Source organism: Petromyzon marinus, chromosome 57, assembly GCF_048934315.1.
Source record: "Petromyzon marinus isolate PM22_M1 ecotype Great Lakes invasive population chromosome 57, UKy_Petmar_22M1.pri1.0, whole genome shotgun sequence".
Taxonomy (NCBI): domain Eukaryota; kingdom Metazoa; phylum Chordata; class Hyperoartia; order Petromyzontiformes; family Petromyzontidae; genus Petromyzon; species Petromyzon marinus.
In genome coordinates this window covers 802,953-947,131 of record NC_133723.1, presented here as the reverse complement: position 1 = coordinate 947,131, position 144,179 = coordinate 802,953, and the positions used below count along the sequence as shown (strand labels likewise).

The window sequence follows — 144,179 nt, the reverse complement described above, 5'->3', positions numbered from 1 at the left end:
GTGGAGGGGTCTGAGACTCACTCTGTTGTAGAGGAGGGGTCTGAGACTCACTCTGTTGTAGAGGAGGGGTCTGAGACTCACTCTGTTGTAGAGGAGGGGTCTGAGACTCACTCTGTTGTAGAGGAGGGGTCTGAGACTCACTCTGTTGTAGATTAGGGGTCTTAGACTCTGTTGTAGAGGATGGGTCTGAGACTCACTCTGTTGTAGAGGAGGGGTCTGAGACTCACTCGGTTGTAGAGGAGGGGTCTGAGACTCACTCTGTTGTAGAGGAGGGGTCTTAGACTCACTCTGTTGTAGAGGAGGGGTCTGAGACTCACTCTGTTGTAGTGGAGGGGTCTTAGACTCACTCTGTTGTAGAGGAGGGGTCTGAGACTCTGTTGTAGTGGAGGGGTCTGAGACTCACTCTGTTATAGTGGAGGGGTCTGAGACCCACTCTGTTGTAGTGGAGGGGTCTGAGACTCACTCTGTTGTAGAGGAGGGTCTTAGACTCTGTTGTAGAGGATGGGTCTGAGACTCACTCTGTTGTAGAGGAGGGGTCTGAGACCCACTCTGTTGTAGTGGAGGGGTCTGAGACTCATTCTGTTGTAGAGGAGGGGTCTGAGACTCACTCTGTTGTAGTGGAGAGGTCTGAGACTCACTCTGTTATAGTGGAGGGGTCTGAGACCCATTCTGTTGTAGTGGAGGGGTCTGAGACTCACTCTGTTGTAGAGGAGGGTGTTTGACTCTGTTGTAGAGGATGGGTCTGAGACTCACTCTGTTGTAGAGGAGGGGTCTGAGACTCACTCTGTTGTAGTGGAGGGGTCTGAGACTCACTCTGTTGTAGTGGAGGGGTCTGAGGCTCACTCTGTTGTAGAGGAGTGATCATAGACTCACTCTGTTGTAGAGCAGGGGTCTGAGACTCACTCTGTTGTAGAGGAGGGGTCTGAGATTCACTCTGTTGTAGAGGAGGGGTCTGAGACTCACTCTGTTGTAGTGAAGGGGTCTGAGACTCACTCTGTTGTAGAGGAGGGGTCTGAGACTCACTCTGTTGTAGTGGAGGGGTCTGAGACTCACTCTGTTGTAGTGGAGGGGTCTGAGACTCACTGTTGTAGAGGAGGGGTCTGAGACTCACTCTGTTGTAGAGGAAGGGTCTGAGACTCACTCTATTGTAGAGGAGGGGTCTGAGACTCACTCTGTTGTAGTGGAGGGGTCTGAGACTCACTCTGTTGTAGAGGAGGGGTCTGAGACTCACTCTGTTGTAGAGGAGGGGTCTGAGACTCACTCTGTTGTAGTGGAGGGGTCTGAGACTCACTCTGTTGTAGTGGAGGGGTCTGAGACTCAATCTGTTTGGTGTGGAGGGGTCTGAGGCTCACTCTGTTGTAGAGGAGTGATCATAGACTCACTCTGTTGTAGAGGAGGGGTCTGAGACTCACTCTGTTGTAGAGGAGGGATCTTAGACTCACTCTATTGTAGAGGAGGAGTCTGAGACTCACTCTGTTGTAGAGGAGGGGTCTTAGACTCACTCTGTTGTGGACGAGGGGTCTGAGACTCACTCTGTTGTAGAGGAGGGGTCTGAGACTCACTCTGTTGTAGTGGAGGGGTTTTAGACTCACTCTGTTGTAGTGGAGGGGTCTTAGACTCACTCTGTTGTAGAGGAGGGGTCTGAGACTCACTCTGTTGTAGTGGAGGGGTCTGAGACTCACTCTGTTGTAGTGGAGGGGTCTGAGACTCACTCTGTTGTAGAGGAGTGGTCTGAGACTCACTCTGTTGTAGTGGAGGGGTCTGAGACTCACTCTGTTGTAGAGGAGGGGTCTGAGACCCACTCGGCTGAAAGGGCTCTGTGTGCACGGGCAATTTCTCTGGAATGACGGCGATGGTGGTGGCTGTGATGGCTGTGATTGTTTCTTTCCTGTGCGTCACAGCGAGGCAGCAGCCGCCTCCTTCTCCCTCGAGTTTAAAAAAACCCCACTCCACTCGTTCCAGCTCTCCGTATGTGTGTGTGTGTGTTGCCGACGATGGTGAGGATTATGGTGAGGATGATGATGAGTTTTGCAAGATAGTTCCAGTCCATTAATGTATCCCCTGCGTAGAGCGGTGGCACAGTGCTAACCGGACGGCGCTGTGCAGATCGGAGCAACCCGAGTTAAATTCCAAGCCGCGGCTGATATCAGTGGTGAATGATCTCTGGACCTGCCCTCAGATTTTCTTCCTTGCACCTCCAATTATCACGGTTAGCTACTTCCGTTGGGAAAGAAGATCAACTTAGATACACATCTATACCCGGCGCGTTGTGTAACGGAGCGAGGTGCAACGATCTGTTGAGGCTGTATCGGGGAATATGTTGTCTGTTTCTGTGTGAACGATCGGAGCTGGTTAGCGCGCTGCGGTGCGCATCTGGCGGCCCGAGTCCAACTCGGCCTCGACCATTAACGGTGCCGAATATTTGTCCTGGGCCTCGCCTAGGTCGACTCAGCCTCAAATGAATCCGTGGAGTGGTGTGTCTACATCAGCACTGGGGAGACAGAGGCAGTCGGGCGTGGTGCTGACCACCCCACCCCCTCGTGTGCCGTGGCAGCTTTCATAGATGCACTTCCCCAAACAATCTGTGAACGCAGCACGGGGGTTCTCTGTATTTGTACGTGCGTGGGGTTATGGAGATTCACGACGACAGAAATTGTGTGAGAAGACAAAGGTGGCTGCGCCACCCCCTCGTGGGGCCGCCCCGCCCTGACACCACTGGCCCCGGACATTCCGCACGAGGGGGGTTCCGTGTCTTTGTGGCAACCGCGGAGTTCCCATACCCAGAGAATCCGTGTCGCGTACATCCCCTGCGTGCAGACCGCAGCGCGAGCCTCTTGCTCTCTCCCCCTTTCATCCGGGCCGCGGGATGAGGAGGGGATTGGGCATCATCCCTGTCACCGCCTGCCCTGTGTCACATCAACTTCGACAACATGACCCCAAACGTGACCCCAATGACCCCAGTGGCAGCGCGTTCGCCACTCCCTGCAGAGGTTCGCGGTTCGAAACTCGCGGCCGTCCCAGTTATTCCCGCGCATATAATAACCGTGATACACTAACAATGAGTAATTGGCTGCTATACATTTCCATTTGATAAGCCACTTCGTTGAGCCGTCATTTGTGGCAAGGTCACTTCTGAAAAGAGCTACACAGCCTTACCTGTTCCGATGAAAATAGTTGTCAGTTTTATGGTTTATATTTCACAGACATCATAAATGACCGTCACCTCTGAGGTGCCGGAGCCAGGCGAGGGAGGTTGGGGGCTTGACGTGTCTCTGAATAGACGGTGTCGACTGAACACCTGCTGGGAATGTGTGGCGGGGCGATGATGATGATGGTGGTGGTGATGATGGCCGCGTTCCACGTGGCGGGTGACGCCACCGGTCCGGTCCTCTTCGGTGTAGGGAAGAGGAGGAGGTTTGTGAGTCGCGCCACAGTGAGCTGTCACGCAGGGCTGTAGTGTGGGGTGACGGTAGCTGTGGTGCAGGGTGACAGGAGCTGTGGTGCAGGGTGACAGGAGCTGTAGTGCAGGGTGACAGGAGTTCTAGTGCAGGGTGACAGGAGCTGTAGTGCAGGGTGACAGGAGCTGTAGTGCAGGGTGACAGGGGCTGTAGTGCAGGGTGACAGGAGCTGTAGTGCAGGGTGACAGGGGCTGTAGTGCAGGGTGACAGGGGCTGTAGTGCAGGGTGACAGGGGCTGTACTGCAGGGTGATTCATGGTGTGGATTCACCGGTGCATTTGTGAGAGCCCGTGGCGTCCTTTGCATTCCGTGCCGGCGTCACGATCCAGAATTTTTGTTTGCAACATTTTCAAAATGACGCTGAAATGTTACTTATACTGGTAGGAACGAAGTTGTAAACTGAGTGTACCCGCCTGCAATAGATTAATGTGTCCGTCCGTCCGTCCCCTTTCAATACTTTAACGAAGTGAAATCTCGTGCTGTTGGGTGTAAAATCAGCAATAGACAGCGCAGAGACTTGATATGTCTTATTGCACCCAACATTTGGAAGTAACAATGTCATAAAATTGCGCAAAATTCCAATGTTCCTACCAGCCCACCCTGCAGGGACCTGTAAGTTTGAGTCCACGCAGGCGAAGCAGCTGCGGCCACGCCCGTCGTTGCCTCTACCACAGCTCGGCAGGACCCTCCTGCCAAAAAAACCCAATGACGGCCCCTGCAGGACTCATTAGGAACCCAACTTATGGTTCCCTGATCGTAAATCCCCTTCGGGCCCTCGTTTTAATAGATCCGCTCCACCGTGGCGTGAGGGTTTATACAGCGGCGATAAAAACGACCGCGTCTCTAAACGTGGCACCGTAACAGGGGGGGGGGGGGGACCGTGAACTCGCGTAGAGGCCCATAGATTCACTTAGTCACATAGAGACCCATAGATTCACTTAGAGACCTGTAGCGTCACGTAAAGACCCATAAATTTACTTAGAGACCTGTGGAGTCGTGTAGAGACCCATAGATTCACTTAGAGACCTGTAGAGTCTCATAGAGACCCATAGATTCACGAAGAGACCTGTAGAGTCACATAGAGACCCATAGATTCACTTAGAGACCGGTAGTCTCATAGAGACCCATAGATTCACTTAGAGACCTGTAGAGTCTCATAGAGACCCATAGATTTACTTAGATACCTGTAGAGTCACATAGAGACCTATAGATTCACTTAGAGACCTGTAGAGTCTCATATATACCCATAGATTCACTTAGAGACTTGTAGAGTCGCATAGAGACCAATAGATTCACTTAGAGACTTGTACAGTCGCATAGAGACCCATAGATTCACTTAGAGAGCTGTAGAGTCTCATAGAGACCCTAGATTCACTTAGAGACCTGTAGAGTCTCTTAGAGACCGATAGATTCACTTAGAGACCTGTAGAGTCTCATAGAGACCCATAGATTCACTTAGAGACCTGTAGAGTCATATAGAGACCCATAGATTCACGTAGAGACCTGTAGAGTCTCATAGAGACCCATAGATTCACTCAGAGACCTATAGAGTCGCATAGAGACCCATAGATTAACTTAGAGACCTGTAGAGTCTCGTAGAGACCCTAGATTCACTTAGAGACCTGTAGAGTCATATAGAGACCCATAGAATCACTTAGAGATCTGTAGAGTCACATAGAGACCCATAGATTCACTTAGAGACCTGTAGAGTCACATAGGGACCCATAGATTCACTTAGAGACCTGTAGTGTCACATAGAGACCCATAGATTCACTTAGAGACCTGTAGAGTCACATAGAGACCCATAGATTCACCTAGAGACCTGTAGAATCTCATAGAGACCCATAGATTCACTTAGAGACCTATAGAGTCTCATAGAGACCAATAGATTCACTTACAGACCTGTAGAGTCACATAGAGATCCATAGATTCACTTAGAGACCTGTAGAGTCACATAGAGACCTATATATTCACTTAGAGATGTGTAGAGTCTCATAGAGACCCTTAGATTCACTTAGAGACCTGTAGAGAAACAGAGACCCATAGATTCACTTAGAGACCTGTAGATTCTCATAGAGACCCATAGATTCACTTTGAGCCCTGTAGAGACACATAGAGACCCATAGATTCACTTAGAGACCTGTAGTGTCTCATAGAGACCCATAGATTCACTTAGAGACCTGTAGAGTCTCATAGAGACCAATAGATTCACTTACAGACCTGTAGAGTCACATAGAGATCCATAGATTCACTTAGAGACCTGTAGAGTCACATAGAGACCTATATATTCACTTAGAGATGTGTAGAGTCTCATAGAGACCCTTAGATTCACTTAGAGACCTGTAGAGAAACAGAGACCCATAGATTCACTTAGAGACCTGTAGATTCTCATAGAGACCCATAGATTCACTTTGAGCCCTGTAGAGACACATAGAGACCCATATATTCACTTAGAGACCTGTAGAGTCTCATAGAGACCCATAGATTCACTTAGATACCTGTAGAGTCACATAGAGACCTATAGATTCACTTAGAGACCTGTAGAGTCACATAGAGACCCATAGATTCACTTATATACCTGTAGAGTCTCATAGAGACCCATATATTTACTTATAGACCTGTAGAGTCTCATAGAGACCCATATATTTACTTACAGACCTGTAGAGTCTCATAGAGACCCATAGATTCACTTAGAGACCTGTAGAGTCTCATAGAGACCAATAGATTCACTTAGAGACCTGTAGAGTCACATAGAGATCCATATATTCACTTAGAGACGTGTAGAGTCTCATAGAGAACCTTAGATTCACTTAGAGACCTGTAGAGACACATAGAGACCCACAGATTCACTTAGAGACCTGTAGAGTCTCATAGAGACCCATAGATTGACTTTGAGCCCTGTAGAGACACATAGAGACCCATAGATTCACTTAGAGACCTGTAGAGTCTCATAGAGACCCATAGATTCACTTAGATACCTGTTGAGTCACATAGAGACCTATAGATTCACTTAGAGACCTGTAGAGTCACATAGAGACCCATAGCTTCACTTATATACCTGTAGAGTCTCATAGAGACCCATATATTTACTTATAGACCTGTAGAGTCTCATAGAGACCCATAGATTTACTTACAGACCTGTAGAGCCACATATAGATCTATAGTTTCACTTAGATACCTGTAGAGTCTCATAGAGACCTATAGATTCACTTAGAGACCTGTAGAGTCTCATAGAGACCCATAGATTCACTTAGAGACCTGTAGAGTCACAAAGAGACCCATAGATTCACTTAGAGACCTGTAGAGTCTCATAGAGAACCATAGATTCACTTAGAGATATGTAGAGTCACATAGAGACCCATAGATTCACTTAGAGACCTGTAGAGTCACATAGGGACCCATAGATTCACTTGGAGACCCGTAGAGTCTCATAGATACCCATAGATTCACTTAGAGACCTGTAGAGTCTCATAGATACCCATAGATTCACTTAGAGACCTGTAGAGTCACAAAGAGACCCATAGATTTACTTAGAGACCTGTAGAATCTCATAGAGACCTATAGATTCACTTTGAGACCTGTAGAGTCACATAGACACCCATAGATTCACTTAGAGACCTATAGAGTCACATAGAGACCCATAGATTCACTTAGAGACCTGTAGAGTCACATAGAGACCCTAGATTCACTTAGACACCTGTGGAGTCTCATAGCGACCCATCGATTCACTTAGAGACCTGTAGAGTCTCATAGAGACCCATAGATTCACTTAGAGACCTGTAAATTCTCATATAGACCCATAAATTCACTTAGAGACCTGTAGAGTCTCATAGAGACCCATAGATTCAGTCAGAGACCTGTAGAGTCACATAGAGATGCATAGATTCACTTAGATACCTGTAGAATCACATAGAGACCCATAGATTCACTTAGAGACCTGTAGAGTCACATAGAGACCCATAGATTCACTTAGAGACCTGTAGAGTCACAGAGACCCATAGATTCACTTAGAGACCTGTAGAGTCTCATAGAGACCCATATATTCACTTAGAGACCTGTAGAGTCTCATAGAGACCCATAGATTCACTTAGAGACCTGTAGCGTCACATAGAGACCCATAGATTCACTTAGAGACCTGTAGAGTCTCATAGAGACCCATAGATTCACGTAGAGACCTGTAGCGTATCATAGAGACTCAAAGATTCACTTAGAGACCTGTAGAGTCACATAGAGACCCATATATTAACTTAGAGACCTGTAGAGTCTCATAGAGACCCATAGATTACGTCAGAGACCTGTAGAGTCACATAGAGACCCATAGATTCACTTAGATACCTGTATAGTCACATAGAGACCCCTAGATTCACTTAGAGACCTGTAGAGTCGCATAGAGACCCATAGATTCACTTAGATACCTGTAGAGTCTCATAGAGACCCATAGATTTACTTAGAGACCTGTAGAGTCCCGTAGAAACCCATAGATTCACTTAGATACCGGTAGAGTCACATAGAGACCCATAGTTTCACTTAGATACCTATAGAGTCTCATAGAGACCTATAGATTCACTTAGAGACCTGTAGAGTCTCATAGAGACCCTTAGATTCACTTAGAGACCTGTAGAGACACATAGAGGCCCATAGATTCACTTAGAGACTTGTAGAGTCTCATAGAGACCCATAGATTCACATTGAGCCCTGTAGAGACACACAGAGACCCATAGATTCACTTAGAGACCTGTAGAGTCTCATAGAGACCCATAGATTCACTTAGAGATATGTAGAGTCACATAGAGACCCATAGATTCACTTAGAGACCTGTAGAGTCACATAGGGACCCATAGATTCACTTAGAGACCCGTAGAGTCTCATAGATACCCATAGATTCACTTAGAGACCTGTAGAGTCACATAGAGACCCATAGATTCACTTAGAGACCTGTAGAGTCACAGAGACCCATAGATTCACTTAGAGACCTGTAGAGTCTCATAGAGACCCATATATTCACTTAGAGACCTGTAGAGTCTCATAGAGACCCATAGATTCACTTAGAGACCTGTAGCATCACATAGAGACCCATAGATTCACTTAGAGACCTGTAGAGTCTCGTAGAGACCCATAGATTCACTTAGAGACCTGTAGCGTATCATAGAGACTCAAAGATTCACTTAGAGACCTGTAGAGTCTCATAGAGACCCATAGATTCAGTCAGAGACCTGTAGAGTCACATAGAGACCCATAGATTCACTTAGATACCTGTATAGTCACATAGAGACCCCTAGATTCACTTAGAGACCTGTAGAGTCACATAGAGACCCATAGATTCACTTAGATACCTGTAGAGTCTCATAGAGACCCATAGATTTACTTAGAGACCTGTAGAGTCCCGTAGAAACCCATAGATTCACTTAGATACCGGTAGAGTCACATAGAGACCTATAGATTCACTTAGAGACCTGTAGAGTCTCATAGAGACCCTTAGATTCACTTAGAGACCTGTAGAGACACATAGAGGCCCATAGATTCACTTAGAGACTTGTAGAGTCTCATACAGACCCATAGATTCACGTAGAGACCTGTAGCGTATCATAGAGACTCAAAGATTCACTTAGAGACCTGTAGAGTCACATAGAGACCCATATATTAACTTAGAGACCTGTAGAGTCTCATAGAGACCCATAGATTCAGTCAGAGACCTGTAGAGTCACATAGAGACCCATAGATTCACTTAGATACCTGTATAGTCACATAGAGACCCCTAGATTCACTTAGAGACCTGTAGAGTCGCATAGAGACCCATAGATTCACTTAGATACCTGTAGAGTCTCATAGAGACCCATAGATTTACTTAGAGACCTGTAGAGTCCCGTAGAAACCCATAGATTCACTTAGATACCGGTAGAGTCACATAGAGACCCATAGTTTCACTTAGATACCTATAGAGTCTCATAGAGACCTATAGATTCACTTAGAGACCTGTAGAGTCTCATAGAGACCCTTAGATTCACTTAGAGACCTGTAGAGACACATAGAGGCCCATAGATTCACTTAGAGACTTGTAGAGTCTCATAGAGACCCATAGATTCACATTGAGCCCTGTAGAGACACACAGAGACCCATAGATTCACTTAGAGACCTGTAGAGTCTCATAGAGACCCATAGATTCACTTAGAGATATGTAGAGTCACATAGAGACCCATAGATTCACTTAGAGACCTGTAGAGTCACATAGGGACCCATAGATTCACTTAGAGACCCGTAGAGTCTCATAGATACCCATAGATTCACTTAGAGACCTGTAGAGTCACATAGAGACCCATAGATTCACTTAGAGACCTGTAGAGTCACAGAGACCCATAGATTCACTTAGAGACCTGTAGAGTCTCATAGAGACCCATATATTCACTTAGAGACCTGTAGCATCACATAGAGACCCATAGATTCACTTAGAGACCTGTAGAGTCTCGTAGAGACCCATAGATTCACTTAGAGACCTGTAGCGTATCATAGAGACTCAAAGATTCACTTAGAGACCTGTAGAGTCTCATAGAGACCCATAGATTCAGTCAGAGACCTGTAGAGTCACATAGAGACCCATAGATTCACTTAGATACCTGTATAGTCACATAGAGACCCCTAGATTCACTTAGAGACCTGTAGAGTCACATAGAGACCCATAGATTCACTTAGATACCTGTAGAGTCTCATAGAGACCCATAGATTTACTTAGAGACCTGTAGAGTCCCGTAGAAACCCATAGATTCACTTAGATACCGGTAGAGTCACATAGAGACCTATAGATTCACTTAGAGACCTGTAGAGTCTCATAGAGACCCTTAGATTCACTTAGAGACCTGTAGAGACACATAGAGGCCCATAGATTCACTTAGAGACTTGTAGAGTCTCATAGAGACCCATAGATTCACATTGAGCCCTGTAGAGACACACAGAGACCCATAGATTCACTTAGAGACCTGTAGAGTATCATAGAGGCCCATAGATTCACTTAGATACCTGTAGAGTCACATAGAGACCCATAGATTCACTTATATACCTGTAGAGTCTCATAAAGACCCATATGTTTACTTATAGACCTGTAGAGTCATATAGAGACCCATATATTCACTTAGATACCTGTAGAGTCTCATAGAGACCGATAGATTTACTTAGAGACCTGTAGAGCCACATATAGACCTATAGTTTCACTTATATACCTGTAGAGTCTCATAGAGACCTATAGATTCACTTAGAGACCTGTAGAGTCTCATAGAGACCCATAGATTCACTTAGAGACCTGTAGAGTCACAAAGAGACCCATAGATTCACTTAGAGACCTGTAGAAACTCATAGAGACCTATAGATTCACTTAGAGACCTGTAGAGTCACATAGACACCCATAGATTCACTTAGAGACCTATAGAGTCACATAGAGACCCATAGATTCACTTAGAGACCTGTAGAGTCACATAGAGACCCTAGATTCACTTAGACACCTGTGGAGTCTCATAGCGACCCATCGATTCACTTAGAGACCTGTAGAGTCCCGGAGAAACCCATAGATTCACTTAGATACCGGTAGAGTCACATAGAGACCCATAGTTTCACTTAGATACCTGTAGAGTCTCATAGAGACCTATAGATTCACTTAGAGACCTGTAGAGTCTCATAGAGACCCTTAGATTAACTTAGAGACCTGTAGAGACACATAGAGGCCCATAGATTCACTTAGAGACTTGTAGAGTCTCATAGAGACCCATAGATTCACATTGAGCCCTGTAGAGACACACAGAGACCCATAGATTCACTTAGAGACCTGTAGAGTCTCATAGAGACCCATAGATTCACTTAGATACCTGTAGAATCACATAGAGACCCATAGATTCACTTATATACCTGTAGAGTCTCATAAAGACCCATATGTTTACTTATAGACCTGTAGAGTCATATAGAGACCCATAGATTCACTTAGATACCTGTAGAGTCTCATAGAGACCCATAGATTTACTTAGAGACCTGTAGAGCCACATATAGACCTATAGTTTCACTTAGATACCTGTAGAGTCTCATAGAGACCTATAGATTCACTTAGAGACCTGTAGAGTCTCATAGAGACCCATAGATTCACTTAGAGACCTGTAGAGTCACATAGAGACCCATAGATTCACTTAGAGACCTGTAGAGTCACAGAGACCCATAGATTCACTTAGAGACCTGTAGAGTCTCATAGAGACCCATATATTCACTTAGAGACCTGTAGATTCTCATAGAGACCCATAGATTCACTTAGAGACCTGTAGCGTCACATAGAGACCCATAGATTCACTTAGAGACCTGTAGAGTCTCATAGAGACCCATAGATTCACTTAGAGACCTGTAGCGTATCATAGAGACTCAAAGATTCACTTAGAGACCTGTAGAGTCACATAGAGACCCATATATTAACTTAGAGACCTGTAGAGTCTCATAGAGACCCATAGATTCAGTCAGAGACCTGTAGAGTCACATAGAGACCTATAGATTCACTTAGATACCTGTATAGTCACATAGAGACCCCTAGATTCACTTAGAGACCTGTAGAGTCTCATAGAGACCCATAGATTTACTTAGAGACCTGTAGAGTCCCGTAGAAACCCATAGATTCACTTAGATACCGGTAGAGTCACATAGAGACCCAAAGTTTCACTTAGATACCTGTAGAGTCTCATAGAGACCTATAGATTCACTTAGAGACCTGTAGAGTCTCATAGAGACCCTTAGATTCACTTAGAGACCTGTAGAGACACATAGAGGCCCATAGATTCACTTAGAGACTTGTAGAGTCTCATAGAGACCCATAGATTCACATTGAGCCCTGTAGAGACACACAGAGACCCATAGATTCACTTAGAGACCTGTAGAGTCACATAGGGACCCATAGATTCACTTAGAGACCCGTAGAGTCTCATAGATACCCATAGATTCACTTAGAGACCTGTAGAGTCACATAGAGACCAATAGATTCACTTAGAGACTTGTACAGTCGCATAGAGACCCATAGATTCACTTAGAGAGCTGTAGAGTCTCATAGAGACCCTAGATTCACTTAGAGACCTGTAGAGTCTCTTAGAGACCGATAGATTCACTTAGAGACCTGTAGAGTCTCATAGAGACCCATAGATTCACTTAGAGACCTGTAGAGTCATATAGAGACCCATAGATTCACGTAGAGACCTGTAGAGTCTCATAGAGACCCATAGATTCACTCAGAGACCTATAGAGTCGCATAGAGACGCATAGATTAACTTAGAGACCTGTAGAGTCTCGTAGAGACCCTAGATTCACTTAGAGACCTGTAGAGTCATATAGAGACCCATAGATTCACTTAGAGATCTGTAGAGTCACATAGAGACCCATAGATTCACTTAGAGACCTGTAGAGTCACATAGGGACCCATAGATTCACTTAGAGACCCGTAGAGTCTCATAGAGACCCATAGATTCACTTAGAGACCTGTAGTGTCACATAGAGACCCATAGATTCACTTAGAGACCTGTAGAGTCACATAGAGACCCATAGATTCACCTAGAGACCTGTAGAATCTCATAGAGACCCATAGATTCACTTAGAGACCTATAGAGTCTCATAGAGACCAATAGATTCACTTACAGACCTGTAGAGTCACATAGAGATCCATAGATTCACTTAGAGACCTGTAGAGTCACATAGAGACCTATATATTCACTTAGAGATGTGTAGAGTCTCATAGAGACCCTTAGATTCACTTAGAGACCTGTAGAGAAACAGAGACCCATAGATTCACTTAGAGACCTGTAGATTCTCATAGAGACCCATAGATTCACTTTGAGCCCTGTAGAGACACATAGAGACCCATAGATTCACTTAGAGACCTGTAGTGTCTCATAGAGACCCATAGATTCACTTAGAGACCTGTAGAGTCTCATAGAGACCAATAGATTCACTTACAGACCTGTAGAGTCACATAGAGATCCATAGATTCACTTAGAGACCTGTAGAGTCACATAGAGACCTATATATTCACTTAGAGATGTGTAGAGTCTCATAGAGACCCTTAGATTCACTTAGAGACCTGTAGAGAAACAGAGACCCATAGATTCACTTAGAGACCTGTAGATTCTCATAGAGACCCATAGATTCACTTTGAGCCCTGTAGAGACACATAGAGACCCATATATTCACTTAGAGACCTGTAGAGTCTCATAGAGACCCATAGATTCACTTAGATACCTGTAGAGTCACATAGAGACCTATAGATTCACTTAGAGACCTGTAGAGTCACATAGAGACCCATAGATTCACTTATATACCTGTAGAGTCTCATAGAGACCCATATATTTACTTATAGACCTGTAGAGTCTCATAGAGACCCATATATTTACTTACAGACCTGTAGAGTCTCATAGAGACCCATAGATTCACTTAGAGACCTGTAGAGTCTCATAGAGACCAATAGATTCACTTACAGACCTGTAGAGTCACATAGAGATCCATAGATTCACTTAGAGACCTGTAGAGTCACATAGAGACCTATATATTCACTTAGAGATGTGTAGAGTCTCATAGAGACCCTTAGATTCACTTAGAGACCTGTAGAGAAACAGAGACCCATAGATTCACTTAGAGACCTGTAGATTCTCATAGAGACCCATAGATTCACTTTGAGCCCTGTAGAGACACATAGAGACCCATATATTCACTTAGAGACCTGTAGAGTCTCATAGAGACCCATAGATTCACTTAGATACCTGTAGAGTCACATAGAGACCTATAGATTCACTTAGAGACCTGTAGAGTCACATAGAGACCCATAGATTCACTTATATACCTGTAGAGTCTCATAGAGACCCATATATTTACTTATAGACCTGTAGAGTCTCATAGAGACCCATATATTTACTTACAGACCTGTAGAGTCTCATAGAGACCCATAGATTCACTTAGAGACCTGTAGAGTCTCATAGAGACCAATAGATTCACTTAGAGACCTGTAGAGTCACATAGAGATCCATATATTCACTTAGAGACGTGTAGAGTCTCATAGAGAACCTTAGATTCACTTAGAGACCTGTAGAGACACATAGAGACCCACAGATTCACTTAGAGACCTGTAGAGTCTCATAGAGACCCATAGATTGACTTTGAGCCCTGTAGAGACACATAGAGACCCATAGATTCACTTAGAGACCTGTAGAGTCTCATAGAGACCCATAGATTCACTTAGATACCTGTTGAGTCACATAGAGACCTATAGATTCACTTAGAGACCTGTAGAGTCACATAGAGACCCATAGCTTCACTTATATACCTGTAGAGTCTCATAGAGACCCATATATTTACTTATAGACCTGTAGAGTCTCATAGAGACCCATAGATTTACTTACAGACCTGTAGAGCCACATATAGATCTATAGTTTCACTTAGATACCTGTAGAGTCTCATAGAGACCTATAGATTCACTTAGAGACCTGTAGAGTCTCATAGAGACCCATAGATTCACTTAGAGACCTGTAGAGTCACAAATAGACCCATAGATTCACTTAGAGACCTGTAGAGTCTCATAGAGAACCATAGATTCACTTAGAGATATGTAGAGTCACATAGAGACCCATAGATTCACTTAGAGACCTGTAGAGTCACATAGGGACCCATAGATTCACTTGGAGACCCGTAGAGTCTCATAGATACCCATAGATTCACTTAGAGACCTGTAGAGTCACATAGAGACCCATAGATTCACTTAGAGACCCGTAGAGTCTCATAGATACCCATAGATTCACTTAGAGACCTGTAGAGTCACAAAGAGACCCATAGATTTACTTAGAGACCTGTAGAATCTCATAGAGACCTATAGATTCACTTTGAGACCTGTAGAGTCACATAGACACCCATAGATTCACTTAGAGACCTATAGAGTCACATAGAGACCCATAGATTCACTTAGAGACCTGTAGAGTCACATAGAGACCCTAGATTCACTTAGACACCTGTGGAGTCTCATAGCGACCCATCGATTCACTTAGAGACCTGTAGAGTCTCATAGAGACCCATAGATTCACTTAGAGACCTGTAAATTCTCATATAGACCCATAAATTCACTTAGAGACCTGTAGAGTCTCATAGAGACCCATAGATTCAGTCAGAGACCTGTAGAGTCACATAGAGATGCATAGATTCACTTAGATACCTGTAGAATCACATAGAGACCCATAGATTCACTTAGAGACCTGTAGAGTCACATAGAGACCCATAGATTCACTTAGAGACCTGTAGAGTCACAGAGACCCATAGATTCACTTAGAGACCTGTAGAGTCTCATAGAGACCCATATATTCACTTAGAGACCTGTAGAGTCTCATAGAGACCCATAGATTCACTTAGAGACCTGTAGCGTCACATAGAGACCCATAGATTCACTTAGAGACCTGTAGAGTCTCATAGAGACCCATAGATTCACGTAGAGACCTGTAGCGTATCATAGAGACTCAAAGATTCACTTAGAGACCTGTAGAGTCACATAGAGACCCATATATTAACTTAGAGACCTGTAGAGTCTCATAGAGACCCATAGATTCAGTCAGAGACCTGTAGAGTCACATAGAGACCCATAGATTCACTTAGATACCTGTATAGTCACATAGAGACCCCTAGATTCACTTAGAGACCTGTAGAGTCGCATAGAGACCCATAGATTCACTTAGATACCTGTAGAGTCTCATAGAGACCCATAGATTTACTTAGAGACCTGTAGAGTCCCGTAGAAACCCATAGATTCACTTAGATACCGGTAGAGTCACATAGAGACCCATAGTTTCACTTAGATACCTATAGAGTCTCATAGAGACCTATAGATTCACTTAGAGACCTGTAGAGTCTCATAGAGACCCTTAGATTCACTTAGAGACCTGTAGAGACACATAGAGGCCCATAGATTCACTTAGAGACTTGTAGAGTCTCATAGAGACCCATAGATTCACATTGAGCCCTGTAGAGACACACAGAGACCCATAGATTCACTTAGAGACCTGTAGAGTCTCATAGAGACCCGTAGATTCACTTAGAGATATGTAGAGTCACATAGAGACCCATAGATTCACTTAGAGACCTGTAGAGTCACATAGGGACCCATAGATTCACTTAGAGACCCGTAGAGTCTCATAGATACCCATAGATTCACTTAGAGACCTGTAGAGTCACATAGAGACCCATAGATTCACTTAGAGACCTGTAGAGTCACAGAGACCCATAGATTCACTTAGAGACCTGTAGAGTCTCATAGAGACCCATATATTCACTTAGAGACCTGTAGAGTCTCATAGAGACCCATAGATTCACTTAGAGACCTGTAGCATCACATAGAGACCCATAGATTCACTTAGAGACCTGTAGAGTCTCGTAGAGACCCATAGATTCACTTAGAGACCTGTAGCGTATCATAGAGACTCAAAGATTCACTTAGAGACCTGTAGAGTCTCATAGAGACCCATAGATTCAGTCAGAGACCTGTAGAGTCACATAGAGACCCATAGATTCACTTAGATACCTGTATAGTCACATAGAGACCCCTAGATTCACTTAGAGACCTGTAGAGTCACATAGAGACCCATAGATTCACTTAGATACCTGTAGAGTCTCATAGAGACCCATAGATTTACTTAGAGACCTGTAGAGTCCCGTAGAAACCCATAGATTCACTTAGATACCGGTAGAGTCACATAGAGACCTATAGATTCACTTAGAGACCTGTAGAGTCTCATAGAGACCCTTAGATTCACTTAGAGACCTGTAGAGACACATAGAGGCCCATAGATTCACTTAGAGACTTGTAGAGTCTCATACAGACCCATAGATTCACGTAGAGACCTGTAGCGTATCATAGAGACTCAAAGATTCACTTAGAGACCTGTAGAGTCACATAGAGACCCATATATTAACTTAGAGACCTGTAGAGTCTCATAGAGACCCATAGATTCAGTCAGAGACCTGTAGAGTCACATAGAGACCCATAGATTCACTTAGATACCTGTATAGTCACATAGAGACCCCTAGATTCACTTAGAGACCTGTAGAGTCGCATAGAGACCCATAGATTCACTTAGATACCTGTAGAGTCTCATAGAGACCCATAGATTTACTTAGAGACCTGTAGAGTCCCGTAGAAACCCATAGATTCACTTAGATACCGGTAGAGTCACATAGAGACCCATAGTTTCACTTAGATACCTATAGAGTCTCATAGAGACCTATAGATTCACTTAGAGACCTGTAGAGTCTCATAGAGACCCTTAGATTCACTTAGAGACCTGTAGAGACACATAGAGGCCCATAGATTCACTTAGAGACTTGTAGAGTCTCATAGAGACCCATAGATTCACATTGAGCCCTGTAGAGACACACAGAGACCCATAGATTCACTTAGAGACCTGTAGAGTCTCATAGAGACCCATAGATTCACTTAGAGATATGTAGAGTCACATAGAGACCCATAGATTCACTTAGAGACCTGTAGAGTCACATAGGGACCCATAGATTCACTTAGAGACCCGTAGAGTCTCATAGATACCCATAGATTCACTTAGAGACCTGTAGAGTCACATAGAGACCCATAGATTCACTTAGAGACCTGTAGAGTCACAGAGACCCATAGATTCACTTAGAGACCTGTAGAGTCTCATAGAGACCCATATATTCACTTAGAGACCTGTAGCATCACATAGAGACCCATAGATTCACTTAGAGACCTGTAGAGTCTCGTAGAGACCCATAGATTCACTTAGAGACCTGTAGCGTATCATAGAGACTCAAAGATTCACTTAGAGACCTGTAGAGTCTCATAGAGACCCATAGATTCAGTCAGAGACCTGTAGAGTCACATAGAGACCCATAGATTCACTTAGATACCTGTATAGTCACATAGAGACCCCTAGATTCACTTAGAGACCTGTAGAGTCACATAGAGACCCATAGATTCACTTAGATACCTGTAGAGTCTCATAGAGACCCATAGATTTACTTAGAGACCTGTAGAGTCCCGTAGAAACCCATAGATTCACTTAGATACCGGTAGAGTCACATAGAGACCTATAGATTCACTTAGAGACCTGTAGAGTCTCATAGAGACCCTTAGATTCACTTAGAGACCTGTAGAGACACATAGAGGCCCATAGATTCACTTAGAGACTTGTAGAGTCTCATAGAGACCCATAGATTCACATTGAGCCCTGTAGAGACACACAGAGACCCATAGATTCACTTAGAGACCTGTAGAGTCTCATAGAGACCCATAGATTCACTTAGATACCTGTAGAGTCACATAGAGACCCATAGATTCACTTATATACCTGTAGAGTCTCATAGATACCCATAGATTCACTTAGAGACCTGTAGAGTCACATAGAGACCCATAGATTCACTTAGAGACCTGTAGAGTCACAGAGACCCATAGATTCACTTAGAGACCTGTAGAGTCTCATAGAGACCCATATATTCACTTAGAGACCTGTAGAGTCTCATAGAGACCCATAGATTCACTTAGAGACCTGTAGCATCACATAGAGACCCATAGATTCACTTAGAGACCTGTAGAGTCTCGTAGAGACCCATAGATTCACTTAGAGACCTGTAGCGTATCATAGAGACTCAAAGATTCACTTAGAGACCTGTAGAGTCTCATAGAGACCCATAGATTCAGTCAGAGACCTGTAGAGTCACATAGAGACCCATAGATTCACTTAGATACCTGTATAGTCACATAGAGACCCCTAGATTCACTTAGAGACCTGTAGAGTCACATAGAGACCCATAGATTCACTTAGATACCTGTAGAGTCTCATAGAGACCCATAGATTTACTTAGAGACCTGTAGAGTCCCGTAGAAACCCATAGATTCACTTAGATACCGGTAGAGTCACATAGAGACCTATAGATTCACTTAGAGACCTGTAGAGTCTCATAGAGACCCTTAGATTCACTTAGAGACCTGTAGAGACACATAGAGGCCCATAGATTCACTTAGAGACTTGTAGAGTCTCATACAGACCCATAGATTCACGTAGAGACCTGTAGCGTATCATAGAGACTCAAAGATTCACTTAGAGACCTGTAGAGTCACATAGAGACCCATATATTAACTTAGAGACCTGTAGAGTCTCATAGAGACCCATAGATTCAGTCAGAGACCTGTAGAGTCACATAGAGACCCATAGATTCACTTAGATACCTGTATAGTCACATAGAGACCCCTAGATTCACTTAGAGACCTGTAGAGTCGCATAGAGACCCATAGATTCACTTAGATACCTGTAGAGTCTCATAGAGACCCATAGATTTACTTAGAGACCTGTAGAGTCCCGTAGAAACCCATAGATTCACTTAGATACCGGTAGAGTCACATAGAGACCCATAGTTTCACTTAGATACCTATAGAGTCTCATAGAGACCTATAGATTCACTTAGAGACCTGTAGAGTCTCATAGAGACCCTTAGATTCACTTAGAGACCTGTAGAGACACATAGAGGCCCATAGATTCACTTAGAGACTTGTAGAGTCTCATAGAGACCCATAGATTCACATTGAGCCCTGTAGAGACACACAGAGACCCATAGATTCACTTAGAGACCTGTAGAGTCTCATAGAGACCCATAGATTCACTTAGAGATATGTAGAGTCACATAGAGACCCATAGATTCACTTAGAGACCTGTAGAGTCACATAGGGACCCATAGATTCACTTAGAGACCCGTAGAGTCTCATAGATACCCATAGATTCACTTAGAGACCTGTAGAGTCACATAGAGACCCATAGATTCACTTAGAGACCTGTAGAGTCACAGAGACCCATAGATTCACTTAGAGACCTGTAGAGTCTCATAGAGACCCATATATTCACTTAGAGACCTGTAGCATCACATAGAGACCCATAGATTCACTTAGAGACCTGTAGAGTCTCGTAGAGACCCATAGATTCACTTAGAGACCTGTAGCGTATCATAGAGACTCAAAGATTCACTTAGAGACCTGTAGAGTCTCATAGAGACCCATAGATTCAGTCAGAGACCTGTAGAGTCACATAGAGACCCATAGATTCACTTAGATACCTGTATAGTCACATAGAGACCCCTAGATTCACTTAGAGACCTGTAGAGTCACATAGAGACCCATAGATTCACTTAGATACCTGTAGAGTCTCATAGAGACCCATAGATTTACTTAGAGACCTGTAGAGTCCCGTAGAAACCCATAGATTCACTTAGATACCGGTAGAGTCACATAGAGACCTATAGATTCACTTAGAGACCTGTAGAGTCTCATAGAGACCCTTAGATTCACTTAGAGACCTGTAGAGACACATAGAGGCCCATAGATTCACTTAGAGACTTGTAGAGTCTCATAGAGACCCATAGATTCACATTGAGCCCTGTAGAGACACACAGAGACCCATAGATTCACTTAGAGACCTGTAGAGTCTCATAGAGACCCATAGATTCACTTAGATACCTGTAGAGTCACATAGAGACCCATAGATTCACTTATATACCTGTAGAGTCTCATAAAGACCCATATGTTTACTTATAGACCTGTAGAGTCATATAGAGACCCATATATTCACTTAGATACCTGTAGAGTCTCATAGAGACCGATAGATTTACTTAGAGACCTGTAGAGCCACATATAGACCTATAGTTTCACTTAGATACCTGTAGAGTCTCATAGAGACCTATAGATTCACTTAGAGACCTGTAGAGTCTCATAGAGACCCATAGATTCACTTAGAGACCTGTAGAGTCACAAAGAGACCCATAGATTCACTTAGAGACCTGTAGAAACTCATAGAGACCTATAGATTCACTTAGAGACCTGTAGAGTCACATAGAGACCCATAGATTCACTTAGAGACCTATAGAGTCACATAGAGACCCAGAGATTCACTTAGAGACCTGTAGAGTCACATAGAGACCCTAGATTCACTTAGACACCTGTGGAGTCTCATAGCGACCCATCGATTCACTTAGAGACCTGTAGAGTCCCGGAGAAACCCATAGATTCACTTAGATACCGGTAGAGTCACATAGAGACCCATAGTTTCACTTAGATACCTGTAGAGTCTCATAGAGACCTATAGATTCACTTAGAGACCTGTAGAGTCTCATAGAGACCCTTAGATTAACTTAGAGACCTGTAGAGACACATAGAGGCCCATAGATTCACTTAGAGACTTGTAGAGTCTCATAGAGACCCATAGATTCACATTGAGCCCTGTAGAGACACACAGAGACCCATAGATTCACTTAGAGACCTGTAGAATCTCATAGAGACCCATAGATTCACTTAGATACCTGTAGAATCACATAGAGACCCATAGATTCACTTATATACCTGTAGAGTCTCATAAAGACCCATATGTTTACTTATTGACCTGTAGAGTCATATAGAGACCCATAGATTCACTTAGATACCTGTAGAGTCTCATAGAGACCCATAGATTTACTTAGAGACCTGTAGAGCCACATATAGACCTATAGTTTCACTTAGATACCTGTAGAGTCTCATAGAGACCTATAGATTCACTTAGAGACCTGTAGAGTCTCATAGAGACCCATAGATTCACTTAGAGACCTGTAGAGTCACATAGAGACCCATAGATTCACTTAGAGACCTGTAGAGTCACAGAGACCCATAGATTCACTTAGAGACCTGTAGAGTCTCATAGAGACCCATATATTCACTTAGAGACCTGTAGATTCTCATAGAGACCCATAGATTCACTTAGAGACCTGTAGCGTCACATAGAGACCCATAGATTCACTTAGAGACCTGTAGAGTCTCATAGAGACCCATAGATTCACTTAGAGACCTGTAGCGTATCATAGAGACTCAAAGATTCACTTAGAGACCTGTAGAGTCACATAGAGACCCATATATTAACTTAGAGACCTGTAGAGTCTCATAGAGACCCATAGATTCAGTCAGAGACCTGTAGAGTCACATAGAGACCTATAGATTCACTTAGATACCTGTATAGTCACATAGAGACCCCTAGATTCACTTAGAGACCTGTAGAGTCACATAGAGACCCATAGATTCACTTAGATACCTGTAGAGTCTCATAGAGACCCATAGATTTACTTAGAGACCTGTAGAGTCCCGTAGAAACCCATAGATTCACTTAGATACCGGTAGAGTCACATAGAGACCCAAAGTTTCACTTAGATACCTGTAGAGTCTCATAGAGACCTATAGATTCACTTAGAGACCTGTAGAGTCTCATAGAGACCCTTAGATTCACTTAGAGACCTGTAGAGACACATAGAGGCCCATAGATTCACTTAGAGACTTGTAGAGTCTCATAGAGACCCATAGATTCACATTGAGCCCTGTAGAGAAACACAGAGACCCATAGATTCACTTAGAGACCTGTAGAGTCTCATAGAGACCCATAGATTCACTTAGATACCTGTAGAGTCACATAGAGACCCATAGATTCACTTATATACCTGTAGAGTCTTATAAAGACCCATATGTTTACTTATAGACCTGTAGAGTCATATAGAGACCCATAGATTCACTTAGATACCTGTAGAGTCTCATAGAGACCCATAGATTTACTTAGAGACCTGTAGAGCCACATATAGACCTATAGTTTCACTTAGATACCTGTAGAGTCTCATAGAGACCTATAGATTCACTTAGAGACCTGTAGAGTCTCATAGAGACCCATAGATTCACTTAGAGACCTGTAGAGTCACAAAGAGACCCATAGATTCACTTAGAGACCTGTAGAATCTCATAGAGACCTATAAATTCACTTAGAGACCTGTAGAGTCACATAGACACCCATAGATTCACTTAGAGACCTATAGAGTCACATAGAGACCCATAGATTCACTTAGAGACCTGTAGAGTCACATAGAGACCCATAGATTCACTTAGAGACGTGTAAATTCTCATATAGACCCATAAATTCACTTAGAGACCTGTAGAGTCTCATAGAGACCCATAGATTCAGTCAGAGACCTGTAGAGTCACATAGAGACGCATAGATTCACTTAGATACCTGTAGAATCACATAGAGACCCATAGATTCACTTAGAGACCTGTAGAGTCACATAGAGACCCACAGATTCACTTAGAGACCTGTAGAGTCTCATAGAGACCTATAGATTAACTTGCATACCTGTAGAGTCACATAGAGACCATATATTCAATTAGAGACCTGTAGAGTCCCATAGAGACCCATAGATTCACTTAGAGACCTGCAGAGTCGCATTGAGTCCCATAGATTCACTTAGAGACCTCTAGAGTCACATAGAGACCCATAGATTCACTTAGAGACCTGTAGAGTCTCATAGAGACGCATAGATTAATTTAGAGACCTGTAGAGTCACATAGAGACCCATAAATTCACTTAGAGACCTGTAGAGTCTCATAGAGACCTACAGATTCACTTAGAGACCTGTAGAGTCTCATAGAGACCCATAGATTAACTTAGAGACCTATAGATTCACATAGAGACCCATAGATTCACTTAGAGACCTGTAGAGTCACATAGATACCCTAGATTCACTTAGACACCTGTGGATTCTAATAGCGACCCATAGATTCACTTAGACACCTGTAGAGTCAAATAGAGACCTATAGATTGACTTAGAGACCTGTAGAGTCGCATAGAGACCTATAGATTTACTTAGAGACCTGTAGAGTCTCATAGAGACCCATAGATTCACTTAGAGACCTGTAGAGTCTCATAGAGACCCATAGATTCACTTAGATACCTGTAGAGTCACATAGAGACCCATAGATTCACTTATATACCTGTAGAGTCTCATAAAGACCCATATGTTTACTTATAGACCTGTAGAGTCATATAGAGACCCATATATTCACTTAGATACCTGTAGAGTCTCATAGAGACCGATAGATTTACTTAGAGACCTGTAGAGCCACATATAGACCTATAGTTTCACTTAGATACCTGTAGAGTCTCATAGAGACCTATAGATTCACTTAGAGACCTGTAGAGTCTCATAGAGACCCATAGATTCACTTAGAGACCTGTAGAGTCACAAAGAGACCCATAGATTCACTTAGAGACCTGTAGAATCTCATAGAGACCTATAGATTCACTTAGAGACCTGTAGAGTCACATAGACACCCATAGATTCACTTAGAGACCTATAGAGTCACATAGAGACCCATAGATTCACTTAGAGACCTGTAGAGTCACATAGAGACCCTAGATTCACTTAGACACCTGTGGAGTCTCATAGCGACCCATCGATTCACTTAGAGACCTGTAGAGTCCCGTAGAAACCCATAGATTCACTTAGATACCGGTAGAGTCACATAGAGACCCATAGTTTCACTTAGATACCTGTAGAGTCTCATAGAGACCTATAGATTCACTTAGAGACCTGTAGAGTCTCATAGAGACCCTTAAATTCACTTAGAGACCTGTAGAGACACATAAAGGCCCATAGATTCACTTAGAGACTTGTAGAGTCTCATAGAGACCCATAGATTCACATTGAGCCCTGTAGAGACACACAGAGACCCATAGATTCACTTAGAGACCTGTAGAGTCTCATAGAGACCCATAGATTCACTTAGATACCTGTAGAATCACATAGAGACCCATAGATTCACTTATATACCTGTAGAGTCTCATAAAGACCCATATGTTTACTTATAGACCTGTAGAGTCATATAGAGACCCATAGATTCACTTAGATACCTGTAGAGTCTCATAGAGACCCATAGATTTACTTAGAGACCTGTAGAGCCACATATAGACCTATAGTTTCACTTAGATACCTGTAGAGTCTCATAGAGACCTATAGATTCACTTAGAGACCTGTAGAGTCTCATAGAGACCCATAGATTCACTTAGAGACCTGTAGAGTCACATAGAGACCCATAGATTCACTTAGAGACCTGTAGAGTCACAGAGACCCATAGATTCACTTAGAGACCTGTAGAGTCTCATAGAGACCCATATATTCACTTAGAGACCTGTAGATTCTCATAGAGACCCATAGATTCACTTAGAGACCTGTAGCGTCACATAGAAACCCATAGATTCACTTAGAGACCTGTAGAGTCTCATAGAGACCCATAGATTCACTTAGAGACCTGTAGCGTATCATAGAGACTCAAAGATTCACTTAGAGACCTGTAGAGTCACATAGAGACCCATATATTAACTTAGAGACCTGTAGAGTCTCATAGAGACCCATAGATTCAGTCAGAGACCTGTAGAGTCACATAGAGACCCATAGATTCACTTAGATACCTGTATAGTCACATAGAGACCCCTAGATTCACTTAGAGACCTGTAGAGTCACATAGAGACCCATAGATTCACTTAGATACCTGTAGAGTCTCATAGAGACCCATAGATTTACTTAGAGACCTGTAGAGTCCCGTAGAAACCCATAGATTCACTTAGACACCGGTAGAGTCACATAGAGACCCAAAGTTTCACTTAGATACCTGTAGAGTCTCATAGAGACCTATAGATTCACTTAGAGACCTGTAGAGTCTCATAGAGACCCTTAGATTCACTTAGAGACCTGTAGAGACACATAGAGGCCCATAGATTCACTTAGAGACTTGTAGAGTCTCATAGAGACCCATAGATTCACATTGAGCCCTGTAGAGACACACAGAGACCCATAGATTCACTTAGAGACCTGTAGAGTCTCATAGAGACCCATAGATTCACTTAGATACCTGTAGAGTCACATAGAGACCCATAGATTCACTTATATACCTGTAGAGTCTTATAAAGACCCATATGTTTACTTATAGACCTGTAGAGTCATATAGAGACCCATAGATTCACTTAGATACCTGTAGAGTCTCATAGAGACCCATAGATTTACTTAGAGACCTGTAGAGCCACATATAGACCTATAGTTTTACTTAGATACCTGTAGAGTCTCATAGAGACCTATAGATTCACTTAGAGACCTGTAGAGTCTCATAGAGACCCATAGATTCACTTAGAGACCTGTAGAGTCACAAAGAGACCCATAGATTCACTTAGAGACCTGTAGAATCTCATAGAGACCTATAAATTCACTTAGAGACCTGTAGAGTCACATAGACACCCATAGATTCACTTAGAGACCTATAGAGTCACCTAGAGACCCATAGATTCACTTAGAGACCTGTAGAGTCACATAGAGACCCTAGATTCACTTAGACACCTGTGGAGTCGCATAGCGACCCATCGATTCACTTAGAGACCTGTAGAGTCTCATAGAGACCCATAGATTCACTTAGAGACGTGTAAATTCTCATATAGACCCATAAATTCACTTAGAGACCTGTAGAGTCTCATAGAGACCCATAGATTCAGTCAGAGACCTGTAGAGTCACATAGAGACGCATAGATTCACTTAGATACCTGTAGAATCACATAGAGACCCATAGATTCACTTAGAGACCTGTAGAGTCACATAGAGACCCACAGATTCACTTAGAGACCTGTAGAGTCTCCTAGAGACCTATAGATTAACTTGCATACCTGTAGAGTCACATAGAGACCATAGATTCAATTAGAGACCTGTAGAGTCCCATAGAGACCCATAGAATCACTTAGAGACCTGCAGAGTCGCATTGAGTCCCATAGATTCACTTAGAGACCTCTAGAGTCACATAGAGACCCATAGATTCACTTAGAGACCTGTAGAGTCTCATAGAGACGCATAGATTAATTTAGAGACCTGTAGAGTCACATAGAGACCCATAAATTCACTTAGAGACCTGTAGAGTCTCATAGAGACCTACAGATTCACTTAGAGACCTGTAGAGTCTCATAGAGACCCATAGATTAACTTAGAGACCTATAGATTCACATAGAGACCCATAGATTCACTTAGAGACCTGTAGAGTCACATAGATACCCTAGATTCACTTAGACACCTGTGGATTCTCATAGCGACCCATAGATTCACTTAGACACCTGTAGAGTCAAATAGAGACCTATAGATTGACTTAGAGACCTGTAGAGTCGCATAGAGACCTATAGATTTACTTAGAGACCTGTAGAGTCTCATAGAGACCCATAGATTTACTTAGAGACCTGTAGAGTCCCGTAGAAACCCATAAATTCACTTAGATACCGGTAGAGTCACATAGAGACCCATAGTTTCACTTAGATACCTGTAGAGTCTCATAGAGACCTATAGATTCACTTAGAGACCTGTAGAGTCTCATAGAGACCCTTAGATTCACTTAGAGACCTGTAGAGACACATAGAGGCCCATAGATTCACTTAGAGACCTGTAGAGTCTCATAGAGACCCTTAGATTCACTTAGAGACCTGTAGAGACACATAGAGGCCCATAGATTCACTTAGAGACCTGTAGAGTCTCATAGAGACCCATAGATTCACTTAGATACCTGTAGAGTCACATAGAGACCCATAGATTCACTTATATACCTGTAGAGTCTTATAAAGACCCATATGTCTACTTATAGACCTGTAGAGTCATATAGAGACCCATAGATTCACTTAGATACCTGTAGAGTCTCATAGAGACCCATAGATTTACTTAGAGACCTGTAGAGCCACATATAGACCTATAGTTTCACTTAGATACCTGTAGAGTCTCATAGAGACCTATAGATTCACTTAGAGACCTGTAGAGTCTCATAGAGACCCATAGATTCACTTAGAGACCTGTAGAGTCATAAAGAGACCCATAGATTCACTTAGAGACCTGTAGAATCTCATAGAGACCTATAGATTCACTTAGAGACCTGTAGAGTCACATAGACACCCATAGATTCACTTAGAGACCTATAGAGTCACATAGAGACCCATAGATTCACTTAGAGACCTGTAGAGTCACATAGAGACCCTAGATTCACTTAGACACCTGTGCAGTCTCATAGCGACCCATCGATTCACTTAGAGACTTGTAGAGTCTCATAGAGACCCATAGATTCACTTAGAGACCTGTAAATTCTCATATAGACCCATAAATTCACTTAGAGACCTGTAGAGTCTCATAGAGACCCATAGATTCAGTCAGAGACCTGTAGAGTCACATAGAGACGCATAGATTCACTTAGATACCTGTAGAATCACATAGAGACCCATAGATTCACTTAGAGACCTGTAGAGTCTCATAGAGACCCATAGATTCAGTCAGAGACCTGTAGAGTCACATAGAGACCCACAGATTCACTTAGAGACCTGTAGAGTCTCATAGAGAACTATAGATTCACTTAGAGACCTGTAGAGTCTCATAGAGACCCATAGATTCACTTAGAGACCTGCAGAGTCGCATTGAGTCCCATAGATTCACTTAGAGACCTCTATAGTCACATAGAGACCCATAGATTCACTTAGAGACCTGTAGAGTCTCATAGAGACGCATAGATTAATTTAGAGACCTGTAGAGTCTCATAGAGACCTACAGATTCACTTAGAGACCTGTAGAGTCTCATAGAGACCCATAGATTAACTTAGAGACCTATAGATTCACATAGAGACCCATAGATTCACTTAGAGACCTGTAGAGTCACATAGATACCCTAGATTCACTTAGACACCTGTGGATTCTCATAGCGACCCATAGATTCACTTAGACACCTGTAGAGTCAAATAGAGACCTATAGATTGACTTAGAGACCTGTAGAGTCGCATAGAGACCTATAGATTTACTTAGAGACCTGTAGAGTCTCATAGAGACCCATAGATTTACTTAGAGACCTGTAGAGTCCCGTAGAAACCCATAAATTCACTTAGATACCGGTAGAGTCACATAGAGACCCATAGTTTCACTTAGATACCTGTAGAGTCTCATAGAGACCTATAGATTCACTTAGAGACCTGTAGAGTCTCATAGAGACCCTTAGATTCACTTAGAGACCTGTAGAGACACATAGAGGCCCATAGATTCACTTAGAGACCTGTAGAGTCTCATAGAGACCCTTAGATTCACTTAGAGACCTGTAGAGACACATAGAGGCCCATAGATTCACTTAGAGACCTGTAGAGTCTCATAGAGACCCATAGATTCACTTAGATACCTGTAGAGTCACATAGAGACCCATAGATTCACTTATATACCTGTAGAGTCTTATAAAGACCCATATGTCTACTTATAGACCTGTAGAGTCATATAGAGACCCATAGATTCACTTAGATACCTGTAGAGTCTCATAGAGACCCATAGATTTACTTAGAGACCTGTAGAGCCACATATAGACCTATAGTTTCACTTAGATACCTGTAGAGTCTCATAGAGACCTATAGATTCACTTAGAGACCTGTAGAGTCGCATAGATACCCTAGATTCACTTAGATACCTGTAGAGTCTCATAGAGACCTATAGATTCACTTAGAGACCTGTAGAGTCACATAGATACCCTAGATTCACTTAGACACCTGTGGATTCTCATAGCGACCCATAGATTCACTTAGACACCTGTAGAGTCAAATAGAGACCTATAGATTCACTTAGAGACCTGTAGAGTCTCATAGAGACCCATAGATTCACTTAGAGAACGGTAGCGTATCATAGAGACCCAAAGATTCACTTAGAGACCTGTAGAGTCTCATAGATATCCATATATTCACTTAGAGACCTGTAGAGTCTCATAGAGACCCATAGATTCAGTCAGAAACCTGTAGAGTCACATAGAAACCCATAGATTCACTTAGATACCTGTAGAGTCACATAGAGACCCATATATTCACTTAGAGACCTGTAGAATCTCATGGAGACCCATAGATTCAATTAGAGACCTGTAGAGTCTCATAGAGATCCATAGATTCACTTAGAGACCTGTAGAGTCTCATAGAGACCCATAGATTCACTTAGAGACCTGTAGAGTCACATAGAGACCTATAGATTCACTTAGAGACCTGTAGAGTCGCATAGAGACCTATAGATTCACTTAGAGACCTGTAGAGTCGCATAGAGACCCATAGATTCACTTAGAGACCTGTAGAGGCTCATAGAGACCCAAAGATTCACTTAGAGACCTGTAGAGTCTCATAGAGACCCATATATTCACTTAGAGACCTGTAGAGTCACATAGAGACCCATAGATTCACTTAGAGACCTGTAGAGTCACATAGAGACCCATAGATTCACTTAGAGACCTGTAGAGTCACATAGAGACCCACAGATTCACTTAGAGACCTGTAGAGTCTCATAGAGACCTATAGATTCACTTAGATACCTGTAGAGTTACATAGAGACCCATATATTCACTTAGAGACCTGTAGAGTCTCATGGAGACCCATAGATTCAATTAGAGACCTGTAGAGTCTCATAGAGATCCATAGATTCACTTAGAGACCTGTAGAGTCTCATAGAGACCCATAGATTCACTTAGAGACCTGTAGAGTCACATAGAGACCTATAGATTCACTTAGAGACCTGTAGAGTCGCATAGAGACCTATAGATTCACTTAGAGACCTGTAGAGTCGCATAGAGACCCATAGTTTCACTTAGAGAACTGTAGCGTATCATAGAGACCCAAAGATTCACTTAGAGACCTGTAGAGTCTCATAGACACCCATATATTCACTTAGAGACCTGTAGAGTCACATAGACACCCATAGATTCACTTAGAGACCTGTAGAGTCTCATAGAGACCTATAGATTCACTTAGACACCTGTAGAGTCTCATAGCGACCCATAGATTCACTTAGAGACCTGTAGAGTCTCATAGAGACCCTAGATTCACTTAGAGACCTGTAGAGTCACATAGAGACCCATAGATTCACTTATATACCTGTAGAGTCTCATAGAGACCCATATATTTACTTTTAGACCTGTAGAGTCATTTAGAGACCCATAGATTCACTTAGATACCTGTAGAGTCTCATGGAGGCCCATAAATTCACTTAGAGACCTGTAGAGTCTCATAGAGACCCATAGATTCACTTAGAGACCTGTAGAGTCTCATAGATACCCATAGATTAACTTAGAGACCTATAGATTCACATAGAGACCCATAGATTCACTTAGAGACCTGTAGAGTCACATAGATACCCTAGATTCACTTAGACACCTGTGGATTTTCATAGCGACCTATAGATTCACTTAGAGACCTGTAGAGTCTCATAGATATCCATATATTCACTTAGAGACCTGTAGAGTCACATAGAGACCCATAGATTCACTTAGATACCTGTAGAGTCACATAGAGACCCATAGATTCACTTAGAGACCTGTAGAGTCACATAGAGACCCACAGATTCACTTAGAGACCTGTAGCGTCTCATAGAGACCTATAGATTCACTTAGATACCTGTAGAGTCACATAGAGACCCATATATTCACTTAGAGACCTGTAGAGTCTCATGGAGACCCATAGATTCAATTAGATACCTGTAGAGTCTCATAGAGATCCATAGATTCACTTAGAGACCTGTAGAGTCTCATAGAGACCCATAGATTCACTTAGAGACCTGTAGAGTCACATAGAGACCTATAGATTCACTTAGAGACCTGTAGAATCGCATAGAGACCTATAGATTCACTTAGAGACCTGTAGAGTCGCATAGAGACCCATAGATTCACTTAGAGACCTGTAGAGGCTCATAGAGACCCATAGATTCACTTAGAGAACTGTAGCGTATCATAGAGACCCAAAGATTCACTTAGAGACCTGTAGAGTCTCATAGGGACCCATATATTCACTTAGAGACCTGTAGAGTCACATAGAGACCCATAGATTCACTTAGAGACCCGTAGAGTCTCATAGAGACCTATAGATTCACTTAGAGACCTGTAGAGTCTCATAGCGACCCATAGATTCACTTAGAGACCTGTAGAGTCTCATAGAGACCCTAGATTCACTTAGAGACCTGTAGAGTCTCATAAAGACCCATAGATTCACTTAGATACCTGTAGAATCACATAGATACCCATATGTTCACTTAGAGACCTGTAGAGTCACATAGAGACCCATAGATTCACTTATATACCTGTAGAGTCTCATAGAGACCCATATATTTACTTATAGACATGTAGAGTCATTTAGAGACCCATAGATTCACTTAGATACCTGTAGAGTCTCATGGAAACCCATAGATTTACTTAGAGACCTGTAGAGCCACATATAGACCTATAGTTTCACTTAGATACCTGTAGAGTCTCATAGAGACCTATAGATTCACTTAGAGACCTGTAGAGTCTCATAGAGACCCATAGATTCACTTAGAGACCTGTAGAGTCTCATAGAGACCCTAGATTTACTTAGAGACCTGTAGAGCCACATATAGACCTATAGTTTCACTTAGAGACCTGTAGAGTATCATAGAGACCTATAGATTCACTTAGAGACCTGTAGAGTCTCATAGAGACCCATAGATTCACTTAGAGACCTGTAGAGTCTCATAGAGACCCATAGATTCACTTAGAGACTTGTAGAGTCACAAAAATACCCATAGATTCACTTAGAGACCTGTAGAGTCTCATAGAGACCCATAGATTCACTTAGAGACCTGTAGAGTCACATAGAGATCCATAGATCCACCTAGAGACCTGTCAGTCACATAGAGACCCACATATTAACTTAGAGACCTGTAGAGGGTCACAGAGACCCTTAGATTCACTTAGAGTCCTGTAGAGACACATAGAGACCCATAGATTCACTTAGAGACCTTTGTGGGAGTAACTGATAAACTCGCCAGATGTTTGGAAAAACAAAACATCCGAGTCAGATTTGGGACGGTACATAAAATACAGAATTTAATATCTGGCACAAAAGATGTATTATCGAAGCTATCACAGAAGGTGTGTACAGTATTAATTGGACTAGTGGCAAATGTTATGTTGGGCAAACAGGACGAATGATCAGCACGAAACTAAAAGAACATCAGAAAAATATTAAATACTCCCAAATACAACTGTCAGCAGTAGCAGAACACGCGTGCCAACAAGGACACTCAATTGATTTCGATAATGTTAAGTTATCTGCAAAACTAGTTACTACTGGCCAAGACTACCGTAATTAGATAATCTATCGAAATTGAAAGAAATAAAAATAATTTTAACTATTCAGATAGCTACAGCCTTAGTGCTGCGTGGAAGCGAATCATCAAATAAAACATTGTTTAAATGCATGCCTATACAGGCCACCATACTTCAATACGGATTACCGTTGGTACGGCTATTTTAGTATACACACAATGGACAGGAAGGACAAGATCAAATTGCTCACATAATCCACATGCATAATGTACGTTGACTCATTACCCCCCCCCCCCCCACATTGTGCAAGAGCGCAGAAGCGTGGTCACCACATCTACGCCTCTTTATAAGGAACGAAACAGGTGGACTTCTCCACACATCTGGCTGTCGCCTGATGAAGCTAGTTGTAATTACTGGCGAAACGTCGTACTCGGATTGTAAATGTTGTGGCTTGTCACTCCAACACACCGGTTAGTGATGTACTAGTGACGAATTGGCATGTTCTGTTTACGTGACAACCCTTACTGACAACCCTTACTAGTTGGCTGTGTCGGGTGGTGGCGGGTTTTACGACACATTTATATATTTACGCGATCTAACCCAAAAAACCTCATGTATATTGGTCGCGAAAGCCTACTCAGTGTTAAACTATCGGTCTATGTGATTAAATGGGTTTCTTTTTGAGTCTTTGGGTCTCTGTGTGAGTCTATGGCTCTCTGTGTGAGTCTATGGGTCTCTATGTGGATCTATGGGTCTCTTTGAGTCTATAAGTCTCTGTGAGTCTATGCGTCTCTATGTGAGTCTATGCGTCTCTATGTTAGTCTTTGCGTCTCTATGTGATTCTATGAGTCTCTCTGAGTCATTGGGACTCTTTGCGAGTATATGGGTACCTGTGTGAGTCAATAGGTCTATGTTGGTCTATGGGTCTCTGTGTGAGTCGATTGGAGAGGACGTCACAGCCATAGCCTGGACTTGGACAGGGACAGGGAGGCGACAGCACGAAGGGCAGAGGAGAGGGAGCGCTTCGTGCGGTGTTTCTCAAACTCTGTGGGCCTCCGGGTCACTCAGCCAAACCTTTCCGCAGACCACCCTTGACGACACAACGCAAGCACTCAGCACTCAATGCCAGCACCGTGACAATAGGGGCCGTCCATTGAGTAGGCACGCACAAATCTGTCAAAACTTGAGCCCTACCCCCCTCCCTGTAGGCACGCGTACTTTTTACACCCCCCCTCCCACGTGCGTACGTACGCCTGACGCACCCCCCCCCCCCCCCCGAATTTTATAGAACGGCCGATATTTAATCCACGCAGAAAGGATCAAGGAATAATAATATTAACGTGTTTAAGCAAACAGACAGTCCCCCGCCGGACTTACCAACTCATTTGAAGGCCAATGTAGACAAATTATTATCGAGGCTTCACCCCCCCCCCCCCCGTTTCCAATGCGCACATTGTCAGTAGACCCCCATACACAATCGTACACATTTGGTTACCCCCCTCCCCCCTCAATGCGTACGTACTTAACGGATGGCCCCTTACCAGAATAAACCAAAATTAAACAGAGCTATGAAGTTTGTTTTAGTGGGGGTGGCATTTCGATGTTCTGGTTAGGGTAGCATAATCAGGGTAGTTTACCCAACTTATTTTTTTTAATTAAGTGAAACATACACTGATGTCCGAAACACGAGGAGTGATCAACGTCGCCGTTATGATTGCTGGAGAGAGTGGGGGTGGGGGGGGGGGTACACTCTGGGCTCTGGAGAGTGGGGGGGGGCACACTCTGGGCTCTAGAGAGTGGGGGGGCACACACTGGGCTCTAGAGAGTGGGGGGGGCACACTCTGGGCTCTAGAGAGTGGGGGGCACACTCTGGGCTCTAGAGAGTAGGGGGCACACTTTGGGCTTGGAGAGTGGGGGGGGCACACTCTGGGCTCTAGAGAGTGGGGGGGGGCACACTCTGGGCTCTAGAGAGTGGGGGACACACTCTGGGCTCTAGAGAGTGGGGGGGGGCACACTCTGGGCTCTAGAGAGTGGGGGGGCACACTCTGGGCTCTAGAGAGTGGGGGGGGGCACACTCTGGGCTCTAGAGAGTGGGGGGGGGCACACTCTGGGCTCTAGAGAGTGGGGGGGGCACACTCTGGGCTCTAGAGAGTGGGGGGGGCACACTCTAGGCTCTAGAGAGTGGGGGGGGCACACTCTAGGCTCTAGAGAGGGGGGGCACTCTGGGCTCTAGAGAGTGGGGGGCACACTCTGGGCTCTAGAGTGTGGGGGGGGCACACTCTGGGCTCTAGAGAGTGGGGGGGCACACTCTGGGCTCTAGAGAGTGGGGGGCACACTCTGGGCTCTAGAGAGTGGGGGGGGCACACACTGGGCTCTAGAAAGTGGGGGGCACACTCTGGGCTCTAGAGAGTGGGGGGGGCACACTCTGGGCTCTAGAGAGTGGGGGGGGCGGCACACTCTGGGCTCTAGAGAGTGGAAGGGGGCACACTCTGGGCTCTAGAGAGTGGGGGGGGCACACTCTGGGCTTTAGAGAGTGGGGGGGGGGGCACACTCTGGGCTCTAGAGAATGGGGGGCACACTCTGGGCTCTAGAGAGTGGGGGGGCACACTCTGGGCTCTAGAGAGTGGGGGGGGCACACTCTGGGCTCTAGAGAGTGGGGGGGGGCACACTCTGGGCTTTAGAGAGTGGGGGGGGCACACTCTGGGCTCTAGAGAGTGGGGGGGGTACACTCTGGGCTCCAGAGAGTGGGGGGGCACACTCTGGGCTCTAGAGAGTTGGGGGGGGCACACTCTGGACTCTAGAGAGTGGGGGGCACACTCTGGGCTCTAGGGAGTGGGGGGCACCCTTTGGGCTCTAGAGAGTGGGGGGGGCACACTCTGGGCTTTAGAGAGTGGGGGGGGCACACGCTGGGCTCTAGAGAGTGGGGGGAGGCACACTCTGGGCTCTAGAGAGTGGGGGGGGCACACTCTGGGCTCTAGAGAGTGGGGGGGGCACTCTGGGCTCTAGAGAGTGGGGGGGGCACTCTCTGGGCTCTAGAGAGTGGGGGGTGCACACTCTGGGCTCTAGAGAGTGGGGGGGGGGCACACTCTGGGCTCTAGAGAGTGGGGGGGGGCACACTCTGGGCTCTAGAGAGTGGGGGGGCACACTCTGGGCTCTAGAGAGTGGGGGGCACACTCTGGGCTCTAGAGAGTGGGGGGGGGCACACTCTGGGCTCTAGAGAGTGGGGGGGCACACTCTGGGCTCTAGAGAGTGGGGGGGCACACTCTGGGCTCTAGAGAGTGGGGGGGGGGCACACTCTGGGCTCTAGAGAGTGGGGGGGGGGGCACACTCTGGGCTCTAGAGAGTGGGGGGGGCACACTCTGGGCTCTAGAGAGTGGGGGGGGCACACTCTGGGCTCTAGAGAGTGGGGGGGGCACACTCTGGGCTCTAGAGAGTGGGGGGGGCACACTCTGGGCTCTAGAGAGTGGGGGGCACTCTGGGCTCTAGAGAGTGGGGGGGGCACACTCTGGACTCTAGAGAGTGGGGGGGGGCACACTCTGGGCTCTAGAGAGTGGGGCACACTCTGGGCTCTAGAGAGTGGGGGGGGCACACTCTGGGCTCTAGAGAGTGGGGGGGCACTCTGGGCTCTAGAGAGTGGGGGGGGGCACACTCTGGGCTCTAGAGAGTGGGAGGGGGCACACTCTGGGCTCTAGAGAGTGGGGGGGGCACACTCTGGGCTCTAGAGAGTGGGGGGGCACATTGGGCTCTAGAGAGTGGGGGGGGCACACTCTGGGTTCTAGAGAGTGGGGGGCCCCATCAGTCGATTCTAAGGGGACCCTCCCACTACCACCACCACATTGAGTGGCCCCCTGTCAGGTCCCCATCATTGCGGGTCCCGCCGGGGACGACCCCCCTCGTCAGCAGGTCCCTCTGCGCGCGTCACCGCACCAGACCCCTCGCGCGCCCCCGGGGGTCTCGCGTCTGGTCCTCATTAGGGCCCCGCAGCTGCTGCGGAATCCGCCACTGACATCACCACCACCACCACGGCCACCACCACCACCACCACCACGGCCACCACTACCACCACCACCACGGCCACCACCACCACGGCCACCACCACCACGGCCACCACCACCACCACGGCCACCACCACCACCACGGCCACCACCACCACCACCACCACGGCCACCACCACCACGGCCACCACCACCACCACGGCCACCACCACCACCACCACCACCACCACGGCCACCACGGCCACCACCACCACCACCACCACGGCCACCACCACGGCCACCACCACCACTACGGCCACCACGGCCACTACCACCACCACCACCACCACCACCACCACGGCCACCACCACCACCACGGCCACCACCACGGCCACCACCACGGCCACCACCACGGCCACCACAGCCACCACCACGGCCACCACCACCACCCCGGCCACCGCGCGGTCCGATTAGAGAGCATGGCGCTCTCGCGGAGAGGGTGGGAGGGACGATGAGGGGGGGAGGGGAGATGAGGGGGGGGGAGATGAGGGGGGGGGGAGATGAGGGAGGAGGGGAGACGAGGGGGGTGGGAGGGAAGATGGAGGGGTGGCGTCGCGGACGCTCGTGCGCGCCTGACACCCAGGCATGTAGGCAGGAAGCGTGCCGATGTTTCGGGCTATTGCCCCTTTATCAGGATGAAACCATTTAACCACCATCCTGAGTTCTCACGTTCACCGGCTGGGCGCTGAGTCATGTGAAAGTGTCTGAGTTGAGAGTCTCAGTGAGAGTGTGTGTGTTGTGTGGTGTGTGTGTGTTGCGCCCGGAAAAACAATCCCCCACCTCCTCGCGTTCCCGGACGGGCAACTCTGTCGTGGACAGTGCTGTGGGGGGAGGGCCAGTTCCGATTGGCCCCTCCCCTCATGGCGTCTGTGACCACCAAAGTGGCTAAACAGAGGCTCTGGACGAGTGCGAGGGGCTGGTAACCCCTCCACCTTAAAAAAAATTACCACGAATTAAAAATATAACTAATAAGCTTGTGCCGGAGGCCCCGGGGGGGACAGGAGTCTATGACGTCTCCTGGCCAAACCCCAATTGGCGGAGCCAGGAGATTGAATCTCTACCCTCGGGGCTCCTCAGGAAACAACGAAAAGCCACTTCGTGTGGCCACATGGAATGTTCGAACGCTCACTGCGGAGGAGAGGCTGCCACTCCTCTGTCAGGAGCTGGACCGATACCGCCTGGATCTCTGTGGCATTCAGGAGGTCGGGTAGACCGGTTCTGGCTCTTGCCACCATGAGGGGTGGACAGTCCTCTAATCGGAGCAGCAGACTGCCAAACAACAGGGTGTGGCTCTTCTTTTGAACAAAATGGGGCGTGGGAGCATGGCGGTAAGGTGTGGGAAGCTGTAAGCCCCAGGCTACTTTGGGCTCGCCTTCCCATCAACCGAAGGCGAGGAGTAGTGGTCGTGGTTACTTATGCCACCACTGATGACGAGCATCCGTGGAGGAATGCAGGGAAATCCGATGAGTCAGATGCCTTCTATGACCTCCTGTCACAGGTGCTGGCTAAAGTGGCCCCTCGGGATAGAGTCACCTTGTTGGGTGGCTTCAATGCCCGAGTTGGTCATGATGCTGGCACCTGGTCTGGAGTGATTGGAGGGCATGGGCCAGATCAGCTCAATAACAATGGCAGGAGGCTGCTAGATTGCTGTGCAGCCCATGGGCTAGTAATTACCAACACGCTGTTCCGGCATCGGCGCATCCACACAACATCATGGATGCATGCCGGGTCCAAGCAAGAACATTTGCTGGACTACATAGTGATGTACCAGCGGATGCGAGCCCATGTCCTTGACACCAGGACCTACCGTGGAGCTGATCTGCCCTCTGACCATCGGCTATTCATTTGTAAGATGCGTCTGCCATTATTCCGCTCCGGTGGTGGGTGTACACCCAGGACCCCATTCCAACCTAAAGTGGCCTGGTCTCAGTTAGCTGATGAAAGTTGCAAGCAAGAATTTCATCATCGCTTGCGGCTGGGGTTGGCATAGTCCCCCACTCCTGATGTCGAGGGTAAATGGGCGAGGGTTAGGACTGTGACTCATGCAGCTGCAATGGCTGCTTTGAGTACGCAGTCCAGACCTCCCCAGAGACCCTGGCTGACAGAGGTGTTCAGGATAGTTGAGAAAACGCGACAGGCCCACTGTCATTGGCTACAGAATCCCACGTCAGAGAATGAGGAGGCTTACCGCAGCATTCGCTCGGAGTTTCGGAGAGCCGCGAGGCGCTGCAAGGATGGGTGGTGGTCGCGGGTTGCTGAGGAGATGGAGTCTGCCTCAGTGGCCCGCGATCACAAATCTCTATTTAACTCCATCACAAAAGTAACCTGCAGCGCCACACCTATTACCATCATTAGGGGGAAAAACGGTGATCCAATCTCCGACCCCCAGGAACAGGTTTGCAGATTTGCTGAGCATTTCTTTGAGGTCCTGGGGGAGGGGAAATCCCTCAGCCAGGAAAACATCGTGGCAAAACGTGGGGATGACCCTGCTGAGGCTGCGGTGCCTCAAATATTGGAAGAAGTCACCCCCTGTGAGTGGCTGGCTGAGGTGCCATCTGTTGAGGAAGTATTGTAGGCGATCCCGAGTTTGAGACCAGGAAAGGAACAGGTAGAGATGGTCTCCCAAGCGAAATGCTGAGTAAGGGTGGCGTTTGTGCACAGACTGCCCTATATGACATCATAACAACAGTCTGGACCACTGGACGGGTTCCGCAGGATTGGAAGGATGCCCTGGTGGTCCCCCTCTTTAAGAAGGGGGACCGCACAGCCTGTAACAACTACAGGGGCATCTCATTCTTCAGTGTGCCGGGAAAGGTCCTGGCAAGGATTATTCAACATTGCCTCGCCAGGCACGCTGAGGAGAGGCTTGCAGAGCCCCAGTGTGGTTTCAGGAAAGGGCGGTCCTGCACAGATGCCATATTTTCTGTCCGTCTGCTACAGCGGAGGTGTACGGAATTCCAGCAAGACCTACATCTCTGCTTTATTGACCTGCTCTTTGGTTTTTTCGGTAAAGTTACGTAGAAATAAGAAATAATAAAATTACATAATAGCATTTGACGTTTCGATTGCAACGCAAGCAATCATCATCAGACAAGCAATCATCATCGGTCCCTTTCTCTGCAGTACCTGTGTATGTGTACCTCCCCCCACGCTACTCCGAGTCAGTCCCTTTGTACATGCTAATTTGTATCCCTTTATCTCTCAGTACCCCCCCCCTCCCTCTATTTAAGGCTTCGGCACAGAGACACTGTTTCACTGTGTCCCATATGTGTCTCTCTCTGTATGTCTTTGTGCTAACTCTCTCTGCTTAGATGTCTATATATGTGTCTGCGATCTGTATTCTATCACTCTCTTAAATTTAGCAATCCTTGGAGGAACGTAATCAGCCAGGTAGAGTGTTGACTGTTCTGTTGGCCGGCTATCTACGCTGTATTGTATTATATTCCTCTCTGTGTCTCTGCTTCGTCTCTCTCTACTTGTATGTCTGTCTTTGTGTCTCCGTATATGTGTCTTATCTCTATCTCAAATTTCACACCTAACTTGTAATTTAGCAATCTTTGAAATAACGTAATCAACCAGACCATGCGTTAATTGTGTTTTGACCGACCCTCTGTATTGCATTATATTGTTTCCAAATTTTACTAAATCTTGTTCGATTTAGTGTGCTTCTCCATCTCTCTGTGTCTCCCCTACATGCTCAGGCCTCGGCACAGAGACCCTGTCTCTCTGTGTCCCATACGTGTGTCTCTCTCTGTGTGTCTCTGTGTTAACTCCTTCTACTTAGGTGTCTCTATATATGTCTGCGGTTCTGTGTTTTCTCTCTCTCTTAAATTTAGCTCTTCTGTGCCTGATGATGATTGCTTGCGTTGCAATCGAAACGTCGTATGCTATTATGTAATTTTATTATTTCTTATTTCTACGTGACTTTACCGAAAAAAACAAAGAGTAATTCCTGCAGTCACGAAAGCGCCAAATAAAGTTTATTGACCTGGTCAAGGCCTATGATACCATCAGTAGGCCTGGGCTCTGGGTTGTTCTTCGTGCTTTTGGAGTCCCTGACCCTCTGCTCACGATCATTAAGGACCTTCATGATGGTGAGCGGGCCGGGTAAAAACTACGTGGCCGGGAGTCGAAGCCATTCCCTGTACACCTTGGGGTGCGACAGGGATGTCCTCTGGCTCCCACATTATTTAACATCTATTTTGACCATGTAGTTCATGAAGCCTTCAATATCTGTACCGGGGGAATCTCCATATGGTACAGATATAATGGGAGGCTGATCGATGCCCGGGTGCGGTCAAGGGATGGCTCCCTATTGCTCAACCACGTTATGTATGCCGATGATTTGGTAATAGCTGCTCATTCAGAGGAGGAGTTGGAGACGTTGCTGCTGAGACTGGAGCGTGCCACTAAGAGATGGGGCCTTACCATCAGCCCCACCAAAACTAAGCATCTGCCTGGGTATTTTGTACTATCGGACAATCCACCCCCACAACTCCCAATCAGTGATCGGGCAGTGGTGGAGAGAGTGGAGAGTTTCCCATACCTGGGCAGTGTGCTTATGACCGACTCCAGTTTAACAGCAGAGCTCTCACTCCGAATCAGTCGAGCGGCAATATATTTTCATCAGTTGCGTAACGCTGTGTGGAAGCTACCTGGTCTGTCGCTCCGCACTAAGCTTCAGGTCTTCTCGGCCACGGTCATTCCCTCTCTTCTCTATGCTTGCGAAACGTGGACCCCCCTAATGGAACATCTTCGCCGGTTAGAAACATTTAGGCTGGCCTGCCTACAAACCATCCTGGGTTTAGCCAGGCTGGATTGTGTGAGGAGCTCACAAATCGTTGAAAGATCTGGGCAAAGTCCCATCGGTGAGCTCCTTCGGCAGGCAAGGCTGCGTTGGCTGGGTCATGTAGCCCGTATGCCCAGCCACTGCATGCCGAAACAGCTTTTGTTCGGCCGGATCGAGGGGGCTAAACGGGCGCGGCACGGGCTAGAGAAGAGATGGAGTGATGTGGTACAAGAGGACGTGGAGCTGAGTGGACTTGCCGATGACTGGTACCAGTGGTGTCAAGATCGGCCTCTGTGGAGGAGGCTCGTGAAGGACGCTACTGGGCAGTTGGAGGTAGTCTCCCTCCAACAACAACGGAGGGCGGAGGAGCGACGCTCACAACAACGAGCGGAGCGCCGGGTGGCTAAAGCACAGCAGGTTGGCACAGTAGGGGGCACAGGTGGTGCATCAGCCAGTAATCTCTGTCAGTCGACCCGTGGCACCTGGGTCTGCCCCGTGACCTCCTGCCAGCGGGCGTTCGACACTACACGTGGCCTCAAGGTGCACATGGCCTGGCACAAGCGTCGTGGTGACGTCACCGCCATTTAGTGGCGAATGTCGGTTGTTGTTGTTATTGTGTGTGAGAGTGTGTGTTGTGTGTGTTGTTTGTTATGAGAGAGTGTGTGTTGTGGTGTTTGTGAGAGTGTGTGTGTTGTGGTGTGTGTGAGAGTGTGTGTTGTGGTGTGTGTGAGATTGTGTGTTGTGTGTTGTGTGTGTTGTGTGTTATTAGAGAGTGTGTGTTGTTGTGTCTGAGAGTGTGTGTGTTGTGGTGTGTGTGAGAGTGTGTGTTGTGGTGTGTGTGAGAGTGTGTGTTGTGTGTTATGAGAGAGTGTGTGTTGTGGTGTGTGTGAGAGTGTGTGTTGTGTGTTGTGTTATTCGAGAGTGTGTGTTGTTGTCTGTGTGAGAGTGTGTGTTGTGTGTGTTGTGTTTTGAGAGAGTGTATGTTGTGGTGTATGTGAGAGTGTGTGTTGTGGTGTGTGTGAGATTGTGTGTTGTGTGTTATTAGAGAGAGTGTGTTGTTGTGTGTGTGAGAGTGTGTGTTGTGTGTTATGAGAGAGTGTGTGTTGTGGTGTGTGTGAGAGTGTGTGTGTTGTGGTGTGTGAGAGTGTGTGTTATGAGAGTGTGTGTGTTGTGGTGTGTGTGAGAGTGTGCGTTGTGTGTTATTCGAGAGTGTGTGTTGTCTGTGTGAGAGTGTGTGTTGTGTGTGTTGTGTGTTTTGAGAGTGTGTGTGTTGTGGTGTGTGTGAGAGTGTGTGTGTTGTGGTGTGTGTGAGAGTGTGTGTGTTGTGGTGTGTGTGTTATGGGGAATGGTGGTGTAGCGGTTAGCGCGCTGCGCTACGAACCCGGCGGCCCGAGTTGGATTCCCGCTCACGGCCAACACCCAGTGACGACTATCTGAACCGGTTATGGGGCTCCCCTAGGTCGACTCAGTCTTAAATGAGTGCCTGGTGCGATGTGTGAACATCGACATTGGGGAGACAAAGGCGGCCGGGAATAGTGCTGGCCACCCACCCCCTCGTGTGCTGTGCCCGGCCTTGATAACAGCACTCGCCGTCACCATGCGGGGGATCTTAGTCTTTGAGTGCGCGTGTGAGAGTGCATGTGAGAGTGCATGTCAGTGTGTGAGAGTGCGTGTAAGAGTGCGTGTGAGTGTGTGAGAGTGCGTGTGAGAGTGCGTGTGAGAATGTGTGATTATTGTATTATATCTGGCAGCTCGCCAGAGCTATTTTAATTCCTTTAAGAACCCGGGAAGCAGCCAGCTCCACTTGGAGCAGTTAGAGAACGATCTCAGAACGAAGTCGAGTACAGAGAGTTCTGTCATCAGACAGCCAGCCCATGCGAAAGGCAGCTCAGCAGATAGCAAGCCCATCATTTAGCTAATCCATGAGCGAGCTTCGCTAGCTTGCTGCGGTGACGAGACGTTAACTCTCTCGCCTGATGTACAGGAGGTCGTGGCTTCGGTCTCAACCCTGACGCCTGCTGTATATTTGAAGTTTGCGTGATCGAGTGGATATTTTTCCGGGTCCTCAGGTTTTTCTCTCCCGCTAAGCCATCATTTGTGGCCAGGTCGCTTCTGAAAAAAGCTCAGTGGGACTTACCTGGAAAAAAATATATAAATAGTCTGAAGCAGCAACCAGCCAGAGACCCAATCAGCCAAAGCAAGCCCATCAGCTAAAGCTGGCCCATCAGATAATTAATGAGTCAACCAACTAGGAGGCAGCCACTCAAATCAGCTGGCCATGGTGTCAGCAGCTGGCCCGTTCGCCTTCGGGCCCGACTCACCGTCCAAGCGGCCAGCAGTGCGGTCATCTCGGCAGCTCTGGTGCCGAGATGACCGCACCCAGCAAAACCCACAGCGGGTTGGTTAATGAGCCGGCTGATGTTGAACTCGCTAATAATCAGTAGACTCATGAGATGGTTAATGAGCCGGCTGATGATGAACTCGCTAATAATCAGTTGACTCATGAGATGGTTAATGAGTTGGCTGATGATGAACTCGCTAATAATAAATTGACTCATGAGATGGTTAATGAGCCGGCTGATGATGAACTCGCTAATAATCAATTTACTCATGAGATGGTTAATGAGCCGGCTGATGTTGAACTCGCTAATAATCAGTTGACTCATGAGATGGTTAATGAGCCGGCTAATGTTGAACTCGCTAATAATCAGTTGACTCATGAGATGGTTAATGAGCCGGCTGATGTTGAACTCGCTAATAATCAGTTGACTCATGAGATGGTTAATGAGCCGGCTGATCTTCTTTGGTTCTTTCGGTGAAGTCACGTAGAATGAGAATAAAATAATATATTGATAAAATAAAATAACACAATAATATTATTGTGTTATTTTATTTTATCAATTTATTATTTTATTAGTCAACTGATTATTAGCGAGTTCAACATCAGCCGGCTCTTTTTCGATTTAAAGCTTTCGTGACTGCAATGATTCATCTTCTTTGGTTCTTTCGGTAAAGTCACGTAGAATGAGAATAAAATAATAAATTGATAAAATAAAATAACACAATAATATTATTGTGACTCATGAGATGGTTAATGAGCCGGCTGATGTTGAACTCGCTAATAATCAGTTGACTCATGAGATGGTTAATGAGCCGATCATAAGCACACTGCCCAGGTATGGGAAACGCTCCACTCTCTCCACAACTGCCCCATCACCGATTGGGAGTTGTGGGGGTGGAGTGTCCGATGGTACAAAATACCGAGGCATGTGCTTAGTTTTGGTGGGGCTGATGGTAAGGCCCCATCTCTTAGTGGCACACTCCAGTCTCAGCAGCAGCGTCTACAACTCCTCCTCTGAATAAGCAGCTATTACCAAATCAGCGGCATACATAACGTGGTTGAGCAATAGGGAGCCATCCCTTGACCGCACCCGGGAATCTGTACCAAATGGAGATTCCCCCGGTACAGCTATTGAAGGCTTCACGAACTACGTCGTCAAAATAGACGTTAAATTATGTAGGAGCCAGAGGACATCCCTGTCCCACCCCAAGCTGTACAGGGAATGGCTCTGACTCCCGGCCACGTAGTTTTACCCGGGCCCGCTCACCATCATGAAGGTCCTTAATGATCGTGAGCAGAGGGCCAGGGACTCCAAAAGCAACAACCCAGAGCCCAGGCCTACTGACGGTATCATAGGCCTTGACCAGGTCAATAAAGCAGAGATGTAGGTCTTGTTGGAATTCCCTACACCTCTGCTGTAGCAGACGGACAGAAAATATGGCATCTGTGCAGGACCGCTATTTCCTGAAACCGCATTGGGGCTCTGCAAGCCTCTCCTCAGCGTGCCTGGCAAGGCGATGTTGAATAATCCTTGCCAGGACATTTCCCGGCACACTGAGGAGTGAGATGCCCCTGTAGTTGTTAAAGTCTGTGCGGTCCCCCTTCTTATAGAGGGGGACCACCAGGGCATCCTTCCAATCCTGCGGAACCCGTCCAATGGTCCAGACTGTTGCTATGATGTCATATAGGGCAGTCTGTGCACAAACGCCACCCTCCTTCAGTATTTTTCTTGGGAGATCATCTCTGCCCGGTACCTTTCCTGGTCTCAGACTCCGGATCGCCTTCAGTACTTCCACAACAGATGGCACTTCAGCCAGCCACTCACAGGGGGTGACTTCTTCCAATATTTGAGGCACTGCAGCCTCAGCAGGGTCATCCCCACTCTGTGCCACGATATTTTCCTGGCTGAGGGATTTCCCCTCCCCTAGGACCTCACAGAAATGCTCAGCAAATCTGCAAACCTGTTCCTGGGGGTCAGGGATTGGATCACTGTTTTTTCACCTAATGATGGTAATAGGTGTGGCGCTGAAGGTTACTTTTTTGATGCAGTTAAATAGAGATTTGTGATCGCGGGCCACTGAGGCAGACTCCATCTCCTCAGCAACTCGCGACCACCAACCGTCCTTGCAGCGCCTCACGGCTCTCCGAATCTCCGAGCGAAGGCTGCGGGAAGCCTCCTCATTCTCTGACGTGGGATTCTGTAGCCGATGACAGTGGGCCTGTCGCTTTTTCTCAACTATCCTGAACACCTCTTCTGTCAGCCAGGGTCTCTGGGGAGGCCTGGACCGTGTACCCAAAGCAGCCATTGCAGCTGCATGAGTCACAGTCCTAAACCTCGCCCATTTACCCTCGACATCAGGAGGAGTGGGCGACGATGTCAACCCCAGCCGCAAGCGATGATGAAATTCTCACTTGCAACTTTCATCAGATAACTGAGACCAGGCCACTTTAGGTTGGAATGGGGTCCTGGGTGTACACCCACCACCGGAGTGGAAGAATGGCAGGCGCATCTTACAGATGACAAGTCGATGGTCAGAGGGCAGATCAGCTCCACGGTATGTCCTGGTGTCAAGGACATGGGCTCGCATCCGCTGGTCCATCACTATGTAGTCCAGCAGATGTTCTTGCTTGGGCCCGGCATGCATCCATGATGTTGTGTGGATGCGCCGATGCCTGGACAGCGTGTTAGTAAGTACAAGCCCATGGGCTGCAAAAAATCTAGCAGCCTCCTACCGTTGGTATTGAGCTGATCTGGCCCATGCCCTCCAATCACTCCAGACCAGGTGCCAGCATCATGACCAACTCGGGCATTGAAATCACCCAACAAGATGACTCTATCCCGAGGGGCCACTTTAGCCAGCACCTATGACAGGAGGTCATAGAAGGCATCTGACTCATCGGCTTTGCCTGCATCCCTCCACGGATGTTCGTCTTCAGTGGGGGCATAAGTAACCACGACCACCACTCCTCGCCTCCAGTTGATGGGAAGGCGAGCCCAAAAGTAGCCTGGGGCTTACAGCTTCCCACACCTCACTGCCACGCTCCCACGCCCCCTTCATTCTTTTGTTCAAAAGCAGAGCCACACCCTGTTGTTTGGCAGTCTGCTGCCTCGAGTAGAGAACTGTCCACCCCTCCTGGCTCCGCCAATTGGGGTTTGGCCAGGAGACGTCATAGACGCCTGTTCCCCGGTGCCTCCGGCACAACCTTATTAGTTAGATATTTTAGTCATGGTTTAGTGGTAGATTTTTGAAGGTGGAGGGGTTACCAGCCCCTCGCACCCTTCCAGAGCCCCCGTTTAGCCACTGTGGTGGTCACAGACGCCATGAGGGGAGGGGCCAATCGGAATTGGCCCTCCCTCCACAGCACTGTCCACGAAAGAGTTGCCCGTCCACACACACACAGCCCCACACACACACAGCCCCACAACAACAACAACCGACATTCGCCACTAAGTGGCGGAGACGTCACCACGACGCTTGTGCCGGGCCATGTGCACCTTGAGGCCACGTGAAGTGTCGAACGCCCGCTGGCAGGAGGTCACGGGGCAGACACAGGTGCCACGGGTCGACTGACTGAGATGACTGGCTGATGCACTACCTGTGCCCTCTACTGTGCCAACCTGCTGTGCTTTAGCCACCCGGCGCTCCGCTCATTGTTGTGAGCGTCGCTCCTCCGCTCTCCATTGTTGTTGGAGGGCGACTGCCTCCAACTGCCCAGTAGCGTCCTTCACGAGCCTCCTCCACAGAGGCCGATCTTGACACTGCTGGTACCAGTCATCGGCAAGTCCACTTAGCTCCACGTCCTCCTGTACCACATCACTCCATCTCTTCGCTAGCCCGTGCCGCGCCCGTTTAGCCCCTCGATCCGGCCGAACAAAAGCTGTTTCGGCATGCGGTGGCTGGGCATGCGGGCTACATGACCCAGCCACACACACACACAGACACACACACAGCCCCACATAGACACACACAGCCCCACACACACACAGCCCCACACACACACACACACAACCCACCTGCCTCTCCGTGTTATCGTTTCCCGTGGGGGGCGAGGGGGGGGCGCAGGGGTTCTGCTCAGGGGCAGAGAGGCCGGCACGTTGCGTCTGGCCACGAGACTCCCTCTCCCTCTCTCCTCATCTCTCATCCAGCTCCCTTCGCTCTCCCTTACATCAATCTCCTAACTCCTTCATTTAATATCCTGTCTCTCTCCAACCCCATCTCCCGTCTCCCCCCTCATCTCCCTCCCCTCTCCATTTCCTCTCCACACGCCTTCTCGTCTCCTGTCTCTTTCTCCCTCCACATCCCTCGCCATCTGCCCCTCTCCCTCCCCTTCTCTCTCTCTCGGCACCAACGTTCCCTTATCTCTCCGTTCTCTCTCTCGACAATCCGCCGTCTCTCTCTTATCTCCGCTCCGTCTCCTCCCCGAGGCCCTCGTTATCTGGCTACGATACAACCCAGAGGGAGCTCGGAAGGAGAGAGGGGAAGGGAAGGGGAGAGGGGTGAAGGCCTCTGGCCTCGGTCCTGGAGTCGAGGCACGGCGCGTATCGGAACCGCAGACCCAAGGGGACCGCGGTGCGACCCCGAGTCACGGTGGGACCGCGACCCGATCCCATGAATTAGCCTTTGGCTGCGTATGAGCCTCTGTGTCCTTACGGCATCACTATGCGAGGCCAATCGGTCTCTGAGTGAGTCTATAGGTCTCTATGTGAGTCTATGTGTCTCTCTGTGAGTCTGAAGGTCTCTATGTGACTCCACGGCTTCTCTTTGTGAGTCCATGGGTCTCAACGTGAGTCCATGGGTCTCAATGTCAGTTTGGGTAGTGTTGAGTCTATGGGTAGTGTTGAGTCTATGGGCAGTGTTAGTCTATTGGCAGTGTTAGACTATGGGTAGTGTTGAGTCTATGGGCAGTGTTGAGTCTATGAGTAGTGTTGAGTCTATGAGTAGTGTTAGTCTATGGGTAGTGTTAGTCTATGGGCAGTGTTGAGTCTATGGGTAGTGTTAGCCTATGGGCAGTGTTGAGTCTATGGGTAGTGTTAGTCTATGGGCAGTGTTAGTCTATGGGCAGTGTTAGTCTATGGGCAGTGTTGAGTCTATGGGCAGTGTTGAGTCTATGAGTAGTGTTGAGTCTATGAGTAGTGTTAGTCTATGGGTAGTGTTAGTCTATGGGCAGTGTTGAGTCTATGGGTAGTGTTAGTCTATGGGCAGTGTTGAGTCTATGGGTAGTGTTAGTCTGTGGGCAGTGTTAGTCTATGGGCAGTGTTGAGTCTATGAGCAGTGTTAGTCTATGGGTAGTGTTACTCTATGGGCAGTGTTGAGTCTATGGGTAGTGTTAAGTCTGTGGGCAGTGTAAGTCTATGGGTAGTGTTACTCTATGGGCAGTGTTGAGTCTATGGGTAGTGTGTATGTTGAACTTGTTTCTCATCGTACGTAGCCAACCGTGCTAATGAGAGGCAACCGGGGACCCAGGACACGAGGGGGAGACAGCACTCAAAGGACCGCACAGACGGGTTCACGAACCCATCAGCTCTACCGGCACGCGTGACATGACGAGCGAATTGCTGATGCGGTGAGACGTGTCACTCGATGCTGGCAGAAACACGCGGCATGAACAACACGCGGCATGAACAACACGCGGCATGAACAACACGCGGCATGAACAACACGCTGCTTGAACAACACGCGGCATGAACAACACGCGGCATGAACAACACGCGGCATGAACAACACGCGGCATGAACAACACGCTGCTTGAACAACACGCGGTATGAACAACACGCGGCATAAACAGCACGCGGCATGAACAGCACGCGGCATGAACAACACGCGGCATGAGCAACACGAGGCATGAACAACACGCCGCATGAACAACACGCCGCATGAACAACACGCGGCATGAACAACACGCGGCATGAACAACACGCGGCATGAACAACACGCGGCATGAGCAACACGAGGCATGAACAACACGCTGCATGGGCAACCCGTGGCAGGCTGAGGTTGCCCCTTGTTCGCGTCTCTGTTATTGTGGTGCCGCTGTTATCGTCAGCGCGGCTGTAATTGGCCCCTTGGGGGTCCCGGGGTGGTAGGGGGGGGGTCCGTTGAGCGCATGAGCTCATCGTGGGGGGTCTCCGGGTAGATGTAATTGGTTTTGGTTTGTGGGGGGGAGAGAGGGGTGGGGGCTAGTAGGGGGTGGGGGGTGGGGGCTGTGTTTTGGTTTTTGCGGGTGCTGTGAGCCCCAGGCATCGTGGTCCCCACGTGCGTTATGAGTGGATTGTGCCAAGTTGGAGTTCTCAAGTCGGAGAAAGAGGCGTTCGGTGAAAGGTGCCGTGAGCCCCGACGAGCTGTGATGAGGTTCGATCCGCCCCAAGTTGTCCAGCCCGAGCTGGGGGCTCGTCAAGGTGGGGTGGGTGGTTGGGGGGGTCGCTGAGCTCCGGACCCCAAACCGTCAAGGTGGCGCGCTCATCAAAGTTGAAATGGACGAGAGTTCAAGCCGCGTGCGTCTTGAATTGAGCGAGGTGATTTATTCTGAGCGCATGCGGGGAGAGAAAACGACGACGATGATCACGATGATGATGATGGTGGGAGAAGGAATTCCAGAGTAGAGTCAGAACCAGAACCAGAATCTTTATTTAGACTCGAGGCATCCGGTGAGCTATGAAGCTCTGTTTTACAGAGGTCCAGTGCAATGGGGAGAAGCAGAGAGAGAAGTCTAAACTATAAACTAAACCATTTTTATTTTACCAGGTAAGGCCCCACTGAGCTACGTAGCTCTTTTTTTATAAGTGCCCTGCCCAAACAATGATAGCTCAACGAAGTGGGGCTTCTCATCATCATCACGGTGACATTTACACCAGCCAAATACACTAAACGCGTGACGTTGATTCTAAATGTGGACGGGAAAAACCGGAGGACCCCGAGAAAAATCCACGCGACCACAAAGAGAGAGAGAGAGACACACACAAAAGCAAACTTCAACTATACAGCAGGCATCGTCAGGGTCGGGATTGAAACCACGACCTCCTGCATACCAGGCGAGGCAGTTAACATCTCCCCATCGTAATGGAGGTCCCTTAGATAAATCTGACGTTTCGGGAAATGACCCTTTCTCACAGCGCGTGAAGGCCAACGCACGGTGGCGTTATCGACGCACGAGTTGTAAGAGTTTATCTTGTTGTTGTTGTTGTTATTTACACAAACGATGAGAGTGATAGAGGCTCCCCCGGGAATACCGGGGGCTATAGGCTTCGGGCTTGCGACCTGCGAGGGCGCATCAAAGATTGGGCGGCCTGCGAGGGTGTGGCCACGAATCCCAACCCGTGGACCGTATCGTGAACACTCCACCGCCGCCATCACCACCACCGCCACCACCACCGCCACCGCCACCACCACCGCCACCACCGTCGTTAATCTGATGTTGTTAATCCGTACGAAGAGAAGAGATAGCAGCACAGCCATGGATCCTGGAAGCCATCTGTGATTGTCACCCGCCTCGTGTGCATCAGCAGCAGCACGGCGCTGGCTTCTCTCCGGGGTCTCCGGTTTCCTCCTCCCACGCGAAGACGACAACTCCTGTGGCGAGAGGAGTTCATGGCCAAACATCCCCAGTGTGGCGGCACCCTCCTCGCAGCGGGGTCTTGAGACTCAGTGAGGCGTTCCTAACTTGGAGACCGGTACACTCACACAGAGACCCATAGACTTACACAGAGACCCATAGACTCACACAGAGACCCATAGACTCACACAGAGACCCATAGACTCGCAGAGAGACCCATAGACTTACATGAAGACAAACTCACTCATACAGAGACCCATAGACTTATATTAAGATACATAGACTCATACAGAGACCCATAGACTTATATTAAGACCCATAGACTCATACAGAGACCGATTATACTCAGAGACCCTTAGACTTACATTGAGACATAGACTCGCACAGAGATACATAGACTGATACAGAGACCCATTCGAAGAGTCCTCGGCTTACGACGACAATTCGTTGCTGGGGTCGTTCGTAAGTAGAACTGTTCGTAAGTCGGAACACAATAACATTCTGCTTTTAAATGCCCATTCGGTTAGTGTTTTGAAATGTGTTACGGTTCAACAGAAAAATGATAGCATTGTTAAGCTCATGTGTACCTTTACATGTAACACGGTGAAAATATACTGGATAGTAAATGAAATATAAAATGAAGTAACGTAAATAGAAAAACTAATTCTGCTTTTATTTTCACTTAAATTGATTCCTGATGCTGGCTTGCTTGTCGGACGGGGCGCAGAGTCGCAATTGCACAAAGACACACACGGGGCACGTGGGCACACACACAATGACAAAGACACAAACACAAGGACACAAACACAGACACACACAAGGACACAGACACACACACACGGAGCACGCACGCACACACACAATGACAAAGACACACACACACAAGGACACAGACACAGACACACACAAGGACACAGACACACACACGGGGCACGCACGCACACACACAATGACAAAGACACACACACAAGGACACAGACACACACACACACACGGGGCACGCGCGCACACACAATGACAAAGACAACAACAACAACCGCCATTCGCCACTAAGTGGCGGTGACGTCACCACGACGCTTGTGCCAGGCTATGTGCACCCTGAGGCCACGTGAAGTGTCGAACGCCCGCTGGCAGGAGGTCACGGGGCAGACCCAGGTGCCACGGGTCGACTGACTGAGATGACTGGCTGATGCACCACCTGTGCCCCCTACTGTGCCAATCCGCTGTGCTTTAGCCACCCGGCGCTCCGCTCGTTGTTGTGAGCGTCGCTCCTCTGCCCTCCGTTGTTGTTGGAGGGCGACTACCTCCAACTGCCCAGTAGCATCCTTCACCAGCCTCCTCCACAGAGGCCGATCTTGACACCGCTGGTACCAGTCATCGGCAAGTCCACTAAGCTCCACGTCCTCCTGTACCACATCACTCCATCTCTTCTCTAGCCCGTGCTGCGCCCGCTTTGCCCCCTCAATCGGGCCGAACAAAAGCTGTTTCGGCATGCGGTGGCTGGGCATGCGGGCTACATGACCCAGCCATCGCAGCCTTGCCCGCCGGAGGAGCTCACCGATGGGACCTTGCCCAGATCTTTCAAGGATTTGTGAGCTCCTCACACAATCCAGTCTGGTTAAACCCAGGCTGGCAGGCCAGCCTAAATGTTTTTTACCGGCGAAGATGTTCCATTAGGGGGGGTCCACGTTTCGCAAGCGTAGAGAAGGGAGGGAATAACCGTGGCCGAGAAGACCTGAAGCTTAGGGCTGAGCGACAGACCAGGTAGCTTCCACACAGCGTTACGCAACCGATGCAAACATATTGCCGCTCGACTGATTCGGAGTGAGACCTCTGCTGTTAAACTGGAGCCGGTCATAAGCACACTGCCCAGGTATGGGAAACTCTCCACTCTTTCCACAACTGCCCCATCACCGATTGGGAGTTGTGGGGGTGGAGTGTCCGATGGTACAAAATACCCAGGCAGGTGCTTAGTTTTGATGGTAAGGCCCCATCTCTTAGTGGCACGCTCCAGTCTCAGCAGCAGCGTCTCCAACTCCTCCTCTGAATGAGCAGCTATTACCACATCATCATTGAGCAATAGGGAGCCATCCCTTGACCGCACCCGGGCCATCGATGAGCCTCCCATTATATCTGTACGAAATGGAGATTCCCCCGGTACAGCTATTGAAGGCTTCACGAAGTACGTGGTCAAAATAGATGTTAAATAATGTGGGAGCCAGAGGACATCCCTGTCGCACTCCAAGGTGTTCAAGGAATGGCTCTGACTCCCGGCCACGTAGTTTTACATGGGCCCGCTCACCATCATGAAGGTCCTTAATGATCGTGAGCAGAGGGTCAGGGACTCCAAAAGCACGAAGAACAACCCAGAGCCCAGGCCTACTGATGGTATCATAGGCCCTGACCAGGTAAATAAAGCAGAGATGTAGGTCTTGTTGGAATTTCCTACACCTCTGCTGTAGCAGACGGACAGAAAATATGGCATCTGTGCAGGACCGCCCTTTCCTGAAACCGCAAAGACACACACACAATGACACAGACACACACACAATGGCAAATACACACACACAAGGACATAAGCAAACACAGACACACACACGGGGCACGCACACACGCACATACACACAATAACACACACACAAGACAAAGATCCCCAGTATAGCCTTAACAGACTGTTCGGGCAATGGTTGTTAACGAGTAGCAGTTATGAAGGCCGGCACGACGCACGAGGGGCTGGTGGCCAGCACCAGGCCCGGCCGCCTTTATTTCCCCAGTGGCGATATTTACACATCGGGCCAGGTACTCGTTTGAGGCTGAGTCGACCTAGGGGAGGCCCACGACCGGTTCAGATAATCGTCGCCGGTGTTGGCCGTGAGCGGGACTCAAAGCCAGGTCGCTGGGTTCAGAGCGCAGCGTAGCGCTAACCGCTACATGACCGCTCCCCACTCACCAGGTACTCACTTTCACACACACTCACTCACTTTCACACACACACACTTTCACACACACACACACTGATTTTCACACACACACACTGACTTTCACACACACTCACTTTCACACACACACACTGACTTTCACACACACACACTCACTTTCACACACACACACTCACTTTCACACACACACACTTTCACACACACACACACTGACTTTCACACACACACACTGACTTTCACACACACACACTCACTTTCACGCACACACACTGACTTTCACACACACTGACTTTCACACACACTCGCTTTCACACACACACACTTTCACACACACACACTGACTTTCACACATACACACTGACTTTCACACACTCACTTTCACACACACACTCACTTTCACACACACCCACACACTCACTTTTACACACTCACTTCTTCACACACACTCACTTCCACACACACACTCACTTTAACACACACACACACTCACTTTCACACACACTCACTTTCACACACACACACTCACTTTCACACACACACACACTTTCACACACACACTCACTTTCACACACACACTCACTTTCACACAAACACACATCTGCGCGCGCGCACACAAACAAACACTCCCAGCGCGAGACTGACTCATTACATCTCGCGGAGGATCGCTCCGCTGAACAAAAATAGTGCCGCCATTCACATTGCAAGGGCGAGTTCGAGTTATAAGTCGATGTTTAAAAATACATATATTTCATGGAAGCTGGTTCATAAGTGCGGGTGTTCGAAAGTCGGTTGTTCGTAAGTGGCTGACTGCCTGTACATTCACACAGATACTCATAGACTCACATGGAGACCCATACACTCACACAGATACCCATAGACTCACATAGAGACCCATAGACTCACACAGAGGCCCATAGACTCACACAGATATACACAGACTCACACAGAGACCCATAGACTCGCCTCCGATTGGCAAGGTTGGCTACGTACGGTGCAAAAGAAGTTCAACATAATAGATACCCATAGACTCACATACAGACCTGTAGACTCACATAGATACTGCCCATAGACTCACATAGATACCAATAGACTCACATAGATACTGCCCATAGACTCACATAGAGACCCATAGACTCACATAGAGACCCATAGACTCACATAGATACTGCCCATAGACTCACATAGAGACCCATAGACTCACATAGATAATGCCCATAGACTCACATAGAGACTGCCCATAGACTCACATAGAGACCCATAGACTCACATACAGACCCGTCCTCTCACATAGAGAAGCCGTATAGTCACAGAGGCTCGAGACTCAGTGAGTACATTGGGGTTATAATAAACACAGAGACACAAAACCACCATCAAGTACAACTCGCCGATCAGCCATGATCAGCCACTGCTGGATGAAGGCTTCCCCAAGTCTCGCTGCTCAAAGGGGGCAGTGGAGATCCGCGCTCATCTGCGTGGGGCGTCACTGAGCAAGCGGTGGAAATTCCACGTTACTATGACGGGGGGACAACCCTCCACACGGTCGGGCGAGGCCGGGCGGTGGGCACGGTCAGCACGCCGAGTCGAGCGGTGGACAGAGAATGGCTTCGTGTTTGGCCAGAGAGGCGACTCCTCGCGGGGGTCGAGGGACCCCTCCCAGAGGGACTCCGTCCCCATTGTGAGCAGCGTGGGGGAGCGCTTCCTTCCACCTCTTCGGGGCCCTCTCGGGGCCCAACTCGCGTCTTCCTGCCCCCCCCCCCCCCGTGATGGCTTCATCCCCTAAAGACCCCGTCGCCTCATCCCCTCTGCCACATCCCTCTTGCGACGGTGGACACAGATCTCGCCTCATCCCCTCTCCGACTCGATCCCATCAGGACCCCCGTCTCGCCTCCCCACACCCCGCCCCACCACCGCACCCACGATAACGTCACAACGCTCACCATAAACTCGGCACTGCACCGTCAACATATCCATCACCTCCGATTAGAACGGTTGGCTACGTACGGTGCGAAAGAAGTTCAACACACATACATAAGCTCATCACGACCCTCCCCATCACCACCCCATCATCCCATCGTCTCAGCCCCGCTCCAGGCCCCGTGTTGCTAACGCACGGCTGACAGGGCCACGTGTTCTCTCTTGTGCCCGGACGTGTGTGTGTGTGATGTGTGTGTATGGTGTGTGTGATGTGTGTGTGTGATGTGTGTGTGTGGTGTGTGTGTGTGTGATGTGTGTGTGATGTGTGTGTGTGGTGTGTGTGTGGTGTGTGTGTGTGATGTGTGTGATGTGTGTGTGTGGTGTGTGTGGTGTGTGTGTGGTGTGTGTGTGGGGTGTGTGGTGCATGTGTGTGTGGTGGGTGTGTGTGGTGTGTATGGTGTGTGGGTATGTGGTGTGTGTGTGTGGTGTGTGTATGACGTGTGTGTAGTGTGTGGTGTGTGTATGACGTGTGTGTAGTGTGTGGTGTGTGTATGACGTGTGTGGTGTGTGTGTGTGATGTGTGTGATGTGTGTGTGTGTGTGATGTGTGTGTGTATGGTGTGTGTGATGTGTGTGTGGTGTGTGTGTGTGGTGTGTGTCTGACGTGTGTGTAGTGTATGGTGTGTGTGATGTGTGTGTGTGTGGTGTGTGTGGTGTGTGTGTGGTGTGTGTGTGTGGTGTGTGTGTGGTGTGTGTGGTGTGTGTGTGGTGTGTGTGTGGTGTGTGTGTGGTGTTTGTGGTGTGTGTGTGGTGTGTGTGTGTGGTGTGTGTGGTGTGTGTGTGTGGTGTGTGTGTGGTGTGTGTGGTGTGTGTGGTGTGTGTGGTGTGTGTGTGGTGTGTGTGGTGTGTGTGGTGTGTGTGGTGTGTGTGTGTGGTGTGTGTGTGTGTGGTGTGTGTGTGGTGTGTGTGTGTGGTGTGTGTGGTGTGTGTGGTGTGTGGTGTGTGTGGTGTGTGTGGTGTGTGTGTGGTGTGTGTGGTTTGTGTGTGGTGTGTGTGTGGTGTGTGTGGTGTGTGTGTGGTGTGTGTGTGGTGTGTGTGTGGTGTGTGTGGTGTGTGTGTGTGGTGTGTGTGGTGTGTGGTGTGTGTGGTGTGTGTGGTGTGTGTGTTGTGTGTGTGTGTGTGTGTGTGTGTGTGTGTGTGTGTGTGTGTGTGTGTGTGTGTGTGTGTGTGGTGTGTGTGGTGTGTGTGGTGTGTGGTGTGTGTGGTGTGTGTGGTGTGTGTGGTGTGTGTGTGTGGTGTGTGTGGTGTGTGTGTGTGGTGTGTGTGGTGTGTGTGGTGTGTGTGTGGTGTGTGTGTGGTGTGTGTGGTGTGTGTGTGGTGTGTGTGGTGTGTGTGTGTGGTGTGTGTGGTGTGTGTGGTGTGTGTGGAGTGTGGTGTGTGTGGTGTGTGTGTGTGGTGTATGTGGTGTGTGTGTGGTGTGTGTGGTGTGTGTGGTGTGTGGTGTGTGGTGTGTGTGGTGTGTGTGGTGTGTGTGTGTGGTGTGTGTGGTGTGTGTGTGGTGTGTGTGTGGTGTGTGTGTGGTGTGTGTGTGGTGTGTGTGGTGTGTGTGTGTGGGGTGTGTGGTGTGTGTGGTGTGTGTGGAGTGTGGTGTGTGTGGTGTGTGTGTGTGGTGTATGTGGTGTGTGTGTGGTGTGTGTGTGGTGTGTGTGGTGTGTGTGGTGTGTGTGTGTGGTGTGTGTGTGTGGTGTGTGTGTGGTGTGTGTGGTGTGTGTGGTGTGTGGTGTGTGTGGTGTGTGTGGTGTGTGGTGTGTGTGGTGTGTGGTGTGTGTGGTGTGTGTGTGTGGTGTATGTGGTGTGTGTGTGGTGTGTGTGGTGTGTGTGTGTGGTGTGTGTGTGTGGTGTGTGTGTTGTGTGTGTGTGTGTGGTGTGTGGGTGTGTGGTGTGTGTGTATTTCTTTCGCTGCCGAATCTCCGAGGAAATGTTTTTGGAGATTTATTTTCCCCTGAGTCTGCAAACTTTCCTCTCTGTGTTTAAGTTGTATTCATTATTATTTATATTATTTATATTTATATTTGTGTTAGCCCCCCCCGCCTGCTCCTCACCCCCGGCCCCTGCTGTGTGGCTCCACTGATGCTGGCTCAGCTCCACGGGCGGCACGAGGAGGAGGAGGAATCTGCCCGACTGCGGATTGCATCTCTCGTCTCACATCCCACGTCTCACGCCTTGTGTCTCACATCTCACGTCTCACATCTCACGTGTCACGTCTCACGTGTCAAGTCTCACGTCTCACATCTCACGTGTCACGTCTCACGTCTCACGTGTCACGTCTCGTGTCTCACGTCTCACGTGTCACGTCTCACGTCTCACGTGTCACGTCTCGTGTCTCACGTCTCACGTGTCACGTGTCACGTCTCACGTCTCGTGTCTCACGTGTCACGTCTCACGTCTCACGTCTCGTGTCTCACGTCTCACGTGTCACGTGTCACGTCTTACGCCTTGTGCCTCACGTCTCACGTGTCACGTGTCTCACGTCTCACGTGTCTCACGTGTCTCACGTGTCACGTGTCACGTCTCACGTGTCACGTCTCACGTGTCACGTCTCACATCTGGCTTCCCGTTGATGCCCCTCGTTGCGGCGCTCCCCCTCTGCTGTCTGTTTGTTGTTTGGTGTTATTTGGCACGGCGCCCGACGTTTCGCTCCGCGTGCCTGAGAAATGAATTCACGTTTCTCAAGGTAGCTTTGGTTTCCTTCCTCATCACGCCACCTCATCATACCACCTCATCACGCCACCTCATCATACCACCTCATCACGCCACCTCATCATAGCACCTCATCACGCCACCACTTCATCACGCCACCTCATCATAGCACCTCATCACGCCACCACCTCATCACGCCACCTCATCACGCCACATCATCATACCACCTCATCATGCCACCTCATCATACCACCTCATCACGCCACCACCTCATCATGCCACCACTTCATCACGCCACATCATCATACCACCTCATCACGCCACCTCCTCATCACACCACCTCATCACCGCACCACGTACACGACGACGGCCTCCCCACGGCTTGCGGGTAGTGGGGGGGTCATGAGGGGTGGGGGCTATTTGACCATACTTCACCACAATGGTCAGTGCGTGTTGGAGCGTGAGGCCATAGAGGTACGGTACAACCTGTGTGTCCCCCCCCTCCACCCACGCTATCTCGTAGCGATGTCGCCGCGTGGTGCCGCGCCTGCTGCTGTATATGTGGAGTCTGCTCAGCGCCCCCAGTTGGCTAAAAGGGGGTCGCCGGGTCGAGGCGATCTCCGGGCGCGGCATGCGGCGTTGAAGGCACAATTTGAGAAACGTTCGTCAGAGTGGCTCACACCACGGCTCCGTCGCTCGGGGGCCGTCCATAAATGACGTCACGCGATTTTGGACGACTTTTGACCCCCCCCCCTCGACACACGGCGTCACAAAAAGTCAGACCCCCCACCCCTCAAATATGACGTCACAAAGCTTTGCCCCCACCCCCCCCCCAAAACCATATTTCCATTTTGAAAATAAAACATGCTCCAAATCGGTTTAAACTATTGTCATTGTAGTGCGTATTAAATGTGGCGCTGCACTCTGATGCTGTAGGAGAAAACATTTATTAAAAAGTATATTTAATTAAATAGAACGTCTTGTCTATATTTATTTAAAGTTGCGCATTTTGATGTGACGTCACATTTTTCAGACCCCCCCCCCAACAACCGCCATTCGCCCCCTAGGTGCGTGACGTCATTTATGGACGGCCCTTCGGGATATTTGGAGTCTGCACGTGTCTCTCTCTATCCCCGTGTTCGCGTCGATTATCTCCGGGATTTTCCCCCTCCCCATTTCTTGTCGACATTCTCGTGTTCAGAGCTTTTAGATTATTTTCCTGATCTGAGAAAACATCCACGTGGTGACGATCAGCCGCTTGCGTTGAGCCATCATCTGTGATAGCCAAGTTGCTTCGGGAAATAAAAATCTATACAGCTCAGTGGGCCTTTGGGGCCGTCCATAAATGACGTCACGCACCTGAGAGGTGAGGGGGGGGTCAGACATTTGTGACGATGGGCGGGGGGGGGGTTGAGAAATGTGACGTCACATCAAAATGCGCAACTTTAAATAAATATAGACAACACGTTCTACTAAATTAAATAGACTTTTTAATAAATGTTTTATCCTACAACATCAGAGTGCAGCGTCACATTAAATACGCCGTGTGACGAAAGGGGGGGAGGGGTCAAAAATCGTCCAAAATCGCGTGACGTCATTTATGGACGGCCCCTTTGCCTGGCAAAATAAAATAGTTTGGTTTGACTATCTCATGATGATAAACCACTTCGTTGAGCTAACATTTGTGGCCAGGTCGCTTGTGAAAAATAAGCTAAGAGCTCAGCGGGCTTTACCTGGTAAAATAAAAATAAATAGTTTATGGTACTCCCACCTATTCGTCTGGTTTTGCAGCGTGGAAAAGTTGGCCAAATACCAGTGGAGGCCCCTTCCGCCAACAGTGCCGTGAGCGAGCAGTTTCAAGGGCTGCGCCTCTGCCTCCGTGCGAATTCTCATGGCCGTTGTCGTGATTGATCGAGTTTCCAAGTAAAGGGGCGGACAATTCACGGTAGATTTTACGATCTGTGAGTGTATTTTTAGGTTTAAAAAAGTATGGATATGTATTCTGGGCCTTGTTGGTTTGGCCGCCGACACGGACACGGATGGCGAGATGTTAACTCCCTCGCCTGGTATACAGGAGGCTGTGGGTTCCATCCTGACCCTGACGCCTGCTGCTGTATATTTGGAGTCTGCGTGTCTCTCTCTCTCTCCCCGTGGATTTTTCTTCGGGTCCTCCGGTTTTCCCCTCCACATTTAGAATCCGCGTCAGAGTATTTAGCTGCTGCTAAACATTTCCACACGACGATGATGATGATGATGATGAGCTCACTTCGTTGAGCTATCATTTGTGATGGCCAGGTCGCTTCTGAAAAAGAGCTACGTAGCAACTCAGTGGGGCCTTACCTGGTCAAATAGTGGGGCCTTACTTGGTCAAATAGTGGGGCCTTACCTGGTCAAATAGTGGGGCCTTACCTGGTCAAATAGTGGGGCCTTACCTGGTCAAATAGTGGGGCCTTACTTGGTCAAATAGTGGGGCCTTACCTGGTCAAATAGTCGGGCCTTACCTGGTCAAATAGTGGGGCCTTACCTGGTCAAATAGTGGGGCCTTACCTGGTCAAATAGAAACAACCGTTTCTAGTTTACACACGAGGGCCGAGGCCGTCGCCATAGTGTGGCGTAAAGCGAAGGCCCTGCAGGGTCACGGTGGCCACGAAGGAAGTGGGCAGAGGCCCTCTCGGCGTGGAGGCCCTCAGCTCGCCCCCCTTATACCCGCGCAACGAGAGCGCGGGAGACCGTGGGGGGCATGGGGGTGGGTGAGGGACAGGGCTCCATTGTGCAGGCTGAATGGGCGCTTGTGTGTGTGGAGGGGGCGCTGAGTAACCACCTCCACCTGTGGCTCCCATGAGCCGTCTCCAAGGGGGCCCGTGTTCCTCCAGCTCCACCCTCACTCCACTCTCACGCCACTCTCATTCCACCCTCACTCCACCCTCTCCACTCTCACTCCATCCTCTCCACTCCTACGCCACCCTAATTTAACTCTCACTCCACTCTCTCATTCTCTCACTCCACCCTCACTCCACTCTCTCATTCTCTCGCTCCACCCTCACTCTACACCCACTCCACTCTCTCACTCCACCCTCATTCCACTCTCTCACTCCACTCACCCTACCGTCACGCACTGTCACTCACCCCACCATCACGCACTGTCACTCATCCAGTCATTGACCCCTACGGTCATTTATCGTCATCGCTCACCGGTTGACTCGCTCCACCCACTCACGCACTCGCTGTCTCACCGACTCACTCATGACCCCATAACCTCACTCACCACACTCTCTCACCCACTAATCGCATTCACCCACCACACTCTCTCACCCACTAATCCCACTCACCCACACCCACCACACTCTCTCACCCACTAATCCCACTCACCCCTCAACCAACACACTATCTCACCCACTAATCCCACTCACCCACCACACTCTCTCACCCACTAATCCCACTCACCCCCGCCCACCACACTCTCTCACCCATTAATCGCATTCACCCACCACACTCTCCCACCCACTAATCCCACTCACCCCCACCCACCACACTCTCTCACCCACTAATCCCACTCACCCCCCACCCACCACACTCTCTCACCCACTAATCCCACTCACCTCCACCCACCACACTCTCCCACCCACTAATCCCACTGACCCCCACCCACCACACTCTCTCACCCACTAATCCCACTCACCCCCCACCCACCACACTCTCTCACCCACTAATCCCACTCACCCACCATCCCCCACACTCTCTCACCCACTAATCCCACTCACCCCCCACCCACCACACTCTCTCACCCACTAATCCCACTCACCTCCACCCACCACACTCTCTCACCCACTAATCCCACTCACCCCCCACCCCCCACACCCTCTCACCCACTAATCCCACTCACCGCCACCCACCACACTCTCTCACCCACTAATCCCACTCACCTCCCACCCACCACACTCTCTCACCCACTAATCCCACTGACCCCTCACCCACCACACTCTCTCACCCACTAATCCCACTCACCCCCACCCACCACACTCTCTCACCCACTAATCCCACTCACCCCCCACACTCTCTCACCCACTCACCCCCACCCCCCACACTCTCTCACCCACTCACCCCCACCCACCACACTCTCTCACCCACTAATCCCACTCACCCCCACCCACCACACTCTCTCACCCACTAATCCCACTCACCTCCACCCACCACACTCTCTCACCCACTAATCCCACTCACCTCCAACCACCACACTCTCTCACCCACTAATCCCACTCACCTCCACCCATCACACTCTCTTACCCACTAATCCCACTCACCCCCCCACACTCTCTCACCCACTCACCCCCACCCACCACACTCTCTCACCCACTGATCCCACTCACCCCCCACCCACCACACTCTCTCACCCACTAATCCCACTCACCCACCACCCCCCACACTCTCTCACCCACTAATCCCACTCACCCCCCACCTACCACACTCTCTCACCCACTAATCCCATTCACCCCCACCCACCACACTCTCTCACCCACTAATCCCACTCACCCCCACCCACCACACTCTCTCACCCACTAATCCCACTCACCCCCACCCACCACACTCTCTCACCCACTAATCCCACTCACCCCCACCCACCACACTCTCACCCACTAATCCCACTCACCTCCACCCACCACACTCTCTCACCCACTAATCCCACTCACCCCCCACACTCTCTCACCCACTCACCCCCACCCACCCCCCACCCCCCACACTCTCTCACCCACTAATCCCACTCACCCCCCACCCACCACACTCTCTCACCCACTAATCCCACTCACCCCCCACACTCTCTCACCCACTCACCCCCACCCACCACACTCTCTCACCCACTAATCCCACTCACCCCCACCCACCACACTCTCTAACCCACTAATCCCACTCACCCCCCCACACTCTCTCACCCACTCACCCCCACCCACCACACTCTCTCACCCACTAATCCCACTCACCCCTCACACTCTCTCACCCACTAATCCCCCCACCACCCCCCCACCACCCACCCACCCTCCACCATCCACCCACTCCCCACCCCCCACACCCCACCCAACACCCACCCCCCACCACCCACCCACCCCCCACCACCCACCCCCCACCACCCACCCACCACCCACCCTCCACCATCCACCCACCCCCCACCACCCACCCACCCCCCACCACGGGAGGTGTCTCCGTCCTGCCGCGCCCGTCTCTGGGGACGCTCAGGAATTCGTGTTCTGCCGCTAAATCCGAGCGCCTTCATTTACACGTCATCATCATCATCACACATCATCACACATCATCATCATCACACATCATCATCATAACACATAATCACACATCATCATCATCACACATAATCACACATCATCATCATCATCACACATCATCATCATCATAATACATAATCACACATCATCATCATCATCACACATAATCACACATCATCATCATCATCACACATAATCACACATCACCATCATCATCACACATCATCACACATCCTCATCATCATCATCACACATCACACATCATCATCATCACACCTCATCACTACACATCATCATCACACATCATCACACATCATCATCATCACACATCATCATCATCACACATCATCACACATCATCATCATCCCACCTCAACATCATCACACATCATCATCATCATCACACATCATCATCATCACACCTCATCATCATCACACATCATCATCATCATCACACATCATCATCATCACCATCATCACACCTCAGCATCACACCTCATCACCACACATCATCATTATCACACCTCATCATCACACATCATCATCACACCTCATCATCATCACACCTCATCATTATAACAATTCAGTGCATCGTCACGCATCATTACGCATCATCATACCTCATCAATACACCTCATCACACCTCATCATCACACATCATCATGCATCATTACGCACAATCACACCTCATTCCCACACATCATCACACCTCATCACGCATCATTATACCTCATCACCTCATCATCATCACACCTCCTCATTTATCATTACGCATAATCACACCTCATTCCCACACATCATCACACCTCAACCCGCATCATCATCATCATCATCACACCACGTTATGCATCATTACACCTCATCACGCGTAATCACGTATCATCACCACACCTCATCACGCGTAATCACGTATCATCACCACACCTCATCACGCGTAATCACGTATCATCACCACACCTCATTACGCATAATCACGTATCATCGTCACACCTCATTACGCATCACCACTCATCACCACACCTCATCACGCGTAATCACGTATCATCATCACACCTCATCACACCTCATTACCACACATCACCACACCTCATCACGCGTAATCACGTATCATCATCACACCTCATCACACCTCATTACCACACATCACCACACCTCATCACGCGTAATCACGTATCATTATAACACCTCATCACACCTCATTACCACACATCACCACACCTATTCACGCGTAATCACGTATGATCTTCACACCTCATTACGCATCACCACACCTCATCACGCGTAATCACGTATCATCATCACACCTCATCACGCATCACCACTCATCACCACACCTCATCACGCGTAATCACGTATCATCATCACACCTCATTACGCATCACCACTCATCACCACACCTCATCACGCGTAATCACGTATCATCATCACACCTCATTACGCATCACCACTCATCACCACACCTCATCACGCGTAATCACGTATCATCATCACACCTCATTACGCATCACCACTCATCACCACACCTCATCATGCGTAATCACGTATCATCATCACACCTCATTACGCATCACCACTCATCACCACACCTCATCATGCGTAATCACGTATCATCATCACACTTCAATCCACTGCTGGATGCCCCCCCCCCCCTTCCCCCTCACGGGTCGTGGGCAGTACTATGCAGGCAACCCTCGGTTTACGATAGGGATGCGTTCTATATATATAAAAAGTGAAACGAAATGTCGTAACTGGGATTCGCTTCTCCTATGAATTGAATACTAATCATTTGTGTTTCGGACAGTCATTCCAACTGGACTCCTAACCTAAAAATATGCACACCTCTATCACTATTCATAATTCACAAAATAACAGTAATAAATAACGTACATTTGAAAACGATTGAATAATAATGAATACAACAAAAATACTTTTTTAAGGAACCCACCAAAAGATCTGATGCATTTTGTAATTGGCGCCGGGGTGGCTAGGAGATGTTAACTACCTCGCCTGGTATGCAGGAGGTTTTGGGTTACATCCCGACTGATTGCAGTAGTTACATTGGGGAAACTGAGCGTCTCGGACCGTGTTTGTGAACATAAGGCAGATCTGAAACATTGGAGGACCAATACCTCGGCCGTGGCTGATCGTTGTTTTAATGCGGTGGGCTCACACAAAATTGATTTCTCCAAGACGAAGGTACTCTGCAAACCCACTGGCTAACAACAAAGATTCGTTCCTGAAGCCATCCATATATATATAGACACAGACACAATTTCAACCGAGAAGATGGGTACAAACTGAGCAATCATTGGAAGGACGTTATTAACCAGTTTAAGTCAGTTTCAATTTCAGTTTCTTTATTTTGGTATAGCCCTGTGAGCCATTCGGCTCTTGAATCGGGTGCAACCACAACAAATACAAAACAAAAACACGAACAAGAAAACATCTTAAAGTGACTATGTGTTGACTGTGCAAACAGAAAATCCATGAAAAAAACAGCAAAAAATATTCCTGAAAAAAAAAGCACCATACACCAACGCTGTGTGCAAAAAAATCCCAGTGGGATGCAAGTCAAACAACAACAACAACAACCACAAGAAAACTTAGATTAAGGCCATCAGTCTAACTCCGTACTACAATAAAACACACATGTCCAAACCAAAAAAACGTTTTCGAAATCACCAAAAAATAAAGCCATAATTGCAACGTAACAGTGACCGAATTTTTACAATAAACTACATAAATAACATGTAACACCAAATCCTAGAGCCATAGCTGGCTGCATTAGTTACTCCACAACAACAGAAGCATCAGTCGGAGTATCAAATTTTTCAATGCACCTTTAGGATCAGCACGCTAAATCAAAATACAGATAATACTTTGCAGCGTCATCCGGAGCGAACACATTTTATTTTATTTTACGCCAATGAGTTCTTCTGGAGTGGAGAGAGAACACCAGCCGCCCTCAGCGTCTGTGGGACGCCTGCAGGGTGCAGCTGAAAACGTTTGCCCCGGCAAAGTCTCCAAGGCGAGCATCTTCCCCAGCCCCATCGGGCAGCTGCAGAGGTGAGTGGATACGGAAAAAGGAGGCCAATTCAGTCAGCTCGAGCTTAGGGGATAGACGCACTCTGCGACGGGTAGGTGAGAGGAGGAAGGGTGCTGGCTGGAGGGGGCCATACACGGGGGTCCCTATTCGCTCCGGGAAATAAATCTTGGCACAGACTGACGTTGTGACGCGTGGTGCCTGTGTGCGTGTGAAGAGCGGTGGGACAGCGATCGGCATACGACGGTGTGTGGGTGACGTTAATCAGCATAAGCACGACGCGCGCGCACGTAAATAATTAATTAAATCGAGGGACGCTTGACCGCTCGTAGCGCGCAGAGATTAATTAATTGATTCCGAGCGCGTGCATATTAAAATACCGACGCTTGACCGCACCGTGTGCATAACGCGCAGAGATTAATTAATTGACTCCGAGCTTGGCTTGTCGACACAACGGCTTAGTATAAATAAATAATTAACTCTGAACAGCCGCGAGTGGGGGTGGAGGGGGCAGACGTCGCACTCCACCCACGCGCGGGGAGTGGGGAGGGGGAGATCAGCCCCCACCTAATGGGGAGTGGGGAGGGGGAGATCAGCCCCCACGTAATGGGGAGTGGGGAGGGGGAGATCAGCCCCCACCTAATGGGGAGTGGGGAGAGGGAGATCAGCCCCCACGTAATGGGGAGTGGGGAGGGGGAGATCAGCCCCCACGTAATAGGGAGTGGGGAGGGGGAGATCAGCCCCCACGTAATGGGGAGTGGGGAGGGGGAGATCAGCCCCCACGTAATGGGGAGTGGGGAGGGGGAGATCAGCCCCCATCTAATGGGGCGTGGGGAGGGGGAGATCAGCCCCCACCTAATGGGGAGTAGGGAGGGGGAGATCAGCCCCCACCTAATGTGGAGTGGGGAGGGGGAGATCAACCCCCACGTAATGGGGAGTGGGGAGGGGGACATTAGCCCTCACAGTCATAACTGGCTGTGATGTTTCCAACCTACCTTCTCATGTTAGTTGTTATTTTCGGCTCCCTGATTTTACATTAACAGGTTAAAACAGTTCTCACACTAACACAGTCACCTAGCGCGCCGACGTGGCGGAAGCTCTGCGATCTTACATTGACATGCTAATCTCTCACATTGTCATAGCTGCTGCATTGGCAGGAGTGCGGTATTGTCATTGTTGCTGCATTGGCAGTGGTGCACTGCCCATGACCCCTTGACCCCTGGTTGCCGCCGATACACTTGAGCCACGCCCATCCCCAAACCTTTATAAACATTTATGACTTGAAACTTTCGTGACTGCAGGAATTCATATTCTTGGTTCTTTCAGTAAAGTCACGTAGATAGAAAATAAAATAATAAAATAAAAATAAAAGAAAAAAATCCCACGACGTTTCGACCGCTACACAAGCGGTCTTCCTCTCCGCCTGATGAATACTGCTTGTGTTGCGATCGACCGCAACACAAGTGATCTTCCTCTCCGCCTGGTGAAGACCGCTTGTGTTGCGATCGACCGCTACACAAGCGGTCTTCCTCTCCGCCTGGTGAAGACCGCTTGTGTTGCGATCGACCGCTACACAAGTGGTCTTCCTCTCCACCTGATGAATACTGCTTGTGTTGCGATCGAAACGTCATGGGTTTAATGCTTTCCTTTTTTTTATATATACGTGACTTTACCGAAAGAACCAAGAATACTTTATAAACATTTTGCCTTCAGAGGCTAACTCCTTTACCTGATGACGACCGCTTGTGTTGCGATCGAAACGTCGTAGTTTTTTGTTATTTTCTTTGAACCTATCTACGTGACTTCACTGAAAAACTCAAAGAATATTAATTCCTGCAGTCACGAAAGCTTTAAGTCAAGGTACTATACTACTATTCACCTACTATTCACTACACTATACACTACACTTCTATACACTACACTATGCACTACTATACGCTACACTATACACCATTTTACTCTACACTACACGACTATACACTACACTATACATTACACTAAAATACACTACAGTATACACTACTATGCACTACACCATTATACACTACACCACTATACACTACACTATTATACACTACATTCCTATACACTACACTATTATACACTACACTCCTATACACTACACTATACACTACATTACTATACACACTACACTACTATACACACTACACTACTATACCCTACACTACTATACACTACACTATACACACTATACTACTATACACTACACTATACACTACAATACTATACACTTCACTGCTATACCCTACAATATACTACTAAACACTCAAATACACTATACTATACACTACACTACTATACACTACACTATATGCTACACTTTTGGCTAACCATCGAACAAAGACGGTGGTCACCACATCGCGTGGCGCTTTCAGATACGGCCGTCTGGAACGCTCTTCCTTCCCGATATTAGGAAGCCACTGGAGCTATGACGCACTTTTAAATCATCATCATCGTCTTGGTTGACAAACTCATTTCTTAGAACTGCGTTTGGTATTTAGTTTGTTGTCTCTCCCCGACGCCTCCGATGAGCGTGATTGGCTAGGTACCATGCGAAATAAGTTCAATAAACAAACATAGATACGTATAGTCACAGTGGCTCCATACTCAGTGAGTTACTCGTGGTCTACACAACGGGGTTATAGTGAACACATTGCGACAAGACCATCACCAAGTACAACTCGCCGCTCAACCATAATCAGTCCACTGCTGGATGAAGCCTTCCCCAAGTCTCGCGACTCAAAGGGGGCAGTGGGATCGGCTCGAGTCACTAAGCAAGTGATGGAAATTCTTGACACTGGCAAAAAGGTCTCCGTAGATATAACTGCTCGACCCCAGCTGTAAGTGCCCCGATACTTGCGTGGTCTTTGTTACTGGTCGCCTATTGGCGTTCTCTGGACATGAAAGCAGCTGTCTCTGGTGCAAGCCAATCAGTTTCAAAGACAATGCTACGTTATACTGGTAGGAACGAAGTTGTAAACTGAGTGTACCAGCCTGCAATAGATTAATGTGTCCGTCCGTCCGTCCCCTTTCAATACTTTAACGAAGTGAAATCTCGTGCTGTTGTCATAAAATTGCGCAAAATTTCAATGTTCCTACCAGCCCACCCTGCAGGGACCTGTTTGTTATGATCAGAGCATGTTTGTTGGCATGATTTGCTATGTGTTGGCAATGCAAACTTGATGCCTTGCTAGTAGTTATCTAATTGGGTGTTTGAACATCTGAACACAACTCCTGTGTCTTTGCCAGAACTGGGTAAACACCGATTCTTTATTTTTCCTCACTCTTAACACTGCCACAAAAATGTCCCCGTAGATTAAATTCCCACGTGCTATATGACGTGGATGGGAGCGGGCGCTTCGATCCCGCGAGATTCCTCGCTCAGGAAACACGGCCACTGCCGAGCCAAATCCCCGGCTTGGCCGAATCCACCACGGCGCCGCGAGGGTTGAGTTTGTGTTGGCACAGCCCCGGGCGAGAAGCCTCGGGGCTCGCGGGGAGCCAGGTTCGAGACCGGGTGAATACGCCGTGGTCTGGTTGATTCGCGAGCGCGAGAATGGTGGGGTTCTGATGGGTGTCTCCTCTGTGAGATGTCCGCTGGCATCACCACCCATCACTACTCATCACTACCCATCATTACCCACCACTCCCATCAGCACCCATCACTACCCACGACTCCCGTCACCACCCATCCCCGCACCACTACCATCACTACCCACCACTCCCATCACCACTCATCACCCTGATCACTACCATCACTACCCACAACTCCCATCACCACTCACCACCGCCCATCACCACCCATCCCTCCCATCATTACCATAAGAACCCATCACTACCATCACTACCCATCACTACTGTAGTAACTGACTCAGATACACTAAGAGTAGGAGGCACTCTGTTTATTAACACGGCCTTAACAGTTAACAACGGTAACCACGGTTCCCAGTCAGGACAGCTGGTAGACTGCCTCTGACTGACGACGCCGAAACGGTGAAGACTCCAGCAGCAGCGCGATGGGGATCCCGCTCCAAACGACAGCCCCGAGGCCCCCTCCCGGGGCCACTCTTATACTGCCAGCGTGGCCTGGCTCCGCCCCCGGCCACGCCCACTTCTGGAACCTACCCGCGGGTTCTCGATGTGCCCCTTCCGTAACCTTTCCCCTACATATACAGTGAGGGAAAAAAGTATTTGATCCCCTGCTGAATTTGTACGTTTGCCCACTGACAAAGAAATGATCAGTCTATAATTTTAATGGTAGGTTTACTTGAACAGTGAGAGACAGAATAACAACAACAAAATCCAGAAAAAACGCATGTCAAAAATGTTATAAATTGATTGGCATTTTAATGAGGGAAATAAGTATTTGACCCCCTCTCAATCAGAAAGATTTCTGGCTCCCAGGTGTCTTTTATACAGGTAACGAGCTGAGATTAGGAGCACACTCTTAAAGGGAGTGCTCCTAATCTCAGCCTGTTACCTGTATAAAAGACACCTGTCCACAGAAGCAATCAACCAATCAGATTCCAAACTCTCATGGCCAAGACTAAAGAGCTCTCCAAGGATGTCAGGGACAAGATTGTAGACCTACACAAGGCTGGAATGGGCTACAAGACCATTGCCAAGCAGCTTGGTGAGAAGGTGACAACAGTTGGTGCGATTATTCGCAAATGGAAGAAACACAAAAGAACTGTCAATCTCCCTCGGCCTGGGGCTCCAAGCAAGATCTCACCTCGTGGAGTTGCAATGATCATGAGAACGGTGAGGAATCAGCTCAGAACTACACGGGAGGATCTTGTCAATGATCTCAAGGCAGCTGGGACCATAGTCACCAAGAAAACAATTGGTAACACACTACGCCGTGAAGGACTGAAATCCTGCAGTGCCCGTAAGGTCCCCCTGCTCAAGAAAGCACGCATATATGCCCGTCTGAAGTTTGCCAATGAACATCTAAATGATTCAGAGGACAACTGGGTGAAAATGTTGTGGTTAGATGAGACCAAAATGGAGCTCTTTGGCATCAACTCAACTCGCCGTGTTTTGAGGAGGAGGAATGCTGCCTATAACCCCAAAAACACCATCCTCACCGTCAAACATGGAGGTGGAAACATTATACTCTTTGGTTTTATTCGGTAAAGTCACGTAGATAAATAAAACAAAATAAAAGAAAATAATTAAATCACGACGTTTCGCAGGCAACACAAGCTTCCGTCTTCAGGTGGAAAAAGTCAAGGCAGAATATCTGTGTCAGGAGCACAGTTCAGAGACGACCGGGATTATATACAGGTTAAGGGAGGGGGGAGGAGTCAGTAAGGGGGCCTGGGTGGGTAGGAGGGCTGGGTTAAGCAGCCTTTTGATAGGCTGCTGCAGGTAACAATCACTTCGCAATGCACGGGAGTGGGTAAAAAAAACCTTTTATGCTGCGTTGGGGGTCGGGGGGATTTGGAAAGCGGGTGCAAACGGCTGTTCAATTATAAGGAAGCTAAAGTTTGAAATACAACCACTGAGAAAAGGAAATGGCTGTACAAAAAATTGAGAGGCAGCTAACGTTTGACTTGATTTGTAACATCTTTCCAGTGATTGCTCAATTTGAAACTATCCTCTCGGTTCAAGTTGTGTCTGTGTTTGTAAATCTGGATGGCCTCGTGGACAAATCTCTAATAATAACCGGTAGGTTTGCAGAGCACCTTGGTATCGGAGAAAACAATATCATGATCACCCACAGCGTTGTAACAATGATCATTATGCTTTGGGGGTGTTTTTCTGCTAAGGGAACAGGACAACTTCACCGCATCAAAGGGACGATGTACGGGGCCATGTACCGTCAAATCTTGGGTGAGAACCTCCTTCCATCAGCCAGGGCATTGAAAATGGGTCGTGGATGGGTATTCCAGCATGACAATGACCCAAAACACACGGCCAAGGCAACAAAGGAGCGGCTCAAGAAGAAGCGCATTAAGGACCTGGAGTGGCCTAGCCAGTCTCCAGACCTTAATCCCATAGAAAATCTGTAGAGGGAGCTGAAAGTTCAAGTTGCCAAACGTCAGCCTCGAAACCTTAATGACTTGGAGAAGATCTGCAAAGAGGAGTGGGACAAAATCCCTCCTGAGATGTGTGCAAACCTGGTGGCCAACTACAAGAAACGTCTGACCTCTGTGATTGCCAACCAGGGTTTTGCCACCAAGTACTAAGTCATGTTTTGCAGAAGGGTCAAATACTTATTTCCCTCATTAAAATGCAAATCAATTAATACAATTTTTGACATGCGTTTTTCTGGATTTTTTGGTTGTTAGTCTGTCTCTGTTCAAATTAACCTAACATTAAAATTATAGACTGATCATTTCTTTGTCAGTGGGCAAACGTACAAAATCAGCAGGGGATCAAATACTTTTTCCCTCACTGTATCTGTGGTCTATCACGTGACCTGCTGTTAGTCAGGGCTGCTGTGGGCTTCAGATCCACTTCCCTGCCAACAGCCAGCGCTAAATTGCTAAGTGACTGATTCTATGTCATTACACTACCATCACTACCCATCAATACCATCACTACCATCACTACCATCACTACCCAATCACTACCATCACTACCATCACTACCCATCACTACTCATCACCCCCATCACCGCCCATCACTACCCATCACTACGCACCACCCCATCACCCCCCATCGCCACCCATCACTATCCATCACTCCAATCGCCACCCATCACCACCCATCACCCCCATCACCACCCATCACTCCACTCCCATCACTACCCACCACCCCCATCACCACCCATCATTACCCATCACCCCCATCACCACCCATCACCCCCATCACCACCCATCACTACCCTCCACTCCCATCACTACCCACCACCCCCATCACCACCCATTACCCCCATCACTACCCTCCACTCCCATCATTATCCATCACCCCCATCGCCACCCATCACCCCCACCACCACCCATCACTACCCTCCACTCCCATCACTACCCACCACCCCCATCACCACCCACCACCCCCATCACCACCCATCCCCCCCATCACCAACCATCGCTACCCACCACCCCCATCACCACCCACCACCCCCATCACCACCCACCACCCCCATCACCACCCACCACCCCCATCACCACCCATCCCCCCCATCACCGACCATCGCTACCCACCACCCCCACGACGACCCCAATCTCTACCACCACCACGTGGGTGGCAGAGCCATGTGGTTGGTCTCCTAGAGCCCAAAAAAGACAAAGTCGAGTCCTCGCCCAGAGCGAGGGGGGTGAGGGGGGAGGGGGATGGGGGGGTGAGGGGGGATGGGGGGAGGGGGGTGAGGGGGGAGGGGGATGAGGGAGATGAGGGAGATGAGGAATAGGGATGAGGGGGGGGGGACTTTCGGGGAGGCTATGGGGGCTGTCTCGCTCCGGCCCCGGCTATTTATGGAACCCGTTCTTCTTCTCGATTAGGAATCTGCCACGCGTCCCGGGCAGGACCCTCTTGGCGATTAGTGTTGAGACTCCGCCGAGGCTTTCCTGGGTAAACGATAATCATCATCAGCTCCCGCTGTATCCATTGCTGGATGAACGTCTCCCCAAGCCGTTGCCACCCCTCGTAACCCTGCGATTACCCCCCCCCTCCCCCACGACACCACGGGCTGGACGAGCGGCGGTTATAATCCAAAGGCCGCCCCTGGTTAATACTCCGGCGTCGAGCACGATATATGTGCCGTCCGCTTAACAACGGGCGTTAAAGACCCCGTGACGTCATTCGCATTGTTGTGCCACAGGTCTTAAAGTTTGCCAAAATTGCTTGGCAAGGTCTTCATCCATCAGCTGATAGACCACGGCGTGGGGGAGGCCTTCATCCAGCAGTGGATGGACCGTGGCTGACGATGTTGACGATGATCGCTGGACTTGTATTGAATGCAAATTCCACCAGGTTATTCACCCCTCCCTCCCCTCCATCCCTCCCCTCCCTCTCCCCCGCCGCAGCCCTCCACGGGGCCCCGCGTGCAGCGCTAAGAGCCACTCCGCGCTCTGCGATGCGATCAGAGCGAGGAGAGAAAGGGAGGGGAGAGGAGAGCGACCAGTGAGAGAGAGAGGAGGGAGGAGAGCGAGAGAAGGAACACGGGAGAGCAGGGGTGGGAGAGTAAAGAGATAAGAGAGTGAGAGAGCACACGAGAGACAGAGAGGAGTGAGAGACAGAGCTGAGGATCCGCGCCCCGGGACAGAAGCGAGACGCTCCCAGCGCGAATCCGCGACAGCAAGGAGGGAGCACGTGGCGGACAGGAGCCTTGTGAGTGGTGGAGTGTGAGAGAGTGTCAGTGTGTGAGTGTGTGTGTAAGTGTGTGTGAGTGTGTGTGAGAGTGTGTGAGAGTGTGTGAGTGAGTGTGTGTGAGAGTGTGTGAGTGAGAGTGTGTGTGTGTGAGAGTGTGTGAGTGAGTGTGTGTGAGAGTGTGTGAGTGTGTGAGTGAGTCTGTGTGAGAGTGTGTGAGTGTGTGTGAGTGTGTGTGAGAGTGTGTGAGAGAGTGTGTGTGAGTGAGAGTGTGAGTGAGAGAGTGTGTGAGAGAGTGTGTGAGTGAGAGTGTGAGTGTGTGTGAGTGAGAGTGTGTGAGTGAGAGTGTGTGTGAGAGTGTGTGAGTTTGTGTGAGAGTGTGTGAGAGTGTGTGAGTGAGTGTGTGTGAGAGTGTGTGAGTGAGAGTATGTGTGAGTGTGTGTGTAAGTGTGTGTGAGAGTGTGTGAGAGTGTGTGTGTGAGAGTGTGTGAGAGTGTGTGAGAGAGTGTGTGTGTGAGTGAGAGTGTGTGTGAGTGAGAGTGTGTGAGTGAGAGTGTGTGTGAGAGTGTGTGAGTTTGTGTGAGTGACAGTGTGTGAGTGAGAATGTGTGTGTGTGAGAGGGTGTTAGTGAGAGTGTGTGAGTGTGTGAGTGTGTGTGAGTGACAGTGTGTGAGTGAGAGTGTGTGTGTGTGAGAATGTGTTAGTGAGAGTGTGTGAGAGTGTGTGAGTGTGAGAGTGTATGAGTGGGAGTGTGTGAGTGGGAGAGTGTGTGTGTGAGTGAGAGTGTGTGTGAGTGAGAGTGTGTGAGTGAGAGTGTGTGTGTGTGAGAGTGTGTGAGTGTTTTTGAGTGACAGTGTGTGAGTGAGAGTGAGTGTGTGTGAGAGTGTGTGAGTGACAGTGTGTTGAGAGTGTGTGTGAGTGTGTGTGAGTGAGAGTGTGTGAGTGAGAGTGTGTGTGTGTGAGAGTGTGTGAGTGTGTGTGAGTGACAGTGTGTGAGTGAGAGTGAGTGTGTGTGAGAGTGTGTTAGTGAGAGTGTGTGAGTGTGTGTGAGTGTGTGTGAGTGACAGTGTGTGAGTGAGAGTGTGTGTGTGTGTGAGAATGTGTTAGTGAGAGTGTGTGAGTGTGAGAGTGTGTGAGTGAGAGTGTGTGAGTGAGAGTGAGTGTGTGTGAGAGTGTGTTAGTGAGAGTTTGTGAGTGTGTGTCTGTGACTTTGACAGTATTGGCCTGTGCGGGAGTGTATGTATGACAGTGTGATTGTGGCAGTGAATGAGTATCACAGTGGACGTGTGAGTTTGTCTGAATCTGTGGGAGGAGCGGTGGCGCATTGATTAGCGCCCTGCACAACGAACCCGGCGAATCCGAGTTCGATTCCCGCTCACGGTCAACACCAGTGACGATTTTATGTGCCGGTCCTGGGCCTCCCCTAGATCGACTGAGCCTCAAACGAGTACCCGGTGCGGTGCGTAAACATCGCTACAAAGGAGACAAAGGCGGTCGAACGTGGTGCTGGCCACCCACTCCCTCGTGTGCCGTGCCGGCCTTCAAAGGTGCTGCTACTCGCTATCAGCACGGCTGTACTGGCGTGGTTCTGTATCGCTCTTGTGATGTGTCAATGTAACTTGGTCACGGTCTGGGAATGTTAATTGGAGCGGTGGTGCGAGTCTCTTGAGCAGGGGCCGCGAGCCCGGCGACCTCCCATTTCGACTCCCGCTCACTGGCCGATTCTGGGGTCTCCCCTAGGTCGACTTAGCCTCAAATGAGTACCCGGTGGGGTGTGTGAACATCAGCACTGGGGAGACGAAAGCGGCCGGGCGTGGGTGTTGCTGACCACCCCTCCCCCTGCCTTAATAGGAGCTCGCTGGCAGCACTTGCCCCCAACAGTCCGTTAAAGAAATTCGGGGGATCTTTGTCTTCGTTCGTTCGTTTCTCAATCCGCTTGTCCTGGTGAGGGTCGCGACGGCAGCAGCGTGTTGAGTAGTGGCGGTCCACACCTCCCTTTCCCTGGCGACATCCTCTAGCACAACGTTACTATACACTACAGTGACTACACTATACACTACTACAATATAGTGTAGTAGTGTGTAGTGACTATACACTACTACATTCGACACATCACTACTATACACTACTACACTATACACTACTACACTATACACTACTACACTCGAGATTACACTACTATACACTACTGCACTACACTATACACTACTACACTCGATATTACACTACTATACACTACTACACTAAACTATACACTACTACACTCGACACTACAATACTATACACTACTACACTACACTATACACTACTACACTCGACACTACACTACTATACACTACTACACTAAACTATACACTACTACACTCGACACTACAATACTATACACTACTACACTACACTATACACTATTACACTCGACACTACAATACTATACACTACTACACTACACTATACACTCGACACTACACTACAATACAGACTTCCAGCTTTTCCTGGGGAATTCCCAGGCCAGCCGAGCGAAATTGTCCCGCCAGCAGCGTATCCTGTGCTGGCTCCGGGGTCTTCGTCGAGTGTCTTTGTATTTGTAGAAAACACAATAACAGTGAATGAACGCGTGGACATTGCAGACTTCTCTGGTCAGCACTACCATCATCAAGGGCAGTGGGCACTGGAGTTCGTCGCCTCTCGAGAATGAACGATGATCGATGTCGAAGGGCCATTCTGTCGAGGGATTCGGTTCCATTGCGATTCACGGCCAAACGACACCCCACGTGTATCATCACGTGGACACCCCACGTGTATCATCACGTGGGGTGTCCACAACTCTCTGGCTGTCGCCTGACGTGAGGCTCCTCGTCGTCGTTGTTGCATTTAAACGTCACCGTCACCCGAATTGTAAATGTTGCTGTGGTGTTTAATTCTCCGACACACAGTAGGTTAGTGCTGAACTAAGTAATGAATTGGCCACGTTTAGTTTACGTGACAAACCTTATTAATTGGCTGTGTCGGGTGGTGGCGGGTTGACTTATATAGGACTATCGTCCTATCGTTTTAATGGGAAAAGAACGGATAATACACTGTAACATGCTAACAAATGTATGTTAATAGCTTCAAAAAGTCAAAGAGTCTCCACTTGTGCGCCATCATTGTCAACGCGTGCCTGGAATCTTCTCCAGGTGGTCTCCAGAGCCCGGAGGCAGCAGCACATTCCTTGTCGTATTGTTGCAAACTGTCAGAAGTGTTAACAATGTTTTTAAGCACCCTGTATTTAAAAACTTCGATTCTGGACAAACAATCCCAGTGTAGCAGCAGCAGCAGCCTCCTGACAGGGAGCCTTGAGACTCGGGCTCTCCTGGGAACTGAATATTCAGTACGTGAGCAGTGGATGGCCACCACAGCAGTGTACATGATGGGGCTTGCAACCCAGAGGTTCATCCACAATCGTAGGCGATGGGCAAGGTGACCAGCAGTGGGGTAAAGTGTGGGTACGCCCACCTCTTCCAAGAAGTTATGGCCGGCGTGGAAGAGTAGACCCAACGTTCGCCTCTAGAGGGGGGCTCTCTAGCGGAGGCCGTTCCGCTAGCAGGAGGCGAGAGCGAGCAGTTGCAGGACTGCGCCTCTGCCGCGTATAAATGGAAACACGTGTTTGTGTGTGCGCGCACATGAACACGTGTTTGTGCGACCACACATGAGCACGTGATTGTGTGTGCGCGCACATGAACACGTGTTTTTGCGACAACACATGAACACGTATTTGTGCGCGCACACACGAACACGTGTTCGTGTGTGTGCGTACATGAGCACGTGTCTGTGCGCCACACATGAATACGTGTTTTTGCGACCACACATGAGCACGTGCGCGTGTGTGCGCGCACATGAACACGTGTTTTTGCGACCACAGATGAGCACGTGCGTGTGCGCGCGCACATGAACACGTGTTTTTGCGACCACACATGAGCACGTGATTGTGTGTGTGCGCACATGAACACGTGTTTTTGCGACCACACATGAGCACGTGCGTGTGTGTGCGCGCACATGAACACGTGTTTTTGCGACCACACATGAGCACGTATTTGTGCGCGCACATGAACACGCTCCATCTACGCGGTGGAGGGGTCCCGTCGGGCGGCGTGGTTAGTGTGTCTGCATGCACGCAGAGCAAACCTGCCCCGCGCTGCGTCTCGAGAGCTGGGATGTTGATGGTGGTGGCGCTTTCTGTATCAACGAGCACCTGGCGCGCTCTGTTCACACATCGGCACTGGGGAGACAAAGGCGGCCGCGCGCGGTTCTGGCCACACATTACGGACCTCGCTCGTGTGACGTGCCGCAAGTAATGTCACGTGCTAGAGCCAGTTCGTCAATACACTGCTGGATTGAGGGCCTCCCCGCGCCGTGTGTGCACTGACCATACTTAACCACGCTGGTCAGTGCAGGCGGATTGGGGTGGGGGTGGATGGGGTGTGCAGGAACAACCGTTGCCTGTAGCACCTGCTATGCATGGCAGGGTCACCCATCCAAACATTATCCAGGCTTTAAAAAAATCCTGCTTCGCTTCTGAGATGTGACGAGATCTCTCGTCCCATTGATTGGCGCTCGCTAGCGGCACTTGCCCCAACAGTCTCTATAGGCTACACGGGGCACCTTTGTCGTTGTGTGAGCGCGCGATAGTGAACCACGTGTCCCGGTGGTCGCCACGAGTTGCCAGCAACACGCGGAACCCATTAGGGACTCGTCATTCCGCTCAACTCCACGATCACCCTCTCAAATTTAGCAATCTTTGGAAGAACGTAATCAACCAGGTAGGGTGTTGACTGTTATGTTAGCCGACTCTTTTTGTTGTATTGCATTATATTTCTGAGTTTACTAGGTTTACATCATCAGACCTCCTTTGCCAGTACCAAAATATAATAATAGTGTTTTTCCCATTTTTTTTCTGGCAACAAAGCTGAAATTTTTCACAAGGAATCATGTCTGCATTAACCACGATACTTGTGGTCAAAATGCAAACAAAAACCTCACTCTGATAATATATGATGCATTGTCCTTGAAACTGATTGGTCCACACCAGGGACGGCTTTCTTTTGAGCCTCGTCTCAATTGGTGCTAGACCAGAGGACGCCAAAAGCCGTGCAGCTCAAAGACATTGCACTATCAAAGTAATGAGGGCTCGGGGTAAGCATCTACATCATTAGATCTCCGTTTCCAGTACCAAAACATAATAATAGAGTTTTTCACCTTTTGGCGTCCTCCACCAATTGGGTCGAGGCTCAAAAGAAAGCCGTCCCTGGTGTGGATCAATCAGTTTCAACGACAATGCATCATATATTATCATATTGTGTTTTTGTTTGCATTTTGACCACAAGTACTGTGGTTAATGTAAACATGAGTCTTTGTGACTCATTGTTGCCAGAAAAAAGGGAAAACCCCTATTATTATTTTACTCGGTTTGTTTTCTCTGTCATCGTACCTGATGATGATTGCTTGTGTTGCAATCGAAACGTCGTGTGGTATTATTTAATTTATTATTTTCTCTTTCTACGTGACTTTACCGAAAGAACCAAAGAGTAATTCCTGCAGTCACGAAAGCTCCAAATCATGTTTAGTTTCCACGATCACCGTTGCCCTGGCATTAAAATATACAAATAGCCCCCGTGTAGCCTTACACACGGACACCGCAACACACACAGACACCGTGAAATTCACACACAGACACCGTGAGACTCACACACAGACACCGTGAGACTCACACACAGACACCGTGAGACTCACACAGACACCGTGAGACTCACACACAGACACCGTGAGACTCACACACAGACACCGTGAGACTCACACACAGACACCGTGAGACTCACACACAGACACCGTGATACCCACACACAGACACCATAAGACTCACACACAGACACCGTGAGACTCACACACAGACACCGTGAGACTCACACACAGACACCGTGAGACTCACACACAGACACCATAAGACTCACACACAGACACCGTGAGACTCACACACAGACACCATGAGACTCACACACAGATACCGTGAGACTCACACATAGACACCGTGAGACTCACACACAGACACCGTGAGACTCACACAGACACCGTGAGACTCACACACAGACACCGTGAGACTCACACACAGACACCGTGAGACTCACACACAGACACCGTGAGACTCACACACAGACACCGTGAGACTCACACAGACACCGTGAGACTCACACAGACACCGTGAGACTCACACACAGACACCGTGTGACTCACACACAGACACCGTGAGACTCACACACAGACACCGTGAGACTCACACAGACACCATGAGACTCACACACAGACACCGTGAGACTCACACACAGACACCGTGGGACTCACACACAGACACAGTGAGACTCACACACAGACACCGTGAGACTCACACACAGACACCGTGACACTCACACACAGACACCGTGAGACTGACACACAGACACCGTGAGACTCACACACAGACACCGTGAGACTCACACACAGACACCGTGAGACTCACACACAGACACCGTGAGACTGACACACAGACACAGTGAGACTCACACACAGACCCCACGACACACACACATACACCGTGAGACTCACACACAGACACCGTGAGACTCACACACAGACACCGTGAGACTCACACACAGACACCATGAGACTCACACACAGACACCGTGAGACTGACACACACAGACACCGTGAGACTCACACACGGACACCGTGAGCCTCACACGCAGACACGACGACACACACAGTGAGACACACAGACACTGTGACACACACACCCTGAGACACACACAGACACCTTGACACACACACAAACACCGTCACACACACATACACACACGCTGAGACACACGCAGACACCGTGAGACTCTCCGTGAAACCCGAGTAATCATTCACCCGGCGTGCTTGATTAATGGCCCGGGCTATTGGGTTAATTGTTTAATTTCCTGGGCCGCTTATTGGCCGTCTGGCCGTGTGGCTCGACACCTCATCACACGGTTCCCTGATCACGTGGCTTGCCTGCCGAGGCTAATTCCTCCACATCGTCAATTCTAATTCACAATAGCAAGAGCAGCCGGGCTGAATGCCACCTGGCACGCCTGCACGTAGCGGCTTGTTTGAACATTCTTCACCACGCTGGTCAGTGCGAGTTGCTGAAGACGGCAGCGATGGGCTATGCCGGTTTCAGCCGTCAATCGCCACTGATATTCGCCGGGAGTGTGAACTCAGATCGTCGCGTTGGTTACTCTGATTCGTATTCTGACCATGATATTGATCATGTTATTGATCATATGATAATTGTATTGGTCATATGATAATATGATTGGTCATCTGACTGTGTGATTGATCATCTGATCGTGTAATCATTGGATTAATTATTCTTGTTTACGTGATCATCTGACTGGGTGATGAGAATGGTCCCTCTCCTGCCCTCTGCTGGATTGGTGGAAGCCTTACCCGGGCCAAGGGAGCACAGAAACCGTGCCAGCACACACGGTGATGCCTGCGTTAGGAATTGGAGGCCAGTCGCCCCTCCAGCAACAACAGAGGGCAAGTGGAGCGACGTTCACAACGAGTGGAGCAACGGGCAGATACAACGCAGAGAGTTGGCACAGTGGGGAGTACAGCTGGTGCATCTGGCCAATCATCTCAGTCATTCGACCCACGGCACCCGGGTCTGTTCCGTGACCTCCTGCCAGCGGTCCTGTCGACACTTCATGTAGCCTCAAAGTACACCTCGCTTGGCACAAGCGCCGTGGTGACGTCGTCGCCACTGAGCGGTTAACGGCGGTTGTTGTTGTCATCAGGGTGAGAGTTGTGGTGCTTGTAAAATGTACACAGCATCTTTGTGGGTGACGGCTTCTTCAGACATTGAAAGATCATAAATTATTCACACACCCTGAGCCCTCTGACCCCATGACCTTGTGGTTTGTCACCCCGTGCCCCACGATCGTATGTACCATGATCTCTGACCCCATGACCATGCATCTCGTGACCTCGTATTCCTTCATGACCTCGTGTTTCAGATCGCATGACCCCGAGTCTCATGACCTCGTGACCCCGTAACCCATTACCCCATGACCTTGACCCCGTCTCTCATTACAATTTACCCCAATACCATATGCCCCATGACTGAATCACCTTGTGTCATCACGTGGCCGGCCCCCTGCGCACCAGGTGATCCAACCCAGCTCCACCATGCCACCACCGTCGCCGCCGCTGCGGCTGCTGCTCCTGCTCCTGTGCGGGGCACCCCATCTCGGCTCGTCGGGGCCCCTGGGGGCCGCGCGGGCCCCCACGATCCGTCGACACGCGCACGACGAGGGTGAGTGCCGCCCGCGGAGGGAGTGCGGCGGGGGGGGGGGGCGGCGGTAACTCCGGTGATGGTGGCGATGGTTGGTGCATCGCTTTGAAACATTCAGGCTGGCCTGCCTACGATCCATCCCGGGTGTAACTAAGCTGGAATGTGTGAGGAGCTCACAGATCCTTGAAATATATGGACACATTCCCATCAATGAGCTCCTCTGGCAGGCAAGACTGCGTTGGCTGGGTCATGTAGCCCGCATGCCTAGCCACTGCATGCACAAGCAGCTGTTTGGCCGGATAGAGGGTTTTAAACGGCCACGATACGGGCTCGAGAAGAAATTGACTGATGTAGTACGGGAGGATGTGGAACTGAGTGGACTTGCCAAAGACTGGTACCAGCGGTGTCAACATCGGCCTCTATGGAGGAGGCTCGTGAAGGACGATACTGGGCAGTTGGAGGCAATTGCCCTCCAACAACAACGAGCAGAGCGCCGGGCGACTAAAACACAGCATCTCAGTCAACCCATAGGACCTGGGTCTGTCCCGTGACCTCCTATCAGCGACCCTTCGGCAATTCACGTGGCCTCAAAGTGCACCTGGCCTGGCACAGGCACCGTGGTGACGTCACCGCCACTTCGTGGCTGTTGTTGGTGTTGGTGGGCGGGCAACATCGTGAACTCGGCACGGTCATGTGAGCTGGGCTGCGATTGTACCGGGTGGAGTCAGGACGATCATTGGCACGTTCACACGAGCTCGAGTGGTTGGCCACCGAGAGGATATGGAACCGCGGAGACGAAGCGATGACATCAGCGAGCCATCGATCGCCGGGCTGTTCTTTTAACCTGTGTTCGTTATTTCACATTGCTCCGCGGGCACACCCCAGGGAAGCCTCACTGGGTCTCAAGACTCTTTGTAAGGAGGGTCCTGGCCAAGTTTTTGCAGTCGAGGAGGGGAGGCGGGAGATGATTACTTCTGCTTCTGCTGCTGCTGTGATCCCCACTGAGTGATTTGTGATTGGTCAGCATTGGGACCTGGTTTGGCCAACAGCGGTCAAACCTGTGTGGGTTTTAAGCTTCGTGTAGGGCAGTGGTTCTCAAGCGGGGGGTACGTGGACCCCTGGGGGGTACGTGGCAATGTCCCAGGGGGGTTACGTGAGGTGATTTATGAACGTATCAATCATTGGTGAATAATCACGTTGTATCTGCTAATATATAATACCCACGAAACAAAGTTTAAATCCATATGGTAACGTATAACGATGTAAAAATACCTTTCTAAACTCGTAACTAGCGAGCGAGAACAAATCACGTCACGTGTGGAGAGCGTCCGTGGAAATTCGTTAGTCCCTTGCAGTTACTTAGCTAGTTAGGTTTACCTCACAAAATGAGCAATTGATTAAAATTTTGATGTTCATTATTCGTAAGTATATTTCTCAGAACCACTGTTGTTACGAAAAGAGGGGGGGGGGTAGCAATTTGGACAGGGCGGGGGGGGGGGCATTGCACAAAAAACATAAACGCAAAGATCCCCCGTATAGCCTAAACAGACTGTTGTGGCAAGTGCTGTTAGCTAGCACCTACGAAGGCCAACACCAGGCGCCCGGCCGCCTTTGTCTCCCCAGCGGCAATGTTTTTGCACACAGCACCAGGTACTGATTTGAAGCCGAGTCAATCTAGTGGAGGCCCGGAACCGGTTCAGATGATCGCCACCGCCGTTGGCGGTCGTGAGCGGGAATCGAACTCGGGTCGCCGGGTTCGTAGCACAGCGTAGCGCTAACCGCTGCACCACCGCTCCTCCCCACGGGCACCGCACCGCGCCCTGGGCCACGCGTGCTGCACCTCCTCCTCCTCTCCCTCGACCCCTCCTCAGTGGTCCCCGCTGGCGCCCACCTGTCCGTGGAGGTGGCGGCTAAGGTGGTGCTGTCGCTTCGCGGCGGCAACGCCACGCTGCCCTGCCGCTTCTACCCGGCCGAGTCGGGGGGCTCGGCGCGGGCGGTGCGAGTCAAGTGGACCCGGCTCCCCGAGCTGGGCGGAGGAGGGAGCGCCGGCGCCGCCAGTGCCGTAGAGGCCGAGACGGATGTCGTTGCGGCCATGGGCGGCCTGCACCGCGCGTTCGGCCCCTACCGAGGCCGAGCCAGCCTCCCGCGGGCCGACCACCACGACGCGTCGCTGCTGCTGGCCGATGTGCGCCTGGCGGACCGCGGCCGCTACCGCTGCGAGGTGGTGGACGGCCTGGAGGACGACAGGGGGGAGGTGGAGCTCGAGCTGGACGGTGAGTGGATGGTGGTGGTGGGCAAGCCCGTGTATATTCTGTTGAACTTCTTTCGCGCCGTATCTTGCCAACCGTGCTAAATCGAAGGTACAGTTTTCAGTCAATAGGCAGTGTCAGTCTATGTGCAGTATTGGTCATAGGGCAGTAGTCTTTGTGGTAAATGCCTGGTTGGGGCCAGCCCATTCCAAGAGCCAGTTCTTTCTGGGGAAATTATTACATGTGCAGTGGATTCAACTGAGTCGCAGACGTACTTCTTGGAGGCAACACATATTTATTAACACCAACACATTACACAAAGGGGTTACTGCCCCTTTTCCAGATAACCTGTGGTGGTGGACCACCAGACTAACTACGCTAGTTACTGGGAGTAGCTACACCGACAGGTCCCTGGCTTGGGTCCTCGTCCACGTGTTGGTGACTTCTTCTTGGACGTAGAACGTAGATCGTAGATCTATGACAACAGCAACGCTGAACCCCGGTCCCTGTGGGGACCCGGTTTATATGCTCCCAGGTCGTGGCTGCCCCCCCCCCTGACCACGACCACCTTCAAGAAACTTCTTGACGTTTCTCGACCCTTCCCGTAGGATCTCACCCTGACACGTGACCACCCCCAAGCCCCCACCTGGGGCCTCTGTGTAGATCTTACTGGTCACGTGCCTTTCCAGGGTCAACCTTGGCCTAGGGTAACCTCATCCCATGACTGACACTCTCACACTCCCTCCTGTAGGAGTCAGCACTGCACGCCACGCGTGGTGCCACTGCGCTAGCCCAGCGCTCACCGAGCCCCCTTTAGGGCTGGTACTACACCCACCTACGGGGTGTCCACGATGTCAATGCATCGCACGCCGTGCCTCGCTAGAGCCGGCATTACACAGTGACATTCACGATGTCGCTACATACGTGATGTCTGCGATGTGAGTACATCGCACGCCGTGCCTCTCTAGGGCCAGCACCACTTCACATGTGATCAGAGTAAAAAAGTTTTATTTTACAAAAATATTTGATTACCTTTCATGTGTACGCTTCATTGCTTTATTTACGCTCTCAGTTTGCATTAAGTCCCATCCATATATTCGGCAGCCCCAAAGATTCTTCCTCACCGGCTCCCCATTCGTTTTTTTGGACCCTGCCCCTAATGGACCCAATGAGATCGTGTGGGAAAATCACGCCAATACGTCGGCACGCGGCAAATCTCGCTACTAGTAACTGCAGTTTGTCATGGCACAACAACCCATTTCAAAATAATTATTGGCCATAGCCTGAAAGTGTGGTTGGTGTGTTTACAAATGCCTGGGCCCGATTTGAATTTTTTTTTTGTCCCAGTGCGTCAATGTTGGTGGTTGCCAGGCACTGGAGCATTATTTAGTTTTTTTTTCTTGTCGTATTATTGTCGTCGTCGTTCATGCCAAACCACATCTCTCCCGATTGCCAATGAATCGCACACGATGCCGGAAGGCAACAGTAGCAGCCAGAAGGTCAGCCAGCGCTAGAAACAAATATCCAAGCTCTGCGGTTCTATATCTATATAGTATACAGGAGTGCCTCGGTTAAAATCGTCATCGGTTAACGGTTTATCGGTTAACGTTTAGCCTCCCAAAGGACCCCACGATTCCGACTGAACGTTAACATGTTGACCCGCGATTCCGACTGAACGTTAACATGTTGACCCACGATTCCGACTGAACGTTAACATGTTGACCCACGATTCCGACTGAACGTTAACATGTTGACCCGCGGTTCCGCCTGAACGTTAACATATTGACTCACGGCTCCGAATGAACGTTAACATGTTGACCCGCGGTTCCGACTGAACGTTAACATGTTGACTCACGATTCCGACTGAACGTTAACATGTTGACTCACGATTCCGACTGAACGTTAACATGTTGACCCACGATTCCGACTAAACGTTAACATGTTGACTCACGGTTCCGACTGAACGTTAACATGTTGGCTCACGGTTCCGACTGAACGTTAACATGTTGACTCACGGCTCCGACAGAACGTTAACATGTTGACCCGCGGTTCCGACTGAACGTTAACATGTTGACTCACGGCTCCGACTGAACGTTAACATGTTGACCCGCGGTTCCGACTGAACGTTAACATGTTGACTCACGATTCCGTGTTAACGTTATGCACGTGGCGCGCCAATTTCGACCAATCCGAGCGTTCGTAGGTGGGGCTGAGCCGCACGCTCAGCCAATCAGCGACGCCCATTCGTGAGCGATGAGACCTTGCTTACATCGCGTCTTCTCTTTTGGCAGTGGGAACAGCCTCTCTTGCAGAATCGCATATTTGTTTTCTGTTCACAGTGTGTTTTCGTGGAAGGGATTACAAACATTAACCAATCAGCATGCGCGGAATGATACCAAAGGAGCTGTGACAAAACCCACGCGTGTGAGGGAGGCAACACGTTATCCCAAGTAGAAGGGACGGACAGTATTAGTCCACACTCTTGCTGTACAGCCTTCTGCTCGTGAGCCGGGGCACGGCTCTTCCTCGACGCCCCCTTTAGGGCTGGCACTGCAGTCTCGAGATGAGCTGCGTGCGACCCACCAATACCTCGCTGCCGCATGCACAGCACAGGGGCACGGGACGCGTGCGGAGGCTGCGAATTCCAAACAAGCTCAGCAAATCGCTGGCCCTCCCTTGGTCTCGTGCACTCACTGTTGGCATGGCAACTGCCGGACGTCCAGATAGAAAAGTCACGAGCCACATGCGTAAAATCAAATATTTGATTGTTCGTCAAAAAAAAAAGTTCCCCTCGGGATGGAACGACTGACTCATTGCAAGGCGCCGTGGTGTCATGCGACACACGGCAACACACACGGGAACACGTGCAGGGATGCGTCCACACGTGCTTACATACGCAACTTGTAACAAGCGTATGTTTATACGGCATTCAACATGGTGACCCGACGCCAATAGTAGAAACAGCGAACACGAAACGCTGGGCCAACGTTGCTTATTTACTGAGAAAACAGCCCAAGGCAGGCACAGTAAAAAAAAATCCACGTCAGCTTCATTGCACTACACTAATACGGCATTCCTTCACTGTTCGAGAATTTGCTATCCGCGATGTTGGCTGTCCGCGAATCGCATCTGGAACGCTGCTGCGTCTATGTCGGAGCAGTAATGACATCACGACGATCATCGTTGTCGTCATCATCATTGTCGGCATCTTCATCATCGTCACCATCATCATTGTCAGCATCACCATCATCGTCGTCACCATCATCATTGTCAGCATCGTTACTGCATTCTTCTGCACAGCATCATCAACATTTAAGGTAAGTTAATTTCTAAACGATTATTTAACATAAGATGTATTTAATGTGTATTATAACCACATTTTTGTGTTATGATAATTAGCATCTATTTAATAGCTTATTTATGTATTTAATTGCGGTAATTTAGTTGGTACCTCTCACGAGCAACAAGGGAACACTGTACTTTGTATCGTCTCTCCACAGGTGGCCACACAATGAACTTAATGATTCGCTCACTCCACCCACCCACCAACTCAAACCACCCAATAACTCAATCCACCCACCCACTCAACCCACTCACTCAACCCAGCCACTCACCAAATCAACCCACCCACTCACCAAATCAACCCACCCACTCACCAAATCAACCCACCCACTCACCAAATCAACCCACCCACTCACCAAATCAACCCACCCACTCACCAAATCAAACCCACCCACTCACCAAATCAACCCACCCACCCACTCAACCCACGCTCTCCCTCCAGCCACCAACCAAGTTCTTCTCTCTCTGCTTCTTCCCTCGCACAGCTCCACTCTCGATATCCCTCCGATCGTCTCTATTCCCAAGCTCCCATAATAACATTAACCATAATAAAAAAAAGTCTTATCCATTGCAACATTATCAGTGCTGGTTGTCGGTGGTCGCTTGATCTTTTAGGCCTTTGCTCAGGTACCGTACGTAGCCAAAAGTGCTATTTGGAGGTACGGGGGAAGGACAACTCTGATCTCAATTGAGTTTTCAATTTAGATCAGCGGTCAGCAACCAAAATATGAGGGATTTTTTTCGAATTCGGTAAAAACACTCGATATTTAAAGAGCCTCAGTGCAAAGTGAACATACGGGACTGTGGTTCCTTCATAAATAACATCACGAAGCAGTCCTGAAAGAGCCGCACGCGGATCCGGAGCCGCAGGTTGCAGACCGCTGATCTAGATTATAGCCATGTAATACCAATTAAAACAAAAATCCTGAACCTTTCTGACCCTCCGCCCATGCCCCTCCGCTCCTTTGCCATCGCAGGCGTGGTGTTCCCGTACCAGGCGCAGCACGGCCGCTATAAGCTGTCGTTTGCTGAGGCGCAGGCGGCCTGCGCGGAGCAGGGCGCCACGCTGGCCACGCTGGGGGAGCTGCTGCAGGGCTGGGAGGCCGGCCTCGACTGGTGCAACGCGGGCTGGCTGGCCGACGGCTCGGTGCAGTACCCCGTCACCGTGCCCCGCGAGCCCTGCGGAGGGAAGGCGACGCCGGCCGGCCTGCGCAGCTACGGCTTCCGGCACCGCACGCCCCAACGCTTCGACGCCTTCTGCTTCGCGGCTGCCATCAAAGGTGCGGCGGCTCGGTGGTGGACGGTGGACGGTCAGGGTTTTGAGAATAATAAATTTGGCACGTCCGCTATTCGCGCCGTTCCTATGGCGCAGGGCGATCTTCGCGGAGGAAGATCACAGACACGGTGTGCAATCGTTTCGTAGTAGGGGACGATGTATGTATTTATGTACCTTGAACTTCTTTCGCACAGTACCTAGCCAACCGTGCTAATTGAAGGAGGGGCGGGGAAGGATGCGGTGGCTGTATCTGATCTTCCTGCTGTGTGTGTAAGATCCAAAATCTGAGTAATACGCAGTGTCATATTGGGAATTTAGCAAATTTCGACCGTAAAACCCTGCAACAAAGGTGGTGAACGCGTGACCCGCTTGGGCCACACCACCTTTGTGCTCTGCCTCCTGGCAATGCCGCGCTGGTCCTTGTCTGGGTATCTGAAACCCATTTCCTTACATTTGAAAACTCATAGCTCTGCAGTGAGAACGCCAGAGAGAGTTAATTTTGCCAGTTATGAAATTGAGCCTACGTGGGATATTTATTTTTGCAAGGTGAACCTAATCAGGATGGTTACTATTGTAAACTGCAGATGGAATACAAGCAAACAAGGTACAGTGCTTACAACGACTACAACAGCAATAATTTAACGTGTAATAATGTCAAAATGCAATCGCATCTCGAGACGCTTCACGGACATGCAATGGACACGGCGTGAGGGTAGACGACGGTGGGGGAGGAGGCAGGGCAGGGAAACACGGGAGGGAGGGGAGAGCGAAAGACATCGTGGCACAGCCCAGGTACCAAACGACCACGGCCCAGCACCCACAACAACATCGACAACAACAACAACAACGATCTCCACCGCAGCTACGGTAGCACCATCGAGTCTCAGGGCATCCCTCGAATCCATGTCGCAGACTCCATTGTCACCTCCCTCCCCCACACAGGTGAGGTCCCCTATGTACAGTGAGGGAAAAAAGTATTTGATCCCCTGCTGATTTTGTACGATTGCCCACTGACAAAGAAATGATCAGTCTATAATTTTAATGGTAGGTTTATTTGAACAGTGAGAGACAGAATAACAACAAAAACATCCAGAAAAACGCATGTCAAAAATATTATAAATTGATTTGCATTTTAATGAGGGAAAAAAGTATTTGACCCCCTCTCAATAAGAAAGATTTCTGGCTCCCAGGTGTCTTTTATACAGGTAACGAGCTGAGATTAGGAGCACACTTAAAGGGAGTGCTCCTAATCTCAGCTTGTTACCTGTATAAAAGACACCTGTCCACAGAAGCAATCAATCAATCAGATTCCAAACTCTCATGGCCAAGACCAAAGAGCTCTTCAAGGATGTCAGGGACAAGATTGTAGACCTACACAAGGCTGGAATGGGCTACAAGACCATTGCCAAGCAGCTTGGTGAGAAGGTGACAAGAGTTGGTGCGATTATTCGCAAATGGAAGAAACACAAAAGGACTCTCAATCTTTTCGATTTAAAGCTTTCGTGACTGCAAGGATTCATCATCTTTGGTTCTTTCGGTAAAGTCACGTAGAATGAGAACAAAATAATAAAATAAAACAATAAAAAAATTATCACCACGAAACGTCGTGAGAATTTTATTATTGTCAATCTCCCTCGGCCTGGGGCTCCATGCAAGATCTCACTTCGTGGAGTTGCAATGATCATGAGAACGGTGAGGAATCAGCCCAGAACTACACGGGAGGATCTTGTCAATGATCTAAAGGCAGCTGGGACCATAGTCACCAAGAAAACAATTGGTAACACACTACGCCGTGAAGGACTGAAATCCTGCAGCGCCTGCAAGGTCCCCCTGCTCAAGAAAGCACAGATACATGCCCGTTTGGAGTTTGCCAATGAACATCTGAATGATTCAGAGGACAACTGGGTGAAAGTGTTGTGCTCAGATGAGACCAAAATGGAGCTCTTTGGCATCAACTCAACTCGCCGTGTTTGGAGGAGGAGGAATGCTGCCTTTGACCCCAAGAACACCATCCCCACCGTCAAACATGGAGGTGGAAACATTATGCTTTGGGAGTGTTTTTTCTGCTAAGGGGACAGGACAACTTCACTGCATCAAATAGACGATGGACGGGGCCATGTACCGTCAAATCTTGGGTGAGAACCTCCTTCCCTCAGCCAGGGCATTGAAAATGGGTCGTGGATGGGTATTCCAGCATGACAATGACCAAAAACACGGCCAAGGCAACAAAGGAATGGCTCAAGAAGAAGCACATGAAGTTCCTGGAGTGGCTTAGCCAGTCTCCAGACCTTAATCCCATAGAAAATCTGTGGAGGGAGCTGAAGGTTCGAGTTGCCAAACGCCAGCCTCGAAACCTTAATGATTTGGAGAAGATCTGCAAAGAGGAGTGGGACAAAATTCCTCCTGAGATGTGTACAAACCTGGTGGCCAACTACAAGAAACGTCTGACCTCTGTGATTGCCAACAAGGGTTTTGCTACCAAGTACTAAGTCATGTTTTGCAGAGGGGTCAAATACTTATTTCCCTCATTAAAATGCAAATCAATTTATAACATTTTTGACATGCGTTTTTCCGGATTTTGTTGTTGTTATTCTGTCTCTCACTGTTCAAATAAACCTACCATTAAAATTATAGACTGATCATTTTTTTGTCAGTGGGCCAACGTACAAAATCAGCAGGGGATCAAATACTTCTTTCCTTCACTGTACGCTGAACTTCTTTCGCGCCGTACATAGCCAACCGTTCTAATTATGCTAATGCGAGCCCCTACCCGGAGCTAGCAGTTGTACGCTCCCGAGTTCACCCCACGACCCCCCTTTGTCTCCCCCCCATAACCATTACCGTTCCTGTTCCCTCTTCATATTCTCATTACATGGCTATCACTCATTCACTCCATTCATTCAGTCAATCCATTCATCGTCATTTACTGTCATCAATTTTGCTTTCACCGAATTCACCCATCACATATTTGCCCCCATTGCTTCCTCAATTTCATTCACCTCATCTCCACCATTACATTCATATGTTGTACCGTTCTTAATTCACTGTAATGCACCTTGGTTAAGGCAATATATAAATTGTGACGATAAGATATCCCAATCCCACTATTCTTGAATCCCTCCATCAACTGATCCATTTGTCCCCTGATTCCCAGATCCTCTTATCCTCCAATCCCTCAATCTCTTGATCCCAGTCGCTAACCCCGTCATCTCCTCCCTTCCCCACACAGGTGACGTCCTCTACCTTGAGCTCACAGTTGTATGCTCCGAATCCCTAAATCCCTGGATCCTTCAATTCCCATATTCTTCCATAATCTGATTTCCAAATCCTTAAATTAATCGATCCACCTTTCCCTTCATTCCCAATCTCAAATATCCTTAGATCCACTCGATCCACCGACCACTCCATCCCTTTGCAAATCGACCTCCTGGTCCTGTGGTCCCTGAGAGCCTCCGATTCCTCCAATCCGCCGTCACTGATGGCGAGATTTTAACTACCTTGCCTGGTATACAGGAGGTCGTGGGTTCGATCCCGATCCTGACGCCTGCTGTATATTTGGAGTTTGCGTGTCTCTTTCCCCGTGGTCTCGTGGATTTTTCTCTAGGTCTTCCAGTTTTTCCTTCCACATTTAGAATCAACGTGAATTCAGAATATTTGGCTGCTATAAATGTTCACATGATGATAAGCCACTGGACTATCATTTGTGATAGCCAGGTCGCTTCTGAAAAAGAGCTATATAACTGAGTGAGGCCTTCCCTGGTAAAATAAAAAGTTTTAGTTTGACCCCAGCGTGACCTCCCTTCCCCCCCCCCCTCCCCCTTCAGGCGAGGTCTACTACCTAGAGCGGGCCGGCACGCTTCCGTTCCCCGCGGCGGTGCTCGCCTGCGCCGCCGCCGGCGCTTCCCTGGCCACGGTGGGGCAGCTCTACTCGGCGTGGCACCACCACGACCTGGACCGCTGCGACGCCGGCTGGCTCGCTGATGGCAGCGTGCGCTACCCCATCGTGAGCCCGCGCGACAACTGCGGCGGCGGGGAGCCCGGCGTGCGCACCCTGGGCTTCCCCTCCAAGCTGCAGGGCCGCTTCGGCGCTTACTGCTACCGGGAGGCAGCACCTGCCACTTAGATTTTCGCGGTGTAATGGCGCTCGTTTAAACGTTCTCGGCAGCTCACTTCTCATCTCAATCATTCAAATGCCCTGCTGCGGTTTAGCCTGGGGGACCCGAGTGGCAGCTGTCCCTGCGCGGTGCAATGTGTGCAGGCGGCACCAGCCTGCACATGGTCATTGGTGTGCCAGTGAGGAATAAGGGTTTACGTTTACAGGGTGTTTAAGTGCCTTTAAGTGCTTTGTTTCACATCTCGTCTCAACCATTTACCAATGCTCTGCTGCAGTCTGGCTTTGGGCAACCCCAATGGTAGCTGTCCCTGTGCGGCACAAGGTGTACGCAGCACCAGTCTTTGAGAATTGTTGTACCCACCCTCTCCCATTGCACATATGGGACAGGCAGAACTAGTACCAAGTGTTTTTACATTAGCTTTTATCTGAAAGTGAGATCCAGAAGTTGTGTCTGGCACTGCACTAGCAGTGGCTGCGGTGGCAGCGAGCCCTTCATGGGCCTACTCTCCGATCTCGCCGTTGTAATCGATTCCCCCGTGGTGGACTTTTCTCTGGGTCCACCGGTTTTTCCCTCCACATCCGTTTAGAGTATTTGGCTACTATAAATTTCCACATGATAAGCCCCTTCATTGGGCTATCATTTTTGGCAAGGTCACTTCTGATAAAGAGTTATATAGCTAAGTGGGCCTTACCTGGTAGAATAAAAGTAGTTTTAAAGGAGTAGAAAAGCCAAACTCAAGGTCGAAATGTCATTGTGGCCACGGGGTGGAAATTTAAAAAATAAACACGTGTCCACCCCATTGTCACTCCACTGCTGGATGAGGGCCTGCCCACGCCGTGCAGGTGGTACGGGCTATTTTAGCGTACCGTACGTTAGTCATAGCTTGTTGGTGAAGATCGACAGCAGAGTGGTGGAAGCAAAGAAGTACAGTACAATCGTAGATTTTGGTACACTTCCCTCTGCTATATATGTTGAACTTCTTTCGCACCATATGTAGCTAACCGTGCTAATCAGAGGTGCTCACCACTCAACCTCTGATGCCTGTTTGTCCACAGTGATCGCCCATCCAAGCACTAACCAGGCTCAAAATCCTACTTAGCTTCCAAGATCTGGCGATATCTCGTGTGTTCCAGATTTATTTGGTCACAGGCTCAATTTAAACTCGATAAAAAAAATCACCGCACACGGAGCAGACGTTTTGATAATTTATTTCCAAGATTGAGAAGGATAAACGTTAAGCGCCACCAGGTAAGATTGCATTCTAATAGATAAAACACACACAGAGACACACATACACAGGTGTTGTTAAAAACTGTGTTCGCTGAGCGTAAACCTGACGTGAGCCCGCATGTACCGTGCCGCCCATAGACGAGGACCAGGTTGTGTAAAAATGGCAAATCTGTTATATATTGGGAAATATAGATGGCAAACACTCTGTACTGTGTATATAGAATGCTGTATTCTATATATTAAGACAACGTACTCACAATAAGCCATAGCAATGCTTTGAAGAATATCGTAATACTTTCCAATGTGATTTGTGCATGGTCGTGGCCGTCGCCATGTGCGACGGCGTTCTGATCCGTGGCGTGTCGGTAACGTGCATCACGCATCGCATCATCACTTCACGCGCGCACCCACGGTGCAGCGGCGGGCAGGAAGCTTCTCCTGGCCGAGGGGCCGACATGTACTTTCAGGTCCCTTTGGCAGCGAGCATGCACTGGGGTTGCCACCTTCGAGGTGCAACAACAACAACACCGGTTCAGTTCAGTTCATTTATTTGGTATAGCCCTGTGAGCCATTCGGCTCTTGAATCGGGTGCAACCGCAACAAACAAAAACATGAACAAGAAACGTCTTAAAGTGACTACGCACAACACAAAAATCCAGGAAAAAACAGCAAAGTCTTCCAGAAAAAGCACCACGTATCAACGTTGTGTGCAAACATCCCAGTGGGATGCAAGTCAAACAATAACAACCATAAGACAATTTAGATTACAGTTACCAGTCTAACTCTGTGTACTACAACAAACAAAATGGCTAAACCAGAACCTTTTCGAAATCAACAAAATAAAGCTCTAAAAACAATGTAACAGTGATCATAGGAACTGTGATTTCCAATTTAACAATAAACTATATACGTGACATGTACGACCAAACGTTGCAAGCCACAGCATCATGAGAGGAGACCTCAACATACCCTACTTCAGACCTTTAACGTAATATAGCTAGGAAGACCGGTGACACCGCAAGGAACAAGAGGAATATCTTGCAATGCCGGCAGAGGTGGCAACAGCGTGTGTGAATGCATCGCGTTGAGCGGTGGGGATTACTACGCCACTGTGCTAATACCGGGGACTCAAGGTGCTAACAAATGTCCCGGGAAAACCAGGCCAAGTGTAACGCCAGAATTGCCACACACGGGCCCAAGACACTTGGGTCACCGCAAGGGGCCCTTACACAGGGGCAAAAGTGACTTGAGTACAGTGCCAAAAATATAAACACATTGTTGTTGTTGTTGCCAGGTCTAAAATGTCCCCTCTGGTACCCGAATAGTGTGGTCAGGGTGCTTGCAGCATACAACCCATAAGGTTACCCGTCTTCTTGAAGAAGGAAATTGAGTTTTCAGGTCCACACGGCGTACAGCCGTTGCAATACGGACACATTTATTTTGTGTCTGTTATTCTCCCTTGTGATGGGACATTGTCGTATGAACGTTGAGGTTTATAAGGGCACGGGGTGACCAATACGGCCTGAATAGGTCTGTATGTAACAAGGTAGGCACCGATGAGGGGTTGACAGCTCTGTTGCAGTGACGGCATTAACATCGTTTGTACATCGTTAGTGGCTGCGGGCCGTATGAAATGAAGCCGCAGGTCCAGAGAATATAGCCCACGGGCCGCCGTACGCTCCCCAGCACTGCCACACAATATATATACGCGTACAGGACTCCCACTTATCCGCGACCTTTTTACTCACCACTTATATTATCCGCGGCTCCTATTTTTCTTCCTATTATCCGCGCGCGCGCACCGATGATGCGCTGCGAATCGGCTTCCAAATACTGGCGATTTCCCGCGGACTAGAGGAGTCCCGGCGTGTCGCAAATCCATCCGATAATCCGCGGGGGTTGTCCGCGAAGTTTAACGACGGCCACGGCAGCAAACACCGCGGATGACCTCGCGGATGAGAGGGTCCCCCAATAATAACCGGAGGAGTTCTGCATACAGCACGAAATCCGCGTGGAACAATAACTAACTCTTTTGCTTCTGTAATATTTTTTTACGTATATATTTTCAATATTATTCGTTTATGTAATGTCTCCCCGTTCTGTAGAAGAATAAAACTCACCAAGACGCGCACACACAACCTCCTCAAGACGAGTCAAATAAAGGGTTTAGACTGTTGTTGTTGTTGTTTGTAGAACTCTAAGGACCGGAGACTTCGTAGTAACGCCCTGCGGCATTGGGACTTGTGTGGGGCCCACTGTTTAACACTCCAATCATCGTTTTGTTGCTTTAGTTTCAGTATTCAACATATTTGTATTTTCCCCCAAACCAATACTGTTCAATAATAACCACAAGGCAGCGCCACGTCTCCCGTGTAGTGCGGGAGGATCATTTTCAGCGGCTGCGGCCTGTTGCCTCGAACGTGTTTTACTTGCAATAATTGACACTTTTAAAATACAAGTCCCGCAGAGTCTTCCCCGCCGGGTTTGTCCGTGTACATCTGTAAAAGTGAACGCGATAAGTTCACAATAATCACGCTTGCTGACGTGCCCAACTCACAACCGCCCTTCAAGTCTCAAACGGACGCTCATTCCTGCGACGATTTTCGCGTGGGCTTTTTTTCCCATCGTGATTTAAAATGTGTTACTAATCGTTTACTGTCCCTAATGTGGCGCCATTCTAACTCGTACTGACCCAACTACGCCCTCTCGAGGGAGAGGTTTTGTAAGGCGACTGGTGCGTGACAGCGGACCACGGCGTGGGGGTGAGTGAGGGGTGAGTTTAGTGTAGAGAGTGAGTGAGGGTTAGGGTGAGTGAGGGGTGAGTTTAGTGTAGAGAGTGAGTGAGGGTTAGGGTGAGTGAGGGGTGAGTTTAGTGTAGAGAGTGAGTGAGGGTTAGGGTGAGTGAGTGAGTGAGGGGTGAGTTTAGTGTAGAGAGTGAGTGAGGGTTAGGGTGAGTGAGGGGTGAGTTTAGTGTAGAGAGTGAGGGTTAGGGTGAGTGAGTGAGGGGTGAGTTTAGTGTAGAGAGTGAGTGAGGGTGAGTGAGTGAGGGGTGAGTTTAGTGTAGAGAGTGAGGGTTAGGGTGAGTGAGTGAGGGGTGAGTTTAGTGTAGAGAGTGAGTGAGGGTTAGGGTGAGTGAGTGAGGGTGAGTTTAGTGTAGAGAGTGAGTGAGGGTTAGGGTGAGTGAGTGAGTGAGGGTGAGTTTAGTGTAGAGACTGAGTGAGGGTGAGTGAGTGAGGGGTGAGTATAGTGTAGAGAGTGAGTGAGGGTTAGGGTGAGTGAGTGAGGGGTGAGTTTAGTGTAGAGAGTGAGTGAGGGTTAGGGTGAGTGAGTAAAGGGTGAGTATAGTGTAGAGAGTGAGTGAGGGTTAGGGTGAGTGAGTGAGGGGTGAGTTTAGTGTAGAGAGTGAGTGAGGGTTAGGGTGAGTGAGTGAGGGGTGAGTTTAGTGTAGAGAGTGAGTGAGTGAGGGTGAGTGAGGGGTGAGTTTAGTGTAGAGAGTGAGTGAGGGTTAGGGTGAGTGAGTGAGGGGTGAGTTTAGTGTAGAGAGTGAGTGAGGGTGAGTGAGTGAGGGGTGAGTTTAGTGTAGAGAGTGAGGGTTAGGGTGAGTGAGTGAGGGGTGAGTTTAGTGTAGAGAGTGAGTGAGGGTTATGGTGAGTGAGTGAGTGAGGGGTGAGTTTAGTGTAGAGAGTGAGTGAGGGTTAGGGTGAGTGAGTGAGGGGTGAGTTTAATGTAGAGAGTGAGGGTTAGGGTGAGTGAGTGAGGGTGAGTTTAGTGTAGAGAGTGAGTGAGGGTTAGGGTGAGTGAGTGAGGGGTGAGTTTAGTGTAGAGAGTGAGTGAGGGTTAGGGTGAGTAAGTGAGGGGTGAGTCTAGTGTAGAGAGTGAGTGATTGTGAGGGTTAGGGTAAGTGAGGGCGTGAGTTTAGTGTTGAGAGTGAGTGATTGTGAGGGTTAGGGTGAGTGAGTGTGAGTGAGGGGGTGAGTTTAATGTAGAGAGTGAGTGATTGTGAGGGTTAGGGTGAGTGAGTTTAGTGTTGAGAGTGAGTGATTGTGAGGGTTAGGGTGAGTGAGGGGGTGAGTGAGTTTAGTGTTGAGAGTGAGTGAGTGTGAGGGTTAGGGTGAGTGAGGGGGTGAGTGAGTTTAGTGTTGAGAGTGAGTGAGTGTGAGGGTTAGGGTGAGTGAGGGGGTGAGTGTGAGTTTAGTGTGAGGGTGAGTATGGGGGTGAGTGAGTGTGAGGGTGAGTATGGGGGTAAGTGCGTGTGAGGGCTATGGTGTGGATGAGTGGGGGTGAGTGAGGGGGTGAGTGTGAGTTTAGTGTGAGGGTGAGTATGGGGGTGAGTGAGGGGGTGAGTTTGAGGATCTTTGCCGGTGGCGGTGGGGTGATTGAGGAGGTGAATGCGGGGGTGAGGGGGTGAGTGAGGGGGTGAGTGTGAGTGAGGGGGTGAGTGTGAGTTTAGTGTGAGGTTGAGTATGGTGGTGAGTGAGGGGGTGAGTTTGAGAATGTTTGCCGGTGGAGGTGGGGTAATTGAGGAGGTGAATGTGGGGGTGAATGTGGGGGTGAGTGAGGAGGTGAATGTGGGGGTGAGTGAGGGGGTGAGTGAGGATTAGTGTGGGGGTTAGTGAAGGTGAGTGAGTGCGGGGTTAGGGTGAGTGTAAGAATAGGGGGGTGAGTGAGGGTTAGGGTGAGTGTGACTGGGGGTGAAGGTGATTGAGGAGGTGAGTGAGAGTGAGGACGAGTGTGAGTGAGGGAGTGAGAACGTGAGTGATGTAGGTGGTGAGTTGAGGGTGAGTCAAGGAGTTGAGAGTGTGTGATTGATGAATGGCGTGGGAGCGCGTGTGCTGCCAAGGCGCCTCTCGTCACGAAGACAACCCCTGTGCATCCCTTTGCTGTTCCACTGCTGGATGAAGGGCCTCCACACGCAGCGTGCACCGTGGGGGTAGCGTGACCATACTTCACCACGCTGGTTCAGTGCGTGTTAACGAATGTGGCATGCGCACATCTTGGGGGCATAGCAGCGCAATGGACTTCTCCACACGTGCCCTTCTGTTGCCCACAAAGTAGCCTCGCAGCCTGTAACACCTGTTATGCATGGTGGCCGCCGATATAAGCATTGGCCAGGGGCAACCCTGCTTGGCTCCCGATGCCGTCAATGGTGAATTCGCGTTTCCTCCCACAGGCACAAACACTCAAGCAGCGATTGCTCTGTCGGCCACGGGCGTTCTTTTGACCATACTTCACCACGCGTGTCAGTGCGGGTTGGTGGAAGGGCAGTGGCCCAGGATCGTTCGTGGTGTCGCGAACCACCCCGATGGTAGCCCGTGGCCCGGGAATCGATTAATAGCGCAGTGCGCTAACCGCAGCGCCACCGCCCCACCTCCCCCCCCCCCCTGTCTGAGAGTGTAAGGGTTTGTTTGGCGAGTCAAGTGGTCCACTGCAGTTCTCTGTGTTGGCCGCGTGCTTGGACAACCTGCACGATCAATGGTGGAGTATGATCGCACGCTTCCCCCCTTAGTTCTGTTTGGTTTAGGTTTGAAATATCCTGACAGAAGCCACCCTTCCCAAAAAGGGGTTTCACCCGGCGACATTAAGTCTCGTATTGTCATCGTATTGTTATCATTATCGAATGGTGGTGGTGAGTGTTTCACACACTGCACCGTGGACTTTGGCTCGCCGAGTTTGACTCGCGGGCCAGGGCTTACCTCACTCGGTGAGTGAAATCTGAACCGGTCCTGACCCTCAATCCCCCCTCCTCTCCCAGCCTTCACTCACCCGAACTGATCAGCGTGGTGAAGTATGGACAAACAACCCCTCGTGACCGTCCGGGGGCGCAACTGCCGACAGTGTTTCAACGGGGGGCTTTGCAAGATCGGATTGTGGGCCCCCCTCCTCTTTCACGACTCACTTTTACTGAAAAAGCTACGGTTTTAACCCCATTTTATACACTTTCGTTTAACTAAACCTTTATTTATTTTACCAAGTAAAAGGGCGACTGTAGCAGATCTTTTTCAGAAGCGACCAAATGATCGCTCAACGAATTGGCTTATCGTGTGTAAATGGATAGCAGCCAAATAGTTGAATAGCATGATTCTAAATGTGGAGGGAAAACCCGGAGGACCCGGAGAACAATCCACGCGACCACGGTGACACCGCAAACTCCAAATATACAGCAGCAGGCGTCAGGGTCAGGATCGAACCCACGACCTCCTGTGTACCACGCGAGGTAGTAACCATCTCGCTATAACTATATGTGATTGTAGTTGCACCGTGTATTGGGCTTAGAGTAAGTCTCGCAGTGACAGTGTTAATAAAAGAGATTTAAAGGTAGAATACTCAAAATTAATGTATCATGCGTCTTGCTTTCATGCGCAAAAAGCCTGGTGTTCAGTAACACCAGTAGCGCTACTGGTGTTCAGTAGCACCAGTAGCGCTACTGCTGTTCAGTAACACCAGTAGCGCTACTGCTGTTCAGTAACACCAGTAGCGCTACTGCTGTTCAGTAACACCAGTAGCACTACTGCTGTTCAGTAACACCAGTAGCGCTACTGCTGTTCACTAACACCAGCAGCGCTACTGCTGTTCACTAACACCAGTAGCGCTACTATATTTTACAGCTATGTAATTTTTGAAATACTTTTTCTTTTGTAACAATGTTTTTAGCATTTATGGTTAATTGTTGGACTTTTTAATATATTCTTGTTTAGCTGTTGATTCAGGGCCCCACTTGTGGTTGACTGGGCCCCTATTTGTCACGTAACGCTGCTGCCACACACCCTGTGACCGACACAGCCTGCGGAAGCCTTTACCCAGCAGTAGATTAACAAAGGCGCTGCAAACGATCTACAAGCTAAACGAGCGTTGTCGTTGCTGCTATAAACATTTGTAAGCGGACATGCAAGACGCAATGACGGATGCCAGTCACAACAAAAAACACTTTAACAACGTGTCAAGACGTTTGAGCTGTTGGGTTCACAAAGCGATGCGGAGGGGGGGCTGTCGAGCTGTTGTGTGTGTCATCAACAGCCCCAGGTTATTTTCAATAAATATTTCAATTTTAAAGAAAAGAAGCATATACAGGCCAACTGAAGGTGTTTTAAGAGAGGCGGACTGTGAGCTAGCGAAGAACACAGCCTGTTTGTCGCTCTTGCTGGTGGCCTCTTGGACTCTCCGGGGTGGTCCCCCCGCGGGGAGGAGATGGTTGATTGATCGTCCCCGGGTGGCCACTATTTGACGGAGAGTCAGCTGATGGGGGGCAGTTGCAGGCAGTAAACGGGGCGTGGACAGCAGCAGGTGGCTCGAGTCTGTGCGCCTCTGCACTAAAACCCCTTTGGAATTAAAATTGCCCCCCCCCCACCACCCCCACACAGCCGCCCTACTCGTGAAGGCTGTGATTGGCATTTCATAAAAATAGCCATCGGCACCTGTCCGGCTGTCTTTTGTTTCTTATTTACTGATTTGGAATCACGACCCAACCCGCCCTGAAAGGGCCCGATCTCCGTCCAGTGCTCGCTGAGCTACATTGGCTTCCGGTTGCTGAAGGAATGCGTTATAAGGTCGCGCTCACTGCACACAAAGTGCTTGCCACAAATGAACCACAATACCAAGGAACGTCAAGGAAGATAAGCCATCACGCGAACTCCGGACATCCTCGCAGCTGCTTGTGGCTAGCCATAGAACAAAGGCGGTCACTGTATCGTGCTTTGAGATACGCTTCTGCGGCCGTCTGGAACGCTCTTCCGATATTAGGAAGCCACGGGATCTATGCACTTTTAAATCTTGATTGAAAACTCATTTGTTTAAAACAGTTGTGTGTTTAGTGTGTTGCCCTTTCCCCCACACCTCCGATTAGTACGGTTGGCTACGTACGGTGTGAAAGAAGTTCAACATACATACAGTACATACATCTCGGCGGATCTCAGAAGCCCAAGTACGGGTTGAGCCTGGTTGGCCCTTGGGTGCGAGACCGCCACCACCACGACAGGTGCTGCGGAGCCATCGCTCACAAAGCAGCCCACGGCCACAATGTGGCGTGGGGCTGCGGGGTGGATCAGTGGCAGTACAACAAACGAGTTGAGTCTACGGTTGAGTTCAGTTGATTGGATTTGGACATTATCTGGAGATGCAATTAATCTGTGAAGACCTCTTGAGTGTCATTCATATGCGTGGTGGTTTTTGTCCGGGTTCTCTCTGTCCTCTCACACTCGTCAACAAATTCTCACACTTGTCAAAAAACTATTTTGAATAAAACAATTGGCCAATGTAGCAGGGCCCGCTTATCACAATGTCTTGGATATATAAAACGCATTATTGTCGTCATATAATTAAGTAAGTTATGTTTAGAAAGACGGTAGTTATTTTAAAACCAAAACCTATTTAATATTCTTCTTTCACGTGGCGCATTGCAGAAATAAGCAACTGATGTTTGGAATGGCCACAAGGTTTATAAATCAATGTCTGGTGTCGTGAGCCACCTGACAGCGCTGGTTCTCAGCTGGTGGATGCTGCGGTGCCGCCCCTGAATGGCCTTGGAAGGGCAGCAGGTAACTGTGTTCTGCTCCAGACAGTCTAATAAAACTTAAGGCATTCATCATTGACTCGTTCAGTCAGATTAACGCATGGGATAAAATGGCAATGCTGTGTAGTACATGAAGTTGTCACCTGAACAAATGCGCCAGGTTACTCTTTCTGCAGCACACCGGTAATGCTGAAAAAGCGGTCCGCGCACACTTAACAATTAGCTTCCACGTTTCGCTGGGAGTTACAACCAGCATCATCAGGCGATTGCTCAAATCGCACTTCCGCGTCCAGGCACGCACAGCCAATAGCCAACTGGCGCATTTGTTAACGTGATAGCTTTATATGGCTGCGCTGGGTGGACGAGGGTACGCAACACAAAACATTGGCATTTTACTCATGTGGCAATCTGACCCTAAGAATCGATTATAAATCATAACATTGGTCGCGAAAGCCTTGCACCATGTAAGAACTAAGGGTGTGCTACTGGGCTGCCCAAATTCTGCACCGTGCTAGATCTATGGCGTGCTATTGAGCTGCCCAAATCCGTGAATGAGACTCCCTCTCAAGGCATGTTCAGAAATGTATCCTCGTGCCTTCAAGTCCATACTCTCACAGTTGCCTAAACCCCGGTGGTAGTGGCGTTCGGTGTAAATGCGGCGTTGTCTCCCACAGCAAGCAACGTCTCCAACAGGCACACACATCTCTGTGCAATCGCTAGCAATCACAGTTTACAGACAGCAGCGGCTAACAGCAGCGGGTGAGAGCGGGTGACAGCAGTATGCAGGTGGCTGTGTTGACAGGGAGCTGTGTCGGGAGCGTCTCGTCAAACACTCGTTGACTTCTGCTTTGAGCAAAACTAAGGCTTTGGCTTGCACTTGCGTCCAACGTTGCCGTAACTTATTGCCCAACCTGCTCTACAGGAAGATCGCAAGCCCAAGCAATGGGCGGCTCTCAAAGGCTGCGTGAACCCAGCTGTCAAACGCGAGCCTTTAGGTTTTTCATCCATTAGAACAAAATACTTTCCGGTTGACTTTCAGGATGCACTGTAATTACATCACTGTGACCGGACTAAAGGAAGCAATTGCACCCGAGAGAGAGAGTACGTCCGCCGCAGAGATGGAGCGATGATATCGGCCCCTGCACAGAGGAGGGGACACGTTGGGGAGGCCTTCATCCAGCGGTGGATTGATGACGGCTGATGACATGGTGACTTGACTGCCATATAATTTAATAGATCGCTGGAGTAGGGTTGCTGCTGCACACATAATTATAACTGTAAAGTCATCTTTCAATAATTATTAAATAGAATGTGTTCAACAGTGTTTAACGCATCGCACACAGTGCAGTGATCATGGGGTCTCGGTGCGTTAAAGCATTTCATCTTCCAGACGCCTCACTGCTCTCTCGCTATCACACACAGGCCAGGGGTCAGTTGTATCAAATATGTTCGGTCACATTTCCCCCATAGTGAATCAGTGTGAACTTAAGGAACATTTTCACCGAAAGAATTTGATGCCACTGACAAAAAGACCAGACGACTAGGACTCTAGGACCAGACCAGGGCCCTAGGACTGGGGCCATAGGCCTGGACCGAGGCCCCAGGCCCTCCCGGTGTCTCACAGTGAAGGTCTCTCGAGCGACCCCTCAGCTGTGAAGCGACCGAGCGGTGTGCGGGTCGTGGGGGTCTTGTGGGTGGTGCGGGTGATGGAGGTCGTGGGGGTCTTGGAGGTGGTGCACCCAGCGCGACGCGCGGGCCGGGAGCCATGCGTCCTTGTAGAGGCTGAACCACACGGGCCGCTTCTCCTGCTCCGGTTGTGTCGCTGGCCCTGCGGCGACATGACATCCGGCACGACATCCGTAATGCGCCTCCTCCCCATATTACGCAACCGAGGCGCGACGCTGCAGCGTTGGCTGCATTTAAATGATTTCCAACTTGGGTTTAGCAGCGTTTATGCATCGGCTCTGTCCCGACCGTCACCTCCAATTAGCACGGTTTGGCTACTGCATAAGGTGCGAAAGAAGTTCAATGTACGTACGTACATCAATCAGTTACACAGGAAGCACAATAGCTCTCGTTGAGGTGATCCAATTTGAATAAACCTTGTGTTCAGAGTTGTGTTGCTATTAGGGTCCCTTATGCTATATTTAAAACCAAAGAACTGGACACATTCGTCAACAACACTATGTGTGTGGCCTTAAATGGAAACATATATAATTGGTGACGTTTTGGGAAATGCATGTAATCTAACGAGCAGCAGACAAAACTGATCAAAGGGTTGCTCAAAACTTGACAACGCTGGTTCTGATATCACTCACCAGTAACGTTAGCTGTGACAAGGAATCCAATTTGGGGAGCCAGATTCGTAGTGCAGCGGACTAACCGCTGTACCACCGCTTTGCCCCATTCAATTATCACGTGGCGTACACGATCCGAACATTTGACACAACTAAAAAAAATTGTAATAAAATCCGAATCTCCCCCTTGGCTGGGCTTTTGTTCTTCACCACGGAGGCGTTGGGAACTGGCGGACGAATGCTCACGTGGGACGCAGGCGATGCGCGGGCGCTCCCAGCTGCCGTCGGGGCGGCACCGCGAGGTGGGGTTGGCGTGGCGCTGTAGGAAGCCGGCCCGGCACCGGTAGCGCACCGATGCGCCCACCGCGTAGCGGCCGTGCGGCGCGCCGAAGCACCGGGCGTTGCTCACGATGGGGGGGTGGCCGCACCACACTACACCTGCTGCATACGCACACACACGCACACACACACACACATGCACACGCGCACGGACACACACACAGGCACGCACACACGTACACACACACACATGCACACGCGCACGGACACACAACAACAACAACCGCCATTCGCCACGAAGTGGCAGTGACGTCACCACGACGCTTGTGCCAGGCCATGTGCACCTTGAGGCCACGTGAAGTGTCGAACGTCCACTGGCAAGAGGTCACGGGGCAGACCCAGGTGCCACGAGTCGACTGACTGAGATGACTGGCTAATGCACCACCTGTGCCCCCTACTGTGCCAACCTGCTGTGCTTTAGCCACCCGGCGCTCCGCTCGTTGTTGTGAGCGTCGCTCCTCCGCCCTCCGTTGTTGTTGGAGGGCGACTGCCTCCAACTGCCCAGTAGCGTCCTTCACGAGCCTCCTCCACAGAGGCCGATCTTGATACCGCTGGTACCAGTCATCGCAAAGTCCACTCAGCTCCACGTCCTCCTGTACCACATCACTCCATCTCTTCTCTAGCCCGTGCCGTGCCCGTTTAGCCCCCTCGATCCGGCCGAACAAAAGCTGTTTCGGCATGCGGTGGCTGGGCATGCGGGCTACATGACCCAGCCAACGCAGCCTTGCCTGCTGGAGGAGCTCACCGATGGGACCTTGCCCAGATCTTTTAAGGATTTGTGAGCTCACACAATCCAGCCTGGTTAAACCCAGGATGGATCATAGGCAGGCTAGCCTAAATGTTTCTAACCGGCGAAGATGTTCCATTAAGGGGGTCCACATTTCGCAAGCGTAGAGAAGGGAGGGAATGACAGTGGTCGAGAAGACCTGAAGCTTAATTCTAGATTTGTAGCTTTCGTGACTGCAAGGATCCATACTCTTTGGTTCTATTCGGTAAAGTCACGTAGGTAAAAAATAAAACAACAAAATCACGACGTTTTGGCCACACCACAAGTGGCCTTCATCAGGTGAAGGGACCAGACTGTCTCGAGGACAGCGCTGGAGTGAACACAAACAAGCTCAGACCGCGACCTTTAAGCTGTGTGAGAGGAATTAAGATGCCTTGACAAAGGAATTAGCATAAAAATTAGCATTTAATTGACGGACTTAGCATGATGAACGGTGTAGAGGGGGTGAACATGTGCAGGCCGGCGAGGGGGGGAGGGGGAGTTTACATATTGATGGTGTGAAAAGGGAATTTTAAGAAGCTGCGAAAGTTTGGGGTACCACTACTTGAAAAAATATACTGTACCATTGAAAATTAGTTTAATGTTTGGTTCGATTTAGAACATCTTTCCAATGGTTGCTTAATTTGAAACCATCTTCTCGGTTGAAATTGTGTCTGTGTTTGTAAATCTGAATTGCCTCGTGAACAAATCTCTGATAAAAACCCGTGGGTTTGCAAAGAACCTTGGTATCGGAGAAAATTATATCGTGATCACCCACAGCGTTGTAACAGTGATCAGCTACGGCAGAAGAATTCGTTCTGCCGTGTTTCAAATCTGATTTGTGCTCGCGAATTCGGTCAGAGACATGTCGCTTTGTCTGCGGTGATTGCTATATCGGGGAGACGAAGCGACATGTCTCTGACCGAATTCGCGAGCACAAATCAGATTTGAAACACGGCAGAACGAATTCTTCTGCCGTAGCTGATCACTGTTACAACGCTGTGGGTGATCATGATATAATTTTCTCCGATACCAAGGTTCTTGGCAAACCCACGGGTTTTTATCAGAGATTTGTTCACGAGGCAATTCAGATTTACAAACACAGACACAATTTCAACCAAGAAGATGGTTTCAAATTAACCAATCATTGGAAAGATGTTCTAAATCGAACCAAACATTAAACTAATTTTCAATGGTACAGTATATTTTTTCAAGTAGTGGTACCCCAAACTTTCGCAGCTTCTTAAAATTCCCTTTTCACACCATCAATATGTAAACTCCCCCTCCCCCCCTCGCCGGCCTGCACATGTTCACCCCCTCTACACCGTTCATCATGCTAAGTCCGCCAATTAAATGCTAATTTTTTATGCTAATTCCTTTGTCAAGGCACCTTAATTCCTCTCACACAGCTTAAAGGTCGTGGTCTGAGCTTGGCTGTGTTCACTCCAGCGCTGTCCTCGAGACAGTCTGGTCCCTTCACCTGATGAAGGCCACTTGTGTTGTGGCCGAAACGTCGTGATTTTTGTTGTTTTATTTTTTACCTACGTGACTTTACCGAATAGAACCAAAGAGTACCTGAAGCTTAGTGCAGAGCGACAGACCAGGTAGCTTCCACACAGTGTTACGCACACATACACACGCACACACATGCACGCACACACACACAAGCACACACATGCATGTACGCAGGTATAGCCTAAACGGTATTGGTGAGGCAAGTGCTGTTAGCGAGTAGCACCTATGAAGGCCGGCAGGGCACACAAGGGGGTGGGTAGCCAGCACCATGCCCGGCCACCTTTGACTCCCGAGCAGCAATGTTTTATACACTGCACCAGCTATGCATTTGAGGCTGAGACGACCTGGGGGAGGCCCAGAATCAGTTCAGATAATCGTCATTAGTGTTGGCCGTGAGGGGGAGTAGAACTCGGTTCTCCCGGTACGTAGCACAGTGCGCTGACCACAACTCCACCGCCTGTGGGTTACAGGGTCCACAGCTGAGCCATCAGATACGCAACGAGGTTGCATGCAACTGCACTGCTTATATGTGGACGTCTGTGCGCAACTAGTTGCACCCTGCAGCCGGTTGCTCACAAGCATCGATCTGCTCAGCCATTAGTCGCGGCGCGTTTAATCGCCATGTGACACATCAGCGAGCTGCCACTACTCGTCATGATTATGAACGTGCCCCGTTTGATCTCCTCGCTCAGACGTGGACAAAGCAGTTCCAGGTGATGATCGAGCTGCTACGCTAATTTCGTGTGACCTGGTCGCGTGAACCGATCACTCCGGTATGTGCTTTCATCTCGCCGACCAACACAACTTGCAAGCGTAGGCTGCTCGTCGTCAATCACGTTTGTGTGAGGGGCGTAGAACCCGGTGCTTTCCAATTCTTCATGCACCAATCTAAAGGTAAGCCCTGACTTTCCGATTTATTGTCAGGAAGCGGTAAGATTGTGTGGCAACGTGTGGCCCTGCCAAAGGTATTTGAAATCAGGAAATGAATTATCTGGTGACACTGCTGCTGCTGGTGTGAGTGTGCAGCCTTAGCATTTTAAATATATAATAGGTGACGTGTTGGGCAATGCCCCCTTCTTCTCAGCACGTAAAAAATATGGCGATTTTTGTTTGTGCGATGAAGAAGATTCCCCTCCCCCTAGCTCCCGTCTCAAGCGATTCGAATTTTCCGCTCGAAAGTCCCGCCGGGGAGTTTGCATAACTGCGTTGGGAGAGTCACCAGCAGGAGGAGGAGGAGGCGATGCCACGAGGAGCCGCAGCGGTCTCCGGGAGGTGAGCGGGCGTCCTGGCTGCGTCTCGCAGCAGAAGGGCAAGTGGTAGGTGCAGGGGACATCGTTCCACTCGCCCTCCTCGTGCCAGATGAGCACCACGCAGTCCTCGCCTGACGAGAAGAAGCTGTCGGGCTGCTGGGGCCGCCAGTGCTCAAAGCTCTGGAGCGAATGGAGATCCAGCAGTGATGGTGGTGGTGGTGGCGGCGAATGTGGTTGTGGTGGAAGAGGTACCAGTGGTGATGGTGGTGGTGCAGTGGTAATGATGGTTGAGGTGATTGTGGTAGCCAACCAGCTGGTGCATATGAAAGTCATCTCAGTCAGCCAACCCATGACACGTGGGTCTGTCCCATGACCTTCTGTCAGCGAGCCTTTGACGCTTCACGTGGCCTCAATGTGCACCTGGCCTGGCGCAGACGCTGTAGTGATGTCACCATAACTTAGTGGTGAATGGCGGGTATTGGTATTGGTAGCCAACCGTGCTAAGCGGAGGTGCAGGGGAAGGACAATACACTGAACTGCTTTTTGTGTTAAGTTTGTTGTCCATCCCGCAACTTCCGATTAGCACTGTTGGCTATGTACGGTGTGAAAGAAGTTCAACATATTGCCCATAGACTAACACTACCCATAGACTCAACACTGCACCTCTGATTAGCACGGTTGGCTTCATACGTACATACTTATGGTGGTGGTAGCAACGTAGCAATATTGGTGGTGGTAATGTTGATGGTGATTAATGGTATAAATATCTTGACAAAATTTGACAATCGATGATTGGTCTGGGTCCATTTGTGAATATGAAATGTGGACATCATCAACATAAGCTGCTAGAGGCATATGCGTGGGTTCTATTTGTACTAATATTGTACTATTTGTACTAATATTGACATAAATCAAAGTTTAAAGTTAGATGGCCAATGTTTGAAAAATGAGGATGATCGTGTTCGGTGTTCTCTCTTTGTGTGGCCGCTTCCACCCGGTATCTCCTTTATTTTAGCTTTCTATATTCTTTGGGTCTTTCGGTAAAGCCACATAGATATCTACGTGGCTTTACCGAAGAATATGAATTCCTGTAGTCACGAAAGCTTTAAGTCAAGATTTAGCTATATAATTAAGTTATTTGTATTTCGATTTAAAGCTTTCGTGACTGCAAGGATTCATCTTCTTTGGTTCTTTTGGTAAAGTCACGTAGAATGAGAATAAAATAGTAAATTGATAAAATAAAATAACACAATAATATTCTCACGACGTTTCGGCCACAACACAAGCGGCCTTCATCAGGTGAAGGGACGAGACTGTCTGGAGAACGTATTGGCGGTACACCGGTGGTGCGCAGTATGAAAAAGAGCACATTCATCCCAATAATTATTCATTTTCCCGCGATTTGCAACCCCCGGTCAGAAAATCTTTGTGGGGTGGTGGTGCGTCAAAATTAATTCTCGTGATTTAGAAGCAGTTGGAAGGCGAACATCAGTTCAAATGTTGATTTTAGAACACGTTGCACCGGTGTACCGCCAATACGTCCAGATAGAAAATCACATGTCGGACATTTCGACCGATTGATCTAAATTAGTCATCACTTTTATTGGCATTCTACCACTCCTCCTGTGAAAGTTTCCTGGCTTGTGTGAGGAGAAATTGAGGTCGTGCGCCAATTGCTCTTGCCAGTGTGAGGAGCTACCCCTTCGTATCATTAATAATTTCTGTAACTCTATTGTGATAACTTTTTGCTGTTGTTTATACCTTTTGTTTTTATTCCATTTCTTGATTCAATTATTCATTTTTAGTTTCTGAGAGTTTCAATTACTTAACAACAATAATAATTGCTATCAATGAGATTTCGCCCTTCATGTGATTATGCATATCGTTATTGTACAGCGTTGTGAGATGCAATTAGCATGAATGACGATGTAAGCAAAAATAGAAATTATTATTATTCATCGTCCAAAAATATTATTGTCAACAACCGCCAGAAAGGGTGGAAACTCATTGGCAACCTGCTCGGTTGTCCTCACCAGCTGGGAGCCATCGCTCCAGTGGAAGTCTCCCTCGGAGAAGCGGTCGTTGAGTCCGATCCACTGGTAGTCGGAGCCGAGGGCTGTGGGGACCGGAGACACGAGAAGGGTGGCGGTCCGAAGCTGCTCTCTCCTTTCAAGGCAAACTGGGCGGTCGCTGCACAAGCTCAGGACACTTCACCCAGCACTTTGTGCTCGAGTAGTGGGGCGAATGTTAAGGGGGGAGTTTAATTTCTCACTGGATATTTTGCTGGTTGTTGGACTGAAGTCAGCAGCGCTTGATGTTTTTTTAAACTAAAACGTTACGGTACTTGAATTCTAAATCTTGTGGGTTTACTCTTCAACACACAACCGGTGTACTGGACGAGCAACTAATTGGCATCTTTTGTTTACGTGACAAACCTTATGAATTGTCTGTGTTGGGTGGTGGTGGGTTTAACGACGCAATTATATTTACACGATCAAACCCCCAAAACATATATTATGGATAGCATTGGTCGCAAAAATCTACGTGTTAAATTGACTATTTAAAATACGTTGTACTTAACTGGGTAAGGCCCAATGATAGCCACCTGGCTATCACAATTGATAGCTCAATGAAGTAGCTTATCGTCATGTGGATATTTATAGCAGCCAAATACTCTAAACGCATGTGGATTGTAAATGTGGAGGGAAAAACCGGAGGGCCCGGAGAAAAATAAACGCGACCACAGAAAGAACATGCAAACTCCAAATATAGAGCAGGCATCAGGGTCGGGATCGAACCCACGACCTCCTGCATAACAGGCGAGGTAGTTAACATCTGGGCCACTGTTGCGCCTGCAGCCTTAGCGAGAGGTATACTTAACGTGGTGTGCCGGGTGCAGAAATGTCTTCTGGGTGTGGTGCGATTTGTGTAATTTGCAATGACCTACAGTTCTTAAATACTCTGCTTGTGAAATTATTAATTTTAAAACTAATTATGGCCGTTTAATATGATCATCAACATCATCAAAATCATCATCGCGCTCGCTACCTTCACATTTTAATCATCCGAGGTGGACTTTGTAACCTCAACATTGATCCACCAACGAGCACAAGCAGCAGGACCAGGGTTAGGATTATGGGATAAGGCTGACCTAGCGATGATCTTGACTTGGGCCCCGCGATGCCAACCGACCTCTACTCCGCCGCCACCCCATGGCCAGGCCCCCCACACTCACCAAGGATGAAGTTGTTTTCGTCGCGGGAGGCGATGCTCGCCAGGTGGCCTCCCACAGAGCGGCAGGCCTCCTCTGCCTCCGCCCAGGGTAGCCGTTCTGCCACGTAGCGGTAGCACCGCCCCCCAAAGCCGTGCCAGCCGGGCTCACAGGACACCGCCGCCACGTCTGGGGGACGCGCAAGAGAGGGGGCTTGGGGAAGAGGGGGCACGGAGGAGAGGGGACGAGGGAAGGAGGGAAAAACAGCACACGTTAGTACACACACATGGAAAAACGTACATATTGACTCACATTGAAAACAAAGATCCCCCGTATAGCCTCAAGAGACTTTTTGGGGCAACTGCTGTTAGCAAGTAGCAACTATGAAGGCCGGCATGGCACACGAGGGGGTGAGTGACCAACACCACGCCTGGCCGCCTTTATCTCCCCTGTGGCGATTATTACAAACCACACCAGGTACTAATTTGAGGCCGAGTCGACCTAGGGGATGCCCAGGACCGGTTCAAATAATTGTCACTGGTGTTGGCCGTGAGCGGGTTTCAAACTTGGGTCGCCGGGTGCGTAGCACAGTGCGCCAACCACTACGCGACCGCTCCCCACACTCACATTGACACACACACTGACATATTGACCCACAATGACACATACACACTGATACCATTCCACACATAGACTACACTGACCAACGAAGACAATGATCATCTGTGTAACCTTAACAGACTATTGGGGCAAGAGCTGTTAGCAAGCATCCAATAAGGAAAGAATGGCGAATGAAGGGATGGTATGGCAAGCACCATGCACGGCCACCTTTGTCTCCCCAATGTTGATGCTTAAACATCACACCAGGTACTCATTTAAGACTGAGTCGACCTAGGGGAAGTCCAGGACCAGTTCACATGATCGTCAACGATGTTTGCCGTGAGCAGGTATTGAACTCAGGTTACTGGGTTCATAAGCAGTGTGATAACCACTGCATAATGTATTGCCCTCACCTGCCTCACTCACCTGTCACACCGTCATGTATTACTCTCACCTGTCACACTGTCACGTATTTATCTCACCTGTCACCACCCCCACATGCTTGGTGTCAGATCCGGTTGGTTCCAGAGACACGGATCCGAGAGGCACGGCTTTTGAAGACTGAAACTTAGGAGACGAGAATCCTGGAGACTCAAGTCCAGGAGATGTGGATACAGAAGACTGAATCTCAGGAGAAGTGGACCCTGGAGATTTGAACTCAGGAGGCACAGATACAGGGGGCTGAACCTCAGGAGACACTAATCCAGGAGATTCGGGTCCAGGTGTGCCTGTTGAGATGTAGGTGTGTCCAGGCTTCCAGGAGGTGTGCGGTGCAGGCCCCGTCATCCCTAACCCCTCCTCCAGGTGCCCACTCCCTGGCTCCAAGCCGGCTCTGTGGGGATCGGTGGGGGACTCTGTGGAAGATGCAAGCGATGAAAGCGAGGGAGGAGGAGTGGGTGCCTCCATCGTAGCCCTGCTGCCGCCCTCCAAGCGCCCCCCGCTCTTCACCAGGTTAAGATTTTCGCCCTTCAGGTCGATGTTGGCCCTCCGCAAAGCTCCAGGACCCAAGTGCTCAGTGGTGAAATCACCGAGGCTAAACTGCACCTGCCTGTGCTCCAGCACCTCTGGCTCAAAGGATTCCCTGTGCTCATGGTGGCGAGAGTCTGGTCGAGAGTCTGGTCGAAAGTCTGCTGTAAGGCCTCGTGAGGTGTCTCTTGAGGTGTCTGCGAGAGAGTCTGGTGAGGAGTCTGGTGGAGAATATCTTGAGGAGTCCGGTAGTAAGTGTGGTATGAAATCTGGTGGAGAGTCTAGAGTTGGATCGGTTGTGTAGCCTGGTGGAGAGTATTGTGAGGAGGCTGCTGGTGTGTAGCCTTGTGGAAAGTCTTTTGTGGATTCTGGTCGAGAGTATGGCGGCGTATCTTGCATAAAACCTGCTGTGTAGGCTGGTGGAGACTCTTCTGAAAACCTTGCCGTTTCTCCTCCTGGCTCCGTGGTAATGCTGCTCCGCTCTGCAGCAATGAGATCACCCGTATTCACCGCTCCGTCCGCCAGCGCCGAGCTTGGTAGCAAGCGCAGCGTCTCCTCGGCACCGAAGATGCCGCTGAGTCGGCTCAAGTGCCCCTCCGCCGGCGCCGCTGTGGAAGTCGCTGTGGTGGTGGTGGCTATGGCAGTGGAAAATTGCATGGACGACACGTTTTCGGCAAAATCCTCTCTCAGGGCGTAGTCCACCGAAAAGCCACTACCTTCGGCCAAGCCCCTGGGCTCCTTCTCTTCCTCACCATTTGGGTGCGAGGTCTCTGGAGCTGCACGAGACAGCGAGGTGGGCACGGGGAGGTCGGGGAGCTGAAGAAAGATCCCTGCACCCTCTTCCCCCTGGAGCCTCCCTACCAGGGAATCTGCACTTCCCTCCTTCTCATCGGTGCCATCATCATGAAAATGGAGGGTTCCTCCTACCCCCAGAGTTGAGGTCTCCTCGAGGCCTTGGAGGCCCACTCTGGTTGACGGGGTGGCCCCAGGTGCAGTTAAAGGTGGGACTCGAGGTGGGGTCAGAGGGGAGGCCATTGCCCTTGTGACCTCGCCTGGATGGTGAGAGGTTCTGTCAACTGCCTCATCTTTCAGGTCCACCTCCCCATTCACCTCCTCGTTCATCACATTCTCATGCTCTACCACCTCATCCGCCAACTCACCCACCTTGCCCAGAATCCACCCTGACCCCTCAATCATCGCCGTCTTGGCGGGGCTGAGGGACTCCGCGTAGGAGGGTGACACAATTGCAGGCCCCCTCTGGATCCCCTCCGTTGCTATGGCGATGATGACTGTGGTCTCCTCCCCACTTCCCTCCATGTCCTCGGTGGTCGTTGCTTTAAAAAATCCCACCTCTCCGATCACCTCCTTCTCCTCCTCTGGGTCTGTTTTCACCTCTACTGCCATCTTCTCACGCACCTCCTTGTCCCATCTGTCCTCTCCTCCATGAGCAACGACTTCAGCAACAGAAGGAGGAGGAACATCGTTTTTCGTGATGGGAGACGTCAACAGATTATCTGTCTGCGTCGGAAAGACATTGAGCGATGTGGCCCCTTCAGACCGAATCATCACTGCCTCCTCAGGCCTAGGGACAATAACGTCCAGCCCACGGTTGACGTTCGTCATGTCAGGGTTGACCCCCTGCTGACCGAGTGGGGGTTCTGCGAGAAACAAAAGAGCGAGAGGTGAATTTAAGCGTCAGCAGCTGCCAAAGTAAAATGGAATCTGTCATCAACAGCTACCGCCATCATTTGGGGAGTCATCATCACCGTAGCTTTGTTAACAAGCCAAGTAATTTCCTACTAAACTAAAATACTATTTTAAAACTAAACTATTTTTGTTTTACCAGCTAAGGCCCACTAAGCTTTGTATCTCTTTTTCAGAAGTGACCTGGCCAAAAGTGATAGCTCAACGAAGTGGCTTAACACATGGACATTTATAACAGCCAAATACTCTAAACGCATGTTGATTGATTCTAAATGTGGAGGGGAAAACCGGAGAATCCGGAGGAAGAAATCCACGCGACCATGGGGAGAACATGCAAACGCCAAATATATAGGCTTGAGGGCTGGGATCGAACCCACACACTGCATACCAGGGGACGAAGATAACATCTGACGACCGTGACGTCCCTTACATAAATAAAGTATATCAGTTCAAATTGCATCAATTCCCAAGGTTGGGAAAGGCAGTAAAACATGACCATCAGTGTGGGTTCCATCAAGTATGGTCTACAGGGGACCTCTCAGCTCACGTGACTCATCTAGAGCTCAAGTCTTGACCATGCTGGAGGGTCTATGATCAAAACTTATTTCGCACCGTACCTAGCCAACCGTGTGCTGATCAGAGGAGCACGTCATCGCGTCGGGAATCGCACACTTCTTTCCAAGCTGCCATAATTTGGCATCCGCTCTCCTGTTATCTGCAGACTTGAATTTTCAACTTTCTGACTGAGAGGTCACAATGCGGATATCTTCAACGTCAACTCTGGCGCTCTGCAAGGAATTGTTTTTGCCTGCAACACTATGTCTTCTTTGTATTCGCTTTTTGTATTTAGTTTGTTGTCCTTTCCCCACACCTCTTATTAGCGCGGTTGACTATATATAGTGCGAAATAAGTTAAACATACAGTATTTACTGCCCATAGACTACTACCCATAGACTCAACACTAAATCTCCGATTATAACGGTTGGCTACGAACGGTGCAAAATAAGTTCAAAACACACACGTACATCATTAGACCTCCTTTGCTAGTACCAAAGTATAATCATAGGGTTTTCCCCATTCTTTTCTGGCAACAAAACTGAAACCTTTTTACAAGGAATCATGTCTGCATTACCCACAATACTTGTGGTCAAAATGCAAAAAAAACACACTATGATAATATATGCATTGTCCTTGAAACTGATTGGTCCACACCAGAGACGGCTTTCTTTTGAGCCTCGTCTTTTTTTTGCGTCCTTTGGTCTAGCACCAATTGAGACGAGGCTCAACAGAAAGCCGTCTCTGGTGTGGACCAATCAGTTTCAAGGACAATGCATATTGAAAGAAGTGGCGGTTTCTTGCCGTTGGTTTTTTCACACCTGATGATGACCGTTTGTGTTATGGTCGAAACGTCGTGAGAATTTTTATTGTTTTTTATATATTTTATTGTTTCCCTTCAACGTGACTTTACCGAAAGAGCTAAGAATATGAATTACTGCAGTCACGAAAGCTTTAAATCAAAATTTAAAATGCATATATTATCAGTGTGCTTTTTGTTTGCATTTTGACCACAAGTATTGGGGTTAATGCACATATGCTTCCTCGTAAAAAGGTTTCGGTTTTGTTGCCAGAAAAAAGGGGAAACCCCTATTATTACATACGTACATATATCACGATTGCTGAACCAACACCTCAAGTATCCACTGACAATCAGCACTGTTAATGTTGCGGTAGATTAGAGTTAACACTTTTTTAAGGAAGATTATTATTATGAATATACATACTGTACATACATATTGATAAAAAATATCTTACACTCACAATATGATCCACTGCTCTGCAGATGACAGCAAACTTACATGTCGTGCTCAGAAGCCCGTGATTACAAACTAAATACTCACCCCATAGTGCAATGGGACTCAGTAATGGATTTCATACGAGTGATGTTTACCAGAGTCCAGACAACACTGACTCCCCCCGTCCCTTGCACTCCCTGCCCCCCACACTCAAAACATTGCGTTTCATCTCCATCTCCCCGCGTCTCCTAGCATCTCTCTCCATCTCCCCGTGTCTCCTGGCATCTCCTGTCATATCTCCGCGTCTCCCCACATCTCCCCGTGTCTCCTTGCGTCTCCTGGCATCTTCTAGCATCTCCTGGCATCTCTCTGCATCTCCCCACATCTCCCCGAGTCTCTCCGCGTCTCCTGGCATCTCTCCGCATCTCCCCACATCTCCCCGTGTCTCCTGGCATCTTCTGGCATCTCACGCTGCCTGCCATTGGCCGAGCCAACGCAATGGGCAACCCACGGCTGGGAACTGAACACAGGCTGGTGACGTCACGGGGGTGGGGGCAGCCGCGCAACTATCCTGGGGGGAGTGGGGAGGCACGTGGCACCGTTGTGCGATGCATAGGAGGCCCAGGCGGCCACAGGGAGGCCCCGAATCAACAAGATAAAGTAAACAAAATGTTAAGATAATTTATTTAAAACTAATTTCATTCTCTAAGAATTACCTGCGGTCTACCATGGACCAAGCCCGGTTAATGCATCTGGTTTTTGTATCAATAGAGCAGCGTAAAGTTGCGTGATCCACCCCCTTTGAGGATATCCTAGTCCGATGGGGACGACATGAAAGCAAGACGCAGGATAACTTAATTGTGAGTATTGTCACAATTTTAATAATTTGTATTACGACTGTCACCGTTAGACCGTATCCCTCTCAACCCGAACACACGATGCAACTTGAATCATCTATATAAAGTTATAACCTACGTATTATTGTACGTGGGGTTAAAAACATTCGTAGCTATTTCAGTCAAAAGTGAGTCGGGAGAAATGAGGGAGCGGCCTACAGTCGGAGCTTCCACAGCCCCCACTCACCCCACCGTTGAAATAGGTCGCTGTGCGCCTGGGTGCAGGTGGAGGGGTGGTGGTAATTGCCAGGGTCTCTTCTTCTCTTCCTCACTCCATGGCCAACTCGGGAGTTGCCCCCCCCACTCCAACGTGATATTGTCAAAAAAAGACAAAGTATTCAAATCCCCACAAATCACTTCCGCATGGCACAGTTGTAATTTCCCTCCGTGAGGTCCCAGGCTTCACTGCGCCCTGCTCCACAACTCTGTAGCCCATAATGGAGGAGGCCCCGGGTGGCATCGAGGCCAGAGTGCTGAGCCGGCAGGACTGAGAGCCTGGTTCGAATCTGGGTTTCAGCCACTGCCTGTGATTAAACTGGGCTCTCAAGTGGAGCGAGTTGCTGGTCTCAGCCCGGTCACCAATAACTGCTTTCCTCAAATTAAATTTGGTTACGCACTTAAGGTACACACATAAAGCACTGCTATGCAATGAACATTGCTCCCATAATGGAGGGCGGATGGGGAAACTGGCACCCTCTACAACAGACTGTTGGGAGCAAGTGCTGTTAGCAAGCAGCACCTATGAAGGCCGGCATGGCACACTAGGGGGTGCGTGGTCAGCACCACGCCCGGACACCTTTGTTTCCCTAGTAGCGATGTTTAAAAACCTTACGAGGTACTCATTTGAGGCTGAGGCGACCTAGGGGAGGCCCACGATCGATTCAGATATTCGTCACTGCTGGTGGCTGTGAGTGGGAATCGAATTCGGGTCGCTGGGTCCGTAGCGCAGTGCGCTAACCGCTACACTACCACTCTCCATCAACACCAACCACACCTACATCAACGTCAACCACACCATCATGAACATCAACCATACCCTTATCAACAACATTATCATCATCTGTTACTTGACAGTGCACCACATCAGTATAAATGAGTTCCAGAGCACCACACTATACCGCGGTTCCAAGGGTCCCCACTCACTTTGCGATGGCCGGGCTAAGCTCCCCTTCTCAAGCTGGGCAGGCCGGGTCCCAGTCGGCTGCCTCCATTGGGTCCCCGGTGGCTCCATCCGGGTCTGGACGGCCTCCGTGGTTCCGGCCGTCACAGAGAGATGGGGACTGATCACGGTGAGGATAAACCCACCTTCCACCACGGGCTCTCCCGCCATGACCCCCTCTCTCAACGGTGACCCCCTCTCACCCGCCATGACCCCCTCTCTCCCCGTCACCCGGTTCACCCACGATGACTCCGGCAGGATCAGCATGGGGCCCTCTGTGATCTCCCGTGGAGCCGGGCTCAGCGTTGCCATGGCTGGACTATCGGGGCCGGCCTCGTCAGCAGCCACTCGGGCCACATTCCATGTCGTCGTTGCGGTCATCGCCGTCGTCTCCTCTCGGTCTTCTTGGGCCTGGGGGCGACCGATAGGGTCGGACGGTGGAGATGGCGTCAGGCGCATGGGGACGGCAGGGATGGGGGTCTCTGACACGATGGCTCCGGTCGCCGACCCCTCGGGGGAGCCGTCTCCACTGGTGCCGTCCGACCCCACATCCCCCCCCAGCGCCGTCTCTGCTATCCTTCGGTTGGCTTGATCCGATTCCACCGGTGGTCGGGCCACCTGCTCCTGATGATGATGGCGCAGCTGCCTCAATGTTGTTGTTGTGGTGGTGGTGGTGGTGGTGACTGCCATTTCGAGATGGTCGTCATCTGCATGGGGCCTGTCCCAGCCTCCCATGGGAGAAAATTGGAGCAAACCGTGGTCCTCCATAGTAACGTGCCACTTCTTCTCTGGCTCAGCTACCAGGCTCTCGGAAGCCACTGGTCCCGAGTCCTCGGGTTCGCTGACCTCTAATATCGCTTCCTTGAAGTCCCCTCCTCGTCCTCCGGGCCCCAGTGTTGTGGCCGGGACTCCCGTGCGAGGACCTGACCTCTCAAGGGGTCTTTGGAATCCCCGTGAGTCCCTGGTTCCCAGGGAGGTCACGGAGACCGGGTCCTGGGTGCCATGAGTGGAGCTGGGGTCTAAGTTCGAGTGAATGGGTGGCGACGAGGTGGAGGTCTTGTTTTCTGAGCGGAGACATCGTCATCATCACTGTCATTATTGCGATCATCTTTACCATCATCATCATTACATCATCAGCGGCAGCATCTTACATCTTAACCCCTGCACCTCCACAGCCACACCTCAAGGGCCACCTTTAGCCAAGCATCCCACTTTCTCCACTACCGATCCCCCTGCCCCTTACTCCCTCTACCCCGACCTATAGAAGACGCTTGCACCTCCAATTAGCACGGTTGGCTACATACGGCACGAAATAAGTTCCACGTGCAAGCTCTACGAATATTCTTCAAGCCCAGGCGTCATCCTTGTGAATGAGTCCCTCTCCTGGCCCTTTGTGAGTTCCAACACAGTTACGCAACACAAGCCTGCTGGAACCTCGATCCCTCTACTGCGCAACCCCCCCCCCCTGCACCCCCCCCCCCCCATGCCCCCCTTACTCTACTGTCTCATACCCCGGTAGCAGTAGACCCCGTAGGGGGTCTCCGGCTCGGGGAAGCCGCTCTGGTCGGGGCGCCGGTGCAGGGTGCGAATGCCGGGCTCCCCGCCACCGCAGTTGTCACGTGGGCGTGTGATGGGGTAGCGTACGCTGCCGTCAGCGAGCCAGCCGGCGTCGCAGCGGTCCAGGTCGTGGTGGTGCCACGCCGAGTAGAGCTGCCCCACCGTGGCCAGGGAAGCGCCGGCGGCGGCGCAGGCGAGCACCGCCGCAGGGAACGGAAGCGTGCCGGCCCGCTCTAGGTAGTAGACCTCGCCTGAAGGGGGGAGAGGGACAGGGGGAGGGAGGTGGTGACAGTGTCAGTGATGGGGGATCGGAGGAATCGGTGGCTCCCGGGAACCGCAACACTGGAGGTCAATTTGTCAATGGATGGAGTGGTCAGTGGATCGAGTGGATCAAAGGATTTTTTTTAGATTGGGGATGAAGGGAAAGGTGGATCTATTATAATTGAAGGATTGAGAAATCAGATGATGGAGGAATATTGGAATTGAAGGATTCAGGGATTGAGGGATTTGGAGTGTACAACTGCGAGCCCCAGGTAGGGGACCTCACCCGTGTGGGGGAGGGAGGTGATGATGGAGTTCGGGACTGGGATCAAGAGATTGAGGGATTGGAGGATAAGAGGATCTAGGAATCAGAGGACAAATGGATCAGGTGACGGAGGGATTCATAAATAGTGGAATTGGGATATCTTAACGTAATTTATATAGCCCTTAATCAAGGCACTTTACACAAAAGTATCAATGGAACATCGTGTAAATGTAATGGTGGAGATGAGGTGAATTAAATAGATGAGAGGAAGCAATGCAGGTGAATTTGTGATGCGTGAATTCAGTGAAAGCCAAATAGATGATAGTAAATGATGATGAATGGATTGAATGCATTAATTGAGTTAATGAGTGATAGCCATGAGAATATGAAGAGGGAACAGGAACGGTGGTGGTTATGAGGGGGAGACTAAGGGGGGTCGTGGGGTGAGCTAGGGAACAATTCGTGTGAGTTTTGAGTGAGGAGTGGAAACGTAGTGAGCGAAGGTGACTGCTTCATGTGGAGCAGGAAGTTTGTTCCAGTGAAGGGGGAGGGCGAAAAGAGAGAAAGATACAGCGTGGATTGAGCGCCAGGATGAGGAGGAACAGAGAGAGAGACAGTGAAGACTGAGAAGACGACCTAGAAAGATCCAAGAGGGGCAAGATATGATGAGCTGGAGATGGAAGGATTGTGAATGCAGGAATCAAGAGGATCAAGGGCTCAAGGAATTGAGAATCTGTCCAATTGAGGGAACAGAAGGTCAAGGCTTAGGGAGATCGAGGATTCAAAGGCAGGGTCGAGAGATTGTTGAGGGATCACGGTATCGAGGGATTGAAGAATTGGGGGTTATGAGGGATTGGGGGATCAAGAGACAGTCCGTCCGAGAGGTCGCAGAGGGCCCAGGCCCCAGGATCGTACCCTGGTCGTCCCCCGTGTAGCAGTAGGCGTCGTACGTCTCCGAGGGGCTGCGCACTCCGTAGGACCGCACCCCGGGACCCCCGCGCAGGTCCCCGTAGCAGCCAGGCCTCGGCACCAACACCGGGTACCTGGGACATGCACGCACATCGAAACCTGTTCAGCCTGAGTCAACCTAGTGGAGGCCCAGCCCAGGTCTGGACACGAGTGGTGGTGATGGTGGTGGTGACCCAGCGCGTTCACCCAGTTTGTTTGCAAAGGTTCCACGGATCTAACACAACGGCCACCCTTGTTAACGCAGCACGTGCCGTCTGCCTTGCAGTGGACGTTAACAACCCCCCGTGTGACGTCCCCCCGTTTTCCTCTTCTTGCCAAAACTCCCGAACTCTGCCCTTCCATTTCCCCTCTCTGATACCCTCGTGTTCGTTAGGTTGGTTACACTTCCCTTCCCCCGTCACCACCCCCCCCCCCCCCCAACCAGTGGCCACTGACCGGACGCTGCCATCGTTTATGGGGGGCTACTGATCGGACGCTGCCATCATTAATGGGGGTTTACTGACAGGGCACTACCATCGTTGATGGGGGGCTACTGACCGGACGCTACCATCATTGATGGGGGTCTACTGACCGGACACTACCATCGTTGATGAGGGTCTACTGACCGGATGCTGCCATAGTTGATGGGGGTTTACTGACCGGATGCTACCATCGTTGATGGGGGGCTACTGACCGGATGCTACCATCGTTGATGGGGGGCTACTGATCGGATGCTACCATCGTTGATGGGGGGCTACTGACCGGACGCTACCATCGTTGATGGGGTCTACTAACCGGACACTACCATCGTTGATGGGGGTTTACTGACCGGACACTACCATCGTTGATTGGGGGCAACTGACCGGACGCTGTCATCATTGATGGGGGTCTACTGACCGGACGCTACCATTATCGATGGGGGTTACTGGCCGGATGCTACCATCGTTGATGGGGGGCTACTGACCGGACGCTACCATCGTTGATGGGGGGCTACTGACCAGACGCTACCATCGTTGATGGGGAGCTACTGACCGAACGCTACCATCGTTGATGGGGGTCTACTGACCGGACACTACCATCGTTGATGGGGGTCTACTGACCGGACACTACCATCGTTGATGGGGGTCTACTGACCGGACGCTACCAACGTTGATGGGGGTCTACTGACCGGACACTACCATCGTTGATGGGGGTCTACTGACCGGACACTACCATCGTTGATGGGGGTCTACTGACCGGATGCTACCATCGTTGATGGGGGTCTACTGACTGGACGCCACCATTATCGATGGGGGTTACTGGCCGGACGCTACCATCGTTGATGGGGGACTACTGACCAGACGCTACCATCGTTGATGGGGAGCTACGGACCGGACGCTACCATCGTTGATGGGGGGCTACTGACCAGACACTACCATCGTTGATGGGGAGCTACTGACCGGACACTACCATCGTTGATGGGGGTCTACTGACCGGACACTACCATCGTTGATGGGGGTCTACTGACCGGACGCTACCATCGTTGATGGGGGTCTACTGACCGGACGCTACCATTATCGATGGGGGTTACTGGCCGGACGCTACCATCGTTGATGGGGTCTACTGACCGGACGCTACCATCGTTGATGGGGGGCTACTGACCAGACGCTACCATCGTTGATGGGGGTCTACTGACCGGATCCTACCATCGTTGATGGGGGGCTACTGACCGGATGCTACTATCGTTGATGGGGGTCTACTGACCGGACGCTGCCATCATTGATGGGGGTCTACTGACCGGACGCTGCCATCATTGAAGGGGGGCTACTGACCGGACACTACCATCGTTGAAGGGGGGCTACTGACCGGACGCTACCATCGTTGTAGGGGGCTACTGACCTGATGCTACCATCGTTGATGGGGAGCTACTGACCGGACGCTACCATCGTTGATGGGGAGCTACTGACCGGATGCTACCATCGTTGATGGGGAGCTACTGACCGGACGCTACCATCGTTGATGGGGGGCTACTGACTGGACGCTGCCATTGTTGATGGGGGGGTTACTGACCGAACGCTGCCATCGTTGAGCCACCCGGCGTCGCACTGGTGGAGGCCGTCATGCAGGGCGGCTGACAGCTGCAGGGGGCTCGCCAAAACCCCACCGGCTCGCTCACATGCCTCCCGAGCCCCCCGCAAGTTGAGCGCGTAGCGACCCTGGGGGGCCCGGTAATGGAACACCACGCCTGATGCGGGGGGGGGGGGGAAGAGGGAAAATTGTGTTATCGCACAGTGATGGTGATGTAGGTAGTGGTGGTGTTGATGGTGGTGGCAATGATAGTGGTAGTACTCGTGATGGTAGTAGTGGTGGTGGTGGTAGTGGTGGTGATGTTGATGGTGAACGTGATGGTGGTAGTGATGGTATAACAACTACAGGGGCATCTCCCTCCTCAGTGTGCTGGGTAAGGTCCTGGCAAGGATTTTTCAACATCCGCCTTGCCAGGCACGCTGAGGAGAAGCTTGCGGAGTCCAAATGCGGTTTCAGGCCAGGACAGTCCTGCACAAATGCCATATTTTCTGTCCTTCTGCGACAGTGGAGGTGTAGGGAATTCCAACAAGCCCTATATCTCTGCTTTATTTACCTTGTCAAGGCCTATAATACCATCAATAGGCCTGGGCTCTGGGTTGTTATTTATGCATTCGGAGTCCCTGACTCACTGTTCACAATTCTTAAGGACCTTCATGATGGTGGGCAAGCCCGGGTAAAACTACATGGCTGGGAGTCAGAGACATTCCCTGTTCACCTTGGGGTGTGACAGGGATGTCCTCTGGCTCCCACATAATTTTACATATTTTTTGACCACGTGGTTTGTGAAGCCTTTTATGGCTGTACCGGAGGAATCTCCATCTGATACAGATACAATGGGAGGTTGATCGATGCCCAGGTGCAGTCAAGGGATAGCTCCCTATCGGTCAACCATGTTATGTATTCCGATGATCTGGTGATTGCTGCTCACTCAGAGGAGGAGTTGGAGGCACTGCTGCTGAACCTGGAGCATGCCACTAAGAGCCCCACCAAAAATAAGCACCTGCCTCAGTATTTTGTGCCATCAAACCAGCTCCGGTTTGACAGCAGAGGTCTTACTCTGAATTACTCGAGCGGCATTATCTTTTCATCGGATGCTTAACACTGTGCGGAAGCAACCCGATCTGTCACTCCACACGAACCTTTGGGTCTTTTCGGCCATGGTCATGCGCTCCCTTCTCTTTGCTTGCGAAACGTGGACCCCCTTAATGGAACATCTTCGCCAGTTAGAAACATTTAGGCTGGCCTGCCTACGATCCATCCTAGGTTTAACCAGGCTGGATTGTGTGAGGAGCTCACAAATCCTTGAAAGATCTGGATAAAGTCCCATTGGTGAGCTCCTAAGGCAAGCACAGCTGCGTTGGCTGGGTCATGTAGCCCGCATGCCCAGCCACCGCATGCCTAATCAGCTTGTGTTCAGCCGAATAGAGGGGGCTAAACAGGTGCGGTACCAGCTAGAGAAGAGAGGATGTGGGGCTGAGTAGACTTTCCGATGACTGGCAACAGCGGTGTCAAGATCGGCCTCCAAGGAGGAGGCTCGTGAAGGACGCTACTGGGAAGTTGGTGGCAGTCGTTCTCCAGCAATAATGGAAGGCAGAGGAGCGACGCTCACACCAATGAGCGGAGCGTCGGGCAGCTAAAACACAAGTTGTCACAGTAGGGTCCACAGGTGGTGCATCAGCCATTCATCTCAGTCAACTCATGGCACCTGGGTCTGTCCCGTAACCTCCTGCCAGCGGGTGTTCAACACTTCATGTCGCGTTAAAGTGCACTTAGCCTGGCACAAGCGCCGTGGTGACGTCATCGCCACTTAGTGGCGAATGGCGGTTGTTGTTGGTGTTGATGGTGGTGTTGATGGTGGTAGTGGTGGTGTTGATGGTGGTTTTGATGGTGGTAGTGGTGGTGTTGATGGTGGAGGTGATGGTGGAGGTGATGGTGGTGTTGATGGTGGAGGTGATGATGGTAGTAGTGGTGTTGACGGTGGTGTGGATGGTGGCAGTGGTGATGTTGATGGTGGAGATGGTGGTGGTAGTGGTGGTTTTGATGGTGGTGTTGATGGTGGTCGTGGTGGTGTTGATGGTGGAGGTGATGGTGGTCGTGGTGGTGTTGATGATGGGGGAGATGTCGGGCGTGGTACTGAGCTGGTTTTCATAGCTGCTACATGGCTAACAGCACTTGCCCCAACAGTCTGTCACAGGCTATATGGGGGATCTTTGTACTTGGTGATGCTAATAGTGGAGGTAGTGGTGGCGTTGGTGATGATAATGGAGGTGGTGGTGGTAATTTGGCCGTGTTATTGATGATGGTTGTGGTGCTGACGTTAATAATAGTGATGACGCTACTGCTGCGTTTGATGCAAGTGGTCATGATCACGATCATGTGGCTTGTGCTGATGATGACGCTGCTACAGGTGATGATGGTTGTTGTGCTGGATTGATGATGATGCAACTTGTGATCCTCATGATGTTGCTGCTACTAATACAGTGCTGATCACGCAATTGAAGCTGCTGTAACTGATGCTAATGTTGATGCTGTTACTACTGTTGCTAGTGACGATGCTACCGATATTGGTGATGCAACCAATGTTGCCATCAATGATGCTTCTACTGACACATCTGATGCTGATGAGACTTCTGCTGATGATGCTGTTGCTACTACTATTGATGATGCTGCTGCTGATGATGATGTTACTGCTGCTGATGATGCTGCTGCTACGGATGCTGCTGTTACTGATGATGATGCTACTACTGATGCTGCTGCTACTGCTGCTGATGATGCTGCCGCTGATGATGATGCTGCTGCTACTGCTACTGACGATGCTGCTGCCGATGATGAATCTACAAACGATGACGCTGCCCCCCCCCCGCCCCTTCCCCCCTCCCCCACATCCCCCTCCCCCACCTTCCACGTATAGCCTCACGGCCCTCTTCAGGTCCTCCAGGCCCATCATGACCTCGCAGAGGTAGAGTCCTCGGTCCCCGTCCCGGAGGTCCCCCAGAGCCAGGGACCCATTCCGGGGGTCCGTGGCGAACGCGGGGAGGGAGGCGCGCCCCTCGTAGCCGGGGGCCACCGCCTCGCGACTCCCCGCCGCCGCCGCCACAGCCGCGGGCAGCGGCCCCCCACCACGCTCGCGGCTCAACAGGGTCCACTTAACGCGGGGCAGCGGGGGCAGCCTCTTCTCCGCGGAGGGCAGCGGCAGCGGGGGCACAGGGCAGGGCAGCAGCGCGGAGCCCGAGAGGGGCGCTCGCACCTCCACCATGGGCAGCCGCGCCGCTGAGATGGAGCCTGGGAGAGCCGCGTTGGGGATGGGAGACAGGGGGGGATGGGGGGGTCAGACGGGGTTTGGGGGTCGGGGGGGATGGGAGGGGTATGGGGGGATGGGGGTCGGGGGAGATGGGGGTCGGAGGGGCATGGGGGGGTCGCAGGAATCTACTACCTGACTAATTAATCAGAATCTGTATTGAAATTGTAGGAATCCGGTGAGCTATGAAGCTCTTCTTCACAGCAATGAATTGCCACTGTGAAGGTGCCACCGCGGCTGGCAGAAGCGTCTCCACTGAAGGGAGCTGTGGGTCCGTGTGGTCTCCCCGTCCACGCCAGTCACACCAGTAGCAGTGCCCACACCCAACGTGTCCATCGATTTCAAATGGGGCCCGGCATCAATGACAACACAACACTAGTGCAATGCGTTATCTCCGGTAACGAGGGTGGATGTTGGGGAGCGTTGTCGCAGCGGTTAGCGCGCTGCGCTACGAACCCCGCGACCCAAGTTGGATTCCTGCTCACGGCCAACACCGGTGATGATTATTTGAAACTGGTCCTGGGTTTCCCCTAGGTCGACTCCGCCTCCATATTGAGTACCTGCTGCGGTGTGTAGTAAACATCCCGACTCGGAGGACAGAGGCGAGGTGTTCGCCACCCACCACGTCGTGTGCCACAGTGTCGGCCTTGATAGGTGCATGCGAACGGCACTTGCCCCAAATCTGATAAGGCTACACGGGGAATCTTTGTCTTGGAGGGGGGGGGGTAGTCCCCACCCCTCCCCCCCAGCCTGTGGATGCGCGACACTGCACCCCAGGACACGCACGGACACACGCTGAGTGGCACCCACGCTGTGTGAGAGAAGCGGTGACGACGACAACGATGAAGATGTTGGCCCAGATCGCCGGTGCTGCCTCAGCTCTGCGAGGCCCCCCCATGTCTCGCTGAGTCTGGGAAAGAGTCGGGAGGGGCGGCGGGCAGAAGACGCTGTGAGCTTTAAAATGAGAATGTATTGTGTGTATTCTAGATTTTAAGCTTTCGTGACTGCAAGGATTCATACTCTTTGGTTTTTTCGGTAAAGTCACGTAGACAAAACAAAATCAAAATGAAAGAAAACAACTAAATCAAATTACGACGTTTCGGAGGCAACACAAGCTTCCGTCTTCAGGTGGAACAGTCTCAGCAAGATAGCTGCATCAAGTGGTGAGCTCCAAGACCCTCGAGCTTATATACAGGTTAAGGTGGGGGGGAGGAGCCAAGCAGGGAACGACGACGAGGCCAAGTTAATCCGTCTTTTGTTATGTTGAGGGTCCGGGGGAAGCGGTGGTTCGCTGCAAGCGGGCAATGAAAAATGGTAAAAAAGGCTGTGCGCTTATAAGGTAGCTGAAGTTTTGACTTGGTTTATGACATCTTTCCAGTGGTTGCTTAATTTAAAACCATCCTCTCGGTTGAAGTTGTGTCTATGTTTGTATATCTGGATGGCTTCATGGACAAATCTTTGGTAATAACCGGGAGGTTTGCATAGCACTTTGGTATCGGAGAAAACAATGTCATGAGAACCCGCTGTGTTGAGACAATGATCAGCTACGCCCGACGAATTCGTTCTGCCGTGTTTCAAATCTGATTTGTGCTCGCGAATTCGGTCAGAAATATGTCGTTTCGTCTCCCCGATATAGCAGTCACCACAGATACAACTCAATTTGTAAACACCGGGGTACTGTAAGTCAGGAATTACATCCTTTACGGATGGGATCAGATCATGGATTTTGTGTACTGTATTGAATCGAACCTGGATCTTGTGTTTGTTTAGAATTTTGGAAATCCTTTTGATGACACCTGCTATGTATGGCAGTGTGGTGATTTTGATCGGAGTGTCAAGTGGTTGCTTCTGTATGGTAGGAGAAACAGCTTGGCGAATGATACGGTCAGAGTAACCATTCATCTTGAGGGCTAGTTGTACATGTTTCAATTCACTGGTTAGGTGGTGTTGGTCAGAAATGCAATGAGCTCTATGGTATAATGTTTGATGAGAGAATTATTTTGAGCCGGGTGGTGGTAGGAATCAGGCTTCAAGTAGGAATCTGTGTGGGTGGACTTCCTGTAAACAGAATGTCCGAAAGAGCCATCAGTCCTCCTCTCAAACAGAACATCCAAGAATGTCAGCTTGCCATCTTCTCCACTTCCATGGTGAATTTGATGAATGGGTGTCTGGAATTGATGTGGTCTAGGAAATGGTTCAAAGCTGGGAGGCCATGTGGCTGTGATTTGATTTAGTTGTTTTCTTTTGTTTTGATTTTGTTTTATCTACGTGACTTTACCGAAAAAAACAAAGAGTATGAATCCTTGCAGTCACGAAAGCTTCAAATCTATAATTAATGACCTCTACAAGGAGGGTTTTCACCTATCTGTTAGAGCTTTTAACAGACAACGAGATAAGAAGTCACAACTCATCGAGATGCTAACCTTCCTCAAAAGATGCCGCGATAACAAGGTAATACGCATCGCTTTCACACTCACATCTGCTGCTGTATCTTCACCGAACTCTAAACGGATTATGTTTAATGCTAGCTTATCACAAATCTCAGAGAGAATAAGAGTACTCCGATTTGAACTCGATAGTTTAGACATGACTTTCCTACAATCACATTTAATGTTTAACACGTAGGCTTTCACATTTAATGTTAACACAAAAAATGTCCGCTTCTGATTGGAACCACGTTGACAACATGACTGCTGCCTCTGCTGATTCACTGTCAGTCAAATGCAAAGCTAACCTGATCGCTAAATTCAACCTCCTATCAAAGAAGAGGTCAGAACCACACATCACAAAACTGGATGTTAACAAAATTGTTATTAATCAGAGTATTATCCCGATTTCGGACAATCTGAAAACGGTACTGGCTAAAGGGCTAAATTTCGCTGTCACCCCTAAACATATCCCAGTAGAGGATATCATCTCTCAGGTCGATGTAGCCCTCAAAGGCATAGGACACATCCAAGCTGACGTTACAATAGCTGAAATAGCCACTATTCTCAAGAATTCTAAGAAACCCATCAGCAATATTAGCACAAACGAATGCTCTGAACTCGCGAATTTAAAAAAGAGGGATGATATAGTCATCCTCTCGGCCGACAAGGGCAATGCCACTGTCATTATGGATAAAAACTCGTACAACAACAACATCCAGGACCTACTCAATGATGGGAGTTACTCAAAAATTAAAAGTGATCCTACTAACAGCCTAACGATAAAAACCAACAAGATCATCACTAGTTCGACTTTCCTAATCTAACCAACCAAACGTCCCTCCCTAAAACCCTCCGCTGCAAGACCTCCCAGATTATATGGTCTTCCAAAGATTCAAAAAGAAGGTACCCCACTACGACCCATCGTGTCCATGATCAACTCCCCTACCTACAAGCTAGCCCGTTTTCTGTCGGACACTCTGCTCCCCTTCACTGGCAAGACCACCTCAGCAGTACTTAACTCAACCCAATTGGTTTCTATGGTCAAAGACATTGTACTATCTCCTGACGATATCCTCGTCAGCTTTGATGTTGTTTCTCTGTTCACCAAGGTCCCAGTACCTGATACCATAACAATCATTGAGGATTTGGTCCAACATGGATTGAACCCTGATGTACCTGCGCTGGTTAGGCACTGCCTCACCAACACTTACTTTACCTGGAATGGCACCTTCTACAAACAAAATGAGGGTACTCCTATGGGTCCCCCCTTGTCACCAGTGATAGCTAATGTTTTCATGGAGAAATTTGAATCAGACGCCATCCAGACATCCACCCTTCGTCCTTCCCTGTGGAAGAGATATGTGGATGACACTTTCGTTATTTGGCCACATGGCGTCCCAGCTTTGAACCATTTCCTAGACCACATCAATTCCAGACACCCATCCATCAAATTCACCATGGAAGTGGAGAAAGATGGCAAGCTGCCATTCTTGGATGTTCTGTTTGAGAGAACTGATGGCTCTTTGGGTCATTCTGTTTACAGGAAGTCCACCCACACAGATTCCTACTTGAAGCCTGATTCCCACCACCACCCAGCTCAAAAGAATTATTTCATCAAAACATTATACCATAGAGCTCATTGCATTTCTGAGCAACACCACCTGACCAGTGAATTGAAACATGTATATCTAGCCATCATAAAGAACGGTTACTCTGACCGTATCATCCGCCAAGCTGTTTCTCCTACCATACAGAAGCAACCACTTGACACTCCGATCAAAATCATCACACTGCCATACATAGCAGGCGTCATCAAAAGGATTTCCAAAATTCTAAACAAACACAAGATCCAGGTTCGATTCAATACAGTACACAAAATCCATGATCTGATCCCATCCATAAAGGATGTCATTCCTGACTTACAGTACCCCAGTGTTTACAAATTGAGTTGTATCTGCGGTGACTGCTATATCGGGGAGACGAAACGACATATTTCTGACCGAATTCGCGAGCACAAATCAGATTTGAAACACGGCAGAACGAATTCGTCGGGCGTAGCTGATCATTGTCTCAACACAGCGGGTTCTCATGACATTGTTTTCTCCGATACCAAAGTGCTATGCAAACCTCCCGGTTATTACCAAAGATTTGTCCATGAAGCCATCCAGATATACAAACATAGACACAACTTCAACCGAGAGGATGGTTTTAAATTAAGCAACCACTGGAAAGATGTCATAAACCAAGTCAAAACTTCAGCTACCTTATTAGCACACAGCCTTTTTTTACCATTTTGCATTGCCCCCTTGCAGTGAACCACCGCTTCCTCTGAACCCTCAACATAACAAAAGACGGATTAACTTAGCCTCGTCGTCGTTCCCTGCTTGGCTCCTCCACCCCACCTTAACCTGTATATAAGCTCGAGGGTCTCGGAGCTCACCACTTGATGCAGCTATCTTGCTGTGACTGTTCCACCTGAAGACGGAAGTTTGTGTTGCCTCCGAAACGTCGTGATTTGATTTAGTTTCATTTTATTTGGATTTAGTTTTATCTACGTGACTTTACCAAAAAAACCCAAAGAGTATTGTGTGTATGTTGGATTTATTTCGCACCATACGTAGCCAACCGTGCTAATCGGAGGTGCAGTGTTGAGTTTATGGAAGTTTATGGGCAGTGTTGCATCTATGGGTAGTGTTAGTCTATGGGCAGTGTTAGTATATTGGCAGTGTTGAGTTTTGATTTAAAGCTTTCATGACTGCAGGGATTCATTTTCTTGGTCCTTTCGGTAAAGTCACGTAGAAGGGAAACAATAAAATAAAAAAACATATAAAACAATAAAATTATCTTGTGAGAATTCTCTTGTGTTGAGATTATGGGCAGTGTTGAGTTTATGGGTCGTGTTGAGTCTATGGGGAGTGTTGAGTCTAAGGGCAGTGTTGAGTCTAAGGGCAGTGTTGAATCTATGAGCAGTCATGAATCTATGGGCAGTGTTGAATCTATGGGAAGTGCTGAATCTCCATAAGAGGTTTTTTTTGGGTTAGATCGCGTAAAAATATAAATGTGTAGTTAAAACCCGCCACCACCCGACACAGCCAACTCATAAGGGTTGTCACATAAACAGCACGTGCCAATTCGTCACTGGTACAGCACAACGGTGGAGAGCCAAGCCACAACATTTATAATCTGACTAGTTGGCTAAGTCGGGTGATGGCGGGTTTTACGACACATTTATATATTTATGTGATCTAACGCAAAAAAACCCTCTATTATGGATGATATTGGTCGCGAAAGCCTACACATTATATTGTTTAATCTACGGGTAGTGTTAGTTTATGGGCAGTATGTATGTATGTTGAACTTCTTTCGCACGGTACGTAGCCAACCGTGCTAAATTGGAGGCGACGTTTCAGGCACGTGCCCTGCAAGCAGGGCATTAGTCTGCTGCCAGGAGGGGGGGGGGGCGATGTTGCCGCTGCTGCTCCTGTTGCTGCTGCGTGTGATCCCGATCAAATCGGTTCGCGAGTCACGACTCCTGATGATGATTTACTCCCACGTGGGAGTTGGCGCCGTCGATCCATAGACAGGGCCCGTGGGGGTGGGAGGGGGGTATTGATCCGTGTGAGGCCCGATGAGATCGTTCATTAGCGGTGACATTTTTTGTTTGAAATTTGGCAAAATGTTGAACCTTGACGGCGCCTGCTGCGGCACACAACTTGGGGCCTCGCTCTTGGCGAATGGCGTCACGGGGTCTTTAACGTCCCCGCTTGTAGCACGGCGGGCGGGGCGGGGGGCTACAGAAGCAGTAACAGCAACGGTACAGACACCACGTGATGCGCGCGAGTTATTGGTAATTGGCTGCTGTCGGATCGAGCTACTCCGACCGCCCCCAACCTCGCTCCCTGCTCCCCCCCTCCCCACGCTCCCTGCCCCCCTCTTCCCCTCGCTCCCTGCCCACCCCTCCCCACGCTCCCTGCCCCCCACTTATCGCTCCCTGCCCCCCCTCTCCACGCTCCCTGCCCCCACTTCCCCACGCTCTCTGCCCACGCTCCCTGCCCCCCACTTATCCCTCCCTGCCCCCCTCCCCACACTCCCTGCCCCTCACTTCCCCTCGACCTCCCTGCGGGGGGGGGGGGGGGGTCTCTCCGCGCTTTCATTCTCTGCCAGGAGCCGCGCCGTTAAGCTGGGGACACGCGGGGTGGGTAAATCGCACTGTGCAACAACTCTTTTTTTGTTCCTGAGTAGTGTTCTTTCCTAATTGCTTATGCCTCATAAGTACAGAAAATGGCTATTATTCCCCACAAACTTTGCTTTTGTAACCAGCACAGTGATATTTTGAAATTTACCTATTTCCAATGAGAAAACTGGCGGATTTGTGTATTTTCGTTCACATAAAGTCAGAAACAAAAACATGACTCAAAATTTACATGTATTTATACTAAAGTCATGCAAAACTTACTACAAAGTGTTACCAGCGCCGTGACGCCCTCCACCACCGAGACCGTCGGTGATTACACCTCTACGCGCACAACATCATCATCATCATCCATCATCGCTATCGATCTAATCATCATCATGACCACCACCATCATCATCACCATCGCTATCGATCTTATCGTCATCATGACCATCACCATCATCGCTATCAATCTTATTGTCATCACGACCATCATCACCATGATATTATTACACCATCATCACGATCATCATCACCATGATATTATTACACCATCATCACGATCATCATCACCATGATATTATTGCACCATCATCACGACCATCATCACCATGATATTATTACACCATCATCACGACCATCATCACCATGATATTATTACACCATCATCACGACCATCATCACCATGATATTATTACACCATCATCACGATCATCATCACCATGATATTAATATACATTCATCACGATCATCATCACCATGATATTATTACACCATCATCACGACCATCATCACCATGATATTATTACACCATCATCACGATCATCATCACCATGATATTATTACACCATCATCACGATCATCATCACCATGATATTAATATACCATCATCACGACCATCATCACCATGATATTATTACACCATCATCACGACCATCATCACCATGATATTATTACACCATCATCACGATCATCATCACCATGATATTATTACACCATCATCACGATCATCATCACCATGATATTATTACACCATCATCACGATCATCAATATTGGGTCGATCCACTGCTGGTACCGTGGTTAGCCCGCACTGCGCTACGAACCCAGCCACCAGGGTTCGATTCCTGCTCACGGCCAACAGCGATGCCGCCCCTAGGTCTGCTCAGCCTTAAATGTGTGTGCGGTGTGTATACATCGGCATGGGGAGACAAAGGCGGCCGGGTGTCGTGATAGCCATCCACACCCCGTGCTCCGTTCCGGCATCAGTAGGTGTGGGTGCGTTCCGTGATGACTTAATTGGGATCTAGATGGCAGCCCCGCGATCATTTGGAAGGACCCTCTCGTGAATTATAACCTTGGGGCTCGGCGAGACTTTCCTGAGTAAACTTGCTGACTCGTGAACAGTGATGAACACTGTAATGATGATGAACACTCCGTGTACTCACGGGCAATGCTGACGTGACAAGGGAACGCGTTCGCGGACTCACCCACTCACCATCACACTCACCCACTCACCATGACACTCACCCGCTCACCATCACACTCAGCCGCTCACCATCACACTCACCCGCTCACACCCGCTCACACTCACCCGCTCACCATCACACTCACCTGCTCACTATCACGCTCACCCGCTCACCATCACACTCATACGCTCTTCATCACACTCACCCACTCACCTCACCATCACACTCACCCACTCACCCGCTCACCATCACACTCATCCGCTCTTCATCACACTCACCCACTCACCTCACCATCACACTCACCCACTCACCATCAGCCTCATCATTACACTAACCCACTCACAATCACACTCACCATCACACTTATCCACTCACCATCATACGCACCCACTCACCATCACACTCATAATGACACTCACATACCCACACTCTCCCACAATCACACTCAACCACTATCACACTCAACCACTCACTATCACACTCACATCACACTCTCCCACAATCACACTCACCCACTCACCATCACACTCACCCACTCACCATCACACTCACCATACGCACTTTCCACCATACCATTATACACATTCACCAGCATACAAAGAAAAAGATCCCCCATATAGCCTCTTAACAGTATATGAGAGTGTGGGTGGCCAGCACTACGCCCGACCGCCTCTGTTAATTTCCCCGTGGCGATGTTTACAACAAATACTCATTTAAGGCTGAGTCGACCTTGGTGAGGGTCCAGAACTGATTCAGATACTGGTCACTGGTGTTGGCCGTGAGCGGGAATCGACCTCGGATAGCCGGGTTCGTAGCGCAGTGCGCTAACCACTGCGCCACCGCTCCCCACCACCATTCACTTTCACCATCATACACACTCACCCTATGCACTCACCATAGCACAAACGATTAATACGTACACTTATCATTATATAGACTCACCATGACATACTTATTAACTAAATACATTCACACTCATAATTAATACACTCACTATTAAATAAACTGACAATTTATATGTACAGTATTATATACTATTACATACAATATACTCACACTCACCATGACACACGCTCACCGTTACGTACGCTCACCAGTGCTCACTCATTTGATATAGAGAGAAAAAAATGAATACAAATACAAAGCTCCCCCGTTATAGCCTCACCAGATTGTTGGGGCAAGTGCTGGGAGCGAGCACACAAACACCGCATTGAGGTCGGCACGGCACCACGCCCATCCGCCTTTGTCTCCCCATTGTCTTTGTGACGCATCATGTGGCGATATAAGTCGAGCTAGGTGCGGGAATCGAACTTAGTCTCCGGGTGCCCGCTACACCCCTCCCCGCTACACCCCTCCCCGCTACACCCCTCCCCGCTACACCCCTCCCCGCTACACCCCTCCCCGCTACACCCCTCCCCGCTACACCCCTCCCCGCTACACCCCTCCCCGCTACACCCCTCCCCGCTACACCCCTCCCCGCTACACCCCTCCCCGCTACACCCCTCCCCGCTACACCCCTCCCTGTCTCGTGCTGTTTTTGGCTCAAATTGTTGACGTTTCGTCTGGAGCAAGCAACCAAGTTCCAAGCAAAGCACTCTCCCCCCCCCCACAAGACAAAGATCCCCCGTATAGCCTTAGCAGACTCTTGGGGCAAGTGCTGATAGCGAGTACACGAGGGGGGGGGGGCAGCATCATTTGACGCTGAGTCGACCTAGGGGAGGCGCAGGACCGGTTCAGATAATAATCGTCACTGGTGTTTGGTGGCCGTGAGCGGGAATCGAATTGGGTCCCTGGGTTCCTAGCGCAGCGCGCTAACCTCTGCGCCACCGCTCCCCACACACACTCGCACACTCGCACACACACACCTTATCTCGCCTATGTTTACACAGTCTCTTAAGTGAGTACACACGCACCCGCTTACACGCTCACTTCCATACTGACACACTCACTCGCTTACACGCTCACTTACACACTGACACACATACTCACGCACTCGCTTACACGCTCACTTACACACTGACAAACACTAACGCACTCGCTTACACGCTCACTTACACACTGACACACACTCGCTTACACGCTCACTTACACACTGACACACACTCACTTACACGCTCACTTACACACTGACACACTCTCACTCGCTTACACGCTCACTTACACACTGACACACACTCACTCGCTTCACGCTCACTTGCACACTGACACACACTCACTCGCTTACACGCTCACTTACACACTGACACACACTCACTCGCTTACACGCTCACTTACACACTGACACACACTCACTCGCTTACACGCTCACTTACACACTGACACACTCACACACTCGCTTACACGCTCACTTACACACTGACACACACTAGCTTACACGCTCACTTGCACATTGACACACATACTCACGCACTCGCTTACACGCTCACTTACACACTCACACACTCGCTTACACGCTCACTTACACACTGACACACACTCGCTTACACGCTCACTTACACACTGACACACACTCGCTTACACGCTCACTTACACACTGACACACACTCACTCGCTTACACGCTCACTTACACACTGACACACACTCACTCGCTTACACGCTCACTTACACACTGACACACACTCGCTTACACGCTCACTTACACACTCGCTTCACGCTCTTCTTGCACACTGACACACATACTCACGCACTCGCTTACACGCTCACTTACACACTGACACACACTCGCTTACACGCTCACTTACACACTCGCTTCACGCTCTTCTTGCACACTGACACACACACTCACACACTCACTTACACACTGACACACACTTACTCGCTTCACGCTCACTTACACACTGACACACACTTACTCGCTTCACGCTCACTTACACACTGACACACACTCACTCGCTTACACGCTCACTTACACACTGACACACACTCACTCGCTTCACGCTCACTTGCACACTGACACACACTCACACACTCGCTTACACGCTCACTTACACACTGACACACACTCACTTACACGCTCACTTGCACACTGACACTCACTCGCTTACACGCTCACTTGCACACTGACACACACACACTCGCTCACTTACACACTCACTCGCTTACACGCTCACTACTGTTGCAGCTGCTTGCCCCTGATGTTGCTGCTTGTTGTTGCCACTGTTGCTGCTGCTTGCTGCTGTTGTGTAGTAGATTCCACCCGAGTCAAATGCGATGCCACGTTTTCGAGTGTTGGCAAATTTTGGTGGCAAATTTTAGACGCCGACCCACAGTGAGCTACTCTCACGGGATCTGTAACGTCCACTGTGAGTTGGGGCGCCACGGTGGCCAGGAGATGTTAACTCCCTCGCCTGGTGTACAGGAGGTCGTGGGTTCGATCCCGACCCTGACGCCTGCTGCTGTATATTTTGAGTTTGCGTCTCTCTCTCTCTCCGTCTCTCCCCGTGGTCGCGAGGGTTTTCCCCCGGGTCTTCCGGTTTTTTCACTCCACATTTAGAATCAACATCACGCGTTTAGAGTGTTTCGCTCCTGCTATAAATGCCCACGTCATAATAAGCCACTTCGTCGAGCTATTATTTGTGATAGCCAGGTCGCTATTGAGCTCAGTGGGCCCTTGACTGGTAAAATAAAATAAAACGTCCAGTTTAGAGTGATACAGACGGCACGTAGTTTTATCACTGTAAAACCACACGGCTGTATTAACCAGGGCGGCCGCTGGAAAATGTAACCACGAATCTCGCCTGCCCGACCGAGGAAGCGGTGCTGCGTCTTTCCGAGGGGGGGCCGCGGTATAATTTTAACTAAACTATTTTTTTACCAGTTAAGGCCCACTGGGCTAGGGAGCTCTTTTTCAGGAGCGATCAGGCCACACAAATGATAGCGCAACAAAGGTGGCTTGTCATCGTGCGGGCATTTATAGCAGCCGAATATCATAAACGCGTGACGTTGATTCTAAACGTGGGGGGAAAAAACCAGAGGACTCGGAGAAAAATCCACGCGACAGCAGGGAGAGAGACGCGCAAACTCCAAATATACAGCAGCAGCAGCAGGCGTCAGGGTCGGGACCGAACAAACGCGCTCACAGAATAGGAGTGAACATGGTCCTTGAGCAAGGTGAGCAGAGCGACCTGGGGAGAAGAGACGATGGTTGTGACGACGATGATGGAGAGAGGGAATTCCCGGGTGGAGCGGTGTGAGGGGTGAGTTTACCTGCAGTGTGGTCAGTAGGCGGGTGAATGAGTGGGGTCGTGGGTGATTGAGTAGGTGAGTGTATATGGGAAGCGGTAGCGTTACGGTCCGAACCCGACCATCCGAATTCGATTTCTGCTCACGGCCAACACCGCACCTCCGATTACCACGGTTGGCTACGTACGGTGCGAACGAAGTTCAACATACATACCAGTGACGATTACCTAAACCGGTCCTGGATCTCCCCTAGGTCGACTCAGCCTCATATGAGTACCTGGTGCGGTGTGTAAACATCGCCACTCGGGAGACAAAGGCGGCCCAGCGTGGTGCTGGCCACCCACCCCCTCGTGTGCCGTGCCGGCCTTCATGGGTACTCGCTAACAGCACTTGCCCAAACATACTGTTCCAGGCTATACGGGGGATCTTTGTCGTTGCCTTACGCTCCATACGGTATCCCCTCCCTGCTCTTATCGGGGTCCATCTCTCACCTCCACGACTCTCTCGATACGGCTGTGCATCTCTCGACTCCCATTAATCGACAATTTAGTGACATTTCTTGAACCTCGCGATTAAACAAAGTATCTAGTGACGCTGCTGCTGCGTTGGCAGTGACGGTGCACAGACTACCAATTCAGCCCTTTGCGTGTCAGTAGCACTTCGTGTCGCCTCAAAATTAAATGTATAATAGACGTTTCGGGCAATGCTCTTTCATGGCACATGGGGTACAGGGTGCGAATCCCACGAAATATAATATCGTCTGTCTCTCTCGTCATCTCACTCGCGTGTATACTTTGAAAAAGGTGGGACACACACAATTGTAATGTCTACTCCTGGTCTCTAATGAGCTAACACCCCCGCTGTAATATCGTGGACCTTATATCGTGTGACTAAACGTGATATCGTCACATCGCGGCCAAGGACATCCTCTCACCTGGGTCGCTGGGTCGACGATGTCCCGTGTGTGGGTCCCAGGTCCGGAGACTCTAAGGTGTCTTGATATAAATGTCGTCTCGCTTCAGAGTCTCAACAGAGACCTCCGTTGTGTCTCTCTGTGCCGTTGTCGTCTTGTGTCGTTCGAGAGGGAGATGACTCGGGGTTAGGATTGTGAAGAGAGCGTCACTCTTAAACAAACTGTGCCATCGTTCGGCTCCCTCCATCAACCATCACCGCATCGTCGACGTCGCCGGCACCACTGATGCCCCTTCACTCACTCACTCACTCCCCACCAGAGAATGAATTGGATGGAATGAACGGTGCCACGTGACTCCTGTTTTCTGTGCTATTTATCGAGATACTGTATCATCATCATCATAGTTGTTACAATAATTATCGTTGCTATTAAGAAGGGTGAAGAGACGCCACCTCAGTGACTGGAGGAGCGAGGAGCTGGGGGGGGGGGGCTTATTTAAGAGAAGGGCTGAGAGCGGGGGGCGGGGCCAACGAGTCAAGTGGGCGGGGCTAGCGAGCCAAGTGGGCGGGGTCTGTGAGGACGTGGGGTGGTGGTGGTGGCCGCGATCCTGCCCATTGCGAACGACGCCTGGACACACAGCAGCACCAGGCAGTCGTTTAGAGCAGCGATTCTCAACCCTTTACTTGCAACCCTTTGATTCTCGATCGTAAACAATGTCTAATGTTAATGGGTTTGATGAAACAAAGTCGTCGTTGTTACTGACGTGCCAGCGCTTATTTTTTTGTTTCGATGATTTACC

At 49.4% G+C, this 144,179-nt stretch overlaps 2 protein-coding genes across 3 annotated transcripts; one reads left to right on the top strand and one right to left on the bottom strand.

Annotated features, from left to right (window-relative positions):
* The first annotated feature begins 76,032 nt into the window (after positions 1-76,032).
* Positions 76,033-99,295, top strand: LOC116954875 (hyaluronan and proteoglycan link protein 3). 2 transcript variants are annotated; one of them, XM_032975677.2, is made up of 6 exons: positions 76,033-76,296; positions 77,703-77,822; positions 84,478-84,625; positions 86,476-86,877; positions 91,173-91,475; positions 95,296-99,295. In XM_032975677.2, the coding sequence occupies exons 3-6, from the start codon at positions 84,499-84,501 to the stop codon at positions 95,592-95,594; spliced, it is 1,131 nt and encodes a 376-aa protein (XP_032831568.1). In that variant the 5' UTR covers positions 76,033-76,296; positions 77,703-77,822; positions 84,478-84,498; the 3' UTR covers positions 95,595-99,295. The 2 variants fall into 2 exon arrangements, with proteins under 2 accessions (XP_032831568.1, XP_075908719.1); XM_076052604.1 differs by lacking the exon at positions 77,703-77,822 and having other exon boundaries at positions 76,034-76,296.
* A 7,240-nt stretch (positions 99,296-106,535) lies between these two features.
* LOC116955035 (neurocan core protein-like) lies at positions 106,536-143,848 on the bottom strand. Its single transcript, XM_032975972.2, has 13 exons — positions 143,402-143,848; positions 131,025-131,124; positions 129,815-130,198; positions 126,899-127,073; positions 124,817-124,944; positions 123,330-123,626; positions 121,803-122,882; positions 115,783-117,924; positions 114,725-114,913; positions 113,523-113,605; positions 111,459-111,669; positions 107,866-108,060; positions 106,536-107,150 (listed from the first exon to the last, which is right to left on the bottom strand). Exons 2-13 carry the CDS (start codon positions 131,110-131,112, stop codon positions 106,969-106,971), a joined length of 5,154 nt encoding a protein of 1,717 aa, XP_032831863.2. The 5' UTR covers positions 131,113-131,124; positions 143,402-143,848; the 3' UTR covers positions 106,536-106,968.
* Between the last annotated feature and the right edge of the window lie 331 nt (positions 143,849-144,179).

Bases quoted from the DNA above. Each gene is read 5' to 3' on its own strand.
- LOC116955035 (XM_032975972.2), bottom strand. From the start codon at position 131,112: ATGGGGGGGCCTCGCAGAGCTGAGGCAGCACCGGCGATCTGGGCCAAC. The intron at 114,914-115,782 runs GTGAGATAAATA...CTCTTCCCCAAG, and splicing joins GCATGTGGGGGTGGTGACAG to CCCCCTCTCTTGCGCGTCCC. The intron at 107,151-107,865 runs GTGAGCATTCGT...ATGTCGCCGCAG, and splicing joins GCGCATCGCCTGCGTCCCAC to GGCCAGCGACACAACCGGAG.
- LOC116954875 (XM_032975677.2), top strand. From the start codon at position 84,499: ATGCCACCACCGTCGCCGCCGCTGCGGCTGCTGCTCCTGCTCCTGTGC. The intron at 84,626-86,475 runs GTGAGTGCCGCC...ACCCCTCCTCAG, and splicing joins TCGACACGCGCACGACGAGG to TGGTCCCCGCTGGCGCCCAC. The intron at 86,878-91,172 runs GTGAGTGGATGG...TTGCCATCGCAG, and splicing joins GGTGGAGCTCGAGCTGGACG to GCGTGGTGTTCCCGTACCAG.